General features: G+C 42.8%; 6 protein-coding genes and 1 non-coding gene across 7 annotated transcripts; 3 read left to right on the top strand and 4 right to left on the bottom strand.

The window, feature by feature from the left end:
- Positions 1-1,214: 1,214 nt before the first annotated feature.
- Positions 1,215-3,017, bottom strand: LOC133055144 (zinc finger protein OZF-like). Its single transcript, XM_061140597.1, has 2 exons — positions 2,085-3,017; positions 1,215-1,916 (listed from the first exon to the last, which is right to left on the bottom strand). Exons 1-2 carry the CDS (start codon positions 3,015-3,017, stop codon positions 1,215-1,217), a joined length of 1,635 nt encoding a protein of 544 aa, XP_060996580.1.
- A 3,993-nt stretch (positions 3,018-7,010) lies between these two features.
- On the bottom strand, positions 7,011-11,146 carry LOC133055143 (KRAB domain-containing protein 5-like). Its single transcript, XM_061140596.1, has 3 exons — positions 11,039-11,146; positions 8,150-8,276; positions 7,011-7,141 (listed from the first exon to the last, which is right to left on the bottom strand). Exons 1-3 carry the CDS (start codon positions 11,144-11,146, stop codon positions 7,011-7,013), a joined length of 366 nt encoding a protein of 121 aa, XP_060996579.1.
- An 11,015-nt stretch (positions 11,147-22,161) lies between these two features.
- LOC133055142 (zinc finger protein 85-like) lies at positions 22,162-50,695 on the bottom strand. The gene is made up of 9 exons (XM_061140595.1): positions 49,853-50,695; positions 37,003-37,129; positions 35,496-35,588; positions 26,504-26,730; positions 26,192-26,354; positions 24,434-24,654; positions 24,151-24,349; positions 23,639-24,066; positions 22,162-22,194 (listed from the first exon to the last, which is right to left on the bottom strand). The coding sequence occupies exons 1-9, from the start codon at positions 50,693-50,695 to the stop codon at positions 22,162-22,164; spliced, it is 2,334 nt and encodes a 777-aa protein (XP_060996578.1).
- Positions 50,696-65,616: 14,921 nt separating this feature from the next.
- Positions 65,617-65,723, bottom strand: LOC133055395 (U6 spliceosomal RNA). The gene has a single exon (XR_009692670.1). It is a non-coding gene; the product is annotated as a U6 spliceosomal RNA (small nuclear RNA).
- Positions 65,724-66,945: 1,222 nt separating this feature from the next.
- On the top strand, positions 66,946-76,881 carry LOC133055141 (zinc finger protein 501-like). Its single transcript, XM_061140594.1, has 6 exons — positions 66,946-66,996; positions 70,114-70,240; positions 74,327-74,331; positions 75,505-76,011; positions 76,120-76,263; positions 76,348-76,881. The coding sequence occupies exons 1-6, from the start codon at positions 66,946-66,948 to the stop codon at positions 76,879-76,881; spliced, it is 1,368 nt and encodes a 455-aa protein (XP_060996577.1).
- An 18,422-nt stretch (positions 76,882-95,303) lies between these two features.
- LOC133055140 (zinc finger protein 91-like) lies at positions 95,304-134,979 on the top strand. Its single transcript, XM_061140593.1, is given in 9 exon segments — positions 95,304-95,670; positions 99,999-100,075; positions 103,484-103,610; positions 105,028-105,120; positions 108,703-108,884; positions 109,509-111,136; positions 130,908-132,419; positions 132,503-132,625; positions 134,778-134,979. Coding segments are annotated over 9 exon segments (4,311 nt in total).
- LOC133052356 (KRAB domain-containing protein 5-like) lies at positions 116,892-130,895 on the top strand. The gene is made up of 5 exons (XM_061137190.1): positions 116,892-116,999; positions 120,853-120,979; positions 122,222-122,314; positions 129,902-129,925; positions 130,879-130,895. Exons 1-5 carry the CDS (start codon positions 116,892-116,894, stop codon positions 130,893-130,895), a joined length of 369 nt encoding a protein of 122 aa, XP_060993173.1.
- Positions 134,980-144,179: the final 9,200 nt, after the last annotated feature.

Genomic DNA, 144,179 nt, shown 5'->3' with positions numbered 1-144,179 from the left:
TTATTGACATGTACTATCACACATAGAAAGAATAAAACCTTTTCAAATCCACTGTGTAACTGATTAAATACAGATTACAAGCATAAACAACGATATTCACTCCTCTGATACAATGATCTCAGAACTGTGATTTCTACAGTTACAAAATGGAGGCTAATCATTTACGAAGGAAACAAGATGTACACTAATTACATGACTTTTCTGAGAAGGGTTTCCATACATTTCTAGGGTATCAGAGGTATCTTTATTTGAAACATGTCAACTAATATTCATGACATCTGTTGATATTATAAAGATACATCAAGAGTTCAGTGAACTGTCATTGTATTTTCCTTAAAATGCAAGTGACATAACTATTGAAAATGTGCATCTTACTTTAATATGTGGAATTACTCCCTGAACACTTACTTCATGGTGACCTATAGGGATGTTTGACAAGAATGACTAACACCTCCATTTAAATGTTCAGTGTAAATGCTACATCACTGTGTCCTTAATCTCCTAGTGGGGAATAAATATAAATGATTTCTCTCTAGGATAGAAGGCCTTGTCTCATCTTTGAGTAGCAATCATCAAAAACATAACTTTGCATACACACTAAAAATGAAGCATAGCCGCATGGAGTAATTTGAGAGTTCAATAACATATCTTGGTTTTCAAATAATCACAAATCGTGTCAATATAAACAAAGATATATTGCTAATAATTGTACATTTCTAAATACCAACCCTTCATCTTGTGATCCATACTAACATATCAATTTTCTGTGTTTTAACTATGGATTACTGTCTACACTACTTCTCCTGAAGAGAACTTCAAAAAAAAGTATTGATGAAATGCTTTCTAGTGTGCAGGCTTCCCTGAAAGCTCAGTTGGTAAAGAATCCACCTTCCACTCTAGTATTCTGGCCTGGAGAATTCCATGGGCACAGTCCCTGGGGTTGCAGAGTTGGACACGAATGAGCAACTTTCACTTTTTCTAGTGTGCAATATCTGGTGTTTATTTAGATTTAACTTTCATTAAATACTTCCCTACATTGTTTTATGTCATTTCTTATCTTTCTTAAATAAACGGTCCTGTATTTTCTTAAGTGTATCTTTAGGACAAACCTCTTCCATCACTTATTTTATTACTAGAGTTTCTCTCCAGTATGTGTTTTCTGATGTTTGGTAAGGAGAGAGCTCTGATTAAAGCCTTTGCCTCTTTCCTTACAGTTATAAGGTTTTTCTTTCAGTATGAATTCTCTGATGTCGAGTAAGATTTGAGTTCTTGATAAAGGCTTTTCCACATTCTTTACATTTGTAAGGTTTCTCTCCAGTATGAATTCGCTGGTGTTGAAAAAGACTTGAGTAGTGACCGAAGGCTTTTCCGCATTCTTTACATTTATAAGGTTTCTCTCCAGTATGAATTATCTGATGGTAAGTAAGACCTGAGTGCTTCCTAAAGTCTTTGCCACAATCCTTACATTTATAAGGCCTCTCCCCAGTATGAATTCGCTGGTGTTCAGTAAGAGTTGAGTAGTGACTGAAAGCTTTTCCGCATTCTTTACATTTATAAGATTTCTCTCCAGTATGGATTACTTGATGTTTAGTAAGACATGACTGCTGTCTAAATGCTTTGCCACAATCCTTACATTTATAAGGCTTCTCTCCAGTATGAATTCTCTGATGGTAAGTGAGACCTGAGCCCTGGTTAAATTCTTTGCCACAATCCTTACATTTATAAGGCTTCTCTCCAGTATGAATTCGCTGGTGTTTAGTAAGAGTTGAGTAGTAACTGAAGGCTTTTCCGCATTCTTTACATTTATAAGATTTCTCTCCAGTATGGATTACTTGATGTTTAGTAAGACATGAGTGCTGTCTAAATGCTTTGCCACAATCCTTACATTTATAAGGCTTCTCTCCAGTATGAATTCTCTGATGGTAAGTGAGACCTGAGCCCTGGTTAAATTCTTTGCCACAATCTTTACATTTATAAGGCTTCTCTCCAGTATGAATTCGCTGGTGTTTAGTAAGAGTTGAGTAGTAACTGAAGGCTTTTCCGCATTCTTTACATTTATAAGATTTCTCTCCAGTATGGATTACTTGATGTTTAGTAAGACATGAGTGCTGTCTAAATGCTTTGCCACAATCCTTACATTTATAAGACTTCTCTCCAGTATGAATTTTCTGATGGTAAGTGAGACCTGAGCACTGCTTAAATTCTTTGCCACAATCCTTACATTTATAAGGCTTCTCTCCAGTATGAATTCTCTGGTGTTGACTAAGGTTTGACTTCTTATTAAAGGCTTTGCCACACTTCATACATTTGTGTGATTTCTGCTGCATATGAATTACCTGATATTGAGTAAGACATGAGCTACAAGGAAACACTTTGCCACATTCTTTACATTTGCTTGGTTTCTCCCTAGCATGAACTTGCTGATGCAGACTGAAATGTGAACACCTAAAAATGGCTTTGCCACTTTCCTTACCTTTGTAAGGTTTCTGCTCTGTATGGATTCGCTGATGTTGAGTAAGCTTTGAGTTCTGATTAAAGGCTTTGCCACACTTAGTACATTTATAATGCTCCTCCCCAGTATGAATTCGCTGATGTTGACTAAGATTTGAGCAAGACATAAATGCTTTTCCACATTCCTTACATTCATAAGGTTTCTTGCCAGTGTGGATTTGCCGATCTTGACTAAGCTTTGAATTCTGATTAGAGGCATTGCCACACTCTGTACCTTTGAAAGGTTTCCATCCTGAATGAATTTTCCTGTGTCTACTTAGACTGGATGAGTTAGTAAAGGCTTTCTCACATTTCTTACACTTGTAACTTTTCTGCGGATCCTGAATATTCTGTTGTTGAGTAAGATTTGAAGACTGATTAGAAATATCACTATATTCACAATTATAAGTCTTCTCTCCTGTATGTGTACTTTTCTTTAGTGGAAGACCTGATGTTTGATAAAAGATATTCCTACATGTACTATTTCTAGAATCCTTGTCTGAAGATTGAGGTCCCTGATGTTTCATAGGGTTAGAGTCTTGTTCAGTTTTAGACCCAGTTTCATTGCATGAATAGCTTCTCACTCCATCATAAATATTCTTGTAATTATTGGGGGTAGAGCTCTTGCTTAAGGCCTGATTCGTGTTATTACATGTGAGAAGTTGTTCCATAGTAACCATATCATGATGTGTATTGAAAAATGATGGTGGGATTAACTCTTTTCCATTATTATCAACATTACACATTTTGGAACAGAGAGAAACTGTCTGTTGGTGGAAGAATAATGACCCCTTGCTCACAGATCCCTCAAAATGATTATATTGTGAGTTTTCCCCATCATTTTTAAATTTCTGGTTTTCAGACGTGCTTGAATGTATGTGTAATGGAAGCCTGTGTTCAGAGTGGTTTGAATGAGTATTTGCAGTAGAGACTGGATGACTTTCCAGATTTTCCACATTCCCCTTCAGAGAACGTGTATGTTTCAAAACATGATTTAAGCCTTTGCTTGAAAAGATACACTTCTCTGCAGATGTTGATAACTGAAATGGGTGTTTTCCCCAATTTGACTTACATTGCTCATTTCTTTTGGCAGTAATGTCCGCATTATGTGAAACTGTCTCAGTTCCTTTATGTCCATATAAACATCTCCTAGGTCTTTTACAAAGCCCCGTATATTCCTGGTCTTTCACTAAATGTTCATTTCCAAGGTGAGCTCTTTCATATGTTCCTAGGTTTGCCTTTTGGATTAAATTTTCTAACCTTGGATTCTTTGACATCAAAGCACGGGTGTTGTGAGAAGACACAGCTGAAAAATACCAAATAAAAGTTTATCAAAGTAAAAAATATCAAATCTACTATTCTCAGTGAATATCCTTAAAAATGTAGAGAAAATAGAGACACAAGAATCAAGATGCAAGAGGATTAGGCAGACTTGGAGTTCATCTCTCTCCACAAATGCATCAACCATACATCAGAAATGGAACAACTCTCACAGAGGCCCCTCTGAACACTAGCAGAGGACCTACAACACCTAAAAGGACAAGAAAGATTCCCACTTAGCTAGGTAGGACCAAAGAAAGAAGAAGGAAGAGGAGAGGAAGTGGGATGGGACCTGCAACCCTGGGGGGATCTGAAGAGAGGAGGTCTGCATGTCCGGAGAAGCCCCTCACTAGGGGAGCCCAGTTGGGACAGAAGGGGAGCCTCATCCTCTGTGGGAAGAGAACACGGCAACAGTCTGTGGCAGCAGGACACCTGTGGCAGAGTCTGCCACAACAGACTGTGGCAGAGGAGACCTGTACATGGGATACTGACCCTTGCCCTGCCCACCCAGCCTGAGAGGGTGTCCACCGCTGCAGCCAAGGGCTGGGTGCTGGAACGTGGGATGTGGAGAGCAGACCCAGGCAGAGGACTGCTGTTGGCTGTGAGGAGACATCCTGAGGGGATTGGAGGGAGGGAGGAGCTCTATAAATGGGTTGCTTGTGGAGGAAACCTGAACCACCATAGAGCAAAGCGCCATTGTTGAGTGATGTCCGAAGGGAAGAACCCCACTGCAGCCTCTCTCCCCAGGTGCTGGTCCCTTCTCCCTGGCTGCAGGAAGGGCTGCCACCCGGGTGGGTTCTATTGAGCCCCCACCATGGCCTCCCCCATGCACCTCCTCCACAATCAGCAGACCCCTGTGCTCTGGGGCAGCCTCTGGAGCAGACACCTATGAGTGGGCCACACACACACACACAAATGGAGCCAAAAGCACAGCTGAGCCCCAGGGTTAAGGAAGAAAACCTGAAGTCTCTCCTCACAGCTGCACAAACCATGTTTTTACACCCGCCATGGACTTTGTCAACTCAGTCCCTATAGAGCATCTGAATGGACAACCAGGGCTCCCCCAGTCATGGAGGTGTAGCTTTAGCAACTGTAGACTTTGTGGGGATGTACATGAGGGGGTGGGGCCAGGCCACAGTCTGAGCTGCCCCATAGCACCACAGTGGATCCAGCTCCATGAAAGCAACTCTGGGCCCTGATTTCACTGGATCTATGCTGGTGACTTGGTGAAAACAACATCTGAGAGACACCAGGGCCATGTGCAGAGATGCCCACGGTTGAGGTGGGGCCACGTGCAGTGCCGACCAGGGTCACATGAGACTCACACAACGCGTGAGCACACCCCGAGGGGAACATCCCCAGAGCAGCAGTCCTCAGGGGCTTCTCTCCCGGGGTTGTGGTCCAATCCCACCTGCCTCCACCACAGATCAGAATCACAGTGAAGAAACAGATCTGGGGGCTTCTACTCCACCAACCAGGGAGCAGACCCACCACAGACAGGGTGGTGACAGCCACAGAGCCACGGGGAAGCTCCCCTCAACATCCAGGGCAGGCTCGGGTCACAGTAACAGCAATCAAAGCCCAGATCAAGGGGAGAAGGGCACAAGCCTGTGGACCGACCTCACCCTCCAGGGGGAAGACAACAGAGCAAGAGGAGCTAGGATCCTGCAGCCTGCAGAACAGACCACAAACCCAGAAAATGTGACAAAACGAGAGGACAGAGAAGTATGGTGTAGAGGAAGGAGCAAGACAAAAAGCTACAAGAACCACTAAATGAAGAGGAGTCAGCAGTCTAATGATTGCTTTCTGACTTAAGTCATCTGAAATGGAGACGCCGCTAGGTGCCTTCTAACTCTTTAACCCACTTCTTATTTCAGTGTGACCTATTAGATGTTTCAGAGAAGGCAATGGCACCCCACTCCAGTACTCTTGCCTGGAAAATCCCATGGATGGAGGAACCTAGTAGGCTGCAGTTCATGGGGTCGCTAAGGGTCGAACACAACTGAGCCACCTCACTTTCACTTTTCACTTTCATGCATTGGAGAAGGAAATGGCAACCCACTCCACTGTTCTTGCCTGGAGAATCCCAGGGACGGGGGAGCCTGGTGGGCTTCTGTCTATGGGGTCGCACAGAGTCAGACACGACTGAAGCGACTTAGCAGCAGCAGCAGCAGTAGCATTAGATGTTCCAACCTAAACATCATAAATGATACTGACGTAGGTCTAATCAGAAAGTGAGGACACATAGGACAAAGTCTGGGGAAGCTCATAACAAGATTAATTAATGAAGAAGTAGTTCTTGAGAAATTAAATAAGAAATGAGATTTTAAAAATATGGTGGGAACACAGGGGACACTATCAATGCTCTGTGGAGATCTAATTGGGAAGGAAATCTAAAAGAGTAGGTATATACAAAAACCGATTCTCTTTGCTGTACAACATTGTAAACCAGTTATACTCCAATGAGAATGTTTTAAAAAGATTATATTATCTAAAATTGTAACAGCTTGAAACCATTAAAAAATATAGTGGAAAATGTTTTAAGCTCTTATGCCAATTTATTTGAAAATTCTTTGAGCTAATTGAATATATTGAAGTCTTTTAGCATTGAGGAATTGCACCAAATACACTTAACATTTCATATGAGTTCATATGAAGAAAACAGAAACTTTGAAGTAACACTGAGATTTGCATTCTTTCTCTTTAGGGAGGTTTTGGTTTATGCAGTGAAGAAATTATTTAAATTTAAAATGTATAAGATCATATTTGTAGCTTCCAGTGTTTTAGAAATTATAAGTCAGAAAAAAACCCTCTGTCCACAGTATTCCTACAACTTTGGCAGTATGTCTACGAGTCCACTCACTTACTACCATCTAGCGGTAGAAAGAAACTTTAATAGCAGCGTCTTAGAGTTATTCAGAAATGTGCACAGTTTTCCTAGGGCCCCCAGGAAATGCAATAGTAACTGATTCATGCAAGTTGTCACAGGCCAAGAGGAGATTTTCAGTTCTCACTGTGATTGAGAAAAGTAATCACTGGAGATGAATTCGGGAATGACTTGAGAGACAGAATGGGGCAGGTGATATCTGCCTATGACAGAAGCAGAAAGAAACCCAGGCTTCTCTAAAATCATTTCCATTGGGGCAGATCTTCCCAAACCACATGACAGAGGATGACTTCCTCACTGATCCTTGGACCTGTCATTGAGTCATCGGCTCCATCCCTTCACACCTACCTGTGTACATGGCTGGCATCTCCAGTCTCCTTACATCCCAGGGATTCTTCATTTGCTCCAGAAAGGTGATCAGGTCTGGCTTAGAGACCACAAGACCTGCTATCAGGAAAAGGGGTGTTTGTTTTGCTAGAGACTCATCAGTTTCCACTCTAATATGTATTCAGGTGAGAAGAGAAGGCACGTGTGCTAAGTCGCTCCAGTCATGTCTGACTCTTTGCCATCCTGTGGACTATAACCCACCAGGCTCCTCTGTCCATGGGATTCTCCAGGGAAGAATACTGGAGTGGGTTGCCATGTCCTCCTCCAGGAGATCTTCTCAACCCAGGGATCAAACCTACTTCTTTTACATCTCCTGCATTGGCAGGCAGGTTCTTTACCACTGCTGCCACCTGGGAAGCCCAGAGGAGGCATGGTAGAATATTAATACAGCCTAGAAATAAAGTATTTGGGGACATCATTTCCTAGGCTGTATTAACATTCTCTGGTGGCTCAGCTAGTAACGAAGCCACCTACAATGTGGGAGACCTGCGTTTCATGCCTGGGTTGGGAAGATCCTCTGGAGAAGGGAAAGGCTACCCACTCCAGTATTCTGGCCTGGAGAATTCCATGGAGTATTCCATGGGGTCGTAAAGAGTCGGACACAACTGTAATCTTGCTCATTATATTAACACTCTAGAGAAGGCATGGTTGCATGTTAATATAGCCTAGAAAATTACATCCCCAAGCACTTTATCAAAAGCAGTTTTATAACACTAACAAATACATAAAGAAAAGACCTTGAGATTCTAGTCAAGTACTACTAAGGCCAAAGCAAGTAAGTAGTAGAAATCTGATTTGAAAAGGAGAGTGGCACCCTCTTATACCACAGAACCTGGAGAATTAGCACTAACTTAGAAGAAGGCGGCAGATCACATCAAGGAAAAGTCAGAATCTTAATGAATCATCATGAAGTCTTCTTTCTCAACTCAGAAATACCCGTTTTCCCATAGAAAGCAGGGATCTAAAACTATTGTAAGAAGCAGAAGATTCCAGGAGACATTCTAGAAATATAGGAACCAAAACCCAGTGGGTAGATAAGGGATTCTGGAAAGAAGTTATCCTCACCCAAGGAGGCCAGGTTCCTGTAGTTCTCTAACGTCACGTCCCTATACAATTCCCGCTGACCGAGGTCCAGGCATTCCCACTCCTCTTGAGTGAAGTCTATGGCCACATCCTGGAACGTCAGCCATCCCTGAAATACAAAGTACAGATGCCATGGGGCCGTGGGAAGACTTCCTAATGTGACCCAAGATGAAACCAGCAAGAGAAATGGTTTTGATTTAGGAGAGTGGCTGGTATTATACAATATAATTTTTACACCGTAATATTTTCTACCACATTTTAACCCCAAGAAAAGAGGATGAGATATGATCTATCAACCACTACAGAAATTCTTCTGATTTGGAAGAGAAATTACAAAATAATCAGATCAACATTGGCATATTTATTGAGTGTTGTACTCAGTTGACAGAGGATGAACTGTCTATCGAAAGAAACAGGAAATATTTTTAAAAAGCTCTTCCTGATCCAAATGTTCTGGAGTGGGCTCAGTATGTCACATTTTTGACAAGCTTATTTGAACTAGTAATGTTGAAAATTCTGCTCCATGAGTGACAATGTTTGAACAGCAACGAAGCAGAATAGTAAGGAAAGAATTCATATTTAACTTTGAACTTTAAGTGCTTTACAGATTTTACCCATCTGATAGAATAGTAACCTCGGTGACAAGAATCATTTTAATGATCTGGTATATACTATATGTCTTTCTGACAGTTTTTCAGAGTCTTAAATGTATAACAGAAATAATTTAAAATCAATAATGTTGCTGCTGCATCTTTTGGCAAATATTTTAACAAACATTCTTTAAATGACAGCTCAACTTTTACTTCAGTTTATGACTCTAGACTGTAATAAAACAGAGACAAATGCACAGAGCTAACTCTAATGAAAGTTTATAGAAATTCCTGTATTTGCAAATAATACTAAAATCAAGAAAAGTGTTAGTCACTCAGTTGTGTCCTACTCTTTGCAACCCCAGGGCCTGTAGCCTGCCAGGCTTCTCTGTCCATGGGATTCTCAAGGCATGAATACTGGAGTGGGTAGCTATTCCCTGCTTCAGGGAATCTTCAAAAAAGAAAAAGAAAAAAATCAATCAAATGATGTTAACATGTTCATTCATAGAGATGTACACTAAAATGGGATACTTAATAATAGAGAAAAATTGTCATGTCAATAAAATCAGGATAATTTTTAACTGATTGAAAGTGTACATAAATATTTGAGGATGATATTATTTTAATTTTTTTAAAATAGACTAGGGTGCAGACATATACAATGATAAAAAATTAGAGAGCTCTGGTTCTGAATCTTTTAATGTCCTCCAAAATCTGTATCATTTGCATGGAGCCATATTTTAAAATTTAACACAGTTGAACGTAGATTAGCACTATTATGATTCTTGTAAACATTTTGGAAAATACAGAAATGTGATGAGACTATATCTGTGATGTGAGTGTGGAGTGTACTGGAAATGATCAGGCCTGGGCTTGAGTGATGAAAACCCCCACTCCTAAACCCCAGCATCTCTACTAAACACACCTGAGTGTTGTCAGTTGCCAGTGACTCAACCACAAAAACAAGGGCGTTTGCCATCTGCCTCTGGGGAGAATGAACACTGTGGTGCTACAACTGTTGACTTCAATCCCCTCGAGGAGTTCAGGGTGGATTGAAGCACTCTGCTCCAGCAAAATCTGGTGGCTCAGGTCTTTAGAGAGTCAGATATTTTCAAGAACTGCTTTCATGATCCCAATCCTTGCATCTCTTCATATCTCGAAAAGCACTAAACCACTAAATGATGACATCAGCTCCCACGACTGGCAGAAAACCTTTTGTAAAGTAAGCGCTTGACTGCACTGCACTCCCCCTTCACCAAAATCACACACAGACCTTCCCCCACTGTCTCTTTGGAGCAGTCTCTCAGAGCTATCTGAGGTGCTGTATCCTGGGCGGCTGTCCTCATTTTGCCCGAAATAAAACTTAATTCACATCTCTCAAATTGTGCATCTGTTTTAGCTGACAGTGTTCATTTTTTAAAGCAAAGAGTGACTAAGAAGATACGGCATTTCCTCATTAACTGCGATAGGCATATCCATCACTTTTTTTTCCCAAGACCCTTGTTCAAGACTGAAAAAAAAAAAAAAAAAAATGAATTTCATAGCGTGGAAATCTCACAGAAGCACCTGAACCAGTGAACATCAGAGGTCATAGGGTACATGGAAAAATGCATTATCACTGCCGGGTATTTTGGCAATACTAGGAAAACCATGATCTCAATCTATCAAGAAAAATGTCAGTTTTCTGCAAATTCCACCTCCTATATACCTCCCATGATCTGTAGCTTAATAGTCCATTCTTTAGTACATATTTCTTATCCGTATAGAGGATTGTCTATGCTACTTTAACTTCTGACAAGTTCTGGAATACTTAGTTCATTCTACTAACAAGGACATTTTCTTACTCCTGTTCTTCCTGTTCTAAAGAGCTGAATTGCATTCACAAGTAAATTCATCACGGCATTTCCCCGACTTCCCTAAGATCCCAACACCCAAGATTCCCAATGGGAATCTCAGATACCAGTGCCTCCCCGTGTTCATCTGTCACAAGTGAATGTATTCAACATTGAAAGTCACTATTTCATGCTGAGAATTCATCATGCTCTATACCCGGGATACAGACAATGGAGAAAAGGCTCTGGGACATCAGCGAGAAGCCACCTGAAGAGCTGATTTTCACTATTTAAAAAAAAAAAAAAAAGGAAAAAGGAAAAAATGAGGTGATAACAAGCATCCTAAGCAGAAAAATTAGCAGCAGAAAACTAAAGGTTTGCAGATTCTCAGTCCAGGCGTTTCAGGAAGAAAAGCAGACACAGCCCCAGACCCAGGACAGGACACATACCTGAGAAGCTGCCATTTCCTCCTCTTCTTCCTCCTGCTCTGCGTCTTCTCTGGGGATGTTACATCCCAAACTCACATCTGCATCTTGAGAAAATACCTTCAAAGGCATCCATGCAGCTGTTTAACCTGCAACTGCTGCAGGGAAAGAGAAGAAAAAGTTTTCCTGTTTCCCTCACCCTTTTCTGAGCTCCTTCTCGACTTTCTGTGTTCCCAATCTGTAGTGGGGAATCAAGACTAACCTGATAATGCTAATCACATCCTGGTGCTCTACACTATTTGCAGATCAGCCCGGCTAGTTCTTCTCCTTCCTTTTTGAATTACAGAAAACAGTTCTCTAGAGACAATGGACCCTCCTTCAGGGCTAGCTGACCCAGCCTTGAAGGTTGTGAAAAAAATGCAAAAGGAAGCCGCATTCAGAGCCATGAGGGGAAACCTCACACCTGAGACCTCAGGAAGGGAGGGTAGAGGGAGGGAACGTCTAGAAACAGAGAAGGTCAACCTGATTCCCTGGGGAGGGGCTCTTTCTAGGATGGGTGTGCTGGTCCACAGCCTGCCTGTACCCTTGGGGGCTGGGAGGGGAGAGGTGAGTGTTTGGTGGGCATCACCTGGGGGTCTTGGGTCCCTGCCAGGCTTTACTTGCAGAATTCTTCCCAAAGATCTCCCCTGTCCTTAGTTTTTTTCACCCCCCTCTGCAGCCTGGGGACACAGGTTTTCACAAAATGGTTTGCTTTGTGACCACCTCTCTGCAGGCGTGGCACCTCCAACTTCAGAGACCAGGAGCCTGGAGGCATGTCCATCCCCGCTTTCTTGGAAAAGAAACTGTTGCAGGAAGCGGGACCCCTTCAAGGGCCCGAAAGTGGGTTCTTGTCTAACACTCGGAAATGAATTGTCTTAGGAGACACATGTGCTGACAAAGCAAGAGATTTTATTGGGAAAGGGCACCTGGGTGGAGAGCAGGAGGGTAAGGGAACCCAGGAGAACTGCTCTCCCACTTGGCTCTCAGTCTTGGGTTTTATGGGGATGGGATTAGTTTCTGGGAGGTCTTTGGCCAATCATTCTAATTCAGAGTCTTTCCTGGTGGTCCACGCATCGCTCAGCCAAGATGGATGCTAGCAAGAGGGACTTTGGGAAGTGGATGGAAGTGGACAGACACGCGGTGTTTCCTTTTGACCTTTCCCCAACTCTTCCGGCTGGTGGTGGTTTATTAGTTCTGTATTCCTTATCAGGATCTCCTGTCATAAAACAACTCATGCAAATGGTTACTATGGTGCCTGGCCAGGGTGAGCGGTTTCAATCAGTGTGCTTCCCCTAACAGCTCCCCACTGAGAGACTTCATACTCAAGATGCTTCTTGGGAATTGGGGCGGAGGTCTCTTTCTTCTGTAACTTCTTCCTGCTGTGCCTGGGCGTAGGCCTGCCTAGCAGAGCAGAAGTCTCTCTCTACCTGATCTAAGTTGGGGTGTTCCACATCTGAAACCAGCTTTCACCCTTGTAATAATAGCAATTTAGTTTGAAGCTGTTGGCACCTCTCAGAGAAGAAATAGACAGGGGCCAAACAGGAGACCTAACAGGATGGTCATTGCTGGTCCCCAGAAACAGGAGGCAACATTTGGAGTGAGAGCTGCAAGGTTTCTGACTTTTTTTTTTTTTTTTTTTTTGATTGGCTGGTAGTGAAGCAACAGAGCTGTGCTCCAGGAATCTTGTGTTTAGTCTGAAGTTACCATCCTCCACCTGGGTGGGGGCTCCAGTTCTGTAGAAGAACTCAGAGACATTGTTATGCATATTTTTTTGAGTAGGAACCAGGACCCCGTCTCAAGGCTGTACCACCATTTGATTGTTTCTCCTCTGTTTCTGTATTCCCTCCCTTCCCTGATTAGCAATTGTTTGAATCCACCCTTTGGAACTCAGGGAAGGTCAAGGAGGCTGAATGAAGCCTATATCCTACAGATGGGTAATGGAGAACACACAGCAGAACTGTACTCCAGAGTTGCCACCCCACAGAGTCCTGCTCAGTTTTAATTTAGGGAACAGGGCAACTATGACTGTGATAACTTCCTGTCCAAATGGGGCATAGGACTGCCTCAGCTTGGAGATGAGACACTGAATTGGAAGTATTCCTGAGTTCCAAGTCCTAGATCTGAGCGTTGTATGATTAAACTCTCAATCCCTTGGTCTGCCATCTTGTTGTAACAGACCCAATTAGTAGTAGCTGGAGGAGGGATAACTGGAATTTTAATAGACAAAATAAATCTCTCTCTCTTTTTTCTTTTAGAAGAATAGGCCTGAAACTCAGTCTGGACCTGAAACTTCGGGGAGAATTTTAGCCAGATGGCCAGTTGCCTAATTTTATGAAAAGTAAGGTGTAAGTTACTAGCTTCCAGCAGACATTGTTTTGAGAATGCTGGCATCTAAGCCTGACATGACTCAGAAAACTCAAGTGTTTAGCAATACAATGTCTAACCTGAAATTACACCCATAGTAACACCTGGTTATTTTCCAGGATGTCTGAAACATAGCTACTCTATTTTGACTTTTAATTGTAAAATTTTCTTTAATAGTCAAAGCAGATGTCACCATTAATGATGTCAGTGTTTCTCTAGGTATGAGAAGATGCAAGAATTGGGACTCATAAAATCTCCTGAAAAGATCTAACTATCTGAAGGCCTTTTCTGTCAGTTTTTTCCAGAGCACAGAGTGCCTCATTCTTGATTTTTACCTTGAACTCCTTTCAGGGCCATTGAAAGTCAGCAGTTGCAGTGGCCATGATTTAATCTCTGTAGATGTAGATGGCAAGTGTCAATCTTCAGTTGGCAGAGCCCCTTTTTACTCATAAACTTGACCATGATTTTCAGGGGGGCATTTCATGACCATTTTATCTCATGGTGCTGAGAATGTCCATTCTCAGGTTTGGCAACGGTGTTGTTGACAGGCCACTCAATGTGCTGTTACTGGACTAGGCCATAAAACAATATCCAAAATTCTCTGGACCACCTGTCTTACTAGCCTCTTCGTCCAGGAAAACATTCCCTCTTGTTGCTTTTTTTCATATCTAGAATTATACTGTTATCATCATCAATCTCATAGGGAACTATATATTATTTTATCAGAGGCCTCAGTCACGCATTTGGCAGTGTAAGAAACAGCAATTTTGTAAAACAGGTGAAACACAAAGAACATAGCCAGCAGTATTAGTAAAGTCACGAGTAAGACTTAAGAGCTTCAATTAGATGTAGCCCAGTATATCCCAGGTCATCTGACTTAGTCTATTCTGTACAAATCTTTATCTTTCAGGGAAATTATACATTGGCACCACCATCTATAAGGCACATAGCCCAGTTTTCTAGTGTTACTAGACTGATTATCTTTAGTATGATTTAATTGTTTTCAACACAGAGGAGACTTTAAACCTAAATTACCATAACCTAGTGTTATCTATATAAATCTATCTTATAATTGTGGGAGATTTCTTATTCCTTTGCTGAAACTTTTCTTGTTGCTCTGATTGAGCTTGAGTAATAGAAAAAGGCTCAAGTTTATGGCCAGAGTCAGAGTAGGCATTATTAATTGAGCCGGTGAGGGGATCCCGTCTGGTAGTATCACAGTGACCTGAATATGACTATAATTTTTTTTTTAGTAAATTTCCTCAGGGCCAACCAGTTACAGTCTTGTAGTAGAGAAATTTACCAAGGTAACCCAGAACTAGATACAGGTAATTGGCCACAAACCCAACAATTGGATTGATTTCTAAAACTAGCATAGGATCAGGCCTATGATAGAAAAACATTTGACTTATATGCAAAGGTCTAAGAAGTCAAGAAAACATTATAAATGATCATACGAATCAGGTCCAGCATCTTGGACAAGCTGTCTACCTCTGATGTCGTTGTCTTCTCATCCTGGTGTACTGTAGTTTCTCTTGTTTGAGCATCATTTTAAGGTGAGATCAGGTTGGCTGTCTTCTCTATAGACCAATCCAGTGTAGGGGACTTTGGAAGTGGGAATTAACCTAAGAGTTAATTTCCCTTCAGTTTCATTGTGCATGAGCTAGTAAAAAGTACCTGATAAAAAGCCCTTCCATCCAGGTTGGAGACAGTCCCTTAAATTATGTCTTTTTTAGTCCTGGTTGCAGGCCATGGGGCCTCCGATCTTCATCCAAAGATAGATTACTGAGATAAGCTTCAGAAACAAACTTAGGGTGTTCTTTAAGAATTCAATTAAATTTTGCCTTAATATCACATAACAGCAAAGAACTATCTAAGAAAAGAGTCTTACTACATGCAGACCTCCATTAACAAATTGGGATTTAACATTTTTTGAAATATCTTTTTCTCCCTAAAGTTACCCTCATTTGTATCAAATACAACAATTTTAAGGCTAGTTTGTTTGCAAAATAAGTCTGTTCTCACTAATTCGGTCTGATGATTTATATAACCATAATTGATTAAAGACTTTTTATTTTGCTGAAACACTTATAGAATCTCAGACTGAACTTTTAATATAAAACAGGGCTGGGAAACTCACACCAAAGGCTTATCACAGATTTTGTCTAACAAATCTAGGTGAACTCTTCCCTTTTGAAAATATACTTGTTTTGTTTATAACATGTAATTTTACCAAATTATTTTCATAATTAGTTTGAGAGGAAGGTTTTCCCTACTCCCAGAAAACACAGGATTTAAATCTGTAATTTTTCAGATAGAAACCATAAAAATTATAAACATATTCGCTGGTTCATTCAGTCCTTTGTTAACTTTTTTGAAGTCATCAGGTTTCTCATTAGAACACCAAGACATATCAAAATGTTAAGAATTCCATATAATTTCTAGGATATCTGTATTAGTAATTTTACCATACATTATAACATGAGCAGATTTATTACTCATATGATAATCTTTTTCATGTAATTTAACCAACCAAATAAACACAGTTTAATATCTCTCTGTGGGATGTTTCAGGGGCCTTCTGAAGCACCCCAAAGTTAGCTGGAGGTCAAAGGAACTTCAGAAGAATTTGATTTAGGAAGTTTTATCAAAAAGATCAATTAAAAGCGATTAGAACATTTGGTCAGATTTAGTCAATGTTGATGGGTGTATCATTTAGCTTGTTGATATGTCACAATGGGCGTAAATACCAAGGCTCAAGATCCAGTGAAAGTCAGCTCCGCCATCTTGGACCTAATTGGCTCTAACCAGTTTTCTTATGACCTTGTTGTTCCTCTAACAAAATCCATATATCTAACTAATTGTAATTCAATTTTAGAAAATCCTGATCATGCATAACTCTTTTTAGTATTTTTTCATACCCACCCCTTTTTTTTTTCACTGAAAGCACACTTCTTGCTTTCCTTTAGCAACCAAGACCTAACTTTTATATTAGCATTTTATAGATTGGTGAGCATAAATGCCAGTGATAATTTCTAAAACCCTTGCTTTCTTAAAACATTTTAGGATGGCATCAAACATTTTTCATTTATAGTCCCAAATCTCTTTAGTTTTTCTGTAAAAGGAAATCAGTGTTTAGTAGTAAATGTTTCAAAATCTTATTTCATTTGGAAATGACCTAATTATTTAATAGACTTCCAATACTTAGTTTAGCACAACCCTTAGAAATTCAAGTTACGCCAATCTGGGGAGACTCTTGTAGACAGATATTCTTAAAGAATAATTATTCTTAATAGAGTTTATATACAAACTCATACCTCATTTACATTTTTTTAGAAGTTTTTTTCACTCAAGGTAATTTCCTTGCTGATAAACTTGTAACAGGTATAATATTTAACTTATATTAAACCTAGGTACAATGAAAATATTCTACTTGATGTTAATTACTCTAAGACATGTCTATATTAGATAGGTCAACAAACATTAATATCAGGTGGTTAATACTGAATATTTCCCAGTTCACCTGAACCATGAATTTATTGTTTAATTTAGAATTATTTTATTTGTAAGTGCTTACCTTTTTTAAAAGCCAATTAAATATAGCTCATTTACAAATTAACCTAAAAAATATTACCCAGAGACAAAGACATACCAAGACATATTTAGACAGACACAGTGCAAGATCTAGCTTCATTTTCTAAGTTTGGTCATGAATTAGATATTACAATATAAAATTTAAATAAATAACACTTTAAAAGGCTTTTTTCCTTTTTCTCTCAGTCTCAGGAGTTAGAGATGGTGTAGATAAGTGCTCCTGAGAGCCCTGGTCTCAAGGCACAGGGAAAGAAAATCAAGTTCTAACAAAATGGCGGCAAGTCTAAATGGTGGCCAGACAAAGCAAAATGGCCGTCACAAATCACAACACAGAACAGAGTGAAAACACACACATATAAACCTGGCAGTCCTCATCAGACACTCCCTTAAATACAAGAATACAGTCTCTCAGAAAACCTTCTATAGAGACACAAAACTTCAGATGTCTTCAAAGATTTCAAAAGGAGGAAAGGAAGCCAGGTTGAAAGAAGATAGAGGAGGAGGCGGGAAAGGGGGGCCAAAGGGGTGGCCTTACAGACGTCTCCTGCCACCTGCAGACACCCAGGTGTTACAGGACTTTTCCCTGGGCTTCCAGAAAAGGGAGGACTGAAACTCGGCGATACCAGAAACCAGACCAGAAAATTCGAGTTGTCTGCCAAGAGGTGGTGATCAGTCTCCAATCCTCAGCTCAAGCTGAGGCCCTTTGACCAGATTCCTGCATCCAGGACCGGGGGACTAGAAAAATGGGAAGGATAGGACGGCTAAGGAGAGGAAAGAGAGAGGGAAGGGGAGAGAGGTCAATAAAGTCTCTTGTTCTTTACCGATCGGGGCACTCTGGCCAGTTGTCCGCATCAGGAGGAGGCCAGGGACAAAAGGGTCCCAGCTGCGGCCGCTGGGTCTGGTTCATTGGCAGGCAAGCTGGCCCCTGAGAACCCCAAGTAGTCAGGATGTCAGTCGCAGAGAAGAAGAGTCCCCACCAGAGTCGCCATTTGCTGCAAGAAGGGGGAACCCTTCCAGGGCCCGAAACTGGGCTCTAGTCTAACACTCAGAAATAAATTGTCTGAGGAGACACATTTGCTGACAAAGCAAGAGATTTTATTGGGAAAGGGCACCCGGGTGGAGAGCAGTAGGTAAGGGAACCCAGGAGAACTGCTCTGCCCGTGGCTCGCAGTCTTGGGTTTTATGGGGATGGGATTAGTTTCTGGGTGGTCTTTGGTCAATCATTCTAATTCAGAGTCTTTCCTGGTGGCCCACGCATTGCTCAGCCAAGATGGACGCTAGCAAGAGGGACTTTGGGAAGTGGACGGAAGTGGACGGACACGCGGTGTCTCCTTTTGACCTTTGCCCAACTCTTCAGGCTGGTGGTGGTTTATTAGTTCTGTATTCCTTATCAGGATCTCCTGTCATAAAACAACTCTTGCAAATGGTTAGTATGGTGCCTGGCCAGGGTGGGCGGTTTCAATCAGTGTGATTCCCCTGACAAAACCAGGGGAAGCAGGAGGCCTGGCGACCTGCAGTCCACGGTGACTGAGCAACTGAACTGAACTGAACTGAAGTCAGCAGGATGTGCTAGGTTAAGAGTGTGTATGGGCGGAGCCAAATGCCTCTGAAAACGATGCCCTAAATGCTATCTCATGACCAACCAAGGAAGTAATGATCGGTGTTGTCATAAGTTACATCACACATGAGTTAATACCTGAGAATGTTGTTGCTCTACTTCCTGTGTCTTTCTAGCTTTTATGAATCAACTGCTACAGTTTCTTGTCTGCTCCATTTAAAGAGCTCTATTTTCCCACATCTTTAAAGTATAATGACCAAGGAAAAATTAAAGATATGTATTCTAATGTTATGTATTCTAATAAATATTCAGTCTGCATTCACCAGTACCAACTTTGTACAAGATTTAGTTTCACAGCAGAATTGAGAATAAAGTATAGACATTTCCCATATACCTCTTGTTCCCACATGTGGACAATCTCCCTACTTAGCTTTACCCATCAGAGTGAGCATTTGTTGCCAGTGATGAATCTACATGGGCGGTAAATAGATAAACTCTCTAGTTTACCCCTGTGTTCCTCTTTTAGGAATGTGCACTCCATACCTCTAGATAAATGTTTAATAACATGTGTCCATCATGACAGTTTAACACAAATTATTTCATGGTCCTGAAAGTTCTCTAGACTTACGATATCCACAGTCCCTCCTTTGAAACCCACAGTAATCATGGACCTTTTTAATCTCTTCTATATTTCTTACCTGATACCCAGGTGACTGAGTGGTAAGGAATCTGCCTGCCGATGCAGGACATCCAGGTGATGCGGCTTCGATCCATGGGTCAGGAAGATCCCCTGGAGGAAGAGATGGCAACCCACTCCAGTATCCTTTCCTGGGAAATCTATGGACAGAGCTGAGCCTGGCAGGCTACAGCCCCTAGGATCACAAATACTCAGACACAACTGAACACACATATGAACATTTACCTACACCAAAAAGTCATATTGTAAAAATCCTACTTTTTGTAGCATTTTCAAATGCGCTTCTTTCACTTAGTAATGAAGGAGGAAACAGACAGAGCTGGACTCCATCTTAGGCCAGGCTGTGAGCATTAGTCTACACGCATGGTCACCCTCCCAGTGGACTCTGAACTTTGCGCCCCAGTGTCTGTAGAAATGGCATACCAATGGAAAATCAGATCCCACCCCGCCTCCATAAAAGAGCCTCAGGACTTGTACTTGGACTCTGTTGCCTAAAATAATATGCTAATTATCTGTCTAACAGAACAAAGTGGTAAACTCCATTCTGTTTATTGGGATATGACCACAGGCCTGTTGATAAATATCCACTGTTTATTTACTCTTGTGACACATGAATCATGGGTGAACTTTGATCGTATCTCCCTTTTACCTTGTCCAGACTAGTTTCAAGGAATTTGGGGAGGTGGGTTTGAGCAAGTACACTTAAGGTATATAAAGTTTTCACAAAAACTGTTCAGGGTCCTTGGCTAAGAGGAGACTCTGCCTTGGACCCGCCTATGTAATAAACTGCACTCCACTAACTGTTATTGTCCTTCTGAGTCAGCTTGTTCCCCAGAACACGTGGCTACAACTGGAAAATGCATGGAATGATTGTCAATATATTTTATGCCTTGAAAGCTTAGCATCCAAAAGCTTAAGAACTACCTCTGCGCCTATATTCCTGCTCAGTAAATAAGTTCATCAATGTCATTTTTTAAATTCCATATATATCTGTTAAGACAATATTTGCACAAATATAGAGATCAGGCGTGGACACAGCAGAAGAAGAGGGGGACAAATTGAAAAGGTACCATTGACAAATATACACCACCATGGGAAAAACGTTGGAGAAGACTCTTGAGAGTCCCTTGGACTGCAAGGAGATCCAACAAGTCCATCCGAAAGGAAATCAGTCCTGATATTCATTGGAAGGACTGATGTTGAAGCTGAAACTTCAATGCTTTGGCCATCCAATGTGAAGAACTGACTCATTTGAAGAGACCCTGACACTGGAAAAGATTGAAGGGGGGACGAGAAGGGGCCGACAGAGGATGAGGTGGTTGGATGGTATCACTGACTCAATGGACATGAGTTTGAGCAAGGTACAAGTGTTGGTGATGGACAGGGAGACCTGGCATGCAGCACTCCATGGGGTCACAAAGAGTCAGACACGACTGAGCAACTGAACTGAACTGATGGTTAAAATAGGTAGCTGGTGGGAAGCTGTTTACCACAGGGAGCTCAGCTTGGTGCTCTGTGCTGAGGAGAGGGGTGAAACGGAGACCACGGGAGGGAGGGCCAAGAGGGAGAAGATTTATGTATACTTACGGCTGATTGACGATGTCATACAGCACAAACTAGCACAACATTGTAAAGCAATTATATTCCAGTAAATAAATATATAATGTCTCAAAAGGAAAAAAAAAAGCTAAACAGACTGGTCACCCAGTGGTGGAGAATCCATCTGACAGTGCAGGGGAGAAGGGCTTCATCCCTGGCCCAGGAATACTCCACATGCTGTGGGGAGACTAAGCCTGTGCCCCACAACTGCTGAGGCTGGGCGGGGCAGCTTGTTCTTTTCAATGGGCAGGAGGCAAAAGAAAGATGCTCACCACCGCTAAACAATAAGAAACGCAGAGCAAACTACAGGGATGTATCACCGCATGCCAGTCAGAATAACAATCAGCAAAAAGCCCACTAATAATATCATAAAGGCTGAAGGGGCTTGGAGATCAGGGAACCTCCTACATGGCTGGAGGGAATGTAAGCTGGTGCAGTCACGTGGGAGGACCATGTGGAAGTTCCTTAAAAAACATAACCTCCTGACATTTAAGGAAATGAATTCCATGAAAAGTAGACAAAACAGATTAATCAACAAATTGACAAGTTTTATAGTTTGTAGTAAATCATCTGCAATTCTGAAATGACCAGTTTTGATCTAGCATTTCTAAATTCTCTAAGTTAAATATGTAAGAATACACATACACTCACATATTCCTTCTTGGTCTTCTCACTAACATGTTTACCTTCAGATATTAATATCTTGTATTCAATGTGTGTTATATAAATCATATTATGTATATATCTTCAAGTATTTATATATTGCATTTAAAGTATACCAAAGCCATGAGAAAACAGTTCCTTTAAGCCTTACAAGACACATGTGCTAAGAATGATACAGGGAAACATTTTATAAATCTTGGTTCAGAATTTTCCCATCATGGCTTTTGATTATTCTTTTTGTGACTTTGTTAAACTTACATTTGCTTAAATGAGCCCCTGAAAAGTTTTAACTAACAGGAGAACAAAGGACAACTGCAGCAGGTGAGTTTATGACTCTAGGTCCTCAGAGAATTCACAGCAAGCCTTGAGGGCCCCTGAGGAAGGTCAAGGCTAGAACCAGGCAGAGAAAATTCCAGTCCTTGGGGTTCAGACCTGACCCTGGGTGAAGTGCTGTGGGTCCCACAGGCTGAGTGTGGAGGGGTCCATTCAAACAAAGACGATCAGGATTCTGGTGAGCTCTGAGGGTAACACTGAAGGGGGGCCTGTGCAGTAGACCCTGGGGTTCAGCAAGACTGCTGGTCCCAAGGAAGGGGTCATCTAGTGCAGGTGCTCACAGGACTGGCTGGTATGAGTTCAAGGACCTGCAGGCTGCCTGCTCCCCAGACCCTGAGACAGCAACAGCATGGAGCAGTTCAGGGGAGCTCTCAACAGTACTCTGTATGATCCTTCTTATTAGAACCACCACGATGTCCAAGTAGATAAAAATCAGAGAGGAGATACAACATAGAAATGGTGAGAAATATATGAAGTTATGAGAGTTTTAACGGCAGTAAGGAACTAATTTCTACAGATGCCATCCCCCTGTGCGTTTATCATTACGTTACCTTTCCTGCAACCTTAAATAGGTGGGAGAGGTTAATGCTGGTGGTGCGTAAACCCTTCATTCATTCCACATCAATTGTAACACTGAAAAACCATTCACTTTTATTAATTAAAATACATTAATTTGACACAGATGGAATAAAACCTTTTACAATTGTTGTTTGATCCTTGATTAAAATACACATTACAAGCTTCTAAAAACTTTCCTGTTTCTCTGATGAAATGATCTGAGAATGTGATTTATATAGTTTACAAAATGGAGGCTAATTTAGTAAACATGGATGGACATTCATTATATTAATATGACTTTTCCAGAAAGTTTTCTATACTTACATCAGATAGAAGAGAAGGTGTCCTTCCTTCATGCCTGCCAGATAATATGCATGATTTCTCTATGTTGCTCTTATAAAAATACCTTAGATTTTCATGAACTATCCTTGTTTTATGCTTTAAAAGCAACTGACATAATTATTGAAAACTTAGAGCAAACTTCTGTCTTACTTTGAATTATTCCCTGAACACTTACATCATGGTGACCACAGAGGTGTTTGACATCAGTGACAAATACCTCCATTCAGAGGTTTAGTATGTATATAACATGACTGTGTTCTTAATCTTATAAATTGGAGAATAAATGTAAATGATTCCCACTTCATATAGAAGGGCTTCTCTTACCATTGGGCAACAACCATCAAAAACATAAGTTCATATATACAGTAGAAACAAATCACAGCATGTAGTAAGTTGAGAGTTGAATTACATTCGTTTTGATTCCTTAAAAATCTCAAATAACGTTAACATAAAGAAGGATACATTCATAATAATTATACCTCTGCCAATATCCACCCCATCATCTTGTGATCCATACTAACATATCAATTTTGTATGTGTTTTATTAATGGAATACTTGCTACAGTGTTTCTGCTTAGAGTAATTGAACAAAAGGGGTACTAATGACATGCTTTCTAGTATGAATTCTCTGGTATTGAGTTACTTTTGATGTTTGATTAAGCACTTTTCTACATTTTTTTATTTCATTCATGTATCTTTCCAAAGAAAACACTCGTTTTTTTCAAAACTATATAGTTAGGAGCAACTTTGTTTTAGCCCTGATTCATTTCTAGGGTTTCTCTGCAGTATGTATTCTCTGATTGTGAGTCAGGTGATGGCTGTGAGGAAATGCTTTGCCACATTCCTTACATTTCTAACATTTCTCTGCAGTATGAACTCTCTGATGTCGAGAAAGACCTAAACTCTGGGAAAAGGCTTTGCCACAGTCTATACATTTATAAGGTCTCTCCCCAGTATGGATTCGCTGATGTTCAGTTAAAGCTGAACTTTGCCTAAAAGCCTTGCCACATGCTGTACATTTGTAAGGTCTCTCCCCAGTATGGATTCGTTGACGTCGAGTAAGAAGTGAATAATGGATAAACGCTTTGCCACATGCAGTACATTTATAAGGTCTCTCCCCAGTATGGATTCGCTGATGTTCAGTTAAAGCTGAACTTTGCTTAAAAGCCTTGCCACATGCTGTACATTTATAAGGCCTCTCCCCAGTATGGATTCGTTGATGTCGTCTAAGAATTGAATGACGGATAAAGGCTTTGCCACATGCTGTACATTTATAAGGTGTCTCCCCAGTATGGATTCGTTGATGTCGAGTAAGAAGGGAATAATGGGTAAAGGCTTTGCCACATTCTGTACGTTTCTAAGGTCTTTCCCTGGTGTGGATTTGCTGATGTTGAGTTAAATTTGAACTCTGCTTAAACGCCTTGCCACATGCTGTACATTTATAAGGTCTCTCCCCAGTATGGATTCGTTGACGTTGAGTAAGAAGTGAATACTGGATAAACGCTTTGCCACATGCAGTACATTTATAAGGTCTCTCCCCAGTATGGATTCGCTGATGTTCAGTTAAAGCTGAACTTTGCTTAAAAGCCTTGCCACGTGCTGTACATTTATAAGGCCTCTCCCCAATATGGATTCACTGATGTTCAGTTAAAGCTGAACTTTGCCTAAAAGCCTTGCCACATGCTGTACATTTGTAAGGTCTCTCCCCAGTATGGATTCGTTGATGTCGAATAAGAAGTGAATAATAGGTAAAGGCTTTGCCACATTCTGTACATTTATAAGGTCTTTCCCCGGTATGGATTCGCTGATGTTGAGTTAAATTTGAACTCTGCTTAAAAGCCTTGCCACATGCTGTACATTTGTAAGGTCTCTCCACAGTATGGATTCGTTTATGTCATGTAAGAAATGAATGACGGATAAAGGCTTTGCCACATGCTGTACATTTATAAGGTGTCTCCCCAGTATGGATTTGTTGATGTCGAGTAAGAAGTGAATAATTGATAAAGGCTTTGCCACATTCTGTACATGTATAAGGTCTCTCCCCAGTATGGATTCGTTGATGTTGAGTTAAAGTTGAACTCTGCTTAAAAGCCTTGCCACATGCTGTACATTCATAAGGTCTCTCCCTAGTATGAATTTGCTGATTTTGAGTAACACATGAACAGCAGATTAAGGCTTTGCCACAATCTGTACAGTTGTATGGTTTCTCCCCAGCAGGAATTCGCAGATGTTCAGTTAAATATGAACTCTGATTAAAGGTTTGGCCACATGCTGTACATTTGAAATCTTTCCTTCCTGTATGAATTTTCCTATGTCTACTTAGATTTGGTAAGTTACTAAAGAGTTTTCCACATGTATTACACTTGCAAAATTTCTGCTTAGTCTGAATACTCGGCTGTTGAATAAGTTTTGGAGACTGGTTAAAAACTTTACCATAATCATAGCAATTATAAGTCTTCTCTCCAATATCCACTCTCTTAATAGTATTAAGAGTAAGATTTGAGCTTTGATAAAATATACCTACACTGATTATGTTCAGAATTGTCTGAAAATAGATGTCCCTGTTGTTTCACGAGATATAAGTCTTGGTCAACATTTTGCCCAGTTTCATTACATGAGGAGCTTCTCATTCCATCATGTATACTCTTGTAATTATTGGGGGTGGAGCTCCTGCTTAAGGCATTACTCATTTTGTTACACTTGTAAAGTTGTTCCACACTAATTATACCTCCATATGCGTTGAACAATGATGGTTGCATAAGGTCTCTCCCATTATTATCAACATTACAGATTTTGGAACAAGGAGAAAATAGTTGTTGGTTGAAGATCAATACACCCCTGTTAAAGGATCCCTCAAATTTATTGTACTGGGAATTTTCCCCTTCATGTTTAAGTTTCTGGTTTCCAGACATGTTTGAATGTATGCTCAGAATATAGGGTTGAATGAGTATTTGCAGAAGAGACTAGCTGACTTTCCAGATTTTGCACATTTCCCTTCAGAGAACATGTATGTTTCAAGAGATCATGGGGATCTTTGCTGACAAATATACACTTAACTGCAGATGCTGATGACTGAAATTGGTTATCTGAAATTGGTTTTTCCTTATTTGATTCACATCCTTGATTTCTTTTGGCGGTAATGTTTACTTTGTGGGAAAAGGTATCAACTTGGTTGTGTCCATCATAACATGCTCTCCACTCTTTAGATGCCCTCATAGTTTCCCAGTCACTGGTTAAATGTAAATTTCTAAGGTGAAAGCTTTCATATATTCCTAGGTTTGCTGTTGGGAGTAAATCTTCTAAGCCTGGCTTTTGGGTCCTCAAACCCCGGGTGTCGTGAGAAGTCACAGCTGAAAGATACCAAATGATAAGTTATTCTACTTACTATTCTTGGGGAATAGAGTTTACAATTTACATAAAATTGGCATACACTTGGCTAGATTAAGCCTAAAACCGAGATAGAAGGAGTCAAGATGGCAGAGGATTCGGAAGACGTGGAGTTCATCTCTCTCCACAAAAGCATCAAGAATACATCTTGAAGTGGAAAAATTCTCACAGAGCCCTGTGGCACACAGGCAGAGGAACTTGGACACCTGAAAGGACAAGAAAGATTCCTGCTGAGCCAGGTAGGACAAGAGAGTGCTGGAGGAAAGGGAAGAGGAAAAGAAGCCGGATGGGACCTGCAAAACCCTGGGAAGATCTGAAGAGAGGAGAGGTCTCCACATCCAGGGAAGCCCCTCACTGAGGGGAGCTCAGCAGGGACAGAAGGGGAGCCTTGTTCTCTGTGGGAAGAGAACACGGCAACCAGCGTGCAGGACAGAGTGAGACGTGCACGCAGGGTATTGACCCCTGCCTTGCCCACCCAGCCTGAGAGGGTGTCCTCCGCTGCAGACAAGGGCTGGGTGCTGGAACGCGGGTTTCGGAGAGCAGACCCAGGCAGAGGACTGCAGTTGGCCATGAGGAGACATCCTGAGTGGACGGGAGGGAGGGAGGAGCTCTGCAAATGGGATGCTTGTGGAGGAAGCCTGAACCACCAGGGAAGCAGAGCGGCGTTGTTGAGTGATGCCCGAAGGGAAGAAACTCCTTGCAACCTCTCTGCCCCTGTGCCTGTCCCTGCCTCCCCAGGCACTAGGAATGGCCCCCACCTAAGTGGGTGATCTCACGACCCCCACAGCTGCTTCCTCCTCCCCAGCCTCCTCCCCACCAGGGTAGACTCATGGGCTCCAGGGGCACCTTCAGAGCACACGCCTGTGGGTGGTCCCAATGTACAGGTGGTGCTGAAACCACAGCTGAGCCCCAAGGCCCTGCCACTAAGCCAGAAAAGCTGAGATCTCTCCTTGCATCTGTACAAACCATGGTGTTACACCCCACAACTGGCTTGGTAAACTCAGCAAGAACAGAACATCTGGATGGAAATGAGGCTCTGGCAGTCAAGACCAGTCTGGGTTTAGCAACTGTAGACATTGTAGGCCCGCACAGGAGGCATTTGGGCCAGGTCACAGTCTCCATTGCCCCCATAGCACTGCAGCGGGTCCAGCTCCACAATGAATGTTCACCTGGGATATAACTACAGTGGATCTCTGCTGGTGACCTGGTGAAAACAATATCTGAGAGACACCAGGGTCAAGTGCCAGCATACCCATGGTTCAGATGGGGCCAAGATCAATGCCAACACAGGGTCACACGAGAGCTCGCACAGCACATGAAAGATGACACGCAGAGCACTCTGAGGAGAACATCCCCAGAGGGAGGAGCAACACTCAGTGGCTTCCCTCCCAGTTGGTGTGCTCCAGTCCCACCAGATCAGAAGCACCACAGATCAGAGCAGAGCTAATTTCAGACCTGGGGCCTCTGCTCCACCAATCAGGGAGCAGACCCCGCCACAGATAGTGACAGCCACAGAGGAAAGGCGAAGCGGCCCTCAAGATCCAGGCAGACTCTGGTCACAATAGTAACAATCAACCCCCTCTCAAGGGGATAAGGGCACAGGTATCTGGATCACCTCACCCACCATGGAGCAGACACCAGAGCAAGAGGAACTAGGATCTGCAGCCTGCAGAACAGAGACCACAAACACAGACCATTGGACAAGATGAGATGATAGAGGAGTATGGTGCAGAGGAGAAGTCAAGATAGAAACTTACAGGAACAAGGAAGCCAGGAGCAGTTGAGCAGTGTAATGATTAATTTTTGGTGTAAGTAATCAAATGTACAAACAATTAATTTTTGCTTTAAATAATCAAATGTACAAAAAAATGTTTTCACAAATGCTAATGCCTACTAATTATTTAACCCACTTACCACTCATGTTGATATCTGAGCATGTTCTAATAGAGTCTAAAATAGTAAATGCTATTGACCTAGAACTAATCAGAAATAGATGGCATAAACGATAAAGTCCTCAGATGTTTCATAACAAACAAGTTAGATTTAATAAGGTAAGAGTTCTTAACAAATCAAATGGGAAGTGAGACATGAAAAATATGGTGAGAACACAGGGAACTCTACTCAATGCTCTGTGGTGACCTAGATGGGAAGGAAATCTCCTTAAGAAGGGAAATGTATACATGTATCACTTATTCTTTCTGTATAGCAAAACTAACATAACATTGTAAAATAACATTATTGGAACAGAAAAATTTCTTCTTAAAGATTTCTCTATATAATCTATAAGTTTAACAGTGAAGAACAATTAGAAAAAAGCACTGTGGGAAATGTTCTAACCTCCCATGTCAATAATTTGTTTAAAAACTCTGTGAGTTAAATAAATATATTAAAGCATTTTAACATTAATGAATTGGGACAAATATACTTAACACGTTTAATGTTATTTCATATAAAAAAAGAGAAACTGTAACATAAAATTCAGATTTGCATTTTCCCATTTTAGTGAGGTGTCTTATGTGAAGAAGGACTTCATAGGGCCTTGACTCCACCTCAGGCCTGTCTGTGCTGATCGTGCTCGGTCACCTCTCCAGTGGACTCTTTACTCTCTGCTTAGTGCCTGTGGGAACGACAATGGAATGATAAGACCCCCTCCGGACAGGGGAACCTTGAAGATCATATACTGGTTACTCATCACCTAAGAGAAAACAGACACTAATCACCCCTGCTTCTGGACACTATCTATCAGAACGTAAGCACAGGTTATCGGTTATTAACTGGTTGGAATGTAACCGTGGGCTTATTGATTATTAACTGTTTGAACAGGTAACATGTGAATGATGGGGTTATTGTGATTATATTTACCCTTCCTTTGTAAGCATCAAGGGATTGGGGTGGTGGGTTTGGACACCTACACATGGGGTATAAAAGATTTTCACAAATGATGGTCGGGGCCCTTGGCTGAGAGGAGACTGCCTTGGGCCCGCCGGTGTTATAAACTGCACTCCACTATCTGCATTGTCCTTCTGAGTGAGTTTGTTTCCCGGAAAGAGTGGCTATAACATTTGGTGCATTGGCCGGGAAGCTCCTCACTTTGAGGAGACAGGTCTCATTTGAGGCCAAGCCGAGGCATTGTAGCTTGAATCTCCTAGACGGGGGAAGGCGCCTCGCCCCTCTGGAAGGATTCTGCTTTTCAACGCCCAGACCTTTCACATCAGCAGGTAATAGACGGCAGCAGGGGAACTGAGCGCTCAGGTGAGGAGGAACCCACCCAGCAGGGTGGAAGAGGGGGCCTGATCACCCCCCTGGGAGGGACTAGAAGCAGCGGGGACCCACAGGAGCCTGGAATAGGCAGGCGGCGATTGCTTGAAACACAGGTTGACGAGCGTGCTAGGGTTTAGGAAGGAAATTTGTGATGGTCATTTAGGAGGTGTGTCCACACCGTCTCAGGGAAAATTATTACCAAGCGATCGCCAGGGGTTAGGATAGGAAACTGGTCCTTGTATGCTCGTATTCTGCCCTCCCCCAGGAGGTATCCTGTCTGCTGTGAAATTCTTGACCCCCTTGGAATTGTTAGGCTAGAAGGAGGGGGATACAGAAGTGAGTATGATTTGGCTTTTCCGGAGATGGCCTGGGTCATGGGATATTCAACCCATCTGTGTTTTCATTCGCACCTGATCAAGCCCACCAAGGCAGAATGGACTTTAAGGGAGAAACAGTCTTGGACCATGTGATGTTCTGGTTCAGCTATGCTGACCGGCAGGTGAAGACACGCCGATCCCCCTTCTCCCTCTGGGGTCTGGCAGGTAAGGCTCTTCTCAACCCCAATCAGGAAGGAGGCAGAATGGCAATTTAAGTGTCACTGAGTGGAAATATCAGAAGTACATAGGGTAATGAGAACTTCGTAGACAGAACGAAAAGGAAAAGTACAAGAAGGTCTGAGAAGGCAAGCAAGATGGGGGGAAGTGAATCTAAGGCAACTGTATTGGAGTGAAAATTTTAAAGGGATTAGGAGGAGACTATGGGGTGAAGATGAAGCCTAACTGCCTCCACATACTCTGTGAGGTCGAATGGCCCCCTATGGGAGCAGGATGGCCACCAGAGAACACGGTGAACTTAAAAATAGTGGAAGCAATCTACACAGTAGTCACAGGAGAACCAGGACACCTGGATCAATATCCATCTATTGACTCATGGCTAGGGTTAGCTTGAGACCCTCCTACTTGGACAAGGTCCTGTATCCAGAAGGGAAAGGGAAAAATATGAAGGGCACAAAAATTGACTGATGATAAAAAAGGAAATTCTATAGGATTTGGACGGGGATGACCTGACCCCTCCCCCATGCTGGATAATGACACGCCTGCCTCCCAGTGCTTCACCAGGACCGGAGGCCGCCTTAATGCCCGATCCAGGGCCAGGTGAAGTTTCTGCAACAGCCGCTGCTCCTCCGCCAGCTTTCCCGGAGTTCGTAGAGCCGCCGTTAGGGCAGGCTCCGATCCCGGTGACAGAAGCCTCTGGCCAACACTTCCAGGATCCGGCCCCAACCGAACCGCTCAAGCTATACCCACCTCTCCCGGTGAGTACTGACAAGAGGGGGAGGGAGACGTTGGAATTAAGCAGCAAATCACTCTTCAAGAGAGTTGGAGGGAACGAAAGAGAACAGACAAGAGACTTACAGTGAAAGCTGCTGCTCTGGGAAAGTCTATCTCGTGCCCTCCAGAAAACCTCATCTGCCCCAGGGACAGGACAGTCCTTCAGCCGGTCCCAAGGGAGGCCCTGGGCCCGTTACAGCCAAACCAGTGTGCCCGGTGCCGAGCTTTTGGCCACTGGAAGAATGAATGCCCTAAGGCAAGGAAGGAAGAGGAAGCTCCCGCAGTTGCGGGGCTTGCTGACCTGGAAATTAACTAGGGCTGCCAGGGCTCAGAGATATCAGGTCCCTGAGAGCCCATGGTGACCTTAAAAGTGGGGGACCAAAACATTGACTTCATGGTGGATACAGGAGCAGACTGTCGGTGGTAACAAAACCTGTGGCACCACTGTCCAAAAAGACTACCGCTGTAACAGGGGTATCGGGAGAAGAGATGATTAAATCGTTTTGCCAGCCCAGAAAATGTCAGATGGGGCGGGGTGGCACCAAGTGATTCCTGGATTCCTCTACATTCCTGAGTGCCCAGTACCCCTGTTGGGAAGAGATATGCTCTACAAACTAGGAGCACAAGTGACTTTCTCCCCTGAGGAGAGGCCCACCTTCTGGACGGACTCTATGACTTATTTGCCCTCTCTCTCAATACCAACCCAAGATGAGTGGAGGTTGCATGAGCCTCTGAAGGCAGAACCGGGTGGGCCAGAAGAGCGAGGGAGCTAACTCAATTATTCCCTGAGGTCTGGGTGGAAGACAACCCCCCTCCCCCCAGGCTAAACATCAGGCCCCAGTGATAATGGAACTCAAACCAGGCACCATCCCGGTTAAAGAGTGCCAGTACCCACTACGGATGGAGGCCTGAACCGGCATATTGCCCCACATCAATTGATTGAAACAAGCAGGCATTCTACTAGAGTGCCAGTCGGCTTGGAATACGCCAATCCTGCCAGTCAACAGGGAAGGAGGACAGGACTATAGGCCTGTACAAGATCTCAGGCTAGTCTACCAGGCTACTGTGACTTTACACCCCACTGTTCCAAACCCCTATACCTTACTTAGCCTCCTCCCACCGAGGACTAAAGTTTACACTTGCCTTGATCTCAAGGATGCCTTCTTCTGCATAAGCCTTGCCCCAGCGTCACAGCCCATCTTTGCCTTTGAATGAGAAGATCCAGTGGGGAGCACCAAATAACAGCTCATCTGGACTCCCCCACAAGGGGTTAAAAACTTCCCAGCCATCTTTGGGGAAGCCTTGGCTTCTGACCTGGACTCATTCCATCCGGAAGAGTATGGATGTCAGCTCCTAAAATACGGGGATGACCTGCTGCTGGCTGCCAAGACTGAGGAAAAATGCTGGAAAGGGACTAAAGCACTGCTCCAGCTGTTGATGGAAGCAGGTTACCTGGTGAAAAAGAAGGCACAGATCTACAAAGAGGAAGTAAGGTATCTGGGGTTTGTTTTAAAGAAGGGCTCAAGGTTCCAGACCCTAACTTGGTCCTATATACTGATGGCACTAGCCTGATAAAACAAGGACAATGGCTGTCAGGTTAGCCAAAGTGGAAGGGGCCATCAAGACTGAAAAGGGATGGTGGGAATTGCCAAGTGGCAAATTATTGGTACTGGAGGAGCTGGCACACACTCTGGTAAGCCAGACACACCAAGTGATCCACCTAGGCCATGCTGCCTGCTCACAGGTGAATGCTGCCTCTCGGGGATGCAGACAAAATCCTCCGGGTATTCAGCTGAAAGGCACACTGCCCCTTGAACACTTGGGAGTGGACTTCACTGAAATGAAACCTCACCGACACTACCGTTATCTGCTGGTCATGGTATGTACGTTCCTGAGATGGGCAAAAGCTTTTCCTACCTGAAAAACTGAAAGAACTGAAAGAACATCAGAAGTAGCCCGGTGCCTGCTTAGGGAAAGAGTTCCCAGATTTGGATTTCCTACCAGCATTGGATCATGCAATGGCCCGGCCTTTGTAGCTGATTTAGTACAAGTAAGCAAAACTTTAAACATCAAATGGAAACTGCACACCGCATATAGACCCAGAGTTCTGAGATGGTGGAATGAGCCAACTGGACACTTAGAGAGACTCTCCAAGTGGATCAGAGAGACTGACTGCTCCTGGGCGGACTTGCTTCCGAAGGCTCTGCTCAAACTCAGGATGACCCCACAGTCCCAAGGCTATTCTCCATAGGAAATTGTGTATGGGAGGCCCCCTCCCATAATAAAACAGGTGTCAACAAATTTGCCTCAGGTAAGGGGGCATAGCATTTCACAGCAGATGGAACTGGGTAAGGTAATAAATCGGGTAACTTAAGTTTGTACAAGAAAGGGTGCCGTTCCCCCTTGGGAAACAGATTCATGAGTTTACACTTGGTGACCAAGTATGGGTCAAAGATTGGAAACATGATTTGCTAGCCCCTTGGTGAAAGGACCCTTATGTTATTCTAACTACCCCTACTGCAGTTAAACTTGCAGGTATTGTCCCTTGACCCATCATATGAGGGTGAAGAAAGCATACCACGGAGACCCCGAATACGCTGAGTGGACTGCATAGAGGGACCCCACTGACCCTCGAGAGATTAAGACCATCCTTAAGAAGAAGGTAAAGAAGATCCCAGACGAGCCCCTTCAGGATGAAGCCGCACAATCAACTCCTGCTTCTTGGCCTCATCAACGTGATTTTGAATTTAACTTCTGTCTCAACTCAGGACAATGTTTACACCTCATGGGCACATTCCTACGCGGACTTCCAGAACACCTACAACTTCTGGGTATGTAGGACTATGCCTCTGTCTGTGAAGGATGGACTTCCTTGGTGGGTGTCACCGCGCAGCCAAGCAGATTTTAAACCACTCTGCTCTTTTCTGTGATGACAAAGAGACTTTCTTCTCTCTTGTCAATCAGAACCTCTCCTTGCTTTCTTGGTGTAAGAGCTACAGTCAATAGACTCGGGTCATGGGGTTACATTTGATGTAAATGCTAGTATAGCAAAAGCCTAACCTACAGCAAGCCCCAGTAAATCTACCTTATTTACATGCTAGGTGGACAAGATCTGTGTTTCAATGGTATGAGTATATTGCTGCCTTTTTCGTACCCTCTGTAGGGACAACAAATACATTATGATTAAAGTAGAGGCCTTGACTAATTTCACAAACAGGCCCTCCTAAATAGAAGAGAAGCCATCCAAGCCTTAAATGAAGAGCAAGTATAAATGAGAAAAGCAGTAATTCATAATAAAATGGCTTTGGACATACTCACAGCTGCTCAAGGAGGGACCTGTGTTATAATTAAGGTTGAATGGTGTGTATACATTCCTGACTTATCTGACAATGTATCGACTACTTTAGATGACATGAAAAACCAGGTAAAAGCAATGTCAAATGAGAGCATTCCTTTCTGGACTTCGGTCCTGTCTTGGGTGAAGAGCGATTGGTGGAAAACTATATTTACCACTGTTATAGATTCCTTGATAGTTCTGCTTTGTGGGCCCTGAATTTTACAATGTATTATGCACTTTGTATTCCAAAGGTTGATGTCATTCTCCCTAATTGGCAGTTGGAGAGCCAAGGTGCAATATATCCCTATGAATGATGCTCATGTTATGAGTTAAGAGCATCAAGAGGGGGGAATGAAGAAGGAATTCATAGGGCCTTGACTTCATCTCAGGCCTGTCTGTGCTGATCGAGCTCGGCCACCTCTCCAGTGGACTCTGAACTCTCTGCTTAGTGCCTGTGGGAACAACAAGGGAAGGATAAGACGCCCTCCGGACAGGGGAACCTTGAAGATCATATCCAGGTTACTCATCACCTAAGAGAAAACAGACACTAATCACCTCTGCTTCCGGACACTATCTATCAGAATGAAAGCACAGGCTTATGGGTTATTAACTGGTTGGAATGTAACCGTGGGCTTATTGATTATTAACTGTTTGAACAGGTAACCTGTGAATGATGGGGTTATTGTGATTGTATTTACCCTTCCTTTGTAAGCATCAAGGGATTGGGGTGGTGGGCTTGGACACCTACACATGGGGTATAAAAGATCTTCACAAATGCTGGTTGGGGCCCTTGGCTAAGAGGAGACTCTGCCCTTGGCCTGCCGGTGTAATAAACTGAACTACACTATCTACATTGTCCTTCTGAGTGAGTTTGTTTCCCGGAAAGCGTGGCTATAATAATGCAGTGAAGAAAGAATTTGATTATGAAATTTCTAAGGTCATATGTCTAGTTTCCAGTGCACTGGAAATTATATGGTAGAAAACAAAAAACATCTGTCCCCAGTATTCCTACAAGTTTGGCAATTTTTTCACAGCTCCACCCACACACTTCTGACTAGAGACAGAATCAGCACTTTTAAAAGGGCTTAATATAGTTACTCAGAAATATGCACAGATTTTCTAAAACGTCCCCAAAATGGATGAGTTATCAGGTCATGCAGGTTGTTTCAAGCCAAGACAAGTATTTTGGTTCTAACTGCGAATGTGAAAATTAATCACTGGAGAAAACATACACAAATAATAAAAAGAATCAGGAATGGGTCAGGAGATGACGCTCTATGACAGTGACAGAAATAAACCTAGGCTAATCCAAAATCGTCTCCACTGAAACAGATCTTCTCAAACCACACGACAAAGTCTGATTTCCTCCACAATGCTTCTCCCTCTCACCCGAGTTTTCTGCTTCATCCATAGACACATACCTGGGTATATGGCTGTCTCCATTCTCCTTGCATCCCAGGGATCCTTCATTTGCTCCAGAAACGTGACCAGGTCTGGCTTAGAGACCACAAGACCTGTTCATCAGAAAAAGGAATATGTGTTTTCTCAGATATTCATCAATTTCCAATCCAATTTGTGTTCAGGTGAGAGAGAAGTGAAGGTACAAAGTTAAAATAGCATTAAAAAAAATGATTTCACCAAATAGTTTATTGGAAGCATCTTTAAAAGACAAATGCATCAAAATCAGATTCTGATATTATGCTCAAGTACTACTAAGGCAAAAGCAGGTAGTGGAATTCCAGTTTTAAGAGGAGAGTGGCACTATTTTATAACACAGAATTTACAGAATTATCACGAACCTAGAATGAAGAATATGCAGGTCAAGAAGCAACAGTCAGAATCGTACATGGAACAGTTGACTGGTGGCAGATTGGGAAAGGAGTACATCAAGGCTGTACATGGCCACCCTGCTTATTTAATTTCTATGAAGAGTACATCATGTGAAATGCTGGGCTGGATGAATCACAACCTGGAATCAAGATTACCAGGAGAGATATCAACAACCTCAGATATACAAATGATATCACTCTAATGGCAGAAATTGAAGAGGAACTAAAAAGGCTCTTGATGGGGGTGAAAGAGGAGAGTGAAATAGGTGGCTTAAAACTCAATATTCAGAAAACTAAGATCATGGCATCCAGTCTCATCACTTCACGGCAAATAGACAGGGGAAAAGTGGAAACAGTGACAGATTTAGTTTTGGGAGGTGTTTGGGCTCCAAAATTACTGCAGATGGTGACTGCAGCCATGAAATTAAAAGATGCTTGCCCTTTGGAGAAAAGCTATGACAAAGACAGCATATTAAAAAGCAGAGACATCACTTTGCCAACAAAGGTCAAAGCTATGGATTTTTCAATGTCATGCATGGATGTGATATTTGGAACATAAAGAAGGCTGAGCACCAAAGAATTGATGCCTTCGATCTGTGGTGCTGGAGAAGACTCTTGAGAGTCCCTTGGTCAGCAAGGAGATCACACCAGTCAATCCTAAAGAAATCAACCCTGAATATTCATTGGAAGGACTGGTGCTGAAGCTCCGATACTTCAGCCACCTGATGCAAAGAGCCAATTCATTGGAAAAGACCCTGATGCTGGGAAAGATTGAGGGCAGGAGAAGGGAGTGGCAGAAGATGAGATGGTTGAAGGACAGTATTGACTCAGTGGATATGAATGTGAGCAAACTCTGGGAGTTAAAGAAGGCTAGGGAAGCCTGACTTGCTGCATTCCACGGGATCGCAAAGAGTTGGACATGACTTAGCGACTGAACAACAAGGAGGCAGGTTACATCAAGAAAGAAGGTTACTTTCCCCTGGAAAGTAGGGATCTTAACCTCTACTGGACAAAGCAGAAAATTCCAGGAGACATTCTAGAATGAATGAACCAAAACCCTGAGGATACATAAGGGATTCTGGAAGCAAGTGATCCTCACCCAAGCAGGCCAGATTCCCGTAGTTCTCTAACATCACATCCCTGTACAATTCCCGCTGACCGAGGTCCAGGCATTCCCACTCCTCTTGAGTGAAATCTATGGTCACATCCTGGAATGTCAGCAGCCCCTGAAATATAAAGGACATGAGCCACGTGGACCTGGGAAGACTTCCTAATGTGACCCAAGATGAAACCAGCAAGAGAAATGGTTTTCATTTAGGAGAATGTCTGGTGTTACACAGGAATATAATTTTTATACTGCTCTATTTTCCACAGTATTTATAACCCGAGGGAAGAGAATGAGACATGCTCCACAGACCACTATAGAAACTATTCTGATCTGGAAGAAAAATTATAGAACAATCACATCAACACTGACCTATCTATTTTTGAGAGTTGTACGCGTGTGACCCAGGATAAACTGTCTATCAAGGAAGGCATGTTAGTCACTCAGTCATGTCTGATTCTTTCCGACCCCCTGGACTGTAGCATGCCAGGCTTCTCTGTCCATGGGATTTTTCATGCAAGAATACTGCAGTGAGTTACCATTTCCTTCTCCAGGGGAATCTTCCCCACCAAGGGTTGGGACCCGGGTCTCCCACATTGCAGGCAGATTCTTCACCATCTGAGCCACCAGGGAAGCCCCCTATCAAGGAAACAGGAAATATTTTTAAAAAGCATGATGCTCTGATCTAAGAGTTCTGGAGTGGGGCTAATGTGCTGCATTTTTAACAAGCTTATTTTAACTAGTAAAGTTGAAAATTCTGATACATGAATGACCATTCTGTATAGCAAAGAGGTAGACCACTAAGGTAAGAATTGATACTTAACTTTGAATTTTAAGTGTTTTACAAAATTGACAGGTCAGATAGAATAGTACCCATAGTAGCAATAATACTTTGAACTATTTAGTATATACTATATGTCTTTCTAAAAGTTTTTACAGGGTCTTGAATGCATCACATAAATAATAGTAAATCAACAACATTGTTGTTCCACCATTTTGCAAATATTTTGTCAAAACATTCATTAAATGACAGATCTTGAATTTGCTTCAGTTTATGTGAACTAAAATTTACCCAGTAAAACCCAAATACACGGAGACAACGCTAAAGAAAGCGTATAGTTTTTATAGGGTCTTCCCTTGTAGTCTGAGCTCCCAAGTCAGGGGGCTGGTTTCAGTCCCTTTTTAGAGAACTAGATCCCATATGCCACAGCTAAAGTTTGCCTGCTGCAACAAAGTCTCCCACATGGCTCCAAGATTCTGCAGGCTACGACCAAGACACAACTCAACCAAACATAAATACGTGTATTTTTTAAAATGAACTTTATATAACTGGGGAGAATACCAAAACAAGAAAAAAATTTTTTAACATTTTCCTGCATATAGACATATATTACAATGAGACTGTATACTTACTAAGAGTATTAAGGAAAAGCTAACATTCACAAAACTAAGATCACGGTATCTGGCCCCATCACTTCATGTCAAATAGATGGGGAAAGAGTGGAAACAGTGGCTGACTTATTTTTCGGGGCTCCAAAATCACTGCAAATGCTGACTGCAGCCACAAAATAAAAAGACGCTTACTCCTTGGAAGGAAAGTTTTGACCAACCTAGACAGCACATTAAAAAGCAGAAACATTACTCTGCCCACAAAGGTCCGTCTAGTCAAGGCGATGGTTTTTCCAGTAGTCATATATGGATGTGAGAGTTGGACTATAAGGAAAGCTGAGTACAGAAGAACTGATGCTTTTCAACTGTGGTGGTGGAGAAGACTCTTGAGAGTCCCTAGGACTGCAAGGACATGCAATCAGTCCATCATAAAGGAAATCAATCTTGATGTTCATTGGAAGGACTGATATTCAAGCTGAAACTCCAATATTTTGGCCATCTGATGCAAAAAATTGACTCATTTGAAAAGACCCTGATGTTAGGAAAGATTGAAGGCAGCAGGAGAAGGGGACGACAGAGGATGAGATGGTTAGATGGCATCACTGACTCAATGGACATGAGTTTGAGCAAGCTCCAGGAGTTGGTGATGGACAGGGAGACCTGGAGTGCTGCAGTTCATGGGGTCGCAAAGAGTGAGACAGGAATGAGCGACGGAACTGAACTGATTCATGTTCAGTTCAGTTCAGCTGAGTTCATTCATACTCATGTCAATAAAATCGAGATTATTTTTAATGGGTTAAAATATATACATCTACTTGTTGATGATATTCTTTGTATATTTTAAATACACTAGGGTGCAAACATATACAATGGTATAAGATAAATTAGAGCTCTTGGTTCTGAAACTTTAATTTCTTGAAAAACTGTATCATTTTGTTGAGCTGTATCTTAAAAATTCAACACAGGTGAAAACAGATTAGCACCAATAGGATTGTTGCAAATATTTTGATTAAAAAATGCAAAAATGTGAGTAAGAATACTGTCTGTGATATGAGCGTGGAATGTACTGGAAACATCACACTTGGGCTTGAGTGATGAAAACTCCCACTCCCAAAACCCACTATCTGTCATCAGCACAGTGAGTGTTCATTTTCCAAAGCAAAGAGAAACCAAGATGTGGAGTTTCTCCATTAAATGTGAGGGTTTTCACATGTTCCTCATTCCATTTTTCCACAGCCTTGTCTAAAGACAGAGGGAAACAAAATGAACTTTATAGCCTGATAATCTCAGAGAAATCACCAGAGCCAGTGGACATCATCTGTCATGGTGTAAATGGATCACACGGAAGATGCACTATCAGAATCTGGGCATTTCCAAAAAATTAAGGAAATTATAACTTGAACCTAACATAAAAAATATCAGTTTTATGCAAAATTCATTTCATATAAACTTCCTCTGTTTTGTATCCTAACAATGTTGTCACGTGAGTGTATGTTCCTCGGTTCTTTGTCTCATCACAACAAAAATTTGGAGTGACGGACATTCAAGCCCCGTGGCAGGTCACACATTTCGGAGGGCAGACCGTGTTATAGCTCTTCAATAAATCAGTGTTACAGCTCTTTTTATTTAGATAGTAGCCGGAAAATCCATCTTCGATTTGTGAGGACGTGTCGATCCCAAGACACGAAGGGAAGATCGCTCCATCGCGCGGGGGAGAGAGAGAGAGAAGAAGGAAGAGGGCTTTGACTCCACTTTTTATCCGTTTCTCTGCCCCTGAGTCTGTCTTATGTAAATCGGGCCTAGGCAGGCGCGTTGTTTGTTTTCCCTGAGGTTCTCACTCCAGTCCTAGGATCTTTCTTTGTTCTATTTTCGCGGGCTTTCCCTTCCAGGTCTTTTAGCCACCGCCATTTTGGACTCTTTTTCCCTATTCTAACTACCTAACAATGTGTTTAACTAGTAAGTCTTAGCATTACAGAGGACACTATCTCCTAGTTTTCTTTTTATTTCTGAGCATTTTCTGAAAAATTCTGGATCACTGAGCTTATTCAATATATAAAGGCATTTTCTAACTCCTAAAGAACTGAAATTGCATCCACGTGTAAACTCATCATGGCATTTCCCCTAGTTCCCTAAGGTCCCAACACCGAACCACATCCCAGTGGGAATCTCGGATACCAGTGCCTCTCCGTGTTTCTCTCTCACAAAGGGAATATATTCACCAGTTGAAAGTCGCTAATTCATGCTGAGAATTCACCATGCTCCGTAGAAAGCCAGGATACAGACAAGGGAGACAAGATTCTGGGACACAAGGGAGAAGTGGTCTAAAGAGCCAGGCTTCACTATGAGAAGAAAAGGAAAAAATAAAGAAGTTGATAACAAACACCCAGGCAGAAAAGTTAGAAGCAGAGACCTAAAGGTTTGCAAGTTCTCAGTCCAGGCATTTCAGGAAGAAAAGCAGACACAGCCCCAGACCCGGGACAGGACACATACCTGAGAAGCGGCCATTTCCTCCTCTTCTTCCTCCTGCTCTGCGTCTTCTCTGGGGATGTTACGTCACAAACTCACATCTGCATCTTGAGAAAATACCTTCAAAGGCATCCATGCAGCTGTTTAACCTGCAACTGCTGCAGGGAAAGAGAAGAAAAAGTTTTCCTGTTTCCCTCACCCTTTTCTGAGCTCCTTTTTAACTTTCTGTGTTACCAATCTGTAGTGGGGAATCAAGACTAACCTGATAATGCTAATCACATCCCGGTGCTCTACACTATTTGCAGATCGTCCGGGCTAGTTCTTCTCCTTCCTTTTCAAGTTACAGAGAACAGTTAACGAGAGACAGTGGACCCTCCTTCTTGGCAACCTGACCCAGCCTTGAGGGTTTTGAAAAATAATGCAAGAGGAGGACCCGCATTCAGAGCCCTGAGGGGAAACCTGACACCTGAGACCTCAGGAAAGGAGGGTAGAGGGAGGGAACTTCTAGAAACAAAGAAGGTCGACCTGATTCCCTGGGGAGGGCCTCTTTCTAGGATGGGTGTGGTGGTCCACAGCCTGTCTGTACCCTTGAGGGCTCGGAGGGGAGAGGTGAGTGTTTGGTGGGCATCACCTGGGGGTCTTGGGTTCCTGCCAGGCTTTACTTGCAGAATTGTTCCCAAAGGTCTCCCCTGTCCTTAGTTTTTTTCAGCCCCCTCTGCAGCTTGGGGACACAGGTTTTCACAAAATGATTTGCTTTGTGAGCACCTCTCTGCAGGTGTGGCACCTGCAACTTCAGAGACCAGGAGCCTGAAGGCATGTCCATCCCCGCTTTCTTGGAAAAGCAATCAGGGGCAGCAGGAAGCCTGGCGTCCTGCACTCCAGGGCGACTGAGCAACTGAACTGAACTGAACTGAGCAGGACGTGCTAGGTTAAGAGTGTGTATGGGCGGAGCCAAATGCCTCTGAAAATAATGGCTTAAATGCTATCTGATGACCAACCAAGGAAGTAATAATCGGTGTTGTCATAAGTTACATCACACATGGGTTAACACCTGAGAATGTTGTTGCTCTGCTTCCTGTGTGTGTTTTTCTAGGTTTTATCAATCAACTGCTACAGTTCGTTGTCTGCTCCATTTAGAGAGCTCCATTTTCCCACGTCTTTAAAGTATAATGAGCAAGAAAAAATTGAAGATATAAGCATATTCATCTTTCTCATATTATGTATTCTAAAAAATATTCAGTCTGCATTCACCAGTACCAACTTTGTACAAGATTTAGTTTCACAGCAGAATTGAGAATAAAGTATAGACATTTCCCATATACCTCTTGTTCCCACATGTGGACAATCTCCCTACTTAGTTTTCCCCACCAGAGTGAGCATTTGTTACCGCTGATGAATCTACATGGGCAGTAAATAGATCAACTCTCTAGTTTACCCCTGTGTTCCTCTTTTAAGAATCTGCACTCCATACCTCTAGATAAATGTTTAATAACATGTGTCCATCATGAGAGTTTAACACAAATTATTTCATGGTCCTGAAAGTTCTCTAGACTTAGGATATTCATAGTCCCTCCTTTGAAACCCATGGTAATCATGGACATTTTTTATCTCTTCTATATTTCTTACTAGATTCCCAGGTGACTGAATGGTAAGGAATCTGCCTGCTGATGCAGGACATCCTCGTGATGCGGGTTCGATCCTTGGGTCAGGAAGATCCCCTGGAGGAAGAGATGGCAACCCACTCCAGTATCCTTTCCTGGGAAATCTATGGAAAGAGCTGAGCCTGGCAGGATACAGCCCCTGGGATCACAAATACTCAGACACAACTGAGCACGCATATGAACATTCACCTACACCAAAAAGTCATATTGTAAAAATTGTAGTTTTTGTAGCACTTTCAAATGGGCTTCTTTCACTTAGTAATGAAGGAGGAAACAGACAGAGCTGGACTCCATCTTAGGCCAGGCTGTGAGCATTAGGCTACACGCATGGTCACCCTCCCAGTGGACTCTGAACTTTGCGCCCCAGTGTTTATAGAAATGGCATACCAATGGAAAATCAGATCCCACCCAGCCACCCCATAAAAGAGCCTCAGGATTTGTACTAGGACTCTGTTGCCAAGAAGAATATGTTAATTATCTCTGTAACAGAACAAATTGGTCAATTCCATTCTGTTTATTGGGATATGACCACAGGCCTGTTGATAAATATCCACTGTTTATTGAGTCCTGTGACCCATGAATCATGGGTTAACTTTGATCGGATCTCTCTTTTACCTTGTCCAGACTAGTTTCAAGGAATTTGGGGAGGTGGGTTTGAGCAAGTACACTTACAGTATATAAAGTTTTCACAAAAATTGTTCGGGGTCGCTGGCTAAGAGGAGAGTCTGCCTTGGCCCCGCCCGTGTAATAAACTGCACTCACTATCTGCATTGTCCTTCTGAGTCAGTTTGTTTCCCGGAACACAGGGCTACAACAGTAAAATGCATGGAATGATTGTCAATGTATTTTATGCCTTGAAAGCTTAACATGTAAAAGCTTAAGAACTACCTCTGCACCTATATTCCTCCTCAGTAAATAAGTTCATCAATACCATTTTTGAAATTCCATACATATCTGTTAAGACAATATTTGCACAAATATAGAGATCAGACGTGGACATAGCAGGAGAAGAAGAGGGGGACCAATTGAAAGGGTACCATTGACATATGTACACCACCATGTGTAAAATGTTGGAGAAGACTCTTGAGAGTCCCTTGGACTGCAAGGAGATCCAACCAGTCCATCCTAAAGGAAATCAGTCTTGATATTCATTGGAAGGACTGATGTTGAAGCTGAAACTTCAATACTTTGGCCATCTGATGTGAAGAACTGACTTATTTGAAGAGACCCTAACGCTGAGAACGATTGAAAGGGGGAGGAGAAGGAGAGGACAGAGGATGAGATGGTTGGATGGCATCACTGACTCAATGGACATGAGTTTGAGCAAGCTCCAGAAGCTGGTGATGGACAGGGAGACCTGGCCTGCAGCACTCCATGGGGTCACAAAGAGTCAGACACGACTGAGCGACTAAAAGGAACTGTAATAGCTTTTCTCCCAAGGAGCAAGTGTCTTTTAATTTCATGGCTGCAGTAACCGTCTGCAGTGATTTTGGAGCCCAAGAAAATAAAGTCTGTCACTGTTTCCCTTTTTCCCAGATCTAAGTCTGGGAAAGTATAATAACCTCTGTCTAGTGGTGTTAGTCCTCTGTGCTACCCAGAAACTCTCCTAACTCAGGAGAACAGAATTTGATTTCCCGGATTCTCAGAAACCTACTGTATTTGCCACATTCTCATCTCTGTCATCTGTTCATCAGAACACACCCCCCCCCTCCACAAGCAGCCTAAGACTTTGGAGGGATCAAAGAGAGCTTCCTTGCAGTTTCTGCCATGCATTTCCAGAGAGCTCTCATGTGAGCTCTCAATGGGTTGTGTGTTCCTCACTAAGAAAAATAGCATCACACACAGCATCTGGGGCTTCCTTGGTGGCTCAGTGGGTAAAAAAATCCTTGTGCCAATGCAGGAGACACAGGTTCAATCTATGATCCAAGAAGATCCCACAATCCTTGGAGCAACTAACCCCGTGCACCGTAACTATTGATTCTGTGCTCTAGGGCCCGGGAGCCGCAACTACTGAGCCCAGGAGCTGCAACTACTGAAGCCTGCGTGCCCTAGAGCCTGTGCTCCGCAACAAGAGAAGCCACTGCAGTGAGAAGCCCACACACTTCAAGGAAGAGTAGCTCCCCTCTTTGCAACTAGAGAGGAGACCCTGCGTTCCACAACCACAGAAAAGCCTGTGCAGCAACAAAGTCCCAGCACAGCCAAAAATAAATAAATAAATAAAAATTTTAGAAAAAGCATGTTCTTGCATATCTTGGTCAGTTATAACTGCCTGAATGAAACCTCTACAATTGATGCTTTTCCCCTTTTATCTCAATTAAGTGATCAGAAATTTGCATTCAAATCTCCTAAGTGGCACCAATTTCTCAGTGAAAATTAATTTCTCAATGCATGAGAAAAATTCAAAAGCACTCATAAAATCCCATCGAGTCCTGCACGGATGACACACGTACGTGTGAACACCGAGAACTCTGTAGTCATAACACAGACAAGGAAGGCTCGAGACTGTGACTCGTGTAGCAAAAATACCTACAAGGAAAATACAAAAACTGGAGAGAACTCAGCAATAAAACACGTAGATTTTTCTCCTCAATTTAGGGTCTCAGTTGTGCAACAAGACACCAGGTACCCTCTCTCCACACGAAGAATTCTTCATCCTGTGTATTTTCTATCTTTTACTTCAGATTACAGCCTCGATCTATTGAATTCTTTTTCTTTTTAAAAACTCATTGTATTTATTTATCTTTGGCTGTGCCAGGTCTGCATTGCTGTGTGGCCTTTTCTCGAGCTGCAGTGAGGTGGGGCTACTCTCTAGTTGCGGTTTTGGGCTTCTCATTGCGGTGGTGTCTCTTGTTGGGGAGCAGGGGTTCCAGGTGTGTGGGCTCAGGAGTTGCAGCACGTGGGCTCTGGCCACAGGTTCTTGGTCCCAAATAGGAAAAGGAGTACATCAAGGCTGTATATTGTCACCCTGCTTATTTAACTTATATGCAGAGTACATCATGAGAAATGCTGTGCAGGATAAAGCACAAGCTGGAATCAAGATTGCTGGGAGAAATATCAATAACCTCAGACATGCAGATGACACCACCATTATGGCAGAAAATGAAGAAAACTGAAACAGAAAATGAAGAGCCTCTTGATGAAAGTGAAAGAGGACAGTGAAAATGTTTGCTTAAAGCTCAACATTCAGAAAACTAAGATCATAGCATCTGGTCCCATCACTTCATGGCAAACAGATGGGGAAACAGTGGAAACAGTGTCAGACTTTATTTTGGGGGGCTCCAAAATCACTGCAGATGGTGATTGCAGCCATGAAATTAAAAGATGCTTACTCCTTAGAAGGCAAGTTATGACCAACCTAGACAGCATATTAAAAAGCAGAGACATTACTTTGTCAACAAAGGTCCATCTAGTCAAGGCTATGGTTTTTCCAGTGGTCATGTATGGATGTGAGATTTGGACTATAAAGAAAACTGAGCGCCAAAGAATTGATGCTTTTGAACTGTGGTGTTGGAGAAGACTCTTGAGAGTCCCTTGGACTGCAAGGAGATGCAGTCAGTCCATCCTAAAGGAGATAGTCCTGGGTATTCATTGGAAGGACTGATGCTGAAGCTGAAACTCCAATACTTTGGCCACCTGATGTGGAGAGCTGACTCATTTGAAAAGACCCTGATCCTGGGAAAGATTGAAGGCAGGAAGAGAAGGGGACGACAGAGGATGAAATGGTTGGATGGCATCACCGACTCGATGGACATGGGTTTGGGTGGACTCCAGGAGTTGGTGATGGACAGGGAGGCCTGGCATGCTGAGGTTCATGGGGTCGCAAAGAGTCAGATATGAATGAGCGACAGAACTGAACTGGTGAGGGATCTTCCCAGATCAGGGATCGAACCTGTGTCTTCTGCCTTGTTTTTGTTGTTCAGTTGCTCAGTCATGTCCAACTCTTTGCCTTAGCAGGCAGATTCTTTACCACTGAGTCTCCAGGGAAGCCCCTGAAGTATTTTTCTTTTAATTACAGATACTCTATAATGTATCCATCAGCTTCACTGTGTTTCTTCACTTCTTATAATTGCCTAAGCAACACGATCACTTATGAAGTTTCCAGATTTTCTCCTGATCAATTGTCACAATAAACTGTTTAACCCTGATGAAGTCAATTATCAGAAACGAAAGAAACAATCAGAAAAAAAAGATTCTCTTAGTGTTCCTCTCAAATTAAGAAGGAAGGAATGGAATGTATTAAACAAAATCAAATTAATATGCTCATGGGGAAATTAATCTCATCTTGAAACTAATTTCTGACCTCCATGAAATTTAATAAAAGCTATTCTTAAAATCCTTGAGCAGATAAGTAAAGTTCATAAATTTTGAACTAAAAAAAAAAAAAAAAAAAAAAAAAAAAACACCCACACAATAAATTTTTCATAATTAAGAGGCCAGCAAGCAAAACAGGATCTGCATGGAAAGAATCTCAAAACAAGGATTCATGAAATATGAGAGAAATGAATTCAATGAAAAGTAAACGAATTAGATTTACTTTATGACTCTAAGGTTTTTAGTTAGTAACTCATCAAAAGTTATGAAATGACCAGTTTTAATTTAACATTTCTGAACGCTGCAAAAGATATTTATATAAACACATATACCCACACTGCTTTTCTTCTTAGGTTTCACACTCTTAAGATACACCTTCACATATTTACATTTTGCATTCAGTGTAGGTCAAAGCCATGAAATACTATGTTCCATAAGTTGAGACACAGAACATGTGCAAAGAAATATATAGCATAAAATTGTATAAATGATTCCAGATTTTGATAAATATGGCTTTAATTATATTTTTGTGACTTTCTTAAATTTACATTTGTTAAAAGGAACCTCCAGCAGGAATGGAGAGTCTCAGTTCAACAAAAAAGCACAATGGAAATTGATACAGATGAGTTTATTACTCAAGGTCTTGAGTGAATTAACAGCAAGGCTTGAGGGCCCCCTGAGGGAGGTCAAGGCTAGAACCAGGCAGAGAAAGCTGCAGTACTTGGGGTTCAGGCCTTTCTTAGTGACCCTGGGTGAAGTGCTGTGGGCTCCCCAGGCTGAGTGTGGAGGGGTCCATCCAAACCAAAGGAGCAGGATTCTGGTGAGCTCATTGAAGGGAGGCCTGTGAAGTAAGCCCTGGGGTTCAGCAAGACTGCTGATCTCAAGGAAGGTGGTCATCTAGTGTAGGTGCTCACAGGACTGGCTGGTGTGAGTTCAAGGACCTGCAGGCTGCCTGCTCCCCAGACAGACGCTGAGGCAGCAACAGCATGGAGCAGTTCAGGGGCGCTCTCAACAGTACTCTCTATGATCCTTCTTATTAGAGCCATCACAACATCCCAGCAGTTACAGTGAGGGGTGGGGAAGGTACACTGTAGAAATTATGGGAAATATGTGACATTATTTGAGGATTAAGGCCAGAAAGGAAACTAATTTCTATAGATGCCATCCCTCTGTGCTAGCAAATAGTTTATGCTCCATTTCTTCCCTGCAACCTTAAACAAGGTGGGAGAGGTTAAAGTTGGTGGTGGGTTAACACTTCATTCCACATCAACTGTAACACTAAAAACCACTCAGTTTATTAATTAACATATATTAATAGCACATACAATTGACATAAAACCTTTTACAGTTCACTGTGGGATCCTTGATCAAGATAATCAATTATAAGAATAGAGAAAGATATTCATTCCTTTGATATAATGATCTGAGAAAAGTATTTCTATGGTGTACAGAATGGAGGCTAATTGTTTCATAAACAGGAACCTACATTGATCACATGACTTTTCCAGGAAGGGTGTCCAGTACTTTTCTAGGGTATCAGAGAAGATGTCATTATTTCAGCCATGTCAACTAATATTCTGTTGATATTATAAAGATATTACAAAGATAAATCAAGATTTCAGTGAACTGTTATTGTTGATATATTTCTGTTGATATTATTGAGATACATCAAGATTTCAGTGAACTGTTGATATTATAAAGATACATCAAGATTTCAGTGATACTATAAAGATATACCAAGATTTCAGTGAACTGTCATTGTTTCATCCTTAAAAAACAAGTGACATAACTACTGAAAACTTGGAAAAAACCTGTCTTACTTTAACACACAGACTCATTCCCTGATCACTGACGTCATGGTGACCTCCAGGGATGTTTGACTTCAATGACAGAACGCCTCCATTTAGATGTTCACTGTACCTTTTGCATTACTGTGTCCTAAATCTTCTAATGAAGAATAAATATAAATCATGCCCACCTAATACACAAGGGCTTCTCTTATCTTTGAGGCATCAACCATCAAAAACATAAGTTCATATACAGTGATTCTCCTTTAGAGTGAATGCAGAGAAGAGCAACTGATGAAATGCTTTCTAGTGCACATTCTCTGATACTTATTTAGATTTGATTACTGATTAAGAACTTTCCTACATCTGCTTTTACATCATTCACATATCTTTCTTGTCTAAACACAGGCTCATGTTTTCTAAAGTGTGTATTTAGGAAAAATCTCATCACTTATCACATTACTAGGGTTTCTCTCCAATTATGTGTTCTCTGATGTTGAGTGAGGTGACAGCTCTGATTAAAGCCTTTGCCACTTTCCTTATATTTAGGTTTTTTTTTTTTTTTTTGTAGAGAAAATGGAGGTCACCAGAAGATAATTTTATTGGCTTCCTAACTCGGACATGGGTTTGAGTAAACACCGGGAGTTGGTGATGGACAGGGAGGCCTGGCATGCTGCGGTTCATGGGGTCGCAAAGAGTCGGACACAACTGAGCGACTTAACTGAACTGAACTCGGAGCCTACTATATTTAGGTTTTTAAGTTTCTCTGAAGGATGAATTCTCCGATGTTGACCAGCACTTGAGCTTTGGGTAAAGGCTTTGCCACAATTTTTTTATATCTGGATGATTTCTGCCCAATGTGAATTTGCTGATGTTGAGTAAGACTTGAAATTTGGTTAGATTTTGCCACAATCCTTACATTTATGAGGTTTCTCTCCAAGTATGAATTATCTGATGTCTAGAAAGACTTGACTTCTGATTAGAGGCTTTACCACATTCTGTACATTTATAAGCCTTCCTTGTAGGATGAATTTGCTCGTGTTGAGTAAGGTGTGGCTTTGCCACAATCTTTACATTTGTAAGGTTTCTCTCCAGTATGGACTCACTGATTTTGAGTAAGACTTGAGCTGTGCCTAAAGGCTTTGCCACAATCCTTCCATTTATAAGGTTTCTCTCCAGTATGGATTCGCTGATGTTGGGTAAGACTTGAGCTGTGTTTAAAGGCTTTGCCACAGTCTGTCCATTTAACTGCTTCTCCCCAATATGAATTATCTGATGTTGAGTTAGGCTTCCATGCCGCCTAAAAGACTTGTCACATTCTGTACATTTATAAGGCTTCTTTTCAGTATGAACTTGCTGATGTTGAATAAGATGTGAGCCACAGATAAAGGCTTTGCCACATTCTCTACATTTGTATAGAGTATCCTCAGTATGAATTCGCTGATGCATAGTGAGATATGAATGCCTATTAAAGACTTTGCCACATTCTCTACATTTGTAAGGCTTTTCTCCAGTATGAATTACCTGATGTTGAGTAAGATTTGAGCAACAGGTATAGCCTTTGCCACATTCCTTACATGTATACGGTCTCTCCCCAGTATGGGTTCGTTGTTGTTGAGTAAGACACAAGGAACAGATAAAGGCTTTGCCACCCTCTGTACATTTGAAAGGCTTCCTTTCTGTATGGATTTTCCTCTGGCTACTTAGATTTAATGATTTAGTGACTATTTTCCCACATGTGTTACACTTGTAATGTTTCTCCACATTCTGAATACTCTGCTGTTGAATAAGTTTACAAGACTGATAACAAACTTTACTATATTCACTACAATTATAAGCCTTCTTTCCAATATCCACACTTTCATACAGAGAAACATCTGCTCTTTGATAAAAGATATTCCTACATTTATTACTTCCAGAATCATTGTCTAAAAACTGATTTCCCTGATGTTTCATGAGACTTGAGCCTTGGTCAACATTATGTACAGTTTCATTGAATAAATACTTTCTCACTCCATCATAAAGACTCTTGTAATTATTGCGGGTAGAGCTCTTGCGTAAAGCCTTAATCATTTTACGACACATGAAAAGTTGTCTCCCATTAACTACATCCCCATATACATTGATCATTGATGTTTGAATAAAGTCTCTCCCATTATTATCAACATTGCAGATTTTGGAAAAGGGAAAAAACATCTGTTGTTTGAAGAATATTGAACCCTTGCGAAAGGATCCCTCAAGTTGATTACACTGGGAATCTTTTCCCTCATTTTTAAATTTCTGGTCTTCAGACATATTTGAATGTATGTTTAATTGAATACTGCATTCAGAGTGGCTTGAATGATTATCTGCAGTAGAGACTAGATGACTTTCCAGATTTTCCACAGTTCCTTTCATGGAACATGTATATGTCAAAAAATGATGTGGGTCTTTGCTGACAAACATACACTTCTCTCCAGATGTGAATGACTTAAATGGGTGATTTTCCCAGTTTGATTCACATCCTTGATTTCTCTTGGCAGTAATGTTTACATTATGAGAAACTGTCCCAGTTTGATTATGTCCATCATAACATCCTCTCTGCCTTTCACATGCCCTTGTATGTTCCCAGTCTTTCATCAAAGGTAACTTTACAAGGTGAAATATTTCATATAATTTTTTATTTTCTATTGGACATAAATCTTTGAAGCCTGGGTTTCTTGGCATCACACACTGGGTGTGTACAGAAGACGCAGCTGAAAGGGCAAATAACAAGTTTTTCTACTTACTATTCTCAGTGAATATAGTGTACAATTTACATAGAACTGATACACCCTTAGCTAGATTAAGAATGAAACAGAGAAGGAAGAAGTCAAGATGACAGAGGATTCAGAAGACATGGAATTCATCTTTCTACACGAATGCATCAAGAATACGTCTAGAAATGGAATAATTCTCACAGAGCTCATACTGAACACCAGCAGAGGACCATGGACACCTAAAAGGACAAGGAAGATTCTGTTAGTCAGGTGGGACCAAAGAAAATGAAGGAAAGGGAAGAGGAGAGGAATTGGGGCAGGACCTGCAGCCCTAGAGGGGAGCTCACCGGGACGGAAGGGAGCCTCGTTCTCTGATGGGAAGAGAAGGCAGCACCAGTCAGAGGCAGGCAGGACAGAGTGAGACCTCCGCAGAGGGTACCGACGCCAGCCTTGCTCCCGCAAGCCTGAGAGGGTGTCCACCATTGCACACAAGGGCTGGGTCCTCAAATGTGGGGTTTGGAGAGCAGACCCAGGCAGAGGACTGCTGTTGGCTGTGAGGAGACACCTGAAGGGACGGGAGGGAGGAGCTCTGCAAACGGGTTGCTTGAGGGGGGAAGCCTGAACCACCAAAGCGCAGAGCAGCGTCGTCGAGTGAGGCCCGCAGGGAAGAACCACCACTGCAGCCCCTCTCCTCCTATGCCAGCCCCTCCTGGCCAGGCACTAGCAGGCACTCCCACCGGGTGGGGTGATCTCACGACCCCAGCTGCCACCTCCTCCCCCATGACCCTCCCCACCAGGGTGGACTCCTGTGCTCCAGGGTAGCCCTAGGGACAGGCGCCTGTGGGGGGCCCAAGCGCACGGAGGGGCGGAAAGCACAGCTGAGCCCCAGGGTCGGGCATCTAAGGAAGAAAAAGTGAAATCTCACAGCTGCACAGACCACGATTTTATACCCCTACGAGTGGCTTTGTCAACTCAGCACCTACAGAAAGCCTGATTAGACAATAAGGACTCCCACAGTCCTGAAAGGTGTAGCTTGAGCAACTGTAGACTCTGTGAGCTTGTACTTGAGGGAGCTGGACCAAGCCAGAGTCGGAGCTGCCCCCATGGCACCACAGCAGGTCCAGCTCCATGAATGCAATCCTGGGCCCTGACTTCAGTGGATCTATGCTGCTGACCTGGTGAAAACAACATCTGAGAGACACCAGGGCCATGTGCCAGCGTGCCCATGGTTGAAGTGGGGCCAAGGGCAGTGCCAACCGGGGCTATAGGAGCTTTCACAAGGCATGAAGGTGATGCACAGAACACTCCCCGAGGGGAACGGCCCCAGAGCAGCAGTGATTTGTTTCTACTGTATATATGAACTTATGTTTTTGATGGCTGTTGGCCAATGGTAAGAGAAGCCCTTCTATATTAAGTGGGAATCATTTACATTTATTCTCCAATTTATAAGATTAAGAACACAGTCATGTTATATACATACTAAACCTCTGAATGGAGGTATTTGTCACTGATGTCAAACACCTCTGTGGTCACCATGATGTAAGTGTTCAGGAAATAATTCAAAGTAAGACAGAAGTTTGCTCTAAGTTTTCAATAATTATGTCAGTTGCTTTTAAAGCATAAAACAAGGATAGTTAATGAAAATCTAAGGTATTTTTATAAGAGCAACATAGAGAAATCATGCATATTATCTGGCAGGCTTGAAGGAAGGACGCCTTCTCTTCTATCTGATGTAAGTATAGAAAACTCTTTCTGGAAAAGTCATATTAATATAATTAATGTCCATCCATGTTTACTAAATTAGCCTCCATTTTGTAAACCATATACATCACATTCTCACATCATTTCATGAGAGAAACAGGAAAGTTTTTAGAAGCTTGTAATGTGTATTTTAATCAAGGATCAAACAACAATTGTAAAAGGTTTTATTCCATCTGTGTCAAATTAATGTATCTTAATTAATAAAAGTGAATGGCTTTTCAGTGTTACAATTGATGTGGAATGAATGAAGGGTTAATGCACTACCAGCATTAACCTCTCCCACCTATTTAAGGTTGCAGGAAAGGTAACGTAATGATAAACTATTTGAAGCACAGGGGGATGGCATCTGTAGAAATTAGTTCCTCACTGCTGTTAAACCTCTCATAACTTCATATATTTCCCACCATTTCTATGTTGTATCTCCTCTCCCGTTTTTATCTACTTGGACATCACGGTGGTTCTAATAAGAAGGATCATACAGAGTACTGTTGAGAGCTCCCCTGAACTGCTCCATGCTGTTGCTGCCTCAGTGTCTGTCTGGGGAGCAGGCAGCCTGCAGGTCCTTGAACTCACACCAGCCAGTCCTGTGAGCACCTGCACTAGATGACCTCTTCCTTGGGACCAGCACTCTTGCTGAACCCCAGGGTCTACTGCACAGGCTCCCCTTCAGTGATACCCTCAGAGCTCACCAGAATCCTGATCGTCTTTCTTTGAATGGACCCATCCACACTCGGCCTGTGGGACCCACAGCACTTCACCCAGGGTCAGGTCTGAACCCCAAGGACTGGAATTTTCTCTGCCTGGTTCTAGCCTTGACCTTCCTCAGGGGCCCTCAAGGCTTGCTGTGAATTCTCTGAGGACCTGGAGTGATAAACTCACCTACTGCAATTGTCCTTTGTTCTTCTGTTAGCTAAAACTTTTCAGGGGCTCATTTAAGCAAATGTAAGTTTAACAAAGTCACAAAAAGAATAATCAAAACCATGATGGGAAAATTCTGAACCAAGATTTCTAAAATCTTACCCTGTATAATTCTTAGCACATGTGTCTTGTAAGGCTTAAAGGAACTGTTTTTTCATGGCTTTGTCATACTTTGATTGCAATATATAAATATCTGAAGATATATACATAATATGATTTATATAACACACATTGAATACAAGATATAAATATCTGAAGGTATACATGTTAGCAGTGAGAAAACCAAGAAGGAATATGTGAGTGTATGTGTATCCTTACACATTTAACTTAGAGAATTTAGAAATGCTAGATCAAAACTGATCATTTCAGAATTGCAGATGATTTACTAAAAACTGTAAAACTTGTCAATTTGTCAATTAATCTGTTTTGTCTACTTTTCATGGAATTCATTTCCTTAAATGTCATGAGGTTATGTTTTTTAAGGAACTTCCACATGGTCCTCCCACGTGACTGCACCAGCTTACATTCCCTCCAGCCATGTAGGAGGTTCCCTGATCTCCAAGTCCCTTCAGCCTTTATGATATTATTAGTGGGCTTTTTGCTGATTGTTCTTCTGACTGGCATGCGGTGATACATCTCTGTAGCTTTGCTCTGCATTTCTTATTATTTAGCGGTGGTAAGCACCTTTCTTTTGCCTCCTGCCCATAGAAAACAGCAAGCTGCCCGCCCAGCCTCAGCAGCTGTGGGACACAGGCTTAATCTCCCCACGACATGTGGAGTATTCCTGGACCAGGGATGAAGCTCTTGTCCCCTGCACTGTCAGATTGATTCTCCACCACTGGGTGACCAGTCTGTTTAGCTTTTTTTCCTTTTGAGACATATGTGTATATATATATATATATATATATAGGAATATAATTGCTTTACAATGTGCTAGTTTGTGCTGTATGACATCGTCAATCAGCCGTAAGAATACATAAATCTTCTCCCTCTTGGCCCTCCCTCTCGTGGCCTCCGTTTCACCCCTCTGCTCAGCACAGAAAACCAAGCTGAGCTCCCTGTGGTAAACAGCAACTTCCCACCAGCTACCTATTTTAACCATCAGTTCAGTTCAGTTGCTCAGTCGTGTCTGACTCTTTGAGACCCCATGGAGTGCAGCACGCCAGGTCTCCCTGTCCATCACCAACTCCTGGAGCTTGCTCAAACTCCTGTCCATTGAGTCAGTGATGCCATCCAACCACCTCATCCTCTGTCGTCCCCTTCTCCTCCCCCTTTCAAACTGTCCCAGCGTCAGGGTCTCTTCAAATGAGTCAGTTCTTCACATCAGATGGCCAAAGTATTGAAGTTTCAGCTTCAACATCAGTCCTTCCAAAGAATATCAGGACTGATTTCCTTTAGGATGGACTGGTTGGATACCCTTGCAGTCCAAGGGACTCTCAGGAGTCTTCTCCAACGTTTTACCCATGGTGGTGTGTATATGTCAATGGTACCCTTTCAATTGGTCCCCCTCTTCTTCTCCTGCTGTGTCCACGTCTGATCTCTATATTTGTGCAAATATTGTCTTAACAGATATGTATGGAATTTAAAAAACGGTATTGTTGAACTTATTTACTGAGGAGGAATATAGGTGCAGAGGTAGTTCTTAAGCTTTTGCATGTTAAGCTTTCAAGGCATAAAATACATTGACAATCATTCCATGCATTTTACTGTTGTAGCCCTGTGTTCTGGGAAACAAACTGACTCAGAAGGACAATGCAGATAGTGGAGTGCAGTTTATTACACGGGCGGGGCCAAGGCAGAGTCTCCTCTTAGTCAAGGACCCCGAACAGTTTTTGTGAAAACTTTATATACTGTAAGTGTACTTGCTCAAACCCACCTCCCCAAATTCCTTGAAACTAGTCTGGACACGATAAAAGAGAGATACGATCAACTTTAACCCATGATTCATGTGTCACAGGACTCAGTAAACGGTGGATATTTATCAATAGGCCTGTGGTCAAATCCCAGAAAACAGAATGGAATTTACCACTTTGTTCTGTTACAGAGATAATTAACATATTCTTTTAGGCAACAGAGTCCAAGTACAAGTCCTGAGGCTCTTTTATGGGGGCGGGGTGGGATCTGATTTTCTATTGGTATGCCACTTCTACAGACACCAGGGCGCAAACTTCAGAGTCCACTGGGAGGGTGACCGTGCGTGTAGCCTAATGCTCACAGCCTGGCCTAAGATGTAGGCCAGCTCTGTCTGTTTCCTCCTGCATTACTAAGTGAAAGAAGCCCATTTGAAAATGCTACAAAAAGTAGGATTTTTACAATATGACTTTTTGGTGTAGGTAAATGTTCATATGTCTGCTCAGTTGTGTCTGAGTATTTGTGATCCCAGGGGCTGTAGCCTGCCAGGCTCACCTCTGTCCATAGATTTCCCAGGAAAGGATACTGGAGTGGGTTGCCATCTCGTCCTCCAGGGAATCTTCCTGACCCAAGGATCGAACTCGCATCACGTGGATGCCCTGCATCAGCAGGCAGATTCCTTACACTCAGTCACCTGGGTATCTATTAAGAAATACAGAAGAGATTAAAAAGGTCCATGATTACCATGGGTTTCAAAGGAAGGACTATGAATATCCTAAGTCTAGAGAACTTTCAGGACCATGAAATAATTTGTGTTAAACTGTCCTGATGGTCACATGTTATTAAACATTTATCTAGAGGTATGGAGTGCACATTCCTAAAAGAGGAACACAGGGATAAACTAGAGACTTTATCTATTTACTGCCCATGTAGATTATCAGTGGTAACAAATGCTCACTGTGGTGGGGAAAGCTAAGTACAGAGATTGTCCACATGTGGGAACAAAAGGTATATGGGAAATATCTATACTTTATTCTCAATTCTGCTGTGAAACTAAATCTTGTACAAAGTTGGTACTGGTGAATGCAGACTGAATATATTTTAGATTATATAATATGAGAAAGATGCATATGCTTCTATCTTTAATTTTTCCTTGGTTATTATACTTTAAAGATGTGGGAAAATAGAGCTCTATGAATGGAGCAGGAAGCGAACTGTAGCAGTTGATTAATAAAGCCTAGAAAAACACACACAGGAAGTAGAGCAACAACATTCTCAGGTGTTAATTCATGTGTAATTTTACTTATGACAACACCGATCATTACTTCCTTGGTTGGTCATCAGATAGCATTTAGGGCATCATTTTCAGAGGCATTTGGCTCTGCCCATATGCACTGTGAACCTAGCGTGTCCTGCTCAGTTCAGTTCAGTTCAGTTGTTTAGTCACCCCGGACTGCAGTACGCCAGGCCTCCTGCTGCCCCTGGTTTTGTCAGGGGAAGCACACTGATTGAAACTGCCCACCCTGGCCAGGCACCATAGTAACCATTTGCATGAGTTGTTTTATGACAGGAGATCCTGATAAGGAATATGGAACTAATAAGCCCCCACCAGCCGGAAGAGTTGGGGAAATGTTAAAAGGAGACACCGCGTGTCCGTCCACTACCATCCACTTCCCAAAATCCCTCTTGCTAGCATCCATCTTGGCTGAGCGATGCGTGGGCCACCAGGAAAAACTCTGAATCCGAATGATTGGCCAAAGACCACCCAGAAACTAATCCCATCACCATAAAACCCAAGACTGGGAGCCACGCGGCAGAGCACCTCTCCTGGGTTCCCTTACACTCCTGCTCTCCACCCGGGTGCCCTTTCCCAATAAAATCTCTTGCTTTGTCAGCACTTGTGTCTCCTCGGACAATTCATTTCCGAGTGTTAGACAAGAACCCACTTTCGGGCCCTGGAAGGGGTCCCCCTTCCTGCAACAGTTTCTTTTCCAAGAAAGCGGTGATGGAAATGCCTCCAGGCTCCTGGTCTCTGAAGTTGGAAGTGCCACGCCTGCAAAGAGGTGCTCACAAAGCAAATCATTTTGTGAAAACCTGTGTCCCCAGGCTGCAGAGGGGGGTGAACAAAACTAAGGACAGGGGAGACCTTTGGGAAGAATTCTGCAAGTAAAGCCTAGTAGGAACCCAAGACCCCCAAGTTATTCCCACCACTCACTCACCTCTCCCCTCCCAGCCCCCAAAGGGCACAGGCAGGCTGTGGACCACCACACCCATCCTAGAAAGAGCCCCTCCCCAGGGAATCAGGTTGACCTTCTTTGTTTCTAGAAGTTCCCTCCCTCTACCCTCCCTTCCTGAGGTCTCAGGTGTGAGGTTTCCCCTCAGGGCTCTGAATGCGGGTCTTCCTCTTGCATTTTTTTCAAAACCTTCAAGGCTGGGTCAGCTAGCCCAGAAGGCGGGTCCATTGTCTCTCGTGAACTGTTCTCTGTAACTCGAAAAGGAGCGAGAAGAACTAGCCCGGACGATCTGCAAATAGTGTAGAGCACCAGGATATGATTAGTATTATCCGGTTAGTCTTGATTCCCCACTAGAGATTGGGAACACAGAAAGTCGAGAAGGACCTCAGAAAAGGGTGAGGGAAACAGGAAAACGTTTTCTTCTCTTTCCCTGCAGCAGTTGCAGGTTAAACAGCTGCATGGATGCCTTTGAAGGTATTTTCTCAACATGCAGATGTGAGTTTGGTATGTAACATCCCCAGAGAAGACGCACAGCAGGAGGAAGAAGAGGAGGAAATGGCAGCTTCTCAGGTATGTGTCCTGTCCTGGGTCTGAGGCTGTGTCTGCTTTTCTTCCTGAAACGCCTGGACTGAGAATCTGCAAACCTTTAGTTCTCTGCTGCTAATTTTTCTGCTTAGGATGCTTGTTATCACCTTATTTTTTCCTTTTTTTTTTTTTTTTCAATAGTGAAAACCAGCTCTTCAGGTTGCGTCTCCCTGATGTCCCAGAGCCTTTTCTCCATTGTCTGTATCCCGGGTATAGAGCATGATGAATTCTCAGCATGAAATAGTGACTTTCAGTGTTGAGTACATTCACTTTGTGAGAGATGAACACGGGGAGGCTGTAAGGCATAGTTCCGGCGAGGCAGAAAAGGAAAGACGACCTCAACAGAAGTAGGTTACCTTTATTTAGGCAAGGAGGGGCGACAGTCGGCCTAACCACCAGGCTGAGTGCCGAAAGGGATCAGGGAGGCTTCATACTTACAGGGAGGTTTGTGGAAGCGATAAGGGAAACGTCAATCAGGCGGGATATTTTGAGTATTCTTTTGTTGAGATGACACTTGTAGTTGGACAGGGGATGATAAGTCTTCTGGGCGGGTGTAGGGGGTGGTAGGTTTCCGGACAGGGGGTGATAAGTCCCAGATAGATGCAACTGGCCTGGAGCATCAGGATGGAACTAAAGTTATGCTTTGTTTTCTCCGAAGTTAGATGATTCAGCAAGGGGCCTTTGAGACTGTTGTTCTCTTTTCTAGGCCCATAAGACTCCTTCATTCCAGATCCTGAAATCATAAAAAAAAAAAAAAAAAAACGGAAAAAGGGCGCCGTATCTCTCTGGCTACTTCCTGCTGGATAGGGGCGACGGTTTTGGGTCTGGAATGGAGGATCGTCCTAGGGCCCACAGTCTCCTTTTTCTGAGCTTGAGGTGAGGCTCTCGAGAAGAAGAATGGTCTTGACCTGATCTCGAGAGATGGCCTGAATCCATTCTTGGAGAAACCTTTGAAAGAGATTAAAGAGACAGGGTCCAAATAAGAGGAATATAATGATAAGTACCAATGGTCCCAGGAAAGGGAGCAACCAAGGGAGTATCTGTTGGAACAGGTTTTGCGGAATGTAAAGGTTTTGTAACTCTTTTCTGTGGCGTTCAATTCTGTCTCTAAGTTCTTTGACTCGGCCCTGGACTATGCCCATTTCATTAACAAAATAGCAGCAGTCCTCTCCTAGGAAAAGGCAGGTCCCTCCCTTTTCAGCAGTGAGAAGGTCCAGGGCTCCCCTATTTTGTAGGGACACCAAAGCTAATGAGTTAATTTGTTTTTGGATTGAAACGAAGGACTCTACTACCTGCTCCATGTCTTCATTAAGTTCTTGGGACAGCTTGTAATAGAAATGAGCAGAGGTCGAGATGCCTCCAATCCCGGTGCCTAGGGCTGCTGCTATGCCAGTCTCAATCAGGAGGGGGGCTATGACAGCTCATCTTTTTCTGTGGGACAGTTCCCCTTGGGGGTAAACTATTTGTTCTATCTCTTCCTCTTTGAGGAATGTTAGGCCTGGGGTCAGGAAGACCAAGATGCAGGGTCCAGGGGGGTCTAAGGGGAGGCATGAATATGCATAGGTCCCACAGAGAATGAAGATTCCTGGATTGGTGCAATTATTTGTGCTGTTCCAGAAAACCCAAGTGGAACAGAAGGAGGGAGCAGAGTTTGTAAGACCAGTGTAGTTGGGACTAGAGTAGTTGATACAGGTTAGGTTTGAAGAGGCTGAGAGTAGGACCTTGTCAGAGGCTGGCCCAATGAGTGGTGTAGTTTTCTGTTGGGAAGGGGAGGTATAGTTGCCCTGTGACAGCCAGGTTGAGGGTAAGGGAATTGCTATGTGTGGTGAGGGAGACAGTGACATGCATATTCAATGCTGGGATGTGTGTTGTGTGTACTGGAAGAATTGGAAGGAAGAGTTGAGAAGGCGGGTAAGGTGTTGGTTGCCAGAGGGAGGTTTTAGGAGAGGCCGTAATTGGGAAAGGAGGTCTAGGCATTTGTAAGGCTCAGGGGTCGCCTGTAACTGGGGAATTATGTTCTTTATAACTTGTTCTTGTTTCTTTTCCCGATTTTGATCTAGTACCCCTCCCCCGTCTGAGTACCCCCAGTGGGTAATGGGATAAAAACATATGTTTCTTCCATTTGGCTTATGGCAGGTACTCATGAAACTCCCTCTCCTTTGTACTTTGACAGTGAGTAGGGATTTGGACTTCCCGCCCCCGAGGTTCATGGTGCATGGTCTTGGAGCTGTATTATAACATGAGGAATGTAGGTAGGAATAAATGTCTGAGCAGGGGCAGGGAGTGGCCAGAAGGCTGGGGAGCGCAGCAAGGATGAGGAACAGAGGAGCCATGGGCTGTTGGTTAGGCAGTGCAGGGGAAATAGCGCCCTAGGAGCAGAACACAGCCAGCAACGTAGGCGATGCCCACGGAAAGACGAAGGATAGGCGGCCAGTCCTGAGGGGAGACAGTTACTAGGCCTATAGCAAGGACTAAGATTAGGAGTGCAGTTATGGTGAGAGAGACAGGGAGAGGCCAGTCAGGGTGAAGGGCAGAAGGCCCCAAGTTGGTGGTTGTTTGAATCTGAGGAGGAACCGTGCTCATTAGGATGTAGAATGATGTAGAGAATGAGAGTGAAGAAATCGATTTCGTCTGGAGTCAGGTTGTAGAAGGTTCCCTGGAGCCACAGTTGAGACAGCAGTGTAGTCAGGTCTTTGAAGGAGGTTCCTGTCGGGGCACTGGTCCAGAGGTCTTGTAGTAGTTGGGTCAGGAACAGTTGTAGGTTGAAGAGAGTCCAGGTCATTCAGTGTCCTCTCCGATGGTTGACAGGGGTTGTCGCCGGGTGAATTTTAAGGAGGTGGGTCCTGTGAGGGAGACCTGATAGGTGTCATTTAAGGAGGGCAGCGCAGGATTGGAGGTGACTCGTTTTAGACGAGAGAGGTGTACCCAGGAAGTGACCTTTTCGAGTTTAGCTGCAGTTGGGGTAAGGAGGATGACTTTGAATGGTCCCTGCCACTTTGGGGTTAGGTCACCCTGGGGATTATCAGACAGATAGACCATGTCCCCAATTTGTAAAGGGGGCAGGGAGACTTGGGGCTCAGGGGCAGGCAGATTGTGGTTGACGTATCTCCAGAGGGCATTGCAGAGTTGTGCCAGCAGAGGGGAGTGTAGGAAGCTTGGTATGGGAGGAGGTTCAGGGGGGAGTCCAGGAGGGAGCATGGGCCTTCCACACATCACCTCAAAGGGGCTCAGCCCCAGGGGCTTTCTGGGCAAAGCCCGTATTCTGAGGAGAACATTTGGTAAAAGTTTAGTCCAATCCAGATGTACCTCGAGGGTTAATTTGGTAAGGGTTTCTTTGATTATTCTATTCATCCTTTCTACCTTTCCTGAGGACTGGGGACGGTATGGAATGTGAAATTTCCAGGGTATCTGTAAGAACTGGACAAGTTGTTGGGTGCCCTTGGATGTAAATTCTGGGCCGTTATCAGACTGTAGGGATGAAGGCAGCCCAAACCTGGGGATAATTTCTGTGAGGAGGATTTGGGCCACTGTGTGGGCTCTTTTGTTTGTAGTGGGAAATGCTTCTACCCATCCCGAAAAGGTGTCTACAAGGACTAGTAGGTATCTGACCCTCCGGACCCGGGGCATATGAGTAAAGTCTATCTGCCAATCCTGTGCTGGGAGGCTGCCTCGCATTTGATGGGTTGGAAAGGATGTTGGTTTAAGGTTGGAATTGGGGTTAGTACGTTGACATGTTTGACAGGAGCGGGTAAGGTTGTCTAAATATTGTTGATCAGCATTGGATATGGGGAAGTGGTTACGGAGGAAATGCTGGAGTGTCTTGGATGAGGGATGAAAAAGTGAGTGTAGATAAGAGAGGATTTCTCTGGTGGTGGGAGGGTCGGGTGGAGTCAAAGATAAGATGACAGGGGACTGGAGGGAAGGATGGGACAGGGCTATCTCTTTTGCCTTCTGGTCTGCAGCATTGTTGTAGGCTGATATGAGACTTCCCTTTTGATGTCCCATACAGTGGAGGACTGCGACTTTGTTTGGTAAGAGTGCTGCCTCTAGATGTTTGTGAATCAGGTCTGAATTAATAATAGAGGATCCCTTTTGGGTTAGGAAACCTCTTTCTCTCCATATTAGGATGTTTGAGTGAAGTTATGTTATAGGCATATTTGGAGTCTGTGTGGATGTTAACCCTTAGATTTTTTAGCCAGAGATAAAGCTCTGGTGAGAGCTATCAGTTCTGCCTGTTGGGAGGTGGTGTGAGGTGGCAGCGGTGTAGCTTCAATTGTCTGGGTTTTATGATTGTGACGAAGGTCCCCCTGGATGATGGCATATCCTGCTGCAAACGGTGGGGATTTTTGAGAGCTGCCATCAACGAACCAATGTGGGGTGTCTGGGTCTAGGATGGGTGTTGGAAGGGGTTTTGGGTAAGATCTACTGTTAGACTGCAGCTATGTAAGAGGGAGTCTGTTGTAGAGGACATGGGTAATAAGCTGGCGGGGTTAAGGGGAGAGCAGGGGGAGAATGAGAGCTGAGGGTCGAGGAGAAAGGCATGTAGGACCTGTACCCTGGAAGGGGGAAGGGAGAGGAAAGCCCGATGTGACAGCAAGTCTCGGAAGGTGTGTGGAGAACAGACTGTTAAAGGGGCATGTCTAGAGAGTTTATTTGCTTTGGGTACGAGGGCTGCGATAGCAGCCATGGCCTGTATGCAGGGAGGCCACCCCTTGGTCACCATGTCCAGCTATTTTGATAGACAGGCTATGGGAGCCCAGGTGTCTCCAGCCCGCTGACATAGAAGCCCCAGGGCCTGTCCTTGGTTGGAATGTGCAAAGAGAAAGAATGGTCTGGTGTGATCTGGCAGGTGGAGAGTTGGCACTCGGAGGAGGCTCTGGTTGAGTTGGCGAAGAGGATTGGCCAGCGAGGAATGATTAAAGGAGGGCTCATCCAGACATCCTTTAGTTGCTTCATAGAGCGGCTTTGCAGTGAGGGAGAAGTTGGGGATCCAGATACGGAAAAAATTTAGGAGGCCGAGGATAGACAGGAGTTCCCTTTTTGTTTTTGGAAGTGGACAATTAAGGCCTGGATTCTATCTGGGGGAATAGTTCTTTGTTGATGGGATATGGAAAGTCCCAGGTAGGTGACTTTTGTCTGGACTGTTCGGGCCTTAGATTGGGATACCCGATAACCCCAGGATCCCAGGGCCCCAAGGAGTTTGGCAGTATGTTGGAGGCAGAGTTTTCGGGTTGAGCTACAAAGGAGGACGTCATCTACGTATTGGAGGAGATGACTCGGGGCTAGGTTGAGAGTCTGTAGGTCCTTTTGTAAAGCCTGTCCAAAAAAGTGGGGACTGTCTCTAAACCCCTGGGGGAGAACTGTCCATGTTAGCTGTTGGGAAACGTGAGTCTCGGGGTCTTGCCAGGTGAAGGCGAAAAGAGGTTGGGAGAGGGGGTGGAGGGGGATGGTGAAAAAAGCATCTTTGAGATCTAATACTGTGAAGTGGGTTGCAGCTGGGGGTATGGTAGACAGAAGGGTGTAAGGGTTAGGGACTACTGGAAATGTCGGCATAATAGCCTCATTGATTTTTCTCAGGTCCTGGACCAGTCTCCAAGAGTTTGGTCCCTTTCTTACTGCCAGAATAGGGGTGTTGTGTGGTGAATGGGTAGGAATTAGGATAGAGGCTTGAAGAAGACGGTCTGTGATAGGCTTAAGTCCCTTGTGGGCCTCTGGGGTGAGAGAATACTGTTGTTGGGTGATTATAGTCGAGGGGTCTTTTAGGATAATGTGGACTGGGGGATGATGTTTGGCTATTGATGGGTGATCAGTGTCCCAGACTTGGGGGTCTAAGGCAGGTAGATCCAAGGGAAGGTCAGGGGTGAGGGATAGGGACTGTCCAGGTGCCATCTGCATGCAGAATATAGAGACTGTATCGAGGGGGTTATGGTAATAAAGACCCCCAATTTGGATAACAAATCTCTCCCTAGAAGTGCCATTGGGCACTGAGGCATTATGAGGAATGAGTGTATAAGGGTTGATTTTCCAAATTGACAGAGTAATGGAGGGCTGATTTTTGGCCTTAGGGGAACTCCAGAGACCCCCTTGATTGTGATTTCTGAATCTTGAGTTGGGCCAGAGTAGGAAGTTAAGAGAGAGAAAGTGGCTCCAGTGTTTATTATAAAAGAGGTCTTTTTTCCAGCCACTACCCCATCTACCCTAAGTTTCGAGCCCGTGTTCAGGACACGGGCCGGGGGGCTGGAACCCGGGCCCCATCATTGGAACAATTCTTGTAGAGTTAGGCTGGGGTTCCGGGGAGAAGTGGGGATCTCCTCAGGTGCACCAGGGCGTCCCTGTGGATATTCCACTCTCCAGGTCTGGGAAGTGGGGACCTCCCCAGGGGTGCCAGGGCACCCCCGGGGACAGTCCATCTTCCAGTGTCCCCATTGGCCACAGGTTGGGCATGCTTTTGTGGGGGGCAGCGGGTTTGGGCATGCCTTTGCCCAGTGTCCTGACTGGTTGCATCGGAAGCAGGGTCCGGGGGGAGTCTTAAAGCCCCGTTCTGGGATGACTTGGGCCAGACTGATCTCTTTCTTTAATTGCTGCTGCCAAAAGGGCATATTTAGCTTTTCTCTCACGTTCTTTTTCTCTCTTAGCCTCCTCCTCTCTATTATTGAACACCTTGAAGGCTACTTCTAGAAGGTCTCTCTGGGGGGTCTCAGGGCCCTTTTCTAGTTGGCGAAGCTTGCATCTGATGTCGGGGCAGATTGGCTGATGAAGTGAACGTGAAGGTACAGTAACCCAGCAGGGGTAGTGCTATCTAGGTTGGTATACTTCTGGACTGCCTCTGTGAGGCGTGCCAAGAATAAGGCTGGATTTTCATCTGCCCCTTGGGTGACTTCTCTGACTCTATCTTTTTTTTTTTTTTTTAAATATGGAACGCTTCACGAATTTGCGTGTCATCCTTGCGCAGGGGCCATGCTAATCTTCTCTGTATCGTTCCAATTTTAGTATATGTGCTGCCGAAGCGAGCACTCTGACTCTATCATAATTGACATGGATATGACTATTTTTCTGCATTTCTTCTAGAATGCAGGGGATCATATGATTGAGTCTCCTGATACCTGGGTCACCGGGCTGGTAAGTCCAGTGGGGATCTAACTGAGGCACCGCCTCATCAGCAACTGGGCTGTCCCGGTCTTGGTTATGTAAATGATCAGCATGGGCTTTTGCCGCTTGCCAGATACGGTCTTTTTCATCTGGGGTGAGAGTGGCATTTAGGATATAATATACGTCACTCCATGTGAGGTTATAGGCCTGAGAGAGTCTCAGGAATTCTTTTCTGTATCTGGTAGGATTTTCAGAAAATGATCTTAACTTTTCTTCTATCTGGCTCATATCTGACAATGAAAATGGCACATGGACTCGGGTGGGGCCCTCTGGTCCTGCCACCTCTCTCAGGGGAAACATGTGCTGGGTACGTGACCGTGTGGCAGGGGGGGAAGGAAGGGGGGAGGGGGAGTCAGGAGAGGTTTCAGTGCCAGTAGGTGAGTTGGATGAAGGGGAAGGAGAGGGGCAATGGGGTGGCGGGTAGGGAGGGGGCTCGTCCGCGGGGTCGAACTCTGGGGGTGCAGAAGGTTGCGGTCTGTGGTTAGTTGAGGAAGAAGAGCCCTTTTGCTTGGGAGGCAAGGTGCATAGAAGGACCTCATGGGTGGAGCAGGCCTGGCATAGGGAGGGCCTGCTCCGAAGGGCCCAAACGGCTTGGGCATAGGGGATCTCCGACCACTTGGCATTCCGTTTAAGGAAGTCAGTGAGATTTTGGAGAATGTTTAAGTCAAATGTGCCGACCTCAGGCCAGCGGTCTTGATTGTCTAATTGGTATTGAGGCCAAATCTGTGTACAGAGTTGCTTTAAGCGGTTAGCTTTGAGTTCAGTGAGTGAGAGTGGTTTGAGATTTTTGAGAACACAGGCCAGAGGGGAATCTTTTGGGACAGATTGGCCAGACCCCATAATTGAAAGGCAAGCAGAGGCTCCTATTGGGAACTCGAGTCGTCACCCGTAGTCGCAATAGGAGTTATGAGAAGAGAGCTCTGTGTCGAGGTGGAGCGTCCCCCACCGTCGCCCACAGAGTGGCCTACAGGGTCCCTGGGACCCGGAGAGGACTGAGCTCTAGGGCGCCTCTAGAACCCCGTCCAGATCGGATCTTACCTTCATCTAGGGGCCGGCTGGAGTGGGGTGTTGCATGTAGAGTGGTCGAATGGCAAAAGGTCCCTATTCTGGAGGTCGTCAGAGAGAAAGAGAAAAGGGGGTAAAGCCGAGGCCTAGGGGTACGCAAATCATCAATAAAGCCTTAGCACAAGGCTTGCTCCGCTAACGAAGGCACTAGGCGTCCCCGAGGGGAACTTAAGAGCCCTGGCAGAGAAGTGAGCTCGGAGGATGTTTGCGCTCCCAGACTCCAGGAAAAGGGGAAAACAGTGAGAGGGAGGGAGAGTGAGAGAGAGTGAGACGAGGGCCTCGCCCCCTCCCGGGTTTCGGCACCAAAAATGTAAGGTACAGTTCCGGCGAGGCAGAAAAGGAAAGACGACCTCAACAGAAGTAGGTTACCTTTATTTAGGCAAGGAGGGGCGACAGTCGGCCTAACCACCAGGCTGAGCGCCGAAAGGGATCAGGGAGGCTTCATACTTATAGAGAGGTTTGTGGAAGCGATAAGGGAAACGTCAATCAGGCGGGATATTTTGAGTATTCTTTTGTTGAGATGACACTTGTAGTTGGACAGGGGGTGATAAGTCTTCTGGGCGGGTGTAGGGGGTGGTAGGTTTCCGGACAGGGGGTGATAAGTCCCAGATAGATGCAACTGGCCTGGAGCATCAGCATGGAACTAAAGTTATGCTTTGTTTTCTCCGAAGTTAGATGATTCAGCAAGGGGCCTTTGAGACTGTTGTTCTCTTTTCTAGGCCCAAAAGACTCCTTCAGAGGCACTGGTATCTGAGATTCCCATTGGGATGTGGTTCGGTGTTGGGATCTTAGGGAAGTCAGGGAAATGCCGTGGTGAATTTACATGTGAATGCAATTCAGCTCTTTAGAACAGGAAGAACAGGAGTAAGAAAATGTCCTTGTTAGTAGAATGAACTCAGCATTCCAGAATTTGTCAGAAGTTAAAGTAGCATAGACAATCCTCTACACCGATAAGAAATATGTACTAAAAAATGAACTATTAAGCTACAGATCATGGGAGGTATATAGGAGGTGGAATTTGCAGAAAACTGACATTTTTCTTGATAGATTGAGATCATGGTTTTCCTATATTGCCAAAATACCTGGCAGTGATAATGCATTTTTCCATGTACCCTATGACCTCTGATGTTCACTGGTTCAGGTGCTTCTGTGAGATTTCCACGCTATGAAATTCATTTTTTTTTTTTTTTTCCCTGTCTTGAACAAGGGTCTTGGAAAGAAAAAGTTATGGATATGCCTATCACAGTTAATGAGGAAACGCCGTATCTTCTTAGTCACTCTTTGCTTTGAAAAATGATCACTGTCAGCTAAAACAGATGCACAATTTGAGAGATGTGAATTAAGTTTTATTTGGGGCAAAATGAGGACAGCCGCCCAGGATACAGCACCTCAGATAGCTCTGAGAGACTGCTCCAAAGAGACAGTGGGGGAAGGTCTGTGTGTGATTTTGGTGAAGGGGGAGTGCAGTGCAGTCAAGCGCTTACTTTACAAAAGGTTTTCTGCCAGTCGTGGGAGCTGATGTCATCATTGAGTGGTTTAGTGCTTTTCTAGATACGAAGAGATGCAAGGATTGGGATCATGAAAGCAGTTCTTGAAAATATCTAACTCTCTAAAGACCTGAGCCACCAGATTTTGCTGGAGCAGAGTGCTTCAATCCACCCTGAACTCCTCGAGGGGATTGAAGTCAACAGTTGTAGCACCAAAGTGTTCATTCTCCCCAGAGGCAGATGGCAAACGCCCTTGTTTTTGTGGTTGAGTCACTGGCAACTGACAACACTCACGTGTGTTTAGTAGAGATGCTGGGGTTTAGGAGTGGGGGTTTTCATCACTCAAGCCCAGGCCTGATCATTTCCAGTACACTCCACACTCACATCACAGATATAGTCTCATCACATTTCTGTATTTTCCAAAATGTTTACAAGAATCATATTAGTGCTAATCTATGTTCAACTGTATTAAATTTTAAAATATAGCTCCATGCAAATGATACAGATTTTGCAGGACATTAAAAGATTCAGAACCAGAGCTCTCTAATTTTTTATCATTGTATATGTCTGCACCCTAGTCTATTTTAAAAAAATTAAAATAATATCATCCTCAAATATTTATGTACGCTTTCAATCAGTTAAAAATTATCCTGATTTTATCGACATGACAATTTTTCTCTATTACTAAGTATCCCATTTTAGTGTACATCTCTATGAATGAACATGTTAACATCATTTGATTGATTTTTTTCTTTTTCTTTTTTGAAGATTCCCTGAAGCAGGGAATAGCTACCCACTCCAGTATTCATGCCTTGAGAATCCCATGGACAGAGAAGCCTGGCAGGCTACAGGCCCTGGGGTTGCAAAGAGTAGGACACAACTGAGTGACTAACACTTTTCTTGTTTTTAGTATTATTTACAAATACAGGAATTTCTATAAACTTTCATTAGAGTTAGCTCTGTGCATTTGTCTCTGTTTTATTAAAGTCTAGAGTCATAAACTGAAGTAAAAGTTAAGCTGTCATTTAAAGAATGTTTGTTAAAATATTTGCCAAAAGATGCAGCAGCAACATTATTGATTTTAAATTATTTCTGTTATACATTTAAGACTCTGAAAAACTGTCAGAAAGACATATAGTATATACCAGATCATTAAAATGATTCTTGTCACCGAGGTTACTATCCTATCAGATGGGTAAAATCTGTAAAGCACTTAAAGTTCAAAGTTAAATATGAATTCTTTCCTTACTATTCTGCTTCGTTGCTGTTCAAACATTGTCACTCATGGAGCAGAATTTTCAACATTACTAGTTCAAATAAGCTTGTCAAAAATGTGACATACTGAGCCCACTCCAGAACATTTGGATCAGGAAGTGCTTTTTAAAAATATTTCCTGTTTCTTTCGATAGACAGTTTATCCTCTGTCAACTGAGTACAACACTCAAAAATAAATATGTCAATGTTGATCTGGTTATTTTGTAATTTCTCTTCCAAATCAGAAGAATTTCTGTAGTGGTTGATGGATCATATCTCATCCTCTTTTCTTGGGGTTAAAATGTGGTAGAAAATATTACTGTGTAAAAATTATATTGTATAATACCAGCCACTCTCCTAAATCAAAACCATTTCTCTTGCTGGTTTCATCTTGGGTCACATTAGGAAATCTTCCCACGGCCCCATGGCATCTGTACTTTGTATTTCAGGGATGGCTGATGTTCCAGGATGTGGCCATAGACTTCACTCAAGAGGAGTGGGAATGCCTAGACCTCGGTCAGCGGGAACTGTATAGGGACGTGACGTTAGAGAACTACAGGAACCTGGCCTCCTTGGGTGAGGATAACTTCTTTCCAGAATCCCTTATCTACCCACTGGGTTTTGGTTCCTATATTTCTAGAATGTGTCCTGGAATCTTCTGCTTCTTACAATAGTTTTAGATCCCTGCTTTCTATGGGAAAATGGGTATTTCTGAGTTGAGAAAGAAGACTTCATGATGATTCATTAAGATTCTGACTTTTCCTTGATGTGATCTGCCTCCTTCTTCTAGGTTAGTGGTAATTCTCCAGGTTCTGTGGTATAAGAGGGTGCCACTCTCCTTTTCAAATCAGATTTCCACTACTTACTTACTTTGGCCTTAGTAATACTTGACTAGAATTTCAAGATCTTTTCTTTATGTATTTGTTAGTGTTACAAAAGTGCTTTTGATAAAGTGTTTGGGGATATAATTTTCTAGGCTATATTAACATTCAACCATACCTTCTGTAGAGTGTTAATATAATGAGCAAGATTACAGTTGTGTCCGACTCTTTACGACCCCATGGAATACTCCATGGAATTCTCCAGGCCAGAATACTGGAGTGGGTAGCCTTTCCCTTCTCCAGAGGATCTTCCCAACCCAGGTATCAATACACAGGTTTCCCACATTGCAGGTGGCTTCTTTACCAGCTGAGACACCAGAGAATGTTAATACAGCCTAGGAAATGATGTCCCCAAATACTTTATTTCTAGGCTGTATTAATATTCTACCATGCCTCCTCTGGGCTTCTCAGGTGGCACCAGTGGTAAAGAACCTGCCTGCCAATGCAGGAGACATAAAAGAAGTAGGTTTGATCCCTCGGTTGAGAAGATCTCCTGGAGGAGGACATGGCAACCCACTCCAGTATTCTTGCCTGGAGAATCCCATGGACAGAGGAGCCTGGTGGGTTATAGTCCACAGGGTGGCAAAGAGTCAGACATGACTAGAGCGACTTAGCACACGTGCCTTCTCTTCTCACCTGAATACATATTAGAGTGGAAACTGATGAATCTCTAGCAAAACAAACACTCCTTTTCCTGAAAGCAGGTCTTGTGGTCTCTAAGCCAGACCTGATCACCTTTCTGGAGCAAATGAAGAATCCCTGGGATGTAAGGAGACTGGAGATGCCAGCCATATACACAGGTAGGTGTGAAGGGATGGAGCCAATGACTGAATGACAGGTCCAAGTATCAGTGAGGAAGTCATCCTCTGTCATGTGGTTTGGGAAGATCTCCTTCAGTGGAAATGATTTTAGAGAAGGCTGGGTTTCTTTCTGCTGCTGTCATAGGCGGATATCACCTGCCCCATTCTGTCTCTGAAGTCATTCCTGAATTCATCTCCAGTGATTACTTTTCTTAATCACAGTGAGAACTGAAAACCTCCTCTTGGCCTGTGACAACTTGCATGAAGCGGTTACTATTCCATTTCCTGGGGGCCCTAGGAAAACTGTGCACGTTTCTGAATAACTCTAAGACGCTCCTATTAAAGTTTGTTTCTACCACTAGATGGTAGTATGTGAGTGGAATTGTAGACATACTGCCAAAGTTGTAGGAATACTGTGGACAGAGGGTTTTTTTCTGACTTATAATTTCTAAAACACTGGAAGCTACAAATATGATCTTATACATTTTAAATTTAAGTAATTTCTTCACTGCATAAACCAAAACCTCCCTAAAGAGAAAGAATGCAAATCTCAGTGTTACTTCAAAGTTTCTGTTTTCTTCATATGAACTCATATGAAATGTTAAGTGTATTTGGTGCAATTCCTCAATGCTAAAAGACTTCAATATATTCAATTAGCTCAAAGAATTTTCAAATAAATTGGCATAAGATCTTAAAACATTTTCCACTATATTTTTTAATGGTTTCAAACTATTACAATTTTTAGATAATATAGTCTTTTAAAAACATTCTCATTGGAGTATAACTGGTTTACAATGTTGTACAGCAAAGAGAATCAGTTTTAGTATATACCTACTCTTTTAGATTTCCTTCCCAACTAGATCTCCACAGAGCATTGATAGTGTCCCCTGTGTTCCCACCACATTTTTAAACTCTCATTTCTTATTTAATTTCTCAAGAACTACTTCTTTATTAATTAATCTTGTTATGAGCTTCCCCAGACTTTGTCCTATGTGTCCTCACTTTCTGATTAGACCTACGTCAGTATCATTTATGATGTTTAGGTTGAAACATCTAATGCTACTGCTGCTGCTGCTGCTAAGTCGCTTCAGTCGTGTCCGACTCTGTGCGACCCCATAGACAGAAGCCCACCAGGCTCCCCCGTCCCTGGGATTCTCCAGGCAAGAACAGTGGAGTGGGTTGCCATTTCCTTCTCCAATGCATGAAAGTGAAAAGTGAAAGTGAGGTGGCTCAGTTGTGTTCGACCCTTAGCGACCCCATGAACTGCAGCCTACTAGGCTCCTCCATCCATGGGATTTTCCAGGCAAGAGTACTGGAGTGGGGTGCCATTGCCTTCTCTGAAGCATCTAATAGGTCACGCTAAAATAAGAAGTGGGTTAAAGAGTTAGAAGGCACCTAGCGGCGTCTCCATTTCAGATGACTTAAGTCAGAAAGTAATCATTAGACTGCTGTCTCCTCTTCATTTAGTGGTTCTTGTAGCTTTTTGTCTTGCTCCTTCCTCTACACCATACTTCTCTGTCCTCTCGTTTTGTCACATTTTCTGGGTTTGTGGTCTGTTCTGCAGGCTGCAGGATCCTAGCTCCTCTTGCTCTGTTGTCTTCCCCCTGCGGGGTGAGGTCGGTCCACAGGCTTGTGCCCTTCTCCCCTTGATCTGGGCTTTGATTGCTGTTACTGTGACCCGAGCCTGCCCTGGATGTTGAGGGGAGCTTCCCCGTGGCTCTGTGGCTGTCACCACCCTGTCTGTGGTGGGTCTGCTCCCTGGTTGGTGGAACAGAGCCCCCACATCTGTTTCTTCACTGTGATTCTGATCTCTGGTGGAGGCAGGTGGGATTGGACCACAACCCCGGGAGAGAAGCCCCTGAGGACTGCTGCTCTGGGGATATTCCCCTCGGGGTGTGCTCACGTGTTGTGTGAGTCTCATGTGACCCTGGTCGGCACTGCACTTGGCCCCACCTCAACCGTGGGTATCTCTGCACATGGCCCTGGTGTCTCTCAGATGTTGTTTTCACCAAGTCACCAGCATAGATCCAGTGAAATCAGGGCCCAGAATTGCTTTCATGGAGCTGGATCCACTGTGGTGCTATGGGACAGCTCAGACTGTGGCCTGGCCCCACCTCCCCACGTACATACCCAGAAAGTCTACAGCTGCTAAAGCTACACCTCCATGACTGGGGGATCCCTGATTGTCCTTCAGATGCTCTGTAGGGACTGAGTTGACAAAGCCGGTTGCCTGTGTAAAAGCATTGTTAGTGCAGCTGCAAGGAGACACTTCAGCTTTTCATTCTTAACCCTGGGGCTCAGCTGTGCTTTCAGCTCCATCTGAGCATGTGGCCCACCCACAGGTGTCTGATCCAGAGGCTGCCCCAGAGCACAGGGGTCTGCTGATTGTAGAGGAGGGGCATGGGGGAGGCTGTGGCTGGGCCTCAATAGAGCCCACCCAGGTGGCAGCCCTTCCTAGTGCCAGGGACAAGGGGCCAGCACATGGGGAGAGAGGCTGCTGTGGGGTTCTTCCCTTCGGACATCACTCAACAATGGCGCTCTACTCTATGGTGGTTCAGACTTCCTCCACAAGCAACCCATTTATAGAGCTCCTCCCTCCCTCCCGTCCCCTCAGGATGTCTCCTCACAGCCAACAGAGTCTTCTGCCTGGGTCTGGTCTCCACACCCCACTTTCCAGCACCCAGCACTTGTCTGCAGCGGTGGACACCCTCTAAGGCTGGGTGGGCAGGGCAGGGGTCAGTACCCCATGTGCAGGTCTCACTCTGTCCTGCTGCCACAGACCATTGCCATGTTCTCTTCCCACAGAGAACGAGGCTCCCCTTCTGTCCCAACTGAGCTCCCCCAGTGAGAGGCTTCTCCGAACATGGAGACCTCCTCTCTTCAGATCCCCCCGAGGGTTGCAGCTCCCATCCCACTTCCTCTCCTCTTCCTTCTTTCTTTGGTCCTACCTGGCTAAGTGGGAATCTTTCTTGTCCTTTTAGGTGTTGTAGGTCCTCTGCTAGTGTTCAGAGGGGCTTCTGTGAGAGTTGTTCCATTTCTGATGTATGCTTGATGCATTTGTGGAGAGAGATGAACTCCAAGTCTGCCTAATCCTCTTGCATCTTGATTCTTGTGTCTCTATTTTCTATACATCTTTAAGGATATTCACTGAGAATAGTAGATTTGATATCTTTCACTTTGATAAACTTTTATTTGGTCAATTTCAGCTGAGTCTTCTCACAACACCCGTGCTTTGATGTCAAAGAATCCAAGGTTAGAAAATTTAATCCAAAAGGCAAACCTAGGAACATATGAAAGAGCTCATCTTGGAAGTGAACATTTAATGAAAGACCAGGATTATACAGGGCTTTGTAAAAGGCCTAGAAGATGTTTATATGGACATAAAGGAACTGAGACAGTTTCACATAATGCAGACATTACTGCCAAAAGAAATGAGCAATGTGAGTCAAATTGGGGAAAACACCCATTTCAGTTATCAACATCTGCAGAGATGTGTATCTTTTCAAGCAAAGGCTTAAATCATTTTTTGAAACATACACATTCTCTGAAGGGAAATTTGGAAAATCTGGAAAGTCATCCAGTCTCTACTGCAAATACTCATTCAAACCACTCTGAACACAGGCTTCGATTACACATACATTCAAGCACGTCTGAAAACCAGAAATTTAAAAATGATAGGGAAAACTCACAATATAATCAATTTGAGGGATCTGTGAGCAAGGGGTCATTATTCTTCCACCAACAGACAGTTTCTCTCTGTTCCAAAATGTGTAATGTTGATAATAATGGAAAAGAGTTAATCCCACCATCATTGTTCAATACACATCATGATATGGTTACTATGGAACAACTTCTCACATGTAATAACACGAATCAGGCCTTAAGCAAGAGCTCTACCCCCAATAATTACAAGAATATTTACGATGGAGTGAGAAGCTATTCATGCAATGAAACTGGGTCTAAAACTGAACAAGACTCTAACCCTATGAAACATCAGGTACCTCAATCTTCAGACAAGAATTCTAAAAATAGTACATATAGGAATATCTTTTATCAAACATCAGGTCTTCCACTAAATAAAAGTACACATACAGGAGAGAAGACTTATAATTGTGAATATAGTGATATTTCTAATCAGTCTTCAAATCTTACTCAACAGCAGAATATTCAGGATCTGCAGAAAAGTTACAAGTGTAAGAAATGTGAGAAAGCCTTTACTAACTCATCCAGTCTAAGTAGACACAGGAAAATTCATTCAGGATGGAAACCTTTCAAAGGTACAGAGTGTGGCAATGCCTCTAATCAGAATTCAAAGCTTAGTCAAGATCAGCACATCCACACTGGCAAAAAACCCTATGAATGTAAGGAATGTGGAAAAACATTTATGTCTTGCTCAAATCTTAGTCAACATCAGCGAATTCATACTGGGGAGAAGCATTATAAATGTACAAAGTGTGGCAAAGCCTTTAATCAGAACTCAAAGCTTACTCAGCATCAGCGAATGCATACAGAGCAGAAACCTTACAAAGGTAAGGAAAGTGGCAAAGCCATTTTTAGGTGTTCACATTTCAGTCTGCATCAGCAAGTTCATGCTAGGGAGAAACCAAGCAAATGTAAAGAATGTGGCAAAGTGTTTCCTTGTAGCTCATGTCCTACTCAATATCAGGTAATTCATATGCAGCAGAAATCGCACAAATGTATGAAGTGTGGCAAAGCCTTTAATAAGAAGTCAAACCTTACTCAACACCATAGAATTCATACTGGAGAGAAGCCTTATAAATGTAAGGATTGTGGCAAAGAATTTAAGCAGTGCTCAGGTCTCACTTACCATCAGAAAATTCATACTGGAGAGAAGTCTTATAAATGTAAGGATTGTAGCAAAGCATTTAGACAGCAGTCATGTCTTACTAAACATCAAGTAATCCATACTGGAGAGAAATCTTATAAATGTAAAGAATGCGGAAAAGCCTTCAGTTACTACTCAACTCTTACTAAACACCAGCGAATTCATACTGGAGAGAAGCCTTATAAATGTAAAGATTGTGGCAAAGAATTTAACCAGGGCTCAGGTCTCACTTACCATCAGAGAATTCATACTGGAGAGAAGCCTTATAAATGTAAGGATTGTGGCAAAGCATTTAGACAGCAGTCATGTCTTACTAAACATCAAGTAATCCATACTGGAGAGAAATCTTATAAATGTAAAGAATGCGGAAAAGCTTTCAGTCACTACTCAACTCTTACTGAACACCAGCGAATTCATACTGGGGAGAGGCCTTATAAATGTAAGGATTGTGGCAAAGACTTTAGAAAGCACTCAGGTCTTACTTACCATCAGATAATTCATACTGGAGAGAAACCTTATAAATGTAAAGAATGCGGAAAAGCCTTCGGTCACTACTCAAGTCTTTTTCAACACCAGCGAATTCATACTGGAGAGAAGCCTTACAAATGTAAAGAATGTGGAAAAGCCTTTATCAAGAACTCACATCTTACTCGACATCAGAGAATTCATACTGAAAGAAAAACCTTATAACTGTAAGGAAAGTGGCAAAGGCTTTAATCAGAGCTCTCACCTTACCAAACATCAGAAAACACATAGTGGAGAGAAACTCTAGTAATAAAATAAGTGATGGAAGAGGTTTGTCCTAAACATACACTTCAGAAAATACAGGACCGTTTATTTAAGAAAGATAAGAAATGACATAAAACAATGTAGGGAAGTATTTAATGAAAGTTAAATCTAAATAAACACCAGATATTGCACACTAGAAAAAGTGAAAGTTGCTCATTCGTGTCCAACTCTGCAACCCCAGGGACTGTGTCCATGGAATTCTCCAGGCCAGAATACTGGAGTGGGAGGTGGATTCTTTACCAACTGAGCTTTCAGGGAAGCCTGCACACTAGAAAGCATTTCATTGATCCTTTTTTTTTGAAGTTCTCTTCAGGAGAAGTATTGTAGACAGTAATCCATAGTTAAAACATAGAAAATTGATATGTTAGTATGGATCACAAGATGAAGGGTTGGTATTTAGAAATGTACAATTATTAGCAATATATCTTTGTTTATATTGACACGATTTGTGATTATTTGAAAACCAAGATATGTTCTTGAACTTTCAAGTTACTCCATGCTGCTATGCTTCATTTTTAGTGTGTATGCAAAGTTATGTTTTTGATGATTGCTACTCAAAGATGAGACAAGACCTTCTAGAGAGAAATCATTTCTATTTATTCTCCATTAGGAGATTAAGGACACAGTGATGTAGCATGTACACTGAACATTTAAATGGAGGTGTTAATCATTCTTTTCAAACATCCCTATAGGTCACCATGAAGTAAGTGTTCAGGGAGTAATTCCACATATTAAAGTAAGATGCACATTTTCAATAGTTATGTCACTTGCATTTTAAGGAAAATACAATGACAGTTCACTGAACTCTTGATGTATCTTTATAATATCAAGAGATATCATGAATATTAGTTGACATGTTTCAAATAAAGATACCTCTGATACCCTAGAAATGTATGGAAACCCTTCTCAGAAAAGTCATGTAATTAGTGTACATCTTGTTTCCTTCGTAAATGATTAGCCTCCATTTTGTGACTGTAGAAATCACAGTTCTGAGATCATTGTATCAGAGGAGTGAATATCGTTGTTTATGCTTGTAATCTGTATTTAATCAGTTACACAGTGGATTTGAAAAGGTTTTATTCTTTCTATGTGTGATAGTACATGTCAATAAAACTGATGGTTTCTTGTGATAAAGCCAGAATGTAATGAATGATGTGTCAACCTACCGATTTAAGGTCGCAGGGAAGAATACCTAACAATAAACTCTTTGTTAGCACAGAGGGATGATATCTGTAACAATTAGTTTCCTTACTGCCTTTATGCCTCAAATATTTGGATATTTCCCATTATTTCTCCATTGTACTTTCCCCCCTCTGTAACTGCTGGGACATTGTAATGGTTCCAATAAGGATCATACAGAGTATTGTTGAGAGCTCCCCTGAACTGCTCCATGCTGTTGCTGCCTCAGCATCTGTCTGGGGAGCAGGCAGTCTGCAGGTCCTTGAACTCACACCAGCCAGTCCTGTGAGCACCTGCTTTAGACAACCCACCCACCTAGTGATCAGCAGTCTTGCTGAACCCTGGGTTCTACTTCACCGGCTCTCCCCTTCAATGCCACCCTCACAGCGCTCACCAGATTCCTGCTCCCCTTGGTTTGAATGGACCCATCCACACTCAGCCTGGGGAGCCCACAGCACTTCACCCAGGGTCTCTTATAAAGGCCTGAACCCCAAGTACTGGAGCTTTCTCTGCCTGGTTCTAGCCTGACCTCCCTCAGAAATTCCCACCCTAAACCTTCCCCTTCTGAGAGGTCTCAGGTGTGCTCAGTGTGAGGGCTGAAGCTCAGGGCTCCTGAGTGTGGGTCTTGGGGGAGAAGCATCAGAACAAACAGAATTTGCTAAAGACTCATTTCATGGCCCCACGTCAGACCTGCAGATTCATAACTTCTTAGGGTGGGGACCTGACCTCGAGGGGTTCATATTCACTGAAATGGTTCAGAAAGATTCCTTTAAGTGGTTTCAACCTTGTTTCCTATCAAGATCACATGACCAGTGTTAAGGGATAACCTCCCCGGTGCCCTCCCCACAGAGTTCTCTCAGTCCTGTGGGAGCATCAGTGTGGTGTGTAGGATGTGCTCCGGGGGATTCTGGGGAGGGGGGTGGGGGGGTGGGGGGGGTGGGGGGGCCCGGGATAAGGACGCGGCTCCTGGTGCATTTGTGAGACCTGAGCCCCGGCGTCAGTCCGCGGAGAGGCCGCAGGGTTGGTCTAGCTGGATTTGGACCAGGAAGTCAACTCACATCATCTGTGTGAGCAGAGGGTTAGGAGCTCTCTATGGGGAGAGAACAATCAAGAAATTAGTTCACAGACTGGTCTCCAGGTAGGAAGTGATTGTTCCTGAATCTCTCCGGAGACAGAGGACAGGAGAGGTGAGTATTTTCAGCTTTTCAAGGTCCTTCTGTCTGTAGTGGTGAAGTAGTTGCAGGTTAAAGAGCTGTGCGGATGCCTTTGAAGGTATTTTCTCAAGATGCAGAGATACGTTCGCTGCATCACATCCCCAGAGAAGACGCAGAGCAGGAGGAAGAAGAGGAGGAAACGGCAGCTTCTCAGGTACATGTCCTGTCCTGGGTCTGAGTCTGTGTCTGCTTTTCCTCCTGAAATGCCTAGACTGAGGGAACCTGCAAACCTTTAGTTCTTGGCCTCGGCCTCTACCCCACCCTGTATCCTCCCCCCTTTTCTGCTGTTGTTCTTATTTGCCCTGCTGCAGATTCTTGTGTTGCCTGCCGAGAGCTCTCCTGCTCCTCTTTCACTGAATTAAGACCAACTTAAAAGCCAATTAATAAATCTCCTGGATGCTGGTACCCTGTGAAGGGGCCAGGGATGAAGGAAATGCTTCAATTCAAACCCTTTTGCTGGCATTCTGGCTTGTTTGATAAATATGTGCTCTCATTGCACAAATTGTTTTAAACATTGTTCTAAACATACTAAGCACAGTACACTAACAAAAGAAACTATTAAGCATAATCCCTCCAGGGGGTGAGAAAAGCCCCACAAATCTTATAGCCACATATACACCTAATAGAAAATAGTTTAGATAGAGATTAGCTGGTGACTTCTTGCAGGTAATTAACTTTTGGACTAAGAGCCTGTTTTGTGCCATATCTGCTGTTTTTGCAATCCTTTGCATTTCTGTTCTGTGAAAATGTAATCCTATATAGTTCCCTTGGAGTTGACACCTAATAGAAAGAAAACAGTTTAACCACAAAAGAGACAGGGTCGGCTACTGAAGTTGCTTAAAGTTGCACCAGGTGCAAGCCATAAATTGTCAACAGGCCAGAAAGCCAAAAGATATTATAAATAGAGATTAACCATAAAAAAGGCCCTAATAGGCACAGAGCCCTTTGGGGGTGAGGAAGCCCTACGAGAGAACACAAAACACATTGTTTTAAAAGTGGTTATTGGATCAAAGTTTGATTGATGTTAATGTGCTGAGGCTGTGCAGTGGAAACCATTGTTAATATAGTTGGAGATCTAGAAAGATAAGAGTTTAGCCCTAGTGTAAAAACAATAAGATAATTGCTAATTTTAACCAGGAGTGCTAAACAGGGGCTGCCTCACCAGAGCCGCAGAGTCTTTGTGTGTTAAACTTTTTAGATAAATTTAGCTGAAAACTTCTGCAAAAAGACTGACTTGTATGTTAACAGGATTGTATTTCTATTATGTTACAACCTGCTGTATCATGAGACTGCCACTTTTCTGTTTTCTGCTAACCTCTAGGCCAGAAGATAATGTACAAAAAAATCTATGGGAAAAGACTCTCATAAACAAAAATATACAGAGCACACCTGGTTACGTGAAGGACAAGCTGATATAATGTTTAACTAAGTCTGTGTGCTTATCTGCCCCTTAGAAATGTACCAACTTAGGGTAGAAAGGCGATGGTAAAAAATAAAGCAACTGCCAGACTCTGCCGCATATCCTGGTCTGGTCTCTTTCTCTCTCTCTGTCTCCTTCGCAGACTTGGCCCTATCAAGGCCGGTCCTATGTATCTCTCTCTCGCCAACGCCGTTCATCCTGAGGGTTCCCCTGGATCCTGCTGGGGCTGGACCCCGGCAGTAATGGCTGAAAAAATGGAACCTGCCCAAATGCCCATCAACAGTAAGACAGGTGACAGACAACAAGACCCTACTGTGTAGCACAGGGAACTGTATCCAGTGTCCTGGGGTGAATCACTATGGAAAAGAATATAAAGAAGAATGTACAGAGATGTATATCTGAGTCACTTTACTGTACCAGAAATGATCACAACATTGTAAATCAATTGTATTTCCAAAAAAGAAAAAACATTAAGACAGGTGACCACAAGGTCCTATTGTATAGCACAGGGAACCATATTCAGTTTCTTGTAATAACCCACAGTGGAAAAGAATATGGAAAATAATATGAAAAAGAATGTTGTCCTTGTTTAGCTGCTCAGTCGTGTCTGACTCTTTTGTGACCCTATGGACTGTAGCAGGCCAAGCTCCTCTGTCCATGGGGATTCTCCAGGCAAGAATACTGGAGTGGGTTGCCATTTCCTTTTCCAGGGGATATCCCTGACCCAGGAATCGAGCCCAGGTCTCCTGCATTGTCAGGCAGATTCTTTACCACTGAGCCCAGGGAAGACATTAAAAAGAATATATGGCTGAATCACTACTGTGCAGAAACATACTAAGATATAGAGAACAAATCTGTGTTTTTCAAGAGTGCAGGGAGAGGGATGGATTGGGAGCTTGGGATTAGCAGATGCCACCTATTATATATAGAATGGATAAACATACTACTGTATAGCATGGGGAACTATACTCAACATCTTGTCATAAACCATCAGTTCAGTTCAGTTCAGTGGCTCAGTCGTGTCCGACTCTATGCGACCCCATGAATTGCAGCAGGCCAGGCCTCCCTGTCCATCACCAACTCCCAGAGTTTACTCAAACTCATGTCCCTCGAGTCCATGATGGAAAACAAAAAAATTGTAAGTGCCTCCCTAATAGTAAAAAAAAAAAAAAAAATCCAAATGTCTATTGGCGGATGACTGGATAAACAAAATATGACCCATCCATACAATGGCACCGACCCACTCCAGTGTTTTTGCCTGGAGAATCCCATGGACTGAGGAGCCTCACAGGCTACAGTTCCTGGGGCAGCAAAGAGTCGGACACAACGGAGGGACTAGGCAGTACAACAGCGCATCATTCAGCAGGAGAAGCACAGATCCACACTACATCATGGATGAACCTCAAACACATGCTAAATGAAAGACGCCAGCCGCAAATGGTCACATATTGTATGATTCTCATTTATAGGAAACATCCAAGATATTTACCTCCACAGAGAAAGGAAGCTGATGAGGGGCTGCCAGGAACTTTGGGAAAGAGAAGACTCTTGAAGAGTCCCTTGGACTGCAAGGAGATCCAACCAGTCCATCCTAAAGGAAATCAACTCTGAATGTTCATTAGAAGGACTGATGCTGAAGCTGAAGCTCCAATACTTTGGTCACCCGATGCGAAGAGCCGACTCATTGGAGAAGACCCTGATGCTGGGAAAGATTGAGGGCAGGAGGAGAAGGGGGCAACAGAGGATGAGATGGTTGGATGGCATCACCGACTCATTGAACATGAATTTGAGCAAGCTCCATGAGATAGTGAAGGCCAGGGGAGCCTGGCGTGCTGCAGTCCATGGGGTCGCAAAGAGTGTGAGACAGCTGAGCGACTGAACACCAAGCAACAACAAGGGGTTTCGGGAAGGAGGAAGTGGAGAGTAACTGTTTAATGGGTACAGAGCTGCTTTTTGGGGTGATGGAAAATGCTTCAAAACTAGATAGAGGTACTGGCTACACAACATGGTGCATATACTAAATGCCACTAAACTGTTCATTTAAAAATGGTTAATTTGATAAAAATCAGATAAAACACAAGGGGATTTCCCTGGTGGTCCAGTGCTTAAAACTCTCACAGCCAAGGCAGGGATGAGGGTTCCATCCCTGGTTGGAGAACTAAGATCCCGCACACTCTGCGGCAAAGCCAAAAGATAAAAAGTAGTTTACTGGTTAATTTTATGTCATGAGGATTTCCTCTTCATTGAAAGGATAATAATTGAAGCTCAAAGTCATTCCGCCAGGATTCAGGCACCTCTTTCACCACTTAAGCTCTTGCTACTGCCACTTGCTCCTGCCTCAAACGGGGATGACAGCGTTTCTTAGCTCATCTGGTTGTTTTGAGGGTTCAGTGAATTCACGTCCACAGGCATGGTGCAGGGCTCTGCACTCCGTGAGCCCGCAGAGACAGTCAGCTCCCGGTGGCCGATCAGAGTGCCCCATACAGCTCAGCGCTGCCCAGGTAACCATTAGACTTACTAAATGACCGCCAGACTCGAGGCTATAAACCCGGGCCACCCGGATCAAGTGGGTGTTCCTGTGGTTATGGGAAAATAATGTCGACATGCAAGTTCCCCAAGGAGAAGTGTGAGGCTTATCTCAACTCTTCACGGCCAGCCTTCTGTTTCGGTTCCCTCCTCCCTCATCGCCAGTTTCCACTGAGTCACCAACTCCCAGATCTGTGCCCTTGTCTCTATCCCAGCGTGAGCTCTGTCCCCTGAGCCTTAAAACACCCCCGCTCCTCAAAACCTGGGCTCCAGTCTTGCTCCCTCCAGCCCATCACCACCACCGCCAGCAAAGGGAGCAAACACCCAGCTCCAGCCCTGTCCCTCCCCTCCTCGGCATCCTTCCACGCCTGCCCCTTTCCCTCAAGATGAAGCATCAGCCCCAGTGACACTTATTCAAGAAGGTTCACACTCTCACCATCATCTACCCTTCCCCCGCTCCCAACCACCCCCTCACATGCCTCAGCCATATCGCTGCCACTTCCTAAGGACCATGTGCCTCTTCCTGTCTCTCCAACCCTGGTTCACGTGGTTCAACCCCGCTGTAGTATTGTCCCCTCTGTCCATCTTTGCAATGCATGCTTATCCTTTGAGATTGGGGTCTCCGTTCCCTCAGACAAGCTACGTTCCCTGCCTTACCCTGTCCCCGCCCCTGCAGTTGCCCATGGGTGGATAAGAGCTCGGGCATTTGGGGCTGGATGATTTCTTTGCTGATGGGGTGGGTCTTGTGGACAGCAGGACATCAGCGAACATCTCTGCTCTCTACCCATGAGATGTCAGGAGCTTTCGATGTCCGGTTTTGACAACGAAAAATGACCATTAGCCAATGCCCCTGGGAGAGTGGAAAGCCCCCACCCCCAGCTGAGCCCCACTGGGTTACAGTCTCCCTTCTCTGCCTTCACAATGAAACGGCAAACTTTCCCGTTCTTCTTTTTTAAAGTCACCGCAAGCACCATTTCATCACTCCTGGTCAGTTTCAAAACCATTAAGTGTATTTCGGTTCCTTTCCTTTGCCTCGCGTTCAGAAGGGGAGTCTTGGGAAGTTTTTACACTTCCTCCTCCTTTCTTCGTTCCCCAAACTTTTTTTGGTTGCTGTGGTTCCCAATGTGTATGAAACACTAAGAGCAGCTGAGAGGAGAAAGATACAGTGTCTGCCTCAAAGGAGTTCAAGTTCACAGGGTAAGGGTTGGAGAAGGAACAGAAATATGTGACCTGTTTAAAACACAGTGTGATGAGGCTCTGATCCAGATGGACATCGGGGATTAAGGAAAAAGCAGGAGCTGGCCAACCAGAGTGAGAGGTGAGAGGGTGTGGTTTGGGCCAGGGTGGCTTCAGGGCAACTGGTTAGAAGTGGCCAGACTTTGAATATATTTTGGAAAACAGCACCAACAGGATTTTCTGACATATAGAAGAGTAGTCAAGGTGGACTCCTGTAGTGGGAATCCCTAATAATGTACTTTCACAGCCTTGAGAAATTTCATAGAAATAACACCTGGAAAAACAGCATGTATCAATAAACTGTGTTGATGATTATTTTTCACGGTTTTCTTAGAATAATAGCCTTGTCACAGACCCCAAGGCCAGACCCAGAAGGAAGCGTGACTCGGATCATGAAAGCATGGACCTTGGAACACCGGGTCGGCGTTAGGTAGGAACACTGCCTATGTACTGGTTGATTGTTCCCAAGACTATGCCAGAAGAGAACGGCCTGGGGTAAAAACAAGGAGATCTGGACTATGTCAATATAGTGTCTTAGCAAAGATAGATCAAAGAAAGTCTTGTAGTCTGCACTCAGGAATAAAAGCTGGGCTCAGAGTGGACTCTGCCCCTCAGTCCAATAGAAGCGGCAGGTCCCCTGACCCATTGCACCAGATTTCACGTTCTGTTTTCATTCTCGTCACTGCTCCCGGACCTTTAGGGCAACAGAATCTGAGGTCTTGATTCTTGATTTCCTCCTGAACGTGATTTTATTTGATTTAGAGACATGTTTCCTAAATTTTAAGTGATTCACTTTTTCCTTTTTCCAGCGAGATGAGGGCTGCATTGCTATGTGTGCACTCAGTCTTGTCTGACTCTTTGTGACCCTATGAACTGTAGTCCGCCAGGCTCCTCTGTCCATGGGATTATCCCGGTAAGAATACTGGAGTGGGTTGCCATTTCCTTCTCCAGCAGAGCTTCCTGACCCAGGGATCAAACCCAAGTCTCCTGCATCTGCAGGCAGATTCTTTACCACTGAGCCACATGGGAAGTCCTGAGTGGAGGGTGAGACTGTATAAACATTTAATAGTAATTTGTACAGTATCAATAGTGCCAGTTGGCCAAAGAATGTGGGGAGTTTGTATAATTTCTACACTCTCGAAAGTTGGTGTGGAGAAAGAGAAACTTGAGTTTTAATTCCATCTCTGACTGTATTGGGGTTTCGATGATGGCTCAGATGGTAAAGAATCTGCCTCCAATGTAGGAGGCCTGGGTTCAGTCCCTGGGTTGGGAAGATCCCCTGGAGAAGAGAATGGCTACCCACTCCAGTATTCTTGCCTGGAGAATCCCATGGACAGAGGAGCCTGGTGGGCTACATTCCATGGGGTTGCAAATGAGAACAAACAGGTTATTGATTCTGAGCTTGCTGTAGTGAGAGCCAGCCACCACCACTTGCATTTGGCAGACACAAAGGCAGGTGGGGCAATGGGAGTCCTTTAGAGTGGAAAAAAGTGGAGTGTCAGCAGTGATGGGAGATGATTGTAATCCTGAGAAAGCTGGAGGTTAGCACCTCCTGTAGTTGTATTAGGAAGCATATTTGGTTTTCTTTGGTTGGTTCTGAGCTGCACGCAGGAGCAAATAATAAGGAACCTGATGTTTGTGGACCAAACTCTGACTGTTCTGGGCTAATTGTCACTGCAGTTGTGGTTTGGATTCTTGGACTAGTTCCTGGTAATTGAGGATCAGAGTCATATGTGTCTTATGGCTGAGACTTGAGGGTCGTATACGGTCTGGCTATTGTTTCTGTATATTTAGTCTCTCAGGTTGTTGGCGGGGGTGTAAATGAGACGTGTATGTGAAACTGACAGACATATGTGCTAAGTCACTTCAGTCGTGTCCAACTCTTTGCAATCCCATGGACTGTAGCCCACCAGGCTCCTCTGTCCCTGGGATTTTCCAGGCAGGAATACTGAAGTGGGTTGCCATTTCCTCCTCTTTCCAGACATATAGTAAACAATACATAAATACTAGCTTAAGTTAAAGATTTTTTCAAATCTCATTATGGCCTAATTAGGTGATCCTTTCTTTTTTTCCTCTTACTAATCCATCATCAGGAAAAGAATTTATCACCAGTGTAATACGTGAATGTGAACTTATATATCTAACAATAACAGAATGTGCATAATAAAAACTGAAAATCCTACTTCATTTTTTCCCTAATCACCAAGTTTTGTCTCTCAGTCGTGTCTGACTCTCTGTGACCCCATGGACTGTAGCCCACCAGGCTCCTCTCTCCATGGGATTCTCCAGGGAAGGGTCCTGAAAGGGGCTGCTGAAGGCAGATCAGGGTGATCAGACAGCAGGTGGGGGCTGGTGGAGGAGGAGGAAGCCCATCAGATATTGAGGGTAAGGGATTTTGGTTAAACTGACTTCCCTGGTGGTCTAGTGGTTAAGAATCCACCTGCCAATGCAGGAGACACAGGTTCCTGGTCCAAGAAGATTCCACATGCCAGAGGGCAACTCAGCCTGTGTGCTGTAACTACTGAAGCCCGTGCCCCTGGAGCCTGTGTTCCACGACAGAGAAGCCACTGCAATGAGAAGCCCGCCTACTGCAACTAGAGAAGGCCCATGTGCATCAACGAAGACCCAGTGCAGCCAAAAATTAATTAATTAATTAAACTGAAAAAAAGAATTGGGATAAAGGGGACATTGATGGGGTCAAAACAAAGGTCTCAGCGCAGCACTCTGGGAGACTGGGTGGGCCATCGTCCCCCAGCATTGAAGGACCTCAATCAAGTCTGCGATAGAGCAGGTAGATAGATCCCCTGGTCTGGGGGAAATTAAAAAGCCACAAGACAGATGGGACAATGAGAAATCTGACTGCAAATCACCTGAGGTGATGGTCCGATAACCCAATACAGATGAAGATTGATAAGAGAGCCTGGGTTCCTTGACCCCACTTCCAGTGGGGCACTCAAAGCCATAAGCACATTAGTGGTAAAACAGAGAAAACGTTTCTGGGACTCCTTAACACGGGAGCCTCATGCTCCGTGATTCTAAAACTTGTTTAGTCACTCAGTCGTGTCTATCTCTTTGTGACCACTATGAACTGCAGCATGCCAGACTCCCCTGTCCTTCACTATCTCTCAGAGTTTGCTCAAATTCATGTCCATTGAGTGGATGATGCTATCTAACCATCTCATTCTCTGTTGTCCCCTTTATCCTCTTGCTTTTAGTCTTTCCCATCACCAGGGTCTTTTCCAATGAGTCAGCTCTTCACATCACGTGGCCAAAGTATTGGAGCTTCAATTTCAGCATCAGTCCTTCTAATGCATATTCAGGATTGATTTCCTTTAGGATCGACTGCTTTGGTCTCCTTGCAGTCCAAGGGACTCTAAAGAGTCTTCTCCAGCACCGTAATTTAAATGCAACAATTCTTCAGCGCTCAGCCTTCTTTATGGCCCAATGCTCACATCCATACATGACTAGTGGGAAAGCCACAGCTGTGTCTAATTGTACCTTTGCTGGCTGAGTGATGTTTCTGCTTTTGTAATACACTGTCTAGGTTTGTCATAACTTTCCTTCCAAAGAGCAAGTGTCTTTTAATTTCATGGCTGCAGTCACCATCCACAGTGATTTTGGAACCCAAGAAAATTAAATCTGTCACTGCTTCCACTTTTTCCCCTCCTATTTGCCATGAAGTGATGGGACTGAATGCCTGGTCAGCCCTAATGGGAGTTATAGTTGAATGGGGAAGCTATGGAAATGCAAGAATGATGAAATTAAGGTGAGAGTTTGGATGAAGATTGGAATGTTTGAACAAATTTCTTGGGAAGTCATTGTTTCTCCTCCTTTACCTCAATATATTAATAAATAGATACTCTGTATGACCAGGGAACATTTCCCCTTTCTAGTATTATTAAACAGGAGACATGTAAGTCCTCCCTTCAAACAAAATTGGACACGATAAATGAGAACCAATAAAACTGCCCAAACCCACACATGTTGTTAATTTGAAAAGTATAGGGTGTCTGGTGGAAAAAGGAAGTTAGAAGCCCAGTGTTCAACTGGCCTATTTGGATTTTGGAGGACACACACATATTCTACATCAGGGATTGTTGCTAGCCCCTGTCTATAAAATTACTGGAAAGAAGTCTCGTAATCCTTATGCAGGCCAGAGTTTATGGCAAAAGCCAATGAGCTCCACAAAGTGGTGGCTGCTGGAATATCTGACCAGAAATCTCCTTGGTGAGATACAGCTAGCTAGTTATTGGGCTTTAGTTGAGACCAACCCAATGTCTGAGGACATACAATAACCCTGGAACCTGAAATACCCATGATGTCTTTGGTAATACTTGATTAAAATGCTAATGAGGAAGGCCATGCCCAGACGTCTTTCTTCATTCTGCCTCTTTCCCAGGAATTAATGCAGAAATGGCCCAGAGAAAAAGAGGAGTTGTCTGTGGTTCCCCAATGAATCAGTGTCATAGACGACATAATCGGCACTCAAACCCCTCCTGCTCTGAAGTCTGTGCTTTTTAAAGAAAAAAAAAAGTGTGTGTGGGGGGAATAGTTTCAAGAAAGGTGAAATTGATGTGAACATTTTATCAATGACTATCAAACAAGCTCATTTCTAAGCTCTGCAGAGGACACAGAGGTCTGCTTGATATAGGATTGGTGGTCAAGGGGGAGCTGGGTGCGGGAGGGATGGATTGGGAGTTTGGGATTACCAGATGCAAACTATTATAATACAGAATGGATAAACGACAAGGTCCTACTGTGTAGCACAGGGAACTACAGTCAGTATCTTGTGATAAACCATAAAGGAAAGAATATGAAAGAGAATATATATATATATATATATATATATATATATATATGTATGCATGTATAATTGAATTTCTTTGCTGTAGAGCAGAAACTAACATTAAATCAGCTACACGTCAATTTTAAAAAAAGGTTGCAGAGCTAGGCTGTGTGGGGTTGGCATAGCAGCTCTACAAGGCTGTCAGGGAGCTAAGCTTCTTGAATTGTTCTGCTAAAGCATCCTTAAGTGAACAACCCCATGAGTGGCTTTCTTCCTCATGGTTACCTCATGGTTGCCAAACTGCTGCTCCACCTCCAGTATCACATCCGTATTCTAGGAGGAAGAAGAAGGAAGTGATAGGAAAGTGGATAGGACAGTATCAGGAAAGCAAAAACTTTCCCAAGAATCCCCAGCTCACTTCCACTAAAACAATGTCACACAGTCCCCTCTTAACTGCAAAGGAGGCCGAAGAAGTGCTTTCAGTTCAGTTCAGTCGCTCAGTCGTGTCTGACTTTTTGCAAACCCAGGGACTGCAGCACACCATTCCTCCCTGTCCATCATCAATTCCCAGAATTTACTCAAATTCATGTCCATCGAGTCTGTGATGTCATCCAACCATCTCATTTTCTGTCATCCCCTTCTCCTTCTGCCTTCCATCTTTCCCAGCATCAGGGTCTTTTCAAATGAGTCAGCTCTTCGCATCAGGTGGCCAAAGTATTGGAGTTTCAGCTTCAACATCAGTCCTTCCAATAAATATTCAGGACTGATTTCCTTTAAAGTAGGGCTTTAGTGAGCAATATTGCACCCCGTTTGAATTTGTTGAGTCATGAAGAGCAGGGTAGGTTACTATCTGGCATCTACACAAAAACAAATCACTCTGTCATGAGGGAAAAATTACCTCTCCAGAAAAGAACAAATAACATCACTTGATAGGGGCTTCCCTGGTGGTCCAGCGGTTAAGACGCCGCCTCCCAGTGCAGGTAGCACAGGTTCCATCCCTGGTCGGGGAACTAAGATCCCACCTGCTGCCCGTGAACTGCAGCTACAGAGCCCACGTGCCCGCGTGCTGCACTGAGACACAATGCAGCCAAAGAAATAATTTAAAAAATCATTCGACAGTTCTAGTTCTGGGAAGGGAGAGATTATCCACTGCTGACTGGATAGGGCAATCAGGAAAGGCTGCGTGGAGGAAGCAGCGTGGAACTCAGCTGTAAAATTGAGGAAGGATTTGAATGTGGACAAGGGAGAGTTACAAGATGAAAAACTGGAGGCTCCAGAGCAGGGGGTGGGTCAGGCTGCAGTGATGTGAAGAAAGACTTGAGGGCGTGGGCTTCCCTGATGGCTCGGCAGTGTAGAATCCACCTGGAATGCAGGAGAGGCAGGTTCATTCTCTGGGCCTGGAAGACCCCTTGGTGGAGGAAATTGCAACCCAGTCCAGTATTCTTGCCTGGAGAATGCCAGGGACAGAGGAGCCTGGTGGGCTACAGTCCCAAAGGGTGGCAAAGAATCGGACACAACGCAGCAGGCATGCAAGGGTGTAGGGCACCAAGGAATCAGTGTGGGCTGAGCATCTGCGGGCCAGATTCTGGCTGGGCTGGGGAGGTGAGGGGGAGTCTGGGCCAGGGTGGAGAGTTGAGGACGAGTGTAGGAGCTCATCAGGGGGGTCAGAAATCTTTGAGCACAGGGGCCGTCTGAATATAGCTAGCACGCTGGGAGTTCCAAGGTTAGTCAGTGTTTCAGCATCTGTCAACCACTTTCCATGGCCTGCCTCCCCAGGTAGTGAAAATGAATCATCTGGAGGTCAGCGGTGGAGGAGAGACAGGCAAATTCTTCACTCCCCGCAAGTGACCCAGATGGAAAGTCCAAGATCAACGGCAGCTTGAGGGGGGAAATGAGCCCTTTCCTCCAGTAACCCCAAACAACTCCAATGGCAAAGTACGTGGAAAGGCTAAGGACCGATTCCTCATTATTGGAGACCTTGAAGAGTGTGACTATCCCTTATTAACCCACAATCTCACTGGATAGACCACATGTCTGACCTGTTCTACGGACAGTGAAGTGGTTTCTTGGTGTTCTTACTCAGAAATCAGCATAGCAGTCTTTGCTTAAGATGAATGCTCAGCCCGGCCACCGGGATGGGGAAGAGGAAAATCTAAAAATGTTCATTGAATGGGTGGTACTTGGTCCTGAATTGAGGCAGGAACACAGTAAATCTCAGGCATTGATTGTACGCCTCTTCCAGCAATGATAGTGAGACGTGCTCAGGGAGCCTCTCCGTTTTCCAGACTAGGAAAGAGCAGAGGGAGCGACTTGCCCGGAGCATGCAGACAGTGATGGAGGGAAAAATGTGACCACAGGTGGAGCTGGAAGGGCCAGAGCTGGGGACGCAAGGAAGAGAGGATCTGAGGGTGGGAAGTCTAGCCTGGGTGGGGGTGGATGAGGGATCACAGGCAATGCAGAGCCTCAGGAGACTCCTCTGGTGAGTGTTCCGGTTCAGGCCAGATGAGAAGAAAGGGTGAAGGGCAACTGGTCTGTGAGGCCTGACTCCTCTGGACATCCAAAAAATATTTCTTTATTTTGTTTTAATATAAAATTTTGTTCATTTATTTGTCTCTGACGTTCCTGGGCCTTCATGCTGTGCGGGCTTTCCTCGTTGCCGTGAGCGGGCTTCTCACTGCGGGGGCTCCTTTCAGAGCACAGCGTCGAGGGTGCCTGGCCTTCAGGAGTTCAGGCTCATGGGCTCGGTCGCTGTGGTTCCCGGGCTCTAGAACACAGGCTTAGTAGTCGTGACACATGGGCTTAGCTGCTCAGCGGCCTGTGGGATCTTCCCCAACCAGGGATTGAACCCGTGTCTATAGGAACCTGGCCTCCTTGGCTGAGGATGACTTCCTTCCAGAATCCCTTATCTATCCTCAGGGTTTTGGTTCCTGCATTTCTAGAATGTCTCCTAGATTCTTCTGCTTCTTATATTAGAGTTTCAGATCCCTGCTTTCTAGGGGTAATGGGAATATGTGAGTTGAGAAAGAGAGACTTCATGATGATTCATTATGATTTTTAACCTTCCTCTCCACTGAGATAATCTTCATCCTTCATACTAGATTGGTGGTGATACTCTTAGTTCTATGGTATAAATTAATGGTACCCTCCTCTTCAAATCAGATTTCCACCACTTACTTTTGCCTTAGTAGTACTGGACCAGAATCTCAGGATCTGAGTTTTGTGTATTTGTTAGTGTTGTAAATGAAGGCAATGGCACCCCACTCCAGTACTCTTGCCTGGAAAATCCCATGGACGGAGGAGCCTGCTAAGCTGCAGTCCATGGGGTCGCTAAGGGTTGGACACGACTGAGTGACTTCACTTTCACTTTTCACTTTCATGCATCGGAGAAGGAAATGGCAGCCCACTCCAGTGTTCTTGCCTGGAGAATCCCCGGGACGGGGGAGCCTGGTGGGCGTCCGTCTATGGGGTCACACAGAGTTGCACATGACTGATGCGACTTAGCAGCAGCAGCATCAGTGCTGTAAAGGTGCTTTTAATAAAGTTTTGGGGGAAATCATTTTCTAGGCTGTGTTAACATTCTACCACAACTTTTCTTCTAATCTGAATAGATACTGCTTTGGAATCTGATGAGTCTCTAGCAGAACAGACATTCCTTTCTCTGATGAACAGGTCTTGTTATCTCTAAGCCACACCCAGTCACCTTTTTGGAGCAAAGAAAGTTTCCTTGGGATGGAGGGAGAATGAAGAGAAAGGCCACACACCCAGGTAGCTGTGAATGGATGGAGGTGATGACTCAGGTGAGAGGTCCAAGGATCCATGAGGAAGTCATCCTTTGTCATGTGGTTTGGGAAGATCTGCTTCAGTGGAAATGATTTTGGAGAAATCTGGGTTTAGTTCCCTCAGTGTCACAGAGGGTCAACTCCAGCCTCATTCTTGGCTCCTTGATCTTTCTTTTATTTTTCTCCAGTGACTAACTTTCACATTCACAGTGAGAACCAAGATTCTCCTCTTGGCCTATGCCATCCTGCCTGACCTGATGGGTCTTCCATTTCTCGGGGATTCTAGGAAGACTCTGCACACTTTTGGGTAGCTATGTTCAGTTAGTTCAGTTCAGTAGCTAAGTCATGTCCAACTCTTTGTGACCCCATGAACTGCAGCATGCCAGGGCTTCCCTGTCCTTCACTATCTCCCTGAATTTGCTCACTCATGTCAGTGATGCCATTCAAGCATCTCATCTTCTGTTGTCCCCTTCTTCTCTTGCTCTCTGTCGTCCTCAGCATCTGGGTCTTTTCCAATGAGTCAGCTCTTTGAATCTGGCCAAAGTGTTGGAGCTTCAGCTTCAGCATCAGTCCTTCCAATGAATATTCAGGGTTGATTTCCTTTAGGATTAAACTAATTTGATCTCCTTGCTATCCAAGAGATTCTCAAGAGTCTTCTCCAGCACCACAGTCCCAAAGCATCAGTTCTTTGGTACTCAGCTTTCTTTATCATCCAACTCTCACATCTGTACATGACTACTGGAAAAGCCATAGCTTTGATGATATGGACCTCTGTCGGCAAAATTATGTCTCTACTTTTTAATACACTGTCTAGGTATGTCATAACTATTCTTCTAAGGAGCAAACATCTTTTAATTTCATGGCTGCAGTCAATTTCTGCATAGATAGAGCCCAAGAAAATGAAAATGAAATATGAAGTGAAAATGAAATATGACCCTTTTCATATTTCCTCATCTATTTGCCCTTTTAAGTGCTTTGGTTCTGTTCTAGACAGAAGTGTGTGAGTGGAGTCATGGACAAACTGCCAAACTTCTAGGAATACTGGGGACAGATATTTTATAAAGCATGTTTTATAAAGATATTTTATAAAGATGTTTTCTGCTTTATAATTTCTAATCCCCTGCAAACTACACATATGACTTGATAAATTTCATACTCAACTAATTTCTTCACTGCATAAGGGACCTCTCTCCAATGAGAAATATAAACCTGAAGATTTCTTCAAAGTTTGTCTTTTCTTAGTACAAACTAATGTCAACATGTTAAGTGTATTTGCCCCATTTCCACAAACCTAAAACACTTTTATATTTATTTAACTCATAGAATTTTTAAATTGTTGACTGGGAAATTAGAACATTTATCACCTAAATGTTTGTGGTTTATTCTCACTATTAAACTTTTTAGATTATATAAAGAATTTTTTAATTAAAAAAATAATTTGAGTACAGTTGCTTTACAACATTGATGTTAGGTTCTGCTGTATTGCAGAGTAAATCCGTTATATGTGTATATATATGTGTGTGTGTGTGTGTATGTATATAATCCCTGGAGGAGGGCATGGCCACCCACTCCAGTATTCTTGCCTGGAGAATCCCATGGGCAGAGGAGCCTGTCGGGCTACGGTCCATAGAGTTGCAAAGAGTCGGATGTGACTGAATCAACTTAGCAGCATGCACATATATAATATTTATCCACTCTATTTTAGATTTCCATACCATTTAGGTCACCATGGAGCAATGAGTAGAGTTTCCTGTGTTAAAGAAACAAGAATTGAGACAAAAAATTCCACCATATTTTAAGCTCTCAATTCTTGTTTGATTTCTTAAGAACTGTTCCTTTGTTAAGTTTATCTTGTTTGTTATGAAGCTTACCAGGACTGTGTCCCATATGTTCTTACTTTCTCATTAAGTATATATCAAGATCATGTATGATTTTGGATTCGAAACATCTAATAGAACACGCCCAAATAAAAACACTTGTGTTAAGAACTGCATTACAGAATTCGTAGGGACCCTGCATTGGTGAAAACATTTGCTTTGTAAATTTAAGATTGCTGAGGAGGCGGCAGCAGCTGGGGTCATGAGATTGCCGTGCAGTCCCTGGGGTCGCAGAGAGTCGGACACAACTGAGCGACTGAACTGAACTGGCCGTGGCGGGAGCCCTCCCTAGCGCCTAGTGAGGCAATGGCTGGAACACGTGGACAGCGGGTGGGGTGGCGGCCCGCCCTTCGGGCGTCTCTCAACGACGCTGCTCTGCGCTTTGGTGGTTCAGGCTTCCTCCACAAGCATCCCGTTTGCAGAGCGCCTCCCTCCCTCCCTCCCGTCCCCTCAGGATGTCTCCTCACAGCCAACCGCAGTCCTCTGCCTGGGTCTGCTCTCCAAACCCCACATTTGAGGACCCAGGCCTTGTGTGCAATGGTGGACACCCTCTCAGGCTTGGGGGAGCAGGGCTGGGGTCGGTACCCTCTGCGGAGGTCTCACTCCGTCCTGCCTGCCTCTGACTGGTGCTGCCTTCTCTTCCCATCAGAGAATGAGGCTCCCTTCCGTCCCGGTGAGCTCCCCTCTAGGGCTGCAGGTCCCGCCCCACTTCCTCTCCTCACCCTTTTCCTTCTTGTCTCATTGGTCCTGCCTGGCTATGAGGGGGTCTTTCTTGTCCTTTCCGGTGTCAAGGTCCCCTGCTAGTGTTCAGAAGGGGCTCCGTGAATATTGTTCCATTTCAGACGTATTCTCGATGCATTTGTGGAGCGAGATGAACTCCACGGCTTCCTAATCCTCTGCCGTCTTGAAACCTTCTGTGTCTGTTTTATTCCTAACCTAGCTAAGCAAGTATCCATTTTACGTAAGTCGTAAAGTATATTCACTGAGAATAGTAAGTGGAAAAACTTGTTATTTGCTTTCAGCTGTGTCCTCTCATGACATCCAGGGTTTGATGCCCCAAAAGCCAGGCTTAGAAGATTTAGTCCCCAAAGAAAAGTTAACAATATGTGAAAGATTTCACATTGGAAATTTACATTTAACAAAAAACTGGGAAGATACGAGAGCGTGTGAAAGGCAGAGAGGATGTTATAATGGACATAACCAAACTGGGACGGTTTCTCATAATGTAAACATTACTGCCAAGAGAAATCAAGGATGGGAATCAAACTGGGAAAAACACTCATTTCAGTCATTAACATCTGCTGAGAAGTGTATGTTTGTAAGCAAAGACCTACGCTTTTTTGAAATGTACATGTTCTCTGAAAGGAAATGTGGAAAATCTGGAAAGTCACCTAGTCTATACTGCAAATACTCATTCGAACCTTTCTGAATGCAGGCTTCAATTTAACACACATTCAAATATGTCTGAAAACCGGGTATTTAAAATTGAGGTTAAAAATTCCCGGTATAATCAATTTGAGAGATTCTTTAGCCAGGGTTCAATATTCTTCAACCAACAGCTATTTTCTCTTCGTTCCAGTCTGTAATGTTGATAATTTTGAAAGAGTCTAATCCAACCATCATGGTTGAAGACATATCATGGTATACTTAATGTGAAAGAATTTTTCATGTGTAGTAACATGGGTAAAGCTTTAAGCAAGAATGCTAACTCCAACAATCACAAGAATATTTATAGGGAAGTGAGAAGATTTTCATGCAGTGCAACTGGGCAAAACGTTGACCAAGACTCAAGTCTTATGAAACATCAGGGACCTCAATCTTCAGACAACGATTTTAAAACTAATAAATGCATGAATATCGTTTATCAAAGATCGCATCTTTCTCTATATAAGAGTGTTCACTTTGGAGAGAACACTTATGATTGTGGTGTGTATGGGAAAGTTTTAAATCAATCTTTAAAACTTATTCAACAGCAGCATTCAAAATCCTCAGAAGCATAACAAGTGTCATAAATGTGGGAAAGTCTTTGCTAAACCATGAAATCTAAGTAGCCATAGGAAAATTCATACAGGATGGCAACCTTTCAAATGTACAGAATGTGGCGAAGCCTTTATCCAGTGCTCATATCTCACTTGACATCAGCAAATTCATACTGGAGAGAAGCCTTATAAATATATGTAATGTGGAAAAACCTTTAATGGGATATCAATTCTTGCTAGACATTTGCAAATTCATGTTGGTAATGCAGAGAAGACTTAAGAAATGTACAGAATGTGGCAAGGCCTTTATCCATTGCTCAAAATTTATTCAACATAAGAGAATTCATACTGAGGAGAAACATTATAAATGCACAGAGTGTGGCAAAACCTTTAATCATAGTTCCACTCTTAATAGGCATCCGATAATTCATACTGGAGAGAAACCTTATAAATATAAGGGTTGTGGCAAAGCCTTTAACCAAATTCCTAGCTTTATTCAACATTGGCAAATTTGTACTGGAAACCATTCAGATGTAAAGAATGTGGCAAAGCCTTTACCCAGAGCTCAAGTCTTAGTCAACATCAGAGAATTCATCCTTCAGAGAAAACTTAAAAATTTAAATGTAAGGAAAGTGGCAAAGGCTTTAATCAGAGCTCTCACCTCACTAGACATCAGAGAGCACATACTGGAGAGAAACCCTAGTAATGTAGTAAGTGATGAAAGAGGTTAGTCCTAAATGTACGCTTTAGAAAACATGAGAGCATTTATACAGGAAAGATATGTGATGATGTAAAAAAAAGTAGGAGAGGTTTAATAAAAATCAAATCTAAATAAATATCAGAGAATGCATACTAGGAAGCACTTCATATTTCCTCTGAAGGAGAATTACTGTAGATAGCAATCCGTAGTTAAAACACAGAGAAAATTGATATGTTAGGATGGATCCCAGGATGGAGGGTTGGGTGTGGAGCGGTACACTTATTAGCAATGTATTCTTGTTTGTTCTGACATATTTGAGATTATTTGAAAACCACATGGAAGTAACTCAACCCTCAAAATACCACATGTCATGCTTTGTTTGTACTGTGCGTGTGAACTTAAGTTTTTGATGGTTGCTGCCTCAGTGAGAAGAGAATCCTACATGATGTAGGAACCATTGGTATTTATTCTCCACTGAGGACATTAAGGACATAGTAACATAACATGTACACTGAACATCTAAATGGAGGTGTTTGTCACTGGTGTCAAACAACCCTGTAGGTAACCATGATGTAAGTGTTCAGGAAATAATTCCACAGAGGTTTGTTCTAAAATTTCAGTGTCACTTGCTTTTTAAGGATAATACAATTACAGTTCACTGATATTTTGATGCATCTTTATAATACTAACAGAAGTCAAGAATATTAATTGACATGTTTGAAATAAAGACTTCTCTGATACGCTGGAAAAGTATGGGAAACCCTTCCCAGAAAAATCATGTAATTAATCTGTGTCTTGTTCATTAAATGATTAGCCTTCATTTTGTAAACATAGAAAGTGCAACTCTCAGACCAAATTGTATCAGAAAAATGAATATCATGGTCTATGCTTGTAATCTGTATTCTAATCAAAGATTACACAGTGGATTGTAAAAGATTTCATTATGACTACGTGTGGTATTCATACATGTGATCAATAAAACTGAATGGTTTCTGGTGACACAGTTGATGTGTAATGAATGAAGTGTTTACCTATCACCACCGTTAACCTCTCCCATCTTATTTAAGGTTGCAGGAAAGAATCGTAACAGTAAACTATTAGGTAGCACTGTGGGATGACATCTGTTACTGCCCTTAAGCCTCATATAATTTGATCATGTATTTCCCATCGCTCCTCCATTGTACTTTTCCCCCTCTCTGTAACTGCTGGGGCATGGTGATGGCCCTAATAAGAAGGATCATACAGAGTACTGTTGAGAGCTCCCCTGAACTGCTCCATGCTGTTGCTGCCTCAGCGTCTGTCTGGGGAGCAGGCAGCCTGCAGGTCCTTGAACTCACACCAGCCAGTCCTGTGAGCACCTGCCCTAGGTGACCCCCTTCCTTGAGACCAGCAGTCTTGCTGAACCCCAGGGCCTACTTCACAGGCCCCCCTTCAGTGACACCCTCAGAGCTCACCAGAATCCTGTTCCTCTGGTTTGAATGGACCCATCCACACTCAGCCTGAGGAACCCACAGTGCTTCACCCAGGGTCACTTAGAAAGGCCTGAACCCCAAGTACTGCAGCTTTCTCTGCCTGGTTCTAGCCTGACCTCCCTCAGAAATTCCCAGCCTAAACCCTCCCCTTCTGAGAGGTCTCAGCCGTGCTGAGTGTGAGGGCTGAAGCTCAGGGCTCCTGAGTGTGGGTCTTGGGGGAGAAGCATCAGAACAGAGAACATGCTAAAGACGTATTTAATGAACCCACCTCAGACCTGCAGATTCATAACTTAGAGTGGGGACCTGACCTCGAAGGGTTCATATTCACTGAAATGGTTCAGGAAGAATCTGAACCATTAGCCAAGTGGTTTCCATCTGTTTCCCATCAGGGTCACGTGACCAGTGCTAGGACATGACCTCCCCGGCGCCCTCCCCAGAGTTCTCTATTAGTCCTGTGGCAGCCCCAGTGCGGTGTGTAGGAAGTGCTCCAGGGGACTCTAAGGGGGGGCCCGGGATAAGGACGCGGCTCCTGGTGCATTTGTGAGAGCTGAGGCCCGGCGTCAGTCCGCGGAGAGGCAGCAGGGTTGGTCTAGCTGGATTTGGACCAGGAAGTCAACTCACATCATCTGTGTGGGCAGAGGGTTAGGAGCTCTCTATGGGGAGAGAACAATCAAGAAATAAGTCCATAGGCTGGTCTCCAGGTAGGAAGTGATTGTTCCTGAATGTCTCCTGAGAGAGGACAGGAGAGGTGGGTCTTTTCAGCTTTTCAAGGTCCTTTTGTCTGTAAGTGAAGTAGTTGCAGGTTAAAGAGCTGTGAGGATGCCTTTGAAGGTATTTTCTCAAGATGCAGATGTGAGTTTGGGATGTAACATCCCCAGAGAAGACGCAGAGCAGGAGGAAGAAGAGGAGGAAATGGCAGCTTCTCAGGTACATGTCCTGTCCCGGGTCTGGGGCTCTGTCTGCTTTTCTTCCTGAAATGCCTGGACTGAGAACCAGAAAACCTTTAGTTCTCTGCTTCTAACTTTTCTGCCTGGGTGTTTGTTATCAACTTCTTTATTTTTTCCTTTTCTTCTTATCATAGTGAAGCCTGGCTCTTTAGACCACTTCTCCCTTGTGTCCCAGAATCTTGTCTCCCTTGTCTGTATCCTGGCTTTCTATGGAGCATGATGAATATTCAACCTTAATTAGCAACTTTCAACTGGTGAATATATTCCCTTTGTGAGAGATAAACACGGAGACGCACTGTTATCCGAGATTCCCATTGGGATGTGGTTCAGTGTTGGGATCTTAGGGAACTAAGGGAAATGCCGTGATGAGTTTACATGTGGATGCAATTTCAGCTCTTTAGGAGTTAGAAAATGCCCTTTATGTATTGAATAAACTCAGTGATCCAGAATTTTTTAAGAAACTGCTCAGAAATAAAAAGAAAACTAGGAGATACTGTCCTCTGTAATGCTAAGACTTACTAGTTAAACACATTGTTAGGATACAAAATGGAGGAAGTATATATGAAATGAATTTTGCATAAAACTGATATTTTTTATGTTAGGTTCATGTTATAATTTCCTTATTTTTTCCGAAATGCCCAGGTTCTGATAGTACATCTTCCATGTGATCCATTTACACCATGACAGATGATGTCCACTGGCTCTGGTGATTTCTCTGAGATTATCAGGCTATAAAGTTCACTTTGTTTCCTCTGTCTTTAAACAAGGCTGTGGAAAAATGGAATGAGGACCATGTGAAAACCCGCACAGTTAATGGAGAAACTCCACATCTTTTTGGTTTCTCTTTGCTTTGGAAAATGAACACTCACTGTGTTGATGATAGATACTGGGTTTTGGGAGTGGGAGTTTTCATCACTCAAGCCCAAGTGTGATGTTTCCAGTACACTTCTCGCTCATATCACAGACATAGTCTTCTTACTCACATTTTTGTATTTTTTTATCAAAATATTTGCAACAATCATATTGGTGCTAATCTGTTTTCACCTGTGTTGAATTGCTAAGATACAGCTCAGCAAAATGATACAGTTTTTCAAGAAATTAAAGTTTCAGAACCAAGAGCTCTAATTTATCTCATACCATTGTATATGTTTGCACCCTGGTGTATTTAAAATATACAAAGAATATCATCCACAAGTAGATGTATATATTTTAACCCATTAAAAATAATCTCAATTTTATTGACATGAATATGAATGACTGAACTGAAATGAACTGAACATGAACTGAACTGAATATGAACTGATTTTATTGACATGAATATCGATTTTATTGACTTGAATATGAATGAACTGAACTGAAATGAACTGAACTGAACATGAACTGAACATGAATCAGTTCAGTTCAGTCACTCATTCGTGTCTGACTCTTGCGACCCCATGAACCGCAGCATTCCAGGTCTCTCTGTCCATCACCAACTCCTGGAGTTTAACCAAACTCATGTCCATTGAGTCAGTGATACCATCTAACCATCTCATCCTCTGTCGTCCCCTTCTCCTCCTGCCTTCAACCTTTCCCAACATCAGGGTCTTTTCAAATGAGTCAGCTTTTCGCATCAGGTGGCCAAAATGTTGGAGTTTCAGCTTGAACATCAGTCCTTCCAATGAACATCCAGACTGATTTCCTTTAGGATGGACTGATTGCATCTCATTGCAGGCCAAGGGACTCTCAAGAGTCTTCTCCAACACCACAGTTCAAAAGCATCAATTCTTCTGTGCTCAGCTTTCTTTATAGTCCAACTCTCACATCCATACATGACTACTGGAAAAACCATAGGCTTGACTAGACAGACCTTTGTGGACAGAGTAATGTTTCTGCTTTTTAATGTGCTGTCTAGGTTGGTCATAACTTTTCTTCCAAGGAGTAAGGGTCTTTTAATTTTGTGGCTGGAGTCACCATCTGCAGTGATTTTGGAGCCCCCAAAATAAAGTCAGCCACTGTTTCCACTCTTTCCCCATTTATTTGCCATGAAGTGATGGGACCGGATGCCGTCATCTTAGTTTTCTGAATGTTAGCTCTTCTTTAATACTCTTAATAACTGTATAGTCTCATTTTAATATATGTCTGTATGTATGAAAATGTTAAAATTATTATTTTTTTCTTGTTTTGGTATTCTCCCCAGTTATATAAAGTTCTTTTTTAAAAAATACACGTATTTATGTTTGCTGACTTGTGTCTTGGTCGTAGCCTGCAGAATCTTGGAGCCATGTGGGAGACTTTGTTGCAGCAGGCATACTTTAGTTGTGGCGTGTGGCATCTAGTTCTCTACCAAGGGACTGAACCCAGCCCCCTGACGGGAGCTCAGACTACCAGGGAAGATCCTATAAAAACTCGTATACACTTTCTTTAGTGTTGTCTCTGTGTATTTGTGTTTTACCAGTTAAATTTTAGTTCACATAAACTGAAGCAAATTCAAGATCTGTCATTTAATGAATGTTTGTCAAAATATTTGCAAAACGGTGGAACAACAATGTTGTTGATTTTATATTATTTATGTGATGCATTCAAGACCCTGTAAAAACTTTTAGAAAGACATATAGTATATACTAATTAGTTCAAAGGACTATTGCTGCTATGGGTACTATTCTATCACACCTGTCAATTTTATAAAACACTTAAAATTCAAAGTTAAGTATAAATTCTTACCTTAGTGGTCTACCTCTTTGCTATTCAGAACGGTCATTCATGTATCAGAGTTTTCAATATTACTAGTTAAAATAAGCTTGTTAAAAATGTGGCACATTGGCCCCACTCCAGAACTCTTAGATCAGAGCATCATGCTTTTTAAAAATATTTCCTGGTTCCTTGATAGGGGGCTTCCCTGGTGGCTCAGATGGTGAGGAGTCTGCCTGCAATGTGAGAGACCCGGGTCCGATCCCTTGGTGGGGAAGATTCCCCTGGAGAAGGAAATGGCAACTCACTCCAGTATTCCTGCCTGAAAAATCCCATGGACAGAGAAGCCTGGCATGCTGCAGTCCATGGGGTCGGAAAGAATCAGACATGACTGAGTGACTAACATGCTTTCCTTGATAGACAGTTTATCCTGGGTCACACGAGTACAACTCTCAAAAATAGATAGGTCATTGTTGATGAGATTCTTTTATAATTTCTCTTCCAGATCAGAATAGTTTCTATAGTGGTCTGTGGATCATGTCTCATTCTCTTTTCCTGGGGTTATAAATACTGTGGAAAATATGGCAGTATAAAAATTATATTCCTGAGTAACACCAGACATTCTCCTAAATGAAAACCATTTCTCTTGCTGGTTTCATCTTGGGTCACATTAGGAAGTCTTCCCAGGTCCACGTGGCTCATGTTCTTTATATTTCAGGGGCTGCTGATATTCCAGGATGTGACCATAGATTTCACGCAAGAGGAGTGGGAATGCCTGGACCTCGGTCAGCGGGAACTGTACAGGGACGTGATGCTAGAGAATTACAGGAATCTGGCCTGCTTGGGTGAGGATCACTTGCTTCCAGAATCCCTTATGTATCCTCAGGGTTTTGGTTCATTCATTCTAGAATGTCTCCTGGAATTTTCTGCTTTGTCCAGTAGAGGTTAAGATCCCTACGTTCCAGGAGAAAGTAACCTTCTTTCTTGATGTAACCTGCCTCCTTGTTGTTCAGTCGCTAAGTCATGTCCAACTCTTTGCCATCCCGTGGAATGCAGCAAGCCAGGCTTCCCTAGCCTTCTTTAACTCCCAGAGTTTGCTCACATTCATATCCACTGAGTCAATAATGCTATTCAACCATCTCATCTTCTGCCACTCCCTTCTCCTGCCCTCAGTCTTTCCCAGCATCAGGTTCTTTTCCAATGAATTGGCTCTTCGCATCAGGTGGCCGAAGTATTGGACCTTCAGCATCAGTCCTTCCAATGAATATTCAGGGTTGATTTCTTTAGGATTGACTGGTGTGATCTCCTTGCTGACCAAGGGACTCTCAAGAGTCTTCTCCAGCACCACAGTTCGAAGGCATCAATTCTTTGGTGCTCAGCCTTCTTTATGTTCCAAATATCACATCCATACATGACTATTGAAAAAACCATACCTTTGACCTTTGTTGGCAAAGTGATGTCTCTGCTTTTTAATATGCTGTCTTTGTCATATCTTTTCTTCCAAAGGGCAAGCATCTTTTAATTTCATGGCTGCAGTCACCATCTGCAGTAATTTTGGAGCCCCCGCCCCCCCTCCCAAAATTAAATCTGTCACTGTTTCCACTTTTCCCCTATCTATTTGCCATGAAGCGATGAGACTGGATGCCATGATCTTAGTTTTCTGAATGTTGAGTTTTAAGCCAGCTTTTTCACTCTCCTCTTTCACCCCCATCAAGAGCCTTTTTAGTTCCTCTTCAAGTTCTGCCGTTAGAGTGATATCATCTGTCTATCTGAGGTTGTTGATATCTCTCCTGGTAATCTTGATTCCAGGTTGTGATTCATCCAGCCCAGCATTTCACATGATGTACTCTGCATAGAAATTAAATAAGCAGGGTGGCCATGTACAGCCTTGATGTACTCCTTTCCCAATCTGCCACCAGTCAACTGTTCCATGTATGATTCTAACTGTTGCTTCTTGACCTGCATATACTTCATTCTAGGTTCGTGGTAATTCTGTAAGTTCTGTGGTATCAAATAGTGCCACTCTCCTCTTAAAACTGGAACTCCACTGCGTGCTTTTCCTTAGTAGTGCTTGAGCATAATATCAGAATCTGATTTTGATGCATTTGTCTTTTAAAGATGCTTCCAATAAACTATTTGGTGAAATCATTTTTTTAATGCTATTTTAACTTTCTCCCTTGAGTTCTCTCTCACCTGAATACGTATCGGATTGGAAATTGATGAATATCTCAGAAAACACATATTCCTTTTTCTGATGAACAGGTCTTGTGGTCTCTAAGCCGGACCTGGTCACGTTTCTGGAGCAAATGAAGGATCCCTGGGATGTAAGGAGAATGGAGACTGCCATAAACCCAGGTATGTGTCTATGGATGAAGCAGATAACTGAGGTGAGAGGGACAAGCATTGGGGAGGAAGTCATACTTTGTCGTCTGGTTTGAGAAGATCTGTTTCAGTGGAGATGATTTTGGATTAGCCTAGGTTTATTTCTGTCACTGTCATAGAGGGTCATCTCCTGACCCATTCCTGATTCTTTTTTATCATTTGTGTATTTTTCTCCAGTGATTAATTTTCACATTCACAGTTAGAACCAAAATACTCTCTTGGCCTGGAACAACTCGCATGACCTAATAACACGTCCATTTTGGGGAGGTATTAGAAAATCTGCATATTTCTGAGTAACTATATTAAGCACTTTTAAAAGTGGTAATTCTGTCCGTAGTTAGAAGTGTGTGGGTGGAGCTGTGAAAAAATTGCCAAACTTCTGGGAATACTGGGGACAGATGTTTTTTTTTGTTTTTTTACCATATAATTTCCAGTCCACTGGAAACTACACATATGACCTTAGAAATTTCATACTCAAATTCTTTCTTCACTGCCTTGTGACAGCCACACTTTCCGGGACACAAACTCACTCAGAAGGACAATGCAGATAGTGAGTGCAGTTTATTACACCGGCGGGCCCAAGGCAGAGTCTCCTCTTATCCAAGGGCCCCGACCAGCATTTGTGAAAATCTTTTATACCCCATGTGTACGTGTCCAAACCCACCACCCCAATCCCTTGATGCTTACAAAGGAAGCGTAAATACAATCACAATAACCCCGTCATTCACGTGTTATGTATTCAAACAGTTAATCATCAATAAGCCCATGGTTACATATCAACCAGTTAATAACTAATAAGCCTGTGTTTACATTCTGATAGATAGTGTCCGGAGGCAGGGGTAATTAGTGTCTGTTTTCTGTTAGGTGATGAGGAACCTGGATATGATCTTCAAGGTTCCCCTGTCCGGAGGGGTCTTATCCTTCCATTGTCCTTCCCACAGGCACTAAGCAGAGAGTTCAGAGTCCACTGGAGAGGTGGCCGAGCACGATCAGCTCAGACAGGCCTGAGATTGAGTCCAGGCCCTATGAATTCCTTCTTCACATAAGACACCTCACTAAAATGAGAAAATGCAAATCTGAATTTTATGTGAAAGTTTCCTTTTTTTATATGAACTAACATTAAATGTGTTAAGTATTTATGTCCCAATTCATTAATGCTAGAATGCTTTAATATATTTATTTAACTCAGAGAGTTTTTAAACAAATTATTGACGTGGGAGTTTATAACATGTCCCACAGTGCTTTTTTCTGATTGTTCTTCACTATTAAACTTATAGATTATATAGAGAAATCTTTAAGAAGAAATTTTTCTGTTCCAATAATGCTATTTTACAATGTTATGTTAGTTTTGCTATACAGAAAGAATAAGTGATGCACATACACATTTCCCTTCTTGAGGAGATTTCCTTCCCATCTAGGTCACCACAAAGCATTGAGTAGAGTTCCCTGTGTTCTCACCATATTTTTCAAGTTTCACTTCTCATTTGATTTGTTAAGAACTCTTACCTTACTAAATCTATCTTTTTGTTATGAAACATCCAAGGACTTTATCATTTATGCCATCTATTTCTGATTAGTTCTAGGTCAATATCATTTACTATTTTAGACTCCATTAGAACATGCTCAGATAACAACATGAGTGGTAAGTGGGTTAAATAATCAGTAGGCATTAGCTTTTGTGAAAATGTTGTGTTTGTAAATTTGATTACTTCAAGCAAAAATTAATCATGACACTGCTCAACTGCTCCTGGCTTCGTTGTTCCAGTAGGTTTCTATCTTGACTTCTCCTCTGCACCATGCTCCTCTGTCATCTCATCTTGTCCAATGTTCTGTGTCTGTGGTCTCTGTTCTACAGGCTGCAGATCCTAGTTCCTCTTGCTCTGGTGTCTGCTCCATGGTGGGTGAGGTGGTCCAGGGACTTGTGCCCTTATCCCCTTGAGAGGGGGTTAATTATTACTATTGTGACCAGAGCCTGCCCGTATCTTGAAGTCTGCTTCACCTTTCCTCTGTGGCTGTCACTGTCTGTGGCGGGGTCTGCTTCCTGATTGGTGGAGCAGAGGCCCCAGGTCTGAAATTAGCTCTGCTCTGATCTGTGGTGCTTCTGATCTAGTGGGACTGGAGCACACCCACTGGGAGGGAAGCCACTGAGTGTTGCTCCTCTGGGGATGTTCTCCTCGGAGAGTGTTCTGCGTGTCATCTTTCATGTGCTGTGAGAGCTCTCGTGTGACCCTGTGTTGGCATTAATCTTGGCCCCATCTGAACCATGGGTATGCTGGCACTTGACCCTGGTGTCTCTCAGCTGTTGTTTTCACCAGGTCACCATTAGAGATCCACTGTAGTCATATCCCAGGTGTACATTCATTGTGGAGCTGAACCTGCTATGGTGCTATGGGGGCAAAGTAGACTGTGACCTGGCCCAAATGCCTCATGTGCATGCCTACAAAGTCTACAGTTGCTAAATCCAGACTGGTCTTGACTGCCAGAGCCTCATTTCCATCCAGATGTTCTGTTGGGGCTGAGTTTACCAAGCCAGTTGTAGAGTGTATTACCATGATTTGTACAGATGCAAGTAGAGATCTCAGCTTTTCTGGCTTAGTGGCAGGGCCTTGGGGCTCAGCTGTGGTTTCAGCATCACCTATATATTGGGACCACCCACAGGCATGTGTTCTGAATGTGCCCCTGGAGCCCATGAGTCTACCCTGGTGGGGAGGTGGCTGGGGAGGAGGAAGCAGCTGTGGGGGTCGTGAGATCACCCACCTAGGTGGGAGCCATGCCTAGCACCTGGAGAGTCAGGAACAGGCAGAGAGGCAGAGAGGCTACAAAGAGGTTCTTTTTTTCGGCCATCACTCAACAACACCGCTCTGCTTCTCTGGTGGTTCAGGCTTCCTCCACAAGCATAACATTTGCAGAGCTCCTCCCTCCCTCCTGTCCCCTCAGGATGTCTACTCACGGCAAACGCAGTCCTCTGCCTGGGTCTGCTCTCAGAACGCAACGTTCCAGCACCCAGCCCTTGTCTGCAGTGGAGGACACCCTCTCAGGCTGGGTGGGTAGGGCAGGGATCAGTACCCTGCTTACAGGTCTCACTCTGTACTGCACGCTGGTTGCCGTGTTCTCTTTCCACAGAGAACAAGGCTCCCCTTCTGTCCCAACTGAGCTCCCGCCAATGAGGGGCTTCCCTGGATGTGGAGACCTCTCCTCTCTTCAGATCCCCCCAAGGTTTTGCGGGTCCCATCCTGCTTCTTTTCCTTTTCCCTTTCCTCCATCACTCTCTTGTCCTACCTGGCTCAGCAGGAATCTTTCTTGTCCTTTCAGGTGTCCAAGTTCCTATGGCCGTGTTCCTCAGGGCTCTGTGAGAATTTTTCCACTTCAAGATGTATTCTTGATGCTTTTGTGGAGAGAGATGAACTCCACATCTTCCGAATCCTCTGCCATCTTGACTCCTTCTATCTCGGTTTTAGGCTTAATCTAGCCAAGTGTATGCCAATTTTATGTAAATTGTAAACTATATTCCCCAACAATAGTAAGTAGAATAACTTATTATTTGATATCTTTCAGCTGTGTCTTCTCACGACACCCAGGGTTTGAGGTCACAAAAGCCAGGCTTAGAAGATTTACTCCCAACAGCAAAGCTAGGAATATATGAAAGCTTTCACCTTGCAAATTTACATTTAACCAAAGACTGGGAATATATGAGGGCATATAAAGAGCCCAGAGCATGTTATGATGGACACAACCAAGTTGGTTCAGTTTCCCATAAAGTAAACATTACTGCCAAAAGAAATCAAGGATGTGAATCAAATAAGGAAAAACCAATTTCAGATGACTAGTTTCAGCCACCAACATCTGCAGATAAGTGGATATTTGTCAGCAAAGATCCACATCATCTCTTGAAACATACGTGTTCTCTGAACAGAAATGTGGAAAATCTGGAAAGTCATCTAGTCTCTACTGCAAATACTCATTCAAACCTATACTCTGAGCATAGGTGTCTATTAAATATACATTCAAACATGTCTGGAAACCAGAAAGTTAAACATGAGGGGGAAAATTCCCAATACAATCAATTTGAGGGATCTTTTAACAAGGGGTTCTTGTTCTTCAACCAACAACTCTTTTCTCCTTGTTCCAAAATGTGGAATGTTGATAATAATGGGAGAGACCTTATTCAACCATCATTGTTCAATACATATGGAGGTATAATTAGTGTGGAACAACTTTCCAAGTGTAACCAAATGAGTAATGCCTTAAGCAGGAGCTCTACCCCCAATAATTACAAGAGTATACATGATGGAATGAGAAACTCTTCATGCAATGAAACTGGCCATAATGTTGACCAAGACTCATATCTCGTGAAACAACAGGGACATCAATTTTCAGACAACAATTCTAAACATCATAAGTGTAGGAATATGTTTTGTCAAAGCTCAAATCTTACTATTAATACTTATAAGAGTATGGATATTGGAGAGAAGACTTATAATTGTTATGATTGTGGTAAAGTTGTTAACCAGTCTTCAAAACTTATTCAACAGCAGATAATTCAGAGTAAGCAGAAACATCACAAGTGTAATACATGTGGAAAAGTCTTTAGTAACTCACCAAATCGAAGTAGAGATAGGAAAGTTCATACAGGAAGGAAAGAATTCAAATGTACAGCATGTGGCCAAACCTTGAATCAGAGTTCATATTTAACTGAACATCTGGGAATCCATGCTGGGGAGAAACCATACAAATGTACAGAATGTGACAACGTCTTTATCTGCCGTTCATGTGTTACACAACATCAGCAAATTCATACTGGGGAGAGACCTTATAAATGTACAGCATGTGGCAAGGCTTTTAAGCAATGTTCAGCTTTAACTGAACATCAGCGAATCCCTACTGGGGAGAGACCTTATAAATGTGCATCATGTGGAAAGGCTTTTAAGCAAAGTTCAGCTTTAACTAAACATCAGCGAATCCATACTAGGGAGAGACCTTATAAATGTACAGCATGTGGCAAGGCTTTTAAGCAAAGTTCAGCTTTAACTGAACATCACCGAATCCATACTGGGGAGAGACCTTATAAATGTACAGAATGTGGCAAAGCCTTTCTCCGTTATTCACTTCTTACTCGACATCAACGAATCCATACTGGGGAAAGACCTTATAAATGTACAGCATGTGGCAAAGCTTTTATCCGTTATTATTTTCTTACTCGACATCAGCAAATACATACTGGGGAGAGAACTTATGAATGTACAGCATGTGGCAAGGCTTTTAAGCAGAGTTCAGATTTAACTCAACATCAGCAAATCCATACGGGAGAAAGACCTTATAAATGTACAGAATGTGGCAAAGCCTTTCTCCGTTATTCACTTCTTACTCGACATCAACGAATCCATACTGGGGAAAGACCTTATAAATGTACAGCATGTGGCAAAGCTTTTATCCGTTATTATTTTCTTACTCGACATCAGCGAATACATACTGGGGAGAGACCTTATGAATGTACAGCATGTGGCAAGGCTTTTAAGCAGAGTTCAGATTTAACTCAACATCAGCGAATCCATACGGGAGAAAGACCTTATAAATGTACAGAATGTGGCAAAGCCTTTATCCGTTATTATTTTCTTACTCGACATCTGCGAATCCGTACTGGGGAGAGACCTTATAAATGTACAGCATGTGGCAAGGCTTTTAAAGAGATTTCAACTTTAACTCAACATCAGCGAATCCATACTGGGGTGAGGCCTTATAAATGTACAGCATGTGACAAGGCTTTTAAGCAAAGTTCAGCTTTAACTAGACATCAGCGAATCCATACTAGGGAGAGAACTACTAAATGTACAGCATGTGGCAAAGCCTTTTCCCAGAGTTCAGGTCTTTCTCGAAATCAGAGAGTTCATGCTGCAGAGAAATTTTAGAAATGTAAGGAATGTGGCAAAGGATTTCCTCACAGCCATCACCTCACTCACAATCAGAGAATTCATACTGCAGAGAAACCCTAGAAATGAATCACTGACAAAAACTTTGGTCCTAAATATACAATTTTTAAAAAAGGAGTGTTTTCTTCGGAAAGATACTTGAATGAAATTAAAAAAAAGTAGAGAACTGCTTAATCAAACTTCAAAAGTAATTCAATATCAGAGAATTCATACTAGAAAGCATGTCATTAGTACCACTTTTGTTGAATTACTCTAAGCAGAAACACTGTAGCAAGTATTCCATAAGTAAAACACATACAAAATTGATATGTTAGTATGGATCGCAAGATGAAGGGGTGGATATTTGCAGAGGTATAATTATTATTAATGTATCCTTGCTTATGTTGACGTTATTTGAGATTATTAAGGAACCAAAATGAATGTAATTCAACTCTCAAATTACTACATGCTGTGATTTGTTTCTACTTTATATATAAACTTATGTTTTTGATGGTTGTTGCCCAATGGTAAGAGAAGCCCTTCTGTATTAAGTGGGAATCATTTACATTTATTCTCCAATTTATAAGATTTAGAACACAGTGGGTTATGTACACACTGAACCTCTGAATGGATGTATTTGTCACTGATGTCAAACAGCTCTGTGGTCACCAAGATGTAAGTGTTCAGGGAATAATTCAAAGTAAGACAGAAGTTTGCTCTAAGTTTTCAATAATTATGTCACTTGCTCTTTAAGCATAAAAGAAGGGTAGTTCATGAAAATCAAAGGTATTTTTATAACATTAACGTAGAGAAATCATGCATATTATCTGGCAGGCTTGAAGGAAGGACACCTTCTCTTCTATCTGATGTAAGTATAGAACACTCTTTCTGGAAAAGTCATATTAATATAATTAATATCCATCCATGTTTAGTAAATTAGCCTTCATTTTGTAAACCATATAATCACATTCTCAGATCATTTCATCAGAGAAACAGGAACGTTTTTAGAAGCTTGCAATGTGTATTTTAATCAAGGATCAAACAACAATTGGAAAAGGTTTTATTCCATCTGTGTAAAATTAATGTACCTTAATTAATAAAAGTGAATGGTTTTTCAGTGTTACAATTGATGTGGAATGAATGAAGGATTAACGCACCACCAGCATTAACCTCTCCCACCTATTTAATGTTGCAGGAAAGGTAACGTAATGATAAACTGTTTGAAGCACAGGGGGATGGCATCTGTAGAAATTAGTTCCTTACTGCCATTAAACCTCTCATAACTTCATATATTTCCCACCATTTCTACATTGTATCTCCCTTCGGATTTTTATCTACATGGACATCGTGGTGGTTCTAATAAGAAGGATCATACAGAGTACTGTTGAGAGCTCCCCTGAACTGCTCCATGCTGTTGCTGTCTCAGCATCTGTCTAGGGAGCAGGCAGCCTGCAGGTCCTTGAACTCACACCAGCCAGTCCTGCCCTGTGAGCACCTGCACTAGATGACCCCTTCCTTGAGACCAGCAGTCTTGCTGAACCCCAGGGTCTACTGCACAGGCCCCCCTTCAGTGACACCCTCAGAGCTCACCGAAATCATGCTCGTCTTTGTTTGAATGGACCCATCCACACTCAGCGTGTGGGCTCCAGAGAAGTTCACCCAGGATCAGGTCTGAACTCCAAGTACTGGAATTTTCTCTGCCTGGTTTTAGCCTTGACCTTCCTCAGGGGACCTCAAGGCTTGCTGTGAGTTCTCTGAGGACCTAGAGTCATAAACTCACCTGCTGCAATTGTCCTTTGTTCTTCTTTTAGCTAAAACTTTTCAGGGGCTCATTTAAGCAAATATAAATTTAACAAAGTCACAAAAAGAATAATCAACAGCCATGATGGGAAAATTCTGAACCAAGATTTATAAAATCTTACCCTGTATCATTCTTAGCACATGTGTCTTGTAAGGCTTAGAGGAACTGTTTTCTCTTGGCTTTGTCATACTTTGAATGCAATATATAAATATCTGAAGATATATACATAATATGAATTATATAACACACATTGATTACAGGATATAAATATCTGAAGGTATACATGTTAGCAGTGAGAAAACCAAGAAGGAATATGTGAGTGTATGTGTATTCTTACACATTGAACTTAGAGAATTTAGAAATGCCACATCAAAACTGGTCATTTCAGAATTGCAGATGATTTACTACAAACTATAAAACTTGTCAATTTGTTGATTAATCTGTTTTGTCTACTTTTCATGAAATTCATTTCCTTAAATGCCAGGAGGTTATGTTTTTTAAGGAACTTCCACACGGTCCTCCCACGTGACTGCACCAGTTTACATTCTCTGCAGCAATGTAGGAGGTTCCCTGATCTCCAAGCCCCTTCAGCGTTTGTGATATTATTAGTGGGCTTTTTGCTGATTGTTCTTCTGACTGGCATGCGGTGATATATCCCTGTACCTTTGTTCTGCGTTTCTTATTGTTTAGCGGTGGTGAGCATCTTTCTTTTGCCTCCTGCCCATTGAAAAGATTAAGCTGCCCCCCCCAGCCTCAGCAGTTTTGGGGCACAGGCTTAGTCTCCCCACAGCATGTGGAGTATTCCTGGACCAGGGATGAGACCCTTGTCCCCTGCACTGTCAGATGGATTCTCCAACACTGGGTGACCAGTCTGTTTAGCTTTTTTTTCCTTTTGAGATATATATATATTAGTAGCACTTTACAATGTTGTGCTAGTTTGTACTATATGACATCCTCAATCAGCTGTAAGTATACATAAATCTTCTCCCTCTTGGCCCTCCCTCCCGTGGTCGCCGTTTCAGCCCCCTCCTCAGCACAGAGCATCAAGCTAAATTCGCTGTGGTAAACAGCAGCTTCCCACCAGCTACCTATTTTAACCATCAGTTCAGTTCAGTTGCTCAGTCGTGTCTGACTCTTTGAGACCCCATGGAGTGCTGCACGCCAGGTCTCTCTGTCCATCACCAACTCCTGGAGCTTGCTCAAACTCATGTCCACTGAGTCAGTGATGCCATCCAACCACCTCATCCTCTGTCGGCCCCTTCTCCTCCCCCTTTCAATTTTTCCCAGCGTCAGGGGCTCTTCAAATGAGTCACTTCTTCACATCAGATGGCCAACGTATTGAAGATTCAGCTTCAACATCAGTCCTTCCATAGAATATCAGGACTGATATCCTCTAGGATGGACTGGTTGGATCTCCCTGCAGTCCAAGGGACTCTCAAGAGTCTTCTCCAACGTTTTACCCATGGTGGTGTACATATGTCAACGGTACACTTTCAATTGGTCCCCCTCTTCTTCTCCTGCTGTGTCCACGTCTGATCTCTATATTTGTGCAAATATTGTCTTAACAGATATGTACAGAATTTCAAAAATGGTATTGATGAACTTATTTACTGAGCAGGAATATAGGCGCAGAGGTAGTTCTTAAGCTTTTGTATGTTAAGCTTTAAGGCATAAAATACATTGACAATCATTCCATGCATTTTACTGTTCTAGCCACGTGTTCTGGGAAACAAACTGACTCAGAAGGACAATGCAGATAGTGGAGTGCAGTTTATCACACTGGCGGGGCCAAGGCAGAGTCTCCTCTTATCCAAGGACCCCAAACAATTTTTGTGAAAACTTTATATACCCTAAGTGTACTTGTTCAAACCCACCTCCCCAACTCCTTGAAACTAGTCTGGACAAGGTAAAAGAGAGATACGATCAAAGTTAACCCATGATTCTTGTGTCACAGGACTAAGTAAACAGTGGATATTTATCAACAGGCCTGTGGTCATATCCCAATAAACGGAATGGAATTTACCATTTTGTTGTATTACAGAGATAATTACCATATTCTTTTGGGCAACAGAGTCCAAGTACAACTCCTGAGGCTCTTTTATGGGGGGGCGGGGTGGGATCTGATTTTCTATTAGTATGCCATTTCTATAGACACCAGGGCACAAAGTTCAGAGTCCACTGGGAGGGTGACCATGCCTTTAGCCTAATGCTCACAGCCTGGCCTAAGACGGAGTCCAGCTCTGTCTGTTTCCTCCTTCATTACTAAGTGAAAGAAGCCCATTTGAAAATGCTACAAAAAGTAGGATTTTTACAATAAGACTTTCTGGTGTAGGTAAATGTTCTTATGTGTGCTCAGTTGTGTCTGAGTATCTGTCATCCCAGGGGCTGTATCCTGTCATGCTCACCTCTCTCCATTGATTTCCCAGGAAAGGATATTGGAGTGGGTTGCCATCTCTTCCTCCAGGGGATCTTCCTGATCCACGGATCGAACCCGCATCACCTGGATGACCTGTATCAGCAGGCAGATTCCTTACCACTCAGTCACCTGGGAATCTAGTAAGAAATATAGAAGAGATTAAAAAGGTCCATGATTACTGTGGGATTCAAAGGAGGGACTATGAATATCCTAAGTCTAGAGAACTTTCGGGACCATGAAATAATTTGTGTTAAACTGTCATGATGGACACATGTTATTAAACATTTATCTAGAGGTATGGAGTGCACATTCCTAAAACAGGAACAGAGGGTTAAACTAGAGAGTTTATCTATTTATTGCCCACATAGATTCAGCAGTGATAACAAATGCTCGTTCTGGTGGGGAAAGCTAAGTAGGGAGATTGTCCACATGTGGGAACAAGATTGTCCACATGGGAAATGTCTATACTTTATTCTCAAATCTGCAGTGAAATAAATCTTGTACAAAGTTGGTACTGGTGAATGCAGACTGAATATTTCTTAGACTATATAATATGAGAAAGATGAATATGCTTCTATCTTTAACTTTTCCTTGGTCATTATACTTTAAAGATGTGGGAAAATAGAGCTCTCTAAATGGAGGAGACAACGAACTGTAGCAGTTGATTCATAAAACCTAGGAAAACACACAGGAAGTAAAACAACAACATTCTCACGTGTTAATTCATGTTTAATGTAACTTATGACAACACGGATCATTACTTCTTTGGTTGGTCATCAGATAGCATTTAGGGCATCATTTTCAGAGGCATTAGGCTCCGCCCATACGCACTGTGAACCTAGTGTGTCCAGCTCAGTTCAGTTCAGTTCAGGTGCTCAGTCGCCCTGGACTGTAGCACGCCAGGCCTCCTGCTGCCCCTGGTTTCTTCTCCAAGAAAGCGAGGATGGAAATGCCTCCAGGCTCCTGGTCTCTGAAGTTGGAGGTGCCACGCCTGCAGAGAGGAGGTCACAAAGCAAATCATTTTGTGAAAACCTGTGTCCCCAGGCTGCAGAGGGGGGTGAACAAAACTAAGAACAGGGAAGAATTCAGCAAGTAAAGCCTGGCAGGAACACAAGACCCCCAGTGATTCCCACCAAACACTCACCTCTCCCCTCCCATCCCCCAAGGATACAGGCAGGCTGTGGATGACCACACCCTTCCTAGAAAGAGCCCCTCCCCAGGGAATCAGGTTGACCTTCTTTGTTTCTAGAAGTTCCTTCCCTAAACCCTCCCTTCCTGAGGTCTCAGGTGTGAGGTTTCCCCTCAGGACTCTGAATGCGGGTCTTCCTCTTACATTTCTTTCACAACCCTCCTAGGGTGGGTCCGGTAGTACAGAAGGAGGGTCCACTGTCTTTCGTGAACTGTTCTCTGTAACTCGAAAAGGAAGAAGAAGAACTAGCCCAGACGATCTGCAAATAGTGTAGAGCACCAGGATGTGATTAGCATTATCAGGTTAGTCTTGATTCCCCACTACAGATTGGGAACACAGAAAGTCGAGAAGGGGCTCCGAAAAGGGTGAGGGAAACAGGAAAACGTTTTCTTCTCTTTCCCTGCAGCAGTTGCAGGTTAAACAGCTGCATGGATGCCTTTGAAGGTATTTTCTCAAGATGCAGATGTGAGTTTGGGATGTAACATCCTCAGAGAAGACGCAGAGCAGGAGGAAAAAGAGGAGGAAATGGCAGCTTCTCAGGTAGGAGTACTGTCCCGGGTCTGGGGCTGTGTCTGCTTTTCTTCCTGAAATGCCTGGACTGAGAACCTGCAAACCTTTAATTCTCTGCTTCTAACTTTTGTGCCTGGGTGTTTGTTATCAACTTCTTTATTTTTTCTTTTCTTCTTATCATAGTGAAGCCTGGCTCTTTAGACTACTTCTTCCTTGAGTCCCAGAATCTTGTCTCCCTTGTCTGTATCCTGGCTTTCTATGGAACATGATGAATTCTCAACTTATGAATTAGCGACTTTCAACGGGAGAATATATTCCCTTTGTGAGAGAGAATCACGGAGAGGCACTGGTATCCGAGATTCCCATTGGGATGTGGTTCGGTGTTGGGATCTTAGGGAACTAGGGGAAATGCCATGATGAGTTTACATGGGGATGCAATTTCAGCTCTTTAGGAGTTAGAAAATGCCCTTATATATTGAATAAACTCAGTGATCCAGAATTTTTCAGAAAATGCTCAGAAATAAAAAGAAAACTAGGAGATAATGTCCTGTGTAATGCTAAGACTTACTAGTTAAACTCATTGTTAAATAGTTAGAATAGGGAAAAAGAGTCCAAAATGGCGGTGGCTAAAAGACCTGGAAGGGAAAGCCCGCGAAAATAGAAAAAGGAAGGTCCTGGGACTGGAGTGAGAACCTCAGGTAAAACAAACAATGCGCCTGCCTAGGCCCGATTTACATAAGACAGGCCCAGGGGCAGAGAAAGAGATAAAAAGAGGAGCCAAAGCCCTCTTCCTTCTTCTCTCTCTCTCTCTCTCTCTCTCTCTCTCTCCCGCGCTGGGCCGATCTTCTCTTGTGTCTTGGGATCGACATGTCCTCACAACTACAAGATGGATTCTCTGGCTATTATCTAAATAAATAGAGCTGTAACACTGATTTATTTAAGAGCTATAACAGGATCTGTCCTCTGAGAGCTGTGACCCGCCAAGGGGCTTTCATGTCCGTCACTCCAAATTTTTGTTGTGATGAGACAAAGAACCAAGGAACATACACTCGCGTGACAACACTGTTAGGATACAAAACAGAGGAAGTATATATGAAATGAATTTTGCATAAAAGTGATATTTTTTATGTTGGGTTCAAGTTATAATTTCCTTATTTTTCCGAAATGCCCAGGTTCTGATAGAACATCTTCCGTGTGATCCATTTACACCATGACAGATGATGTCCACTGGTTCTGGTGATTTCTCTGAGATTATCAGGCTATAGAGTTCATTTTTTTCCCCCCTCTGTCTTTAAACAAGGCTGTGGAAAAATGGAATGAGGATCAGGTGAAAATCCTCACACTTAATGGAGAAACTCCACATCTTCTTGGTTTCTCTTTGCTTTAGAGAATGAACACTCACTGTGTTGATGATCGATACTGGGTTTTGGGAGTGGGAGTTTTCATCACTCAAGCCCAAGTGTGATGTTTCTAGTACACTCCACGCTCATATCACAGACATAGTCTTCTTACTCACATTTTTACATTTTTTTACAGAATATTTGTAACAATCCTATTGGTGCTAATCTGTTTTCACCTGTGTTATTTCTAACATACAGCTCAACAAAATGATACAGTTTTTCAAGAAATAAAAGTTTCAGAACCAAGAGCTCTAATTTATCTTATACCACTGTATATGTTTGCACCCTAGTGTATTTAAAATATACAAAGAATATCATCCACAAGTAGATGTATATATTTTAACCCATTAAAAATAATCTCGATTTTATTGATATGAATATGAATGACTGAACTGAACTGAACATGAACTGATTTTATTGACATGAATATCGATTTTATTGCCATGAATATGAATGAACTCAGCTGAATTGAACTGGACATGAATGAGTTCAGTTCAGTCGCTCATTCTTGTCTGACTCTTTGGTTCCCCATGAACCGCAGCACTCCAGGTCTCCCTGTCCATCACCAACTCCTGGAGTTTACCCAAACTCATGTCCATTGAGTCAGTGATACCATCTAACCATCTCATTCTCTGTCGTCCCCTTCTCCTCCTACCTTCAATCTTTCCCAGCATCAGGGTCTTTTCAAATGAGTCAGTTTTTCACATCAGATGGCCAAAATATTGGCGTTTCAGCTTGAACATCAGTCCTTCCAGTTAACATCCAGACTGATTTCCTTGAGGATGGACTGATTGCATCTCCTTGCAGTCCAAGGGACTCTCAATAGTCTTCTCCAACACCCCAGTTCAAAAGCATCAATTCTAATGTGCTCAGCTTTCTTTATATTCCAACTCTCACATCCGTACATGACTACTGGGAAAACCATAACCTTGCCTAGACGGACCTTTGTGGACAGAGTAATGTTTCTGCTTTTTAATGTGCTCTGTAGGTTAGTCATAACTTTCCTTCCAATGAGTAAGCGTCTTTTTATTTCGTGGCTGCAGTCAGCATCTGCAGTGATTTTGGAGCCCCCAAAAAGAAAGTCAGCCACTGTTTCCACTCTTTCCCCATCTATTTGCCATGAAGTGATGGGACCGGATGCCGTGATCTTAGTTTTGTGAATGTTAGCTTTTCCTTAATACTCTTAAGTATACAGTCTCATTGTAATATATGTCAATTGCAGGAAAATGTTAAAATATTTTTTTTTCTTGTTTTGATATTCTCCCCAGTTATATAAAGTTCTTTAAAAGAAAAAATACATGTATTTATGTTTGGCTGAGTTGTGTCTTGGTCGTAGCCTGCAGAATCTTGGAGCCATGTGGGAGACTTTGTTGCAGCAGGCACACTTTAGTTGTGGCGTGTGGGATCTAGTTCTCTAACAAGGGACTGAAACCAGCCTCCTGACTTGGGAGCTCAGACTACCAGGGAAGACCCTATAAAAACTCCTATACACTTTCTTTAGTGTTGTCTCTGTGTATTTGTGTTTTACTAGGTAAATTTTAGTTCACATAAACTGAAGCACAATTCAAGATCTGTCATTTAATGAATGTTTGTTAAAATATTTGCAAAACGGTGGAACATCAATGTTGTTGATTTACTATTATTTATGTGATGCATTCAAGACCCTGTAAAAACTTTTAGAAAGACATATAGTATATACTAAATACTTCAAAGGATTATTGCTGTTATGGGTACTATTCTATCTGACCTGTCAATTTTGTAAAACACTTAAAATTCAAAGTTAAGTATAAATTCTTACCTTAGTGGTCTACCTCTTTGCTATACAGAACGGCCATTCATGTATCAGAATTTTCAACTTTACTAGTTAAAATAAGCTTGTTAAAAATGCGGCACATTGGCCCCACTCCAGAACTCTTAGATCAGAGCATCATGCTTTCTAAAAATATTTCCTGTTTCCTTGATAGGGGGCTTCCCTGGTGGCTCAGATGGTGAAGAATCTGCCTGTAATGTGGGAGACCTTGGTCCAGTCCCTTGGTGGGGAAGATTCCCCTGGAGAAGGAAATGGCAACTCACTCCAGTATTCTTGCCTGAAAAATCCCATGGACAGAGAAGCCTGGCATGCTGCAGTCCATGGGGTCGGAAAGAATCAGACATGACTGAGTGACTAACATGATTTCATTGATAGACAGTTTATCCTGTGTCACACGAGTACAACTCTGAAAAATAGATAGGTCAGTGTTGATGTGATTGTTTTATAATTTCTCTTCCAGATCAGAATAGTTTCTATAGTGGTCTGTGGATCATGTCTCATTCTCTTTTCCTGGGGTTATAAATACTGTGGAAAATAGAGCAGTATAAAAATTATATTCTTGTGTAACACCAGACATTCTCCTAAATCAAAACCATTTCTCTTGCTGGTTTCATCTTGGGTCACATTAGGAAGTCTTCCCAGGTCCACGTGGCTCATGTCCTTTATATTTCAGGGGCTGCCGACATTCCAGGATGTGACCATAGATTTCACGCAAGAGGAGTGGGAATGCCTGGACCTCGGTCAGCGGGAACTGTACAGGGACGTGATGTTAGAGAACTACGGGAATCTGGCCTGCTTGGGTGAGGATCACTTGCATCCAGAATCCCTTATGTATCCTCAGGGTTTTGGTTCATTCATTTTAGAATGTCTCCTGGAATTTTCTGCTTTGTCCAGTAGAGGTTAAGATACCTACTTTCCAGGGGAAGGTAACCTTCTTTCTTGATGTAGCCTGCCTCCTTGTTCAGTCGCTAAGTCATGTCCAACTCTTTGCGATCTCGTGGAATGCAGCAAGCCAGGCTTCCCTAGCCTTCTTTAACTCCCAGAGATTGCTCCCATTCATATCCACTGAGTCAATACTGCTCTTCAACCATCTCATCTTCTACCACTCCCTTCTCCTGCTCTCAATCTTTCCCAGCATCAGGGTTTTTTCCAATGAATTGGCTCTTCATTTTCCAAATATCACATCCATACACAACTGTTGAAAAATCCATAGCTTTGACCTTTGTTGGCAAAGTGATATCTCTGCTTTTTAATATGCTGTCTTTGTCATAGCTTTTCTTCCAAAGGGCAAGCATCTTTTAATTTCATGGCTGCAGTCACCATCTGCAGTAATTTTGAAGCACACCCCACCTCCCAAAACTAAAGCTGTCACTGTTTCCACTTTTCCCCTGTCTATTTGCCATGAAGTGATGAGACTGGATGCCATGATCTTAGTTTTCTGAATGTTGAGTTTTAAGCCACCTTTTTCACTCTCCTCTTTCACCCCCATGAAGAGCCTTTTTAGTTCCTCTTCAATTTCTGCCATTAGAGTGATATCATCTGTCTATCTGAGGTTGTTGATTTCTCTCTTGGTAATCTTGATTCCAGGTTGTGATTCATCCAGCACAGCATTTCACATGATGTACTCTGCATAGAAATTAAACTAGCAGGGTGGCCATGTACAGACTTGATGTACTCCTTTCCCAATCTGCCACCAGTCAACTGTTCCATGTTCGATTCTAACTGTTGCTTCTTGACATGTATACTCTTCATTCTAGGTTCATAGTAATTCTGTAAGTTCTGTGTTATAAAATAGTGCCACTCTCCTCTTAAAACCAGAATTCCACTACCTGCTTTTGCCTTAGTAGTACTTGAGCATAATATCAGAATCTGATTTTGATGCATTTGTCTTTTAAAGATGCTTCCAATAAGGTATTTGGTGAAATCATTTTTTTAAATGCTATTTTAACTTTCTACCTTGACTTCTCTCTCACCTGAACACGTATTGGATTGGAAATTGATGAATATCTCAGAAAACACATATTCCTTTTTCTGATGAACAGGTCTTGTGGTCTCTAAGCCGGACCTGGTCGCCTTTCTGGAGCAAATGAAGGATCCCTGGGATGTAAGGAGAATGGAGACAGCCGTATATCCAGGTATGTGTCTATGAATGAAGCAGATAACTTGGGTGAGAGGGACAAGCATTGTGGAGGAAATCAGACTTTGTCGTGTGGTTTGAGAAGATCTGCTTCAGTGGAGACGATTTTGGATTAGGCTAGGTTTATTTCTGCCACAGTCATAGAGCGTCATCTCCCGACCCATTCCTGATTCTTTTTATCATTTGTGTATTTTTTCTCCAGTGATTAATAAGGTAGATTTACTGGGGCTTGTTGTAGGCTAGGCTTTTGCTACACTGGCATTTTTATCAAATGTAACCCCATGACCCAAGTCAACTGACTGTAGCTCTTACACCAAGAGAGCAAGGAGAGGTTATGATTGACACGAGAGAGGAAAGTCTCTTTGTCATCCCAGAAGAGAGCAGAGTGGTTGAAAATTGTCCTGAGTTGAGACAGAAGTTATATTCAAAATCACGTTGATGAGGCCAAGCAGCAGGAGTTGATTGTGCGGCTTCATCCTGAAGGGGCTCATCCGGGATCTTTTCCTTCTTCTTAAGGATGGTCTTAGTCTCTCGAGGGTCAGTGGTGTCCCTCTGTGCAGTCCACTCAGCGTTTCCTGGGTCTGCGTGGTATGCTCTCTTTACCCTCGTGTGATGAATCAAGGGACAATACCTGCAAGTTTAACTGCAGTAGGGGTAGTTAGAATAACATAAGGGCCCTTTCACCAAGGGGCTAGCAAATCATGTTTCCAATCTTTGACCCATACTTGGTCACCAAGTGTAAACTCATGAATCTGTTCCCCAAGGGGGAACGGCACACTTTCTTGTACAAACTTAGTTACCCGATTTATTAGCTTACCCAGTTCCATCTGCTGTGAAATTCTATCCCCCCTTACCTGAGGCAAATTTGTTGACACCTGTTTTATTATAGGAGGAGCCCTCCCATACACAATTTCGTATGGAGAAAAGCCTTGGGACTGTGGGGTCATCCTGAGACTGAGCAGAGCCATCGGAAGCAAGTCCACCCAGGAGCAGTTAGTCTCTCTGATCCACTTGGAGAGTCTAAGTGTCCGGTTGGCTCATTCCACCATCTCAGAACTCTGGGCCTATATGCAGTGTGCAGTTTCCATTTGATGTTTAAAATTTTGCTTACTTGTTGTACTAAAGCAGCTATAAAGGCCGGGCCATTACCTGATCCAATGCTGGTAGGAAATCCAAATCTGGGAACCATGTCTCGAAGCAGGCACCGGGCTACTTCTGATGTTCTTTCAGTCCAGGTAGGAAAAGCTTTTGTCCATCTCGGGAACGTACATACCATGACCAGCAGATAATGGTAGTGTCAGTGAGGTTTCATTTCAGTGAAGTCCACTCCCAGGTGTTCAAGGGGCAGTGTGCCTTTCAGCTGAATACCCGGAGGATTTTGTCTGAATCCCGGAGAGGCAGCATTCACCAGTGAGCAGGCAGCATGGCCTAGGTGGATCGCTTGGTGTGTCTGGCTTATCAGACTGTGTGTCAGCTCCTCCAGTACCAATAATTTGCCACTTGGCAATTCCCACCATCCCTTTTCAGTCTTGATGGCCCCTTCCACTTTGGCTAACCTGACAGCCATTGTCCTTGTTTTATCAGGCTAGTGCCATCAGTATATAGAAACAAATTAGGGTCTGGAACCTTGAGCCCTTCTTTATAACCCACCCCAGATACCTTACCTCCTCTTTGTAGATCTGTGCCTTCTTCTTCGACACCGGGTAACCTGCTTCCAGCAACAGCTGGGGCACTGCTTTTGTCCCTTTCCAGCATTTTTCCTCGGTCTCCGCAGGCAGCAGCAGGTCATCCCTGTATTGTAGGAGCCAACATCCATACTCTTCCGGATACAATGAGTCCAGGTCAGAAGCCAAGGCTTCCCGAAAGATGGCGGGGAAGTTTTTAACCCCTTGTGGGGGAGTCCAGATAAGCTGTTGTTTGGTGCTCCCCACTGGATCTTCCCATTCAAAGGCAAACATGGGCTGTGACGCTGGGGCGAGGCATATGCAGAAGAAGGCATCCTTGAGATCTAGGCAAGTGTAAAGTTTAGTCCTCGCTGGGAGGAGGCTAAGTAAGGTATAAGGGTTTGGAACAGTGGGGTGTAAAGTCACAGTAGCCTGGTTGACTAGCCTGAGATCTTGTACAGGCCTATAGTCCTGTCCTCCTTCCCTGTTGACTGGCAGGATTGGCGTATTCCAAGCCGACTGGCACTCTAGTAGAATGCCTGCTTGTTTCAATCTATTGATGTGGGGCAATATGCCGGTTCAGGCCTCCATCCGTAGCGGGTACTGGCGCTCTCTAACCGGGATGGTGCCTGGTTTGAGTTCCATTATCACTGGGGCGTGATGTTTAGCCAGCCTGGGGGGCGGGGGATTGTCTTCCACCCACCTCAGGGAATAATCGAGTTAGCTCCCTCATGCTCTTCTGGCCCACCCGGTTCTGCCTTCAGAGGTTCATGCAACCTCCACTCATCTTGGGTTGGTATTGAGAGAGAGGGCAAATAAGTCATATAAGTCAAATAAGTCTGTCCAGAAAGTGGGCCTCTCCTCAGGGGAGAAAGTCACTTGTGCTTCCAGTTTGGAGAGGAAGTCTCTTCCCAACAGGGGTACTAGGCACTCAGGAATGTAGAGGAATTCATGAATCACTTGGTGCCCACCCCCCCCCCCCCCGCCCCCCATCTGACATTTTCTGGGCTGGCAAAACGGTTTACTCATCTCTTCTCCCGATACCCCAGTTACAGCGGTAGTCTTTTTGGACAGTGGTGCCACAGGTTTTGTTACTACTGACAGTCTGTTCCTGTATCCACCATGAAGCCAGTGTTCTGGTCCCCAACTTTTCAAGTCACCATGGCCTCTCAGGGACCTGATATCTCTGAGCCCTGGCAGCCCTAGTTAATTTCCAAGTCAGCAAGCCCCACAACTGCGGGAGCTTCCTCTTCCTTCCTTGCCTTAGGGCATTCATTCTTCCAGTGACGAAAAGCTCAGCACCGGGCACACTGGTTTGGCTGTAACCGGCCAAGGGCCTCTCTTGGGACTGGCTGAAGGGCAGTCCTGTCCCTGGGGCAGATGAGGTGTTCTGGAGGGCACGAGATAGACTTTCCCAGAGCAGCAGGTTGCACTATAAATCTCTTGTCTGTTCTCTTTCGTTCCCTCCAGCTCTCTGGCAGAGCGCAGTCTCTGCTTAATTCCAACGTCTCCCTCCCCCTCTTGTCAGTACTAACTGGGAGAGGCGGATATAGCTTGGGCGGTTCGGTTGGAGCCGGATCCTGGAAGTGTTGGCCAGAGGCTTCTGTCAGCGGGATCGGAGCCTGCCCAAACGGCGGCTCTACGAACCCCGGGAAAGCTGGCGGAGGAGCAGAGGCTGTTGCAGAAACTTCACCTGTCCCTGGATCGGGCATTTAGGAGGCCTCCAGTCCTGGTGAAGCACTGGGAGGCAGGCGTGTCATTATCCAGCATGGGGGAGGGGTCAGGTCATTCCCGTCCAAATCCTGTAGAATTTCCTTTATCATCAGTCAATTTTTGTGCCCTTCATATTATTCCCTTTCCCTTCTGGATACAGAATCTTGTCCAAGTAGGAGGGTCTCAAGCTAACCCTAGCCATGAGTCAATAGATGGATATTGATCCAGGTGTCCTGGTTCTCCTGTGACTACTGTGTAGATTGCTTCCACTATTTTTAAGTTCACGGTGTTCTCTGATGTCTATCCTGCTCCCATAGGGGTCCGTTTGACCTCACAGAGTATGTGGAGGCCGTTAGGCTTCATCTTCACCCCATAGTCTCCTCCTAATCCTTTCTTTAAAATTGTCACTCCAATACATTTGCCTTAGATTCACTTCCCCCCATCTTGTTTACCTTCTCAGACCTTCTTGTACTTTTCCTTTTCGTTCTGTCTACGAAGTTCTCAGTACCCTATATACTTCTCATATTTCCACTCAGTGACACTTAAATTGCCATTCTGCCTCCTTCCTAACTGGGGTGAGAAGAGCCTTACCTGCCAGACCCCAGAGGGAGAAGGGGGATTGGCGTGTCTTCCCCTGCTGGTCAGCATAGCTGAACCAGAACATCACATGGTCCAAGACTGTTTCTCCCTTAAAGTCCATTCTGCCTTGGTGGGCTTGATCAGGTGCAAATGAAAACACAGATGGGTTAAATATCCCATGACCCAGGGCATCTCCGGAACAGCCAATTCATACTCACTTCTGTATCCCCCTCCTTCTAGCCTAACAATTCAGATGGGGTCAAGAATTCAACAGCAGACAGGACACCTCCTGGGGGAGGGCAGAATACGAGCATACAAGGACCAGTTTCCTATCCTAAAAATCCCCTGGCGATCACTTGGTAATAATTTTCCCCGAGACGGCGTGGACACACCTCCTAAATGACCATCACAAATTTCTTTCCTAAACCCTAGCACGCTCGTCATCCTGTGTACCAGGCAATCGCCGCCTGCCTATTTCAGGCTCCTGTGGGTCCTCGCTCCTTCTAGTCCCTCCCAGAGGGGTGATCAGGCCCCCTCTTCCAGCCTGCTGTGTGGGTTCCTCCTCACCTGAGCGCTCAGTTCCCCTGCTGCCGTCCACTACCTGCTGACGTGAAAGGTCCGGGTGTTGAAAAGCAGGATCCTTCCAGAGGGGCGAGGCGCCTTCCCCACTCTAGGAGATTCAAGCTACAAAGCCTCGGGGTGGCCTCAAATGAGAACTGTCTCCTCAAAGTGAGAAGCCTCCTGGCCAATGCACCAAATGTTATAGCCACGCTTTCAGGGAAACAAACTCACTCAGAAGGACAATGCAGATAGTGGAGTGCAGTTTATTACACCGGCGGGCCCAAGGCAGAGTCTCCTCTTAGCCAAGGGCCCCAACAAGCATTTGTGAAAATCTCTTATACCCCATGTGTACGTGTTGAAACCCACCACCCCAATCCCTTGATGCTTACAAAGGAAGGATAAATACAATCACAATGACCCCATCATTCACGTGCTATATGTTCAAACAGTTAATAATCAATAAGTCCACGGTTACATTCCAACCAGTTAATAACCAATAAGCCTGTGCTTACATTCTGATAGATAGTGTCCGGAGGCAGGGGTGATTATTGTCTGTTTTCTCTTAGGTGATGAGTAACCTGGATATGATCTTCAAGGTTCCCCTGTCCGGAGGGGGTCTTATCTTTCCACAGGCACTAAGCAGAGAGTTCAGAGTCCACTAGAGAGGTGGCCGAGCATGACCAGCACAGACAGACCTGAGATGGAGTCCAGGCCCTATGAATTCCTTCTTCACATAAAACACCTCACTAAAATGAGAAAATGCAAATCTGAATTTTATGTTACAGCTTCTCTTTTTTATATGAACTAACATTAAATGTGTTAAGTATGTTTGTCCCAATTCATTAATGCTAAAATGCTTTAACATATTTATTTAACTTACAGAGTTTTTAAAGAAATTATTGACGTGGGAGTTTAGAACATTTCCCACAGTTCTTTTTTCTGATTGTTCTTCACTATTAAGCTTATAGATTTTATAGAGAAATCTTTAAGAAGAAATTTTTCTGTTCCAATAATGCTATTGTACAATGTTATGTGAGGTTTGCTATACAGAAAGAATAAGAAGTATATACACATTTCCCTTCTTGAGGAGATTTCCTTCCCATCTAAGTCACCACAGAGCATTGAGTAGAGTTCCCTGTGTTCTCACCATATTTTTCAAGTCTCACTTCTCATTTGATTTGTTAAGAACTCTTACCTTATTAAATCTATCTTATTTGTTGTGAAACATCCCAGGAGTTACTCATTACACTGCTCAACTGCTCCTCGCTTCATTGTTCCTGCAGGTTTCTATCTTGACTTCTCTGCACCATACTCCTTTGTCATCTCATCTTGTCCAATTTTCTGTGTTTGTGGTCTCTGTTCTGCAGGGTGCAGATTCTAATTCCTCTTTCTCTGGTGTCTGCCCCGTGGTGGGTAAGCCAGTCCAGAGACTTGTGCCCTTATGCCCTTGAGAGGGTGTTGATTGTTACTATTGTGACCAGAGCCTGCCTGGATCTTGAGGGCTGCTTCGCCTTTCCTCTGTGGATATCACTGTCTGTGGCGGGGTCTGCTTCCTGATTGGTGGAGCAGAGGCCCCAGATATGAAATGAGCTCTGCTCTGATCTGTGGTGCTTCTGATCTAGTGGGACTGGAGCACACCCACTGGGAGGGAAGCCTCCGAGTGTTGCTACTCTGGGGATATTCTCCTCGGAGAGTGGTCTGCGTGTCATCTTTCATGTGTTGTGTGAGCTCTCGTGTGACCCTGTGTTGGCATTGATCTTGGCCCCATCTGAACCATGGGTATGCTGGCACTTGACCCTGGTGTCTCTCAGCTGTTGTTTTCACCAGGTCACCATCAGAGATCCACTGTAGTCATATCCCAGGTGTACATTCATTGTGGAGCTGGACCCGCTGCGGTGCTATGGGGGCAATGGAGACTGTGACCTGGCCCAAATGCCTCATGTGTGGGCGTACAACCTCTACAGTTGCTAAAGCCAGACTGGTCTTGACTGCCAGAGACTCATTTCCATCCAGATGTTCTGTTGGGGCTGACTTTACCAAGCCAGTTGTGGGGTGTAACACCGTGGTTTGTACAGATGCAAGGAGAGATCTCAGCATTTCTTGCTTAGTGGCAGGGCCTTGGGGCTCAGCTGTGGTTTCAGCACCACCTGTACATTGGGACCACTCACAGGCGTGTGCTCTGAAGGTACCCCTGGAGCCCATGAGTCTACCCTGGTGGGGAGGAGGCTGGGGAGGAGGAAGCAGCTGTGGGGGTCGTGAGATCACCCACCTAGGTGGGAGCCATGCCTAGTGCCTGGAGAATCACGAACAGGCAGAGGGGCAGAGAGGCTGAAAGGAGATTCTTCCCTTCGGGCATCACTCAACAGCACCGCTCTGCTTCTCTGGCGGTTCAGGCTTCCTCCACAAGCATCCCATTTGCAGAGCTCCTCCCTCCCTCCCGTACCCTCAGGATGTCTCCTCACGGCCAACCGCAGTCCTCTGCCTGGGTCTGCTCTCCGAACCCCACGTTTCAGCACCCAGCCCTTGTCTGCAGCGGAGGACACCCTCTCAGGCTGGGTGGGCAAGGCAGGGGACGGTACCCTGCGTACAGTCCTCACTCTGTCCTGCACGCTGGTTGCCGTGTTCTCTTCCCACAAAGAACGAGGCTCCCCTTGTGTCCCAACTGAGCTCCCCCCAGTGAGGGGCTTCCTTGGATATGGAGACCTCTCCTCTCTTCAGATCCCCCCAGGGTTTTGTGGGTCCCATCCTGCTGCTTTTCCTCTTCCCTTTCCTCCATCACTCTCTTGTCCTACCTGGCTCAGCAGGAATCTTTCTTGTCCTTTCAGGTGTCCAAGTTCCTCTGCCCATGTTCTGCAGGGCTCCGTGAGAATTTTTCCACTTCAAGATGTATTCTTGATGCTTTTGTGGAGAGAGATGAACTCCACATCTTCTGAATCCTCTGCCATTTTGACTCTTTCTATCTCGGTTTTAGGCTTAATCTAGCCAAGTGTATGCCAATTTTATGTAAATTGTAAACTCTATTCCCCAACAATAGTAAGTAGAATAACTTATTATTTGGTATCTTTCAGCTGTGTCTTCTCACGACACCCAGGGTTTGAGGAACCAAAAGCCAGGCTTAGAAGATTTACTCCCAACAGCAAACCTAGGAATATATGAAAGCTTTCACCTTAGAAATTTACATTTAACCAAAGAGTGCGAATCTATGAGGGCATACAAAGAGTGGAGAGCATGCTATGATGGACACAACCAAGGTGGTTCAGTTTCCCTTAAAGTAACTATTACTGCCAAAAGAAATCAAGGATGTAAATCAAATAAGGAAAAACCAATTTCAGATGACCAGTTTCAGTCATCAACATCTGCAGATAAGTGTATATTTGTCAGCAAAGATCCACATCGTCTGTTGAAACATACATGTTCTCTGAAGGGAAATGTGGATAATCTGGAAAGTCATCTAGTCTCTACTGCAAATACTCATTCAAACCTATACTCTGAGCATAGCTGTCTATTAAATATACATTCAACCATGTCTGGAAACCAGAAACTTAAAGATGAGGGCGAAAATTCCCAATACTATCAATTTGAGGGGTCTTTTAACAAGGGTTTCTTGTTCTTCAACCAACAACTATTTTCTCCTTGTTCCACAACCTGTAATGATGATAATAATGGGAGAGACCTTATTCAACCATCATTGTTCAATACATATGGAGGTATAATTAGTGTGGAACAACTTTCCAAGTGTAACAAAATGAAGAATGCCTTAAGCAGGAGCTCTACCCCCAATAATTACAAGAGTGTACATGATGGAATGAGAAGCTCTTCATGCAATGGAACTGGGCATAATGTTGACCAAGACTCATATCTCGTGAAACAACGGGGACATCAATTTTCAGACAACAATTCTAAACATCAGAAATGTAGGAATATATTTTATCAAAGCTCAAATCTTACTATTAAAACTTACAAGAGTATGGATATTGGAGAGAAGACCTATAATTGTTATGATTATGGTAAAGTTGTTAACCAGTCTTCAAAACTTATTCAACAGCAGATAATTCAGAGTAAGCGGAAACATTGCAAGTGTAATACATGTGAAAAAGTCTTTAGTAACTCACCAAATCGAAGTAGACATAGGAAAGTTCATACAGGAGGGAAACATTTCAAATGTACAGCATGTGGCAAAGCCTTTAATCAGAGTTCATATTTAAGTGAAAATCTGGGCATCCATGCTGGGGAGAAACCATACAAATGTACAGAATGTGACAAAGTCTTTATCTGCTCTTCATGTGTTACTCAGCATCAGCAAATTCATACTAGGGAGAGATCTTATAAATGTGCATCATGTGGCAATGCTTTTAAGCAAAGTTCAGCTTTAACTGAACATGAGCAAATCCATACTGGGGAGAGACCTTATAAATGTACAGCATGTGGCAAGGCTTTTAAGCAGAGTTCAACGTTAATTCAGCATCAGCGAATCCATACAGGGGAGAGACCTTATAAATGTACAGAATGTGGCAAAGCCTTTATCAATTATTCATTTCTTACTCGACATGAACGAATCCATACTGGGGAGAGACCTTATAAGTGTACAGCATGTGGCAAGGCTTTCAATCAGATTTCAACTTTAACTCGACATCAGAGAATCCATACTGGGGAGAGACCTTATAAATGTTCAGCATGTGGCAAGGCATTTAAGCAGCGTTCAGATTTAACTGAACATCAGCGAATCCATACTGGGGAGAGACCTTATAAATGTACAGCATGTGGTAAAGTCTTTATTCGTTATTATTTTCTTACTCGACATCAGCGAATCCACACTGGGGAGAGACCTTATGAATGTACAGCATGTGGCAAGACTTTTAAGCAGAGGTCAACTTTAACTCAACATCAGCGAATCCATACCGGGGAAAGACCTTATAAATGTACAGAATGTGGCAAAGCCTTTATCCGTTATTATTTTCTTACTCAACATCAGCGAATCCATACTGGGGAGAGACCGTATAAATGTACAGCATGTGGCATGGCTTTTAAGGAGATTTCAACTTTAACTCAACATCAGCGAATCCATACTGGGGAGAGACCTTATAAATGTACAGCATGTGGCAAGGCTTTTAAGCAGAGTTCAACTTTAACTGAACATCAGCGAATCCATACTGGGGAGAGACCTTATAAATGTACAGCATGTGACAAGGCTTTTAAGCAAAGTTCAGGTTTAACTGAACATCAGCGAATCCACACCGGGGAAAGACCTTATAAATGTACAGAATGTGGCAAAGCCTTTATCAATTTTTCACTTCTAACTCAACATCAGCGAGTCCATACTGGGGAGAGACCTTATAAATGTACAGCGTGTGGCAAGGCTTTTAAGCAGCATTCAGCTTTAAATAAACATCAGCGAATCCATACTGCGGAGAGACCTTATAAATGTACAGCATGTGGCAAAGCCTTTTCCCAGAGTTCAAGTCTTTCTCGACATCAGAGAGTTCATGCTGGAGAGAAATGTTAGAAATGTAAGGAATGTGGCAAAGGATTTCCTCACAGTCATGACCTCACTCACAGTCAGAGAATTCATACTGCAGAGAAACCCTAGAAATGAACCAGTGATAAAAAATTTGGTCCTAAATATACAATTTTGAAAAAAACGAGTGTTTTCTTTGGAAAGATACATGAATTAAATTAAAAAAATGTAGAAAACTGCTTAATCAAACATCAAAAGTAACTCAATACCAGAGAATTCATACTAGAAAGCATGTCATTCATACCACTTTTGTTGAATTACTCTCAGCAGAAACACTGTAGCAAGTATTACCTAAGTAAAACACATAAAAATTGATACGTTAGTATGGATCACAAGATGAGGGGGTGGATATTTGCAGAGGTATAATTATTATTAATGTATCCTTGTTTATGTTAATGTTATTTGAGATTATTAAGGAACCAAAACGAATGTAATTCAACTCTCAAATTACTACATGCTGTGATTTGTTTCTACTGTATGTATGAACTTACGTTTTTGATGGTTGTTGCCCAATGGTAAGAGAAGCCCTTCTATATTACGTGGGAATCATTTACATTTATTCTCCAATTTATAAGATTTAGAACACAGTCGTGTTATATACACACTGAACCTCTGAATGGATGTATTTGTCACTGATGTCAAACACCTCTGTGGTCACCATGATGTAAGTGTTCAGGGAATGTTTCAAACTAAGACAGAAGTTTGCTCTAAGTTTTCAATAATTATGTCACTTGCTCTTTAAGCATAAAAGAAGGGTAGTTCATGAAAATCGAAGGTATTTTTATAACATTAACATAGAGAAATCATGCATATTATCTGGCAGGCTTGAAGTACGGACACCTTCTCTTCTAGCTGATGTAAGTATAGAAAACTCTTTCTGGAAAAGTCATATTAATATAACGAATGTCCATCCATGTTTACTAAATTAGCCTCCATTTTGTAAACCATATAAATCACATTCTCAAATCATTTCATCAGAGAAACAGGAAAGTTTTTAGAAGCTTGTAATGTGTATTTTAATCAAGGATCAAACAACAATTGGAAAAGGTTTTATTCCATCTGTGTCAAATTAATGTATCTTAATTAATAAAAGTGAATGGTTTTTCAGTGTTACAATTGATGTGGAATGAATGAAGGATTAACGCACCAGCAGCATTAACCTCTCCCACCTATTTAAGGTTGCAGGAAAGGTAACGTAACGATAAACTATTTGAAGCACAGGGGGATGGCCTCTGTAGAAATTAGTTCCTTACTGCCGTTAAACCTCTCATAACTTCATATATTTCCCACTATTTCTTCGTTGTATCTCCTCTCCCATTTTTATCTACTTGGACATCGCGGTGGTTCTAATAAGAAGGATCATACAGAGTACTGTTGAGCTTCCCTGAACTGCTCCATGCTGTTGCTGCCTCAGCGTCTGTCTGGGGAGCAGGCAGCCTGCAGGTCCTTGAACTCACACCAGCCAGTCCTGTGAGCACCTGCGCTAGATGACCCCTTCCTTGGGACCAGCAGTCTTGCTGAACCCCAGGGTCTACTGCACAGGCCCCCCTTCAGTGTTACCCTCAGAGCTCATCAGAATCCTGCTCATCTTTCTTTGAATGGACCCCTCCGCACTCAGCCTGTGGGACCCACAGCACTTCACCCAGGGTCAGGTCTGAACTCCAAGTACTGGAAGTTTCTCTCCCTGGTTCTAGCCTTGACCTTCCTCAGGGGACCGCAAGGCTTGCTGTGAATTTTCTGAGGACCTAAACTCAGAGTCATAAACTCACCTTCTGCAATTGTCCTTTGTTCTTCTGTTAGCTAAAACTTTTCAGGGGCTCATTTAAGCAAATGGAAGTTTAACAAAGTCACAAAAAGAATAATCAAAAGCCATGATGGGGAAATTCTGAGCCAAGATTTATAAAATCTTACCCTGTATCATTCTTAGCACATGTGTCTTGTAAGGGTTAAAGGACCTGTTTCCTCATGGCTTTGGCATACTTTGAATGCAATATATAAACATCTGAAGATATATACATAATATAATTTATATAACACACATTGAATACAAGATATAAATATCTGAAGGTATCCATGTTAGCAGTGAGAAAACCAAGAAGGAATATGTGAGCATATGTGTATTCTTACACATTTAACTTAGAGAACTTAGAAATGCTAGATCAAAACTGGTCATTTCAGAATTCCAGATGATTACTAAAATCTATAAAACTTGTCAATTTGTCGATTAATCTGTTTTGTTTACTTTTCATGGAATTCATTTCCTTAAATGTCAGGAGGTTATGTTTTTTAAGGAACTTCCACACGGTCCACCCACGTGACTGCACCAGCTTACATTCCCTCCAGCCATGTAGGAGGTTCCCTGATCTCCAAGCCCCTTCAGCGTTCATGATATTAAAAGTTTCAGCTAAGGAATAAGAAATCTCCCACAGGGAGCGAGGGAGGGAGTCCCGGTCGCCCTTACCTCCCAGCGATGGCGCCGTGGTGCCGCGCCCAGTCCCCCGCCTGCCGGCCGGTAGTCACCGCTATCGGGAGCCCGCTCAGACGGTGAAGATTGGAGCGGGTCAGACGGAGCGGCGGGACGCTGCCTGCGACGGGGACCATGAGGAGCGGCGAGAGCCGTGGGGTCGATAGCGGGAACTGCCGCGGCACCTGCTAAGAGGAAAGAAGGGAGCGGCCCGGCGCGGCGGCGGGGCGGGGGCGCGGCGGAGGATCGCCGGCGGCTCGGCCATGTCGCTGCTCTGCGTGCGCGGTGAGTGCGCGGACCGGGGTGGAGGGACCGAGGTCGCTCGGGCATCTCCACGAGCTTCCAGTGGGCGTCGGGTTACCACCTTTTCCAAACTTCCCGCCCCGCCCGTGTCTCGGGGAACCTTTATGTCAACTCCTTTATGAACATCTTGAAGAGTTCTTTCCACTCTCTCTTGCTTTTCCTCGCTCTCCTGTGAGGAGGGACTGTTACCTCTCCGTTCCGGTGGCCATGTGACAGTGTTGCTGGCTGGCAGGCCCAGATCCTATTAAATAATATCTAGAGCTGTATAAAAAAAAAAAAAAAGAAATCTCCCACAATTATGAGATAGACTTATATAGATAACACTAGGCTATGGTAATTTAGGTTTAAAGTCTCTGTGTTGAAAACAAATCATACTAAAGATAATCAGTCTAATAACACTAGAAAACTGGGCTATGTGCCTTATAGATGGTGGTGCCAATGTATAATTTCCCTGAAAGATAAAGATTCATACAGAATAGACTAAGTCAGATGACCTGGGATATACTGGGCTACATCTAATGGAAGCTCTTAACTTAAGTCTTACTTGTGACTTTACTAGCACTGCTGGCTATGTTCTTTGTATTTCACCTGTTTTACAAAATTGCTGTTTCTTACACTGCCAAATGTGTGACTGAGGCCTTTGATAAAATTATATATAGTTCCCTATGAGATAGATGATGATAACAGTGTAACTCTAGATATGGGAAAAAGCAACAAGAGGGAATGTTTTCCTGGACCAAGAGGCTAGTAAGACAGGTGGTCCAGAGAATTTGGAGACTGTTTAATGGCCTAGTCCAGTAACAGCACATTGAGTGGCCTGTCAACAAAATCGTTGCCAAACCTGAGAATGGACATTCTCAGCACCATGAGATAAAATGGTCATGAAATGCCCCCCTGAAAATCATGGTCAAGTTTATGAGCAAAAAGGGGCTCTGCCAACTGAAGACTGACACTTGCCATCTACATCTACAGAGATTAAATCATGGCCACTGCAACTGCTGACTTTCAATGGCCCTGAAAGGAGTTCAAGGTAAAAATCAGGAATGAGGCACTCTGTGCTCTGGAAAAAACTGACAGAACAGCCTTCAGATAGTTAGATCTTTTCAGGAGATTTTGTGAGTCCCAATTCTTGCACCTTCTCATACCTAGAGAAACACTGACATCATTAATGGTGACATCTGCTTTGACTATTAAAGAAAATTTTACAATTAATAGTCAAAATAGAGTAGATATGTGTCAGGGAATGTTTGACGGGAGGATTCCTACATGATGTCTCTCATGAGTCCTTTGTCCCTCTTCAAGCGGAACAGCACGCTGCTCCCAGGGACTGAGGTCATTGTGTGAGGCAAGCATGAGTCTCTTCTAGTAAACATTCTCCTTAGGACAGAACAGCTTAGTCTCCTTCCCCTTTCTTGAGATATGGATTGTCTCCTGCCCTCGTGACTAACATTACCCCTTGTTCCCTTGATAACGGTTGCTGTACATTTGGTTTTCTGATCTCTATCATTCCTGAAAGAAGTTTCTTGTACTGCAGTCTATATATACTGATAGAAAAATCATTAAAGCACCTTTGCTCCATCAGAGCTTAGTTCCCCGGGTCTTTTTTTCTCTCTCTCTCTCTTTCTCTCTTTTACTTTCTTATCGTCGACTCTGTACCACCAGGTTCTGGTCCATTAAAGGACCCCAACAAATGGCGCCAACGAACAGGGACACTGGTATACGTGGCATATCGGGCGGAATGACTCAAGGACCTATTGAGGTCGGTAAGTACTAAGGCATGGGTTAAATGGCTGGCCAGCCCCATTATTTTTCTACTTTACTTCACCATTTGTTTAAATTTCAGGGACTTCTGGCTTCACGGCAATGAATAGAGGCTTGCCTTCAAACAGTAGTTGAACATAATCCTTAGTTTCCTGATAAATGCAGTTTTAATTTAGAAATTTGGCTCCAGGTCAAAGCAACTGTTAAATGAGCAGCCAAACAAGGAAAAAATATTCCAATTGATCTCTAGCCCCTATGGGCTCTTATTAAAGCTATAATTCTGCCATTTCAAGGTACATTCTAGCCCTTCCAATATTCAACAACAGACAGAACACTTATTACATAAATATAAATTAAATGATTAAACTTTACAAAAGGCCCAATTAAAACAATACAAAATATCTCAAAATTTCCTTACTAACCCTGCCCCGGATGCTCCAAATGCTTCTCTGCCAACAGTCGCAACTCCAAAAGTCTCTCATTTGTTGGAACCTAATGAAAAGTTATGCTAATTTTTAAACTAGATTAGAAGCTGCTATTTCCCGTACTATAATCGGAGAAGAAAACAAAAAACAGCTAGAGAAATTACTTGCTTATGAGAATGCAAATCAGAAATGTCAAAGAGCTATAGCTACAATTTGTGAGACTAAAATTATTATGGATTATTTAAAAGCTTATCACAATCTAGGATCAAAAACTCAAAAGATGCAAATGCTGATTGAGGCAATGGCTACTACCTTTAAAAAGAGAAATGAAGGATGCTTTAATTGTAGAGATAAAAATCATTTAAAAAGGGACTGCCCTAAAAAGGCTAATAAAATACCAAAAAATTTGCCCTCGCTGCCGTAGAAGAATGCACTGTGCCAAAAGTTTAAATTTGATATTGATGGAAAACATATTCCAGGAAACTCCAAACAGGAGCAGATTCTATCTTTTCCCTCAAACCCTCAACATCCGGCAGTGCTGCCGTCGATATACCAGCCCTAAATGATTTTTTCCTTTACCCTCAAACAGTCCCTACTAGAGTGCCTACCGGACTTTTTAGACCCCTTGCCCCCACAAACTTTTGGTCTTTTGCTTGGCCGATCTAGTCTGACTTCTAAAGGAATTACTGTTCACCCTAGAATAATTGATTCAGATTATAAAAGAGAGATTCAAATTCTGATGTCATCTCAGATTCTATGGCAATTCAAAAAGGGGGACAAAATTGTTCAATTACTTCTTTTACCTTACATTTCTATTAATTCGTCTAATAATGTACGGACAGATGGGTTTGACAGTACAGATCAAAAACAATCTTTGTGGACATCATTAGTATCTGAGTATGCCCGATCAAATATAAATATCAAAATTAATGGTAAAAGATTTTCTGGTCTCCTCGACACTGGATCTGATATTACTATTATTTCCAAACATTTATGGCCCAAGTCCTGGCCTGTACAAAAGGTCTCTTGCCAAATAAAAATTTCTCAAACTAAAGTACAAAAAGCTTGTCAAAGTGTTCAGATATACTCATGTGAGGGACCAGAAGGCCAACCTGGAACATTAAAACCTTATGTGATAAATGTACTCTTTAATCAACAGGAAGAGACTTACTTATACAATGACAAACTCAGATATACATTCCACATTTTTCCTAGGGGCCACTGCTCATTTAACAAACAAAACAATTATTAAAATAACTAAGAAAAATTATGAGCCTATTTGGACAAAGCAATGGCCCCTTACAAAAGAAAAATTACAAGCTACTAAAGAACTTATAAACACACAATTAAAATTGAAACATATTGAAGAATCTTGCTCTTTTTAGAACTCTATTTCTGTTATAAAAAAGAAACATAACAAATGGTGTCTCTTAACAGAGTTTAAAAAAGTTAATTCTTTTATGAAACCTATGGGTACATTGCAACCAGAGATCCCATCACCTATTACTATTCCTCAAAATTGACACATTATTATTACTGATTCACAAGATTGCTTTTTAAATATACCTTTACACCCTTTAGACCGGGAGAGATTCACTTTCTCTCTCCCTTATCCTAATCATATCGGGCCTCATAAAAGATTTCAGTAGACTATGCTACCTCAAGGTATGCTTAAAAGTCCTGCTACTGCTGCTGCTAAGTCACTTCGGTCGTGTCCTACTCCATGCGACCCCATAGATGTCAGCCTGCCAGGCTCCCCCGTCCCTGGGATTCTCCAGACAAGAGTACTGAAATAAGATGCCATTGCCGTCTCCATAACAGTCCTAGTATTTGTCAAAATTTTGTAGCCAAGGCTTTACTTCCTATGTGACAACAATTCCCTCATACATATATCATTAATAATATACTATAGCTACAAAAAAGAAAAATGATATTTTTGACACTGAATGGCTATGATATTCTTTAGACTGGAAAAAACTGATGAAAATAAAATCTTTTTTGAAATTGCAAAACCGGTTCTTCTTGCACGTGCAGTTAGGAAAATGTTAACTTGTTAAAATTTTTTTTTTTTTTTTTTTGAGCTCCAGTTCTGCCTGAGAAACAAAAATAGGCCTAAGAAAAAACCTTAAGTTAACTCTTATCATGTCCTTGGGATACACAGCCCACTCTATCTAGGACTCCAGCCATTAACAAATTGGTGGAGCTCAAAATAAATAAATAAAACAAAAAGATATTTTAAATTTCAAACGGAGAACTATGTCTATGTATCTAAAATTATCTATGTCTCAATGTATGTCTTTGTTTTTGGATAGTGTGGAGTTAATGAGCTCTATTTGGTTTCAGCTTTACATGAACTAAAGGGTGTTCAATGTTGGGTATAATGTTTATTTAAATGTGAATGTGATTTAAATATAATTATTTGTTAATCTAGTTGAGACATGTCTTGAGTCATCAACATTATATAATACTTTTATTATGCCTTGGTTTAAGGTAAACTGAGTTTGTCAACAAAAAGGTAACTCTTTATATATATATATATATATATATATATATATATATATACACAAATATATAGATGAGATAAAAACTTTTAGATAAGCTCTTAGAAATAATTATATTTTTGATAAAATGATCTATTATCTATAATCTAGAGCCATCTCTTGAGATTAGAGTGACTTAGGTTTCTAGAGTTGTGCTGAACTAAGTAGTAGAAGTTTGTTGAATGGCTGGGTCATTTCCAAATGAAGCAAGATTTTAAAGCATTAATTGCTGAACATTGGTTTACTCTTAAAAGGGGTTTTTCTTGCAAAAGAGCTGAAAAGATTTTGAGCTGTTAATAAATATAAATATATATTTATATAAATATATATATATATATATAATATAATATGATTTGAAAAATATGTTCAATGGTCTATAAAATGCTAACATACAAGACATTTCATGGTTGCTATAGAAAAGTAAAATATATGCTTTTAATAGAAAGATATAAGAAATGGCAAATAAAATAATGAATACAAAATATTTTTTTAATTGTTAAAACATTTATTATAAAATAAAGTGGTATTTACATAAGCTTTACTAGACTAGTTTTTCATTGTCGTTCTAGCTACAGCAAATGTTCTTTCTCCAAATTAAACCAAATTAGAAACAAGAGAAAAATTCTGAGAAAACAATATTTAACAAAATTAACTTTGGTCAGCAGATACATTCAGGCTGCAAATATATTACAAAATACAGTTAAAATGCTTGGGTGGATCACAGTGAAAACCACAAAGTATGGTATGTTTATTTGAAATAAACATTACATTTGTTTATTATGCTGTCATACTTTGTTTTGGCCTTTTAACTTTTAAAGATATTTAGTGCTAAAATTTTAAAAAGGCTTATGACAAATGAAAGAAAATTTTATGGCAAATTGATGTAATCCATTGTCCTAAACTTTCTTCCTCTTCCTTCTTACATGTCTTGATCAATACAAATTCTTCTTTTCTAGGGGCAACACCTCTCTAAGGTAAGACTACACAACATGTTATAACCCACCTATCAACTTACTTCACGATAATAAAAACACCTAATTCTATAAAAACAGACAATGACTCTGCCTATATTTCTAAACAGTTCAAACAATTTTTACATTCATTCTCTATTAAACAGATTGCAGACGTTCCTTATAGTCCACAAACACAAGACATGATTAGACAAACACATTACACACTGTAACTGCAAATAAAAAACTAAATAAGAGAAAATACACAAGAACACTTTTGTCTTCCTTGTCCAGTGCAAACTTTGCTAGATTCCGGTGTAGTGTAGTCTTTAAGCCTATAACTATTGTTGGTGTGACTATTTCTGTTCCCAATGTGTAAGATTCTTAAAGCAGGGCGAAAACGACATTAAAAAAAAAAAAAAAAAAAGACACCATTTCCCGAATAGATTATTTGTTCCTAAAAATATCAAAAATGTAGAATGTTTGCCTTCTTTTCAGGTCTGTCTTCAAAGTGTAGTCATCCTCTTTAACACACTGAACAGTGAGATTCAACAGTTGCTAAGCTACATTTCTTTTTCAAAGACAAGGTCAAAAATATTTAGATGTGAGCAACATTTCATTTGTCAAGTTGTTTTACATCTCCTTTTCAATAATTTCACTTAAGAAAAAATATTTAAATGGTTACTCCTAATCCTCTGCCCCAGATAACACAAACCACAGCCAAATACCAGTCCCAAATAGATTTCTGAATGACTTTTTCTTTTAGACTGAAATATTTCCTAAGAATGTTTTCATCACTATCGCTTTCCTCTCTTTTTATAACTATTGTTAATATAGCCTTATTTATTTTAAAGTTTTTAAGCTTACCACAAAGAGATGTTTTGACAAAAACAAAAAACAAACAAACAAACAAAAAGGTTTTAAAACATTATAGGACACCTCCTTTCCTTTGCCCATTTGATATCAAGACAGGTTAACTAATTAATAAAAATCTAAAAAACTAATCTTACAAGAAAAAGATATGCTTCTATTTCTCCAGATGGATCCAACGAGCTCACATGACTTCCTCTTCAGAAGATTCAATCTAAGGGGGGCCCCCAACATTCAGACTAGAGATGAGACAGCAAAAAACCCAAGAAGAAAAAATTGCAATATAAGCCATGGCGACATTAAAAATTTCCAAAAAATGCCACACTCGACGTCATCGACCTTATGATCTCCCTACTTGGGGACAGATAAAAACCCTTACTGATTAAACTAAAAACCTGATTTCTCAACAGGGAATGCCTCAGAATCCTAAAAATATTTTTCTTCGCTATGCTTGCTTTATTTGCTTTTGCTTCCCCCGCTCAGGCTGACCTGATTGATCACACTTACTGGGCTTATATACCTAACCCCCCTTTTTTATTACAGGTTGTAAAACAGACAGATATAAAACCAATCACATCCACTAATGAGTCAACACATATGCCCCCTCCTTTAGAACTGGAGGGGCCCTCTCATCCTGAAAAAAAAAGAAAAACTAATTAATATCGTTCTAGGTTATGAAGTCCTTCCTTTATGTATGGGCCCAGCAAAATTATGTATAAACGTTAGTCGACAAACTTGGGCTTTCGTCCTGCCTCCAAAAAAAGATTTTTGGACACTACTTAGATTATTTACTGCCCTTTCTTTGTCAGTGAACCATGTTTATACTACTAATACTTTAGAAAAAAATTAGAAAAAGAACAAAGAACAACATGCCAAGGGTTTACTAATAAGAACTTTAAATATATTCCTGTTCATTGAGACAAATGTCAGGCCAAACGAAAAAAATTAATGTTTATAGCTAATCATACAATTGTCAATTGGAGACCCCATAGTATGTGGTTATTGAACTGCTCAGATGATATTAACAAGACTATATATGATTATATTACTCAAGTAACATAGAAGGTTACTAATACTACAATAAAACATTACCATGACAGGAGACTTCTTGGCTAGCTTGATGATAGAATGGCCCCCACCTCGTCCTCGAATCATCTTTGATAAACAGATTGGGCCTAAACAATGAGGCATCTAAAAACTTGCTACAAACACCGAAGAACTTGAGACTTAGACCAGACATTCCACAGGGAACAATCATAGCTATAACAATTATTTCTTTTGCTATAATCAATCATATTTTATACAAGCCTGTGTTCCATTTCCTTTTGTTATAGCTATAAAAAACTTATAATTCAATAAGACTATATGTTCTGTAACTTGCATAAATTACAGATTATATACTTGTCTTAACTTCTCTATTTCCTTAAGATATGATTCTCTTTTGATTCTTCGATCTCGACGTAGTCTATGGTTACCAATAAATCTCCAACCGCCCTGGAAAGAAAGTCCCATGGCTGGACTTGCTTCCCAGTTGCTTACTAAATTGCTCCGGTGATCTAAACGATTCATTGGATGGCTGATTTTTAGTATTTTGGGATTAATAGCCATTTGCACCACTGCTGCTGTCACTGGTGTTGCTTTACAAACCTCTATTCAGACACATAATTTTATTCAAAATTGGACTAAAGATGCCCATACTATATGGGCCACTCAGACTCAGACAGATGAAAAAATTCAACAAGAAATACAAAAACTAAAAACAGCCGTCGAATGGGTTAGAGATCAATTAACAGATGTACAAAAACAGGTGATGCTAAAATGTGACTAAAATTCTACTCAATTTTGTGTTACTCCTGTTCATTTTAATAATAGTGCCTACAACTGAGAACAAATCAAGTTTCATTTACAAAACATACATGATAATGCCTCTCTGAATGTACAATTATTACAAAAAAAAAAATTTTGAAACCTTTTCTAATAATCTGCCCTCTTCCATTGATATGGAAACCTTAGCTAAACAATTAGTTGATCAAATATCTGGGTTAGATGCACGTAGATGGTTTCAAAGTCTTACTCATAACATTAGCTCTAGAATCATAATTTTGGTGATTGTCTTAACAATTAGATTTGTTGTCTACCATTGCCTTCATGCAAAGATTGTCAAAACTAAACAAATTCTGATGGTCAGAACTCTTCTTACAAATATTGTAAATAAAGAAGGGGGAATTGTCAGGGAATGTCTGACGGGAGGATTCCTACATGATGTCTTTCATGAGTCCTTTGTCCCTCTTCAAGCGGAACAGCACGCTGCTCCCAGGGACTGAGGTCATTCTGTGAGGCCAGCATGAGTCTCCTTTAGTAAACATTCTCCTTAGGACAAAACAGCTTAGTCTCCTTCCCCTTTTTTGAGACATGGATTGTCTCCTGACCTTGTGACTAACATTACTCCTTGTTCCCTTGGTAACGGTTGCTGTACATTTGGTTTTCTGATCTCTATCATTCCCGAAAGAAGTTTCTT

Source organism: Dama dama, chromosome 4 (genome assembly GCF_033118175.1).
Source record: "Dama dama isolate Ldn47 chromosome 4, ASM3311817v1, whole genome shotgun sequence".
NCBI lineage: Eukaryota > Metazoa > Chordata > Mammalia > Artiodactyla > Cervidae > Dama > Dama dama.
The sequence above is the reverse complement of the archived record's forward strand: the minus strand, read 5'-3'. Positions and strand labels throughout refer to the sequence as shown.

What these genes read in the sequence shown, in the direction of transcription:
- LOC133052356 (XM_061137190.1), top strand. Translation starts at nt 116,892, where the DNA reads ATGCCTTTGAAGGTATTTTCTCAAGATGCAGATGTGAGTTTGGGATGT. An exon ending in AGGAAATGGCAGCTTCTCAG is followed by an intron (nt 117,000 to 120,852) that starts GTAGGAGTACTG and finishes TTTATATTTCAG; the next exon opens with GGGCTGCCGACATTCCAGGA. An exon ending in GGAGACAGCCGTATATCCAG is followed by an intron (nt 122,315 to 129,901) that starts GTATGTGTCTAT and finishes GGTATCTTTCAG; the next exon opens with CTGTGTCTTCTCACGACACC.
- LOC133055144 (XM_061140597.1), bottom strand. Translation starts at nt 3,017, where the DNA reads ATGAAACATCAGGGACCTCAATCTTCAGACAAGGATTCTAGAAATAGT. An exon ending in CATGTCTTACTAAACATCAA is followed by an intron (nt 1,917 to 2,084) that starts GTAATCCATACT and finishes ACTTACCATCAG; the next exon opens with AGAATTCATACTGGAGAGAA.
- LOC133055141 (XM_061140594.1), top strand. Translation starts at nt 66,946, where the DNA reads ATGGCAAAAGGTCCCTATTCTGGAGGTCGTCAGAGAGAAAGAGAAAAG. An exon ending in AGAGAGAAAGAGAAAAGGGG is followed by an intron (nt 66,997 to 70,113) that starts GTAAAGCCGAGG and finishes TTTGTATTTCAG; the next exon opens with GGATGGCTGATGTTCCAGGA. An exon ending in CATGTCTTACTAAACATCAA is followed by an intron (nt 76,264 to 76,347) that starts GTAATCCATACT and finishes ACTAAACACCAG; the next exon opens with CGAATTCATACTGGAGAGAA.
- LOC133055143 (XM_061140596.1), bottom strand. Translation starts at nt 11,146, where the DNA reads ATGCCTTTGAAGGTATTTTCTCAAGATGCAGATGTGAGTTTGGGATGT. An exon ending in AGGAAATGGCAGCTTCTCAG is followed by an intron (nt 8,277 to 11,038) that starts GTATGTGTCCTG and finishes TTTGTATTTCAG; the next exon opens with GGATGGCTGACGTTCCAGGA. An exon ending in CAGGAACCTGGCCTCCTTGG is followed by an intron (nt 7,142 to 8,149) that starts GTGAGGATAACT and finishes TCCTGATAGCAG; the next exon opens with GTCTTGTGGTCTCTAAGCCA.
- LOC133055142 (XM_061140595.1), bottom strand. Translation starts at nt 50,695, where the DNA reads ATGATTAAGGCTTTACGCAAGAGCTCTACCCGCAATAATTACAAGAGT. An exon ending in AGTTAAATGGACAGACTGTG is followed by an intron (nt 37,130 to 49,852) that starts GCAAAGCCTTTA and finishes TTTATATTTCAG; the next exon opens with GGGCTGCTGACATTCCAGGA. An exon ending in AATGTACAGCATGTGGCAAG is followed by an intron (nt 24,350 to 24,433) that starts GCTTTTAGGCAA and finishes GCACGTGGCAAG; the next exon opens with GCTTTTAAGCAAAGTTCAGC.